Source organism: Cucumis melo, chromosome 6 (assembly GCF_025177605.1).
Source record: "Cucumis melo cultivar AY chromosome 6, USDA_Cmelo_AY_1.0, whole genome shotgun sequence".
Classification (NCBI taxonomy): Eukaryota; Viridiplantae; Streptophyta; class Magnoliopsida; order Cucurbitales; family Cucurbitaceae; genus Cucumis; species Cucumis melo.
Window position 1 is genome coordinate 30,090,281 of NC_066862.1, and position 141,773 is coordinate 30,232,053.

General features: G+C 30.3%; 20 protein-coding genes across 28 annotated transcripts; 10 read left to right on the forward strand and 10 right to left on the reverse strand.

The window, feature by feature from the left end:
- The first annotated feature begins 5,697 nt into the window (after positions 1-5,697).
- Positions 5,698-6,518, forward strand: LOC103490920 (auxin-responsive protein SAUR32). Its single transcript, XM_008450670.3, has one exon. It carries the CDS (start codon positions 5,741-5,743, stop codon positions 6,200-6,202), a length of 462 nt encoding a protein of 153 aa, XP_008448892.1. The 5' UTR covers positions 5,698-5,740; the 3' UTR covers positions 6,203-6,518.
- Positions 6,519-7,108: 590 nt separating this feature from the next.
- LOC103490921 (uncharacterized) lies at positions 7,109-12,702 on the reverse strand. 3 transcript variants are annotated; one of them, XR_007821863.1, is made up of 3 exons: positions 12,455-12,691; positions 8,133-9,124; positions 7,109-7,596 (listed from the first exon to the last, which is right to left on the reverse strand). XR_007821863.1 is itself a non-coding variant. In XM_008450671.3 (2 exons), exon 2 carries the CDS (start codon positions 9,100-9,102, stop codon positions 8,191-8,193), a length of 912 nt encoding a protein of 303 aa, XP_008448893.1. In that variant the 5' UTR covers positions 9,103-9,124; positions 12,455-12,702; the 3' UTR covers positions 8,021-8,190. The 3 variants fall into 3 exon arrangements, 2 of the variants coding, with proteins under 2 accessions (XP_008448893.1, XP_008448894.1); XM_008450671.3 differs by lacking the exon at positions 7,109-7,596 and having other exon boundaries at positions 8,021-9,124; positions 12,455-12,702; XM_008450672.3 differs by lacking the exons at positions 7,109-7,596; positions 12,455-12,691 and adding an exon at positions 12,111-12,379 and having other exon boundaries at positions 8,021-9,124.
- Positions 10,221-11,963, reverse strand: LOC127149742 (uncharacterized). Its single transcript, XM_051085610.1, has 6 exons — positions 11,942-11,963; positions 11,826-11,848; positions 11,331-11,719; positions 11,124-11,235; positions 10,448-10,541; positions 10,221-10,345 (listed from the first exon to the last, which is right to left on the reverse strand). The coding sequence occupies exons 1-6, from the start codon at positions 11,961-11,963 to the stop codon at positions 10,221-10,223; spliced, it is 765 nt and encodes a 254-aa protein (XP_050941567.1).
- Positions 12,703-13,936: 1,234 nt separating the features above from the next.
- On the forward strand, positions 13,937-17,139 carry LOC103490922 (hsp70-Hsp90 organizing protein 3-like). The gene is made up of 7 exons (XM_008450673.3): positions 13,937-15,037; positions 15,359-15,647; positions 15,981-16,066; positions 16,152-16,375; positions 16,455-16,521; positions 16,608-16,667; positions 16,764-17,139. The coding sequence occupies exons 1-7, from the start codon at positions 14,144-14,146 to the stop codon at positions 16,875-16,877; spliced, it is 1,734 nt and encodes a 577-aa protein (XP_008448895.2). The 5' UTR covers positions 13,937-14,143; the 3' UTR covers positions 16,878-17,139.
- A 2,165-nt stretch (positions 17,140-19,304) lies between these two features.
- On the reverse strand, positions 19,305-19,883 carry LOC103490923 (21 kDa protein-like). The gene has a single exon (XM_008450675.3). The coding sequence runs from the start codon at positions 19,881-19,883 to the stop codon at positions 19,305-19,307; it is 579 nt and encodes a 192-aa protein (XP_008448897.2).
- Positions 19,884-25,199: 5,316 nt separating this feature from the next.
- LOC103490924 (non-specific lipid transfer protein GPI-anchored 7) lies at positions 25,200-27,507 on the forward strand. 2 transcript variants are annotated; one of them, XM_008450676.3, is made up of 3 exons: positions 25,200-25,693; positions 25,791-25,835; positions 27,220-27,507. In XM_008450676.3, exons 1-3 carry the CDS (start codon positions 25,378-25,380, stop codon positions 27,303-27,305), a joined length of 447 nt encoding a protein of 148 aa, XP_008448898.1. In that variant the 5' UTR covers positions 25,200-25,377; the 3' UTR covers positions 27,306-27,507. The 2 variants fall into 2 exon arrangements, with proteins under 2 accessions (XP_008448898.1, XP_050942454.1); XM_051086497.1 differs by having other exon boundaries at positions 25,314-25,693; positions 25,791-27,507.
- Positions 27,508-30,784: 3,277 nt separating this feature from the next.
- Positions 30,785-33,913, forward strand: LOC103490925 (uncharacterized). 3 transcript variants are annotated; one of them, XM_008450678.3, is made up of 3 exons: positions 30,789-30,906; positions 31,561-31,718; positions 33,071-33,913. In XM_008450678.3, exon 3 carries the CDS (start codon positions 33,091-33,093, stop codon positions 33,634-33,636), a length of 546 nt encoding a protein of 181 aa, XP_008448900.1. In that variant the 5' UTR covers positions 30,789-30,906; positions 31,561-31,718; positions 33,071-33,090; the 3' UTR covers positions 33,637-33,913. The 3 variants fall into 3 exon arrangements, with proteins under 3 accessions (XP_008448899.1, XP_008448900.1, XP_050942455.1); XM_051086498.1 differs by having other exon boundaries at positions 30,796-30,906; positions 31,119-31,718; XM_008450677.3 differs by lacking the exon at positions 31,561-31,718 and having other exon boundaries at positions 30,785-30,906.
- Positions 33,914-37,102: 3,189 nt separating this feature from the next.
- Positions 37,103-42,996, forward strand: LOC103490927 (uncharacterized). 3 transcript variants are annotated; one of them, XM_051086499.1, is made up of 4 exons: positions 37,103-37,302; positions 39,709-40,447; positions 40,584-42,332; positions 42,570-42,996. In XM_051086499.1, the coding sequence occupies exons 3-4, from the start codon at positions 40,670-40,672 to the stop codon at positions 42,929-42,931; spliced, it is 2,025 nt and encodes a 674-aa protein (XP_050942456.1). In that variant the 5' UTR covers positions 37,103-37,302; positions 39,709-40,447; positions 40,584-40,669; the 3' UTR covers positions 42,932-42,996. The 3 variants fall into 3 exon arrangements, with proteins under 3 accessions (XP_050942456.1, XP_008448901.1, XP_008448902.1); XM_008450679.3 differs by having other exon boundaries at positions 40,152-40,447; XM_008450680.3 differs by lacking the exon at positions 39,709-40,447.
- A 992-nt stretch (positions 42,997-43,988) lies between these two features.
- On the forward strand, positions 43,989-48,196 carry LOC103490928 (UDP-glucuronate 4-epimerase 3). The gene has a single exon (XM_008450681.3). The coding sequence runs from the start codon at positions 46,389-46,391 to the stop codon at positions 47,709-47,711; it is 1,323 nt and encodes a 440-aa protein (XP_008448903.1). The 5' UTR covers positions 43,989-46,388; the 3' UTR covers positions 47,712-48,196.
- A 627-nt stretch (positions 48,197-48,823) lies between these two features.
- LOC103490929 (uncharacterized) lies at positions 48,824-50,425 on the reverse strand. The gene has a single exon (XM_008450683.3). The coding sequence runs from the start codon at positions 50,167-50,169 to the stop codon at positions 49,063-49,065; it is 1,107 nt and encodes a 368-aa protein (XP_008448905.1). The 5' UTR covers positions 50,170-50,425; the 3' UTR covers positions 48,824-49,062.
- A 2,335-nt stretch (positions 50,426-52,760) lies between these two features.
- Positions 52,761-54,251, reverse strand: LOC103490930 (40S ribosomal protein S13). The gene is made up of 5 exons (XM_008450684.3): positions 54,082-54,251; positions 53,926-53,998; positions 53,706-53,844; positions 53,355-53,541; positions 52,761-53,036 (listed from the first exon to the last, which is right to left on the reverse strand). Exons 1-5 carry the CDS (start codon positions 54,102-54,104, stop codon positions 53,003-53,005), a joined length of 456 nt encoding a protein of 151 aa, XP_008448906.1. The 5' UTR covers positions 54,105-54,251; the 3' UTR covers positions 52,761-53,002.
- A 5,496-nt stretch (positions 54,252-59,747) lies between these two features.
- LOC103491124 (palmitoyl-monogalactosyldiacylglycerol delta-7 desaturase, chloroplastic-like) lies at positions 59,748-62,628 on the reverse strand. Its single transcript, XM_008450952.2, has 5 exons — positions 62,338-62,628; positions 61,273-61,413; positions 61,072-61,212; positions 60,437-60,543; positions 59,748-60,283 (listed from the first exon to the last, which is right to left on the reverse strand). Exons 1-5 carry the CDS (start codon positions 62,626-62,628, stop codon positions 60,070-60,072), a joined length of 894 nt encoding a protein of 297 aa, XP_008449174.1. The 3' UTR covers positions 59,748-60,069.
- A 2,581-nt stretch (positions 62,629-65,209) lies between these two features.
- On the forward strand, positions 65,210-66,415 carry LOC103490931 (probable calcium-binding protein CML13). The gene has a single exon (XM_008450685.3). The coding sequence runs from the start codon at positions 65,492-65,494 to the stop codon at positions 65,933-65,935; it is 444 nt and encodes a 147-aa protein (XP_008448907.1). The 5' UTR covers positions 65,210-65,491; the 3' UTR covers positions 65,936-66,415.
- Positions 66,416-80,697: 14,282 nt separating this feature from the next.
- LOC103490932 (somatic embryogenesis receptor kinase 1) lies at positions 80,698-83,994 on the forward strand. The gene is made up of 4 exons (XM_008450686.3): positions 80,698-81,392; positions 81,476-81,736; positions 82,169-83,053; positions 83,137-83,994. Exons 1-4 carry the CDS (start codon positions 80,963-80,965, stop codon positions 83,604-83,606), a joined length of 2,046 nt encoding a protein of 681 aa, XP_008448908.1. The 5' UTR covers positions 80,698-80,962; the 3' UTR covers positions 83,607-83,994.
- A 1,631-nt stretch (positions 83,995-85,625) lies between these two features.
- Positions 85,626-89,042, reverse strand: LOC103490933 (uncharacterized). 2 transcript variants are annotated; one of them, XM_008450687.3, is made up of 8 exons: positions 88,620-89,042; positions 87,050-87,109; positions 86,875-86,957; positions 86,595-86,659; positions 86,470-86,503; positions 86,222-86,292; positions 86,013-86,120; positions 85,626-85,924 (listed from the first exon to the last, which is right to left on the reverse strand). In XM_008450687.3, exons 1-7 carry the CDS (start codon positions 88,912-88,914, stop codon positions 86,030-86,032), a joined length of 699 nt encoding a protein of 232 aa, XP_008448909.1. In that variant the 5' UTR covers positions 88,915-89,042; the 3' UTR covers positions 85,626-85,924; positions 86,013-86,029. The 2 variants fall into 2 exon arrangements, with proteins under 2 accessions (XP_008448909.1, XP_016900580.1); XM_017045091.2 differs by having other exon boundaries at positions 85,626-85,915; positions 88,620-89,028.
- Positions 89,043-90,041: 999 nt separating this feature from the next.
- Positions 90,042-92,746, reverse strand: LOC103490934 (putative transferase At4g12130, mitochondrial). The gene is made up of 5 exons (XM_008450688.3): positions 91,988-92,746; positions 91,193-91,446; positions 90,959-91,057; positions 90,655-90,813; positions 90,042-90,552 (listed from the first exon to the last, which is right to left on the reverse strand). The coding sequence occupies exons 1-5, from the start codon at positions 92,458-92,460 to the stop codon at positions 90,329-90,331; spliced, it is 1,209 nt and encodes a 402-aa protein (XP_008448910.1). The 5' UTR covers positions 92,461-92,746; the 3' UTR covers positions 90,042-90,328.
- Positions 92,747-98,608: 5,862 nt separating this feature from the next.
- On the forward strand, positions 98,609-101,754 carry LOC103490935 (uncharacterized). The gene is made up of 7 exons (XM_008450689.3): positions 98,609-98,830; positions 99,309-99,709; positions 99,808-99,977; positions 100,060-100,140; positions 100,270-100,345; positions 100,429-100,518; positions 101,294-101,754. The coding sequence occupies exons 2-7, from the start codon at positions 99,337-99,339 to the stop codon at positions 101,467-101,469; spliced, it is 966 nt and encodes a 321-aa protein (XP_008448911.1). The 5' UTR covers positions 98,609-98,830; positions 99,309-99,336; the 3' UTR covers positions 101,470-101,754.
- A 4,971-nt stretch (positions 101,755-106,725) lies between these two features.
- On the forward strand, positions 106,726-108,328 carry LOC103490937 (IRK-interacting protein-like). The gene is made up of 2 exons (XM_008450690.3): positions 106,726-106,839; positions 106,970-108,328. The coding sequence occupies exons 1-2, from the start codon at positions 106,804-106,806 to the stop codon at positions 108,305-108,307; spliced, it is 1,374 nt and encodes a 457-aa protein (XP_008448912.1). The 5' UTR covers positions 106,726-106,803; the 3' UTR covers positions 108,308-108,328.
- A 10,401-nt stretch (positions 108,329-118,729) lies between these two features.
- Positions 118,730-121,414, reverse strand: LOC103490938 (uncharacterized). Its single transcript, XM_008450691.3, has one exon. It carries the CDS (start codon positions 121,332-121,334, stop codon positions 118,962-118,964), a length of 2,373 nt encoding a protein of 790 aa, XP_008448913.1. The 5' UTR covers positions 121,335-121,414; the 3' UTR covers positions 118,730-118,961.
- A 6,645-nt stretch (positions 121,415-128,059) lies between these two features.
- LOC103490939 (methylsterol monooxygenase 1-2-like) lies at positions 128,060-132,660 on the reverse strand. Its single transcript, XM_008450692.3, has 5 exons — positions 132,046-132,660; positions 131,618-131,940; positions 128,827-128,974; positions 128,704-128,736; positions 128,060-128,416 (listed from the first exon to the last, which is right to left on the reverse strand). The coding sequence occupies exons 1-5, from the start codon at positions 132,373-132,375 to the stop codon at positions 128,345-128,347; spliced, it is 906 nt and encodes a 301-aa protein (XP_008448914.1). The 5' UTR covers positions 132,376-132,660; the 3' UTR covers positions 128,060-128,344.
- Between the last annotated feature and the right edge of the window lie 9,113 nt (positions 132,661-141,773).

Sequence of the window (141,773 nt, forward strand, 5' to 3'; positions counted from 1 at the left end):
TAACCATCTTGGTCGACTAAAGAAAATAATGTTTTTATTTAAACTCTTTTGATAAAAATAGTTTGTAATACATCTTGAAAATGTTTTAAAAGTTACTTTAAATAGTTATATAATAGTTTTTTTTTTTTTGGTAAAGTGACATATTTTCAAAATTAAATAATTAGAATTAAACCAAACACAACTCATAATTTAGAGTTATTCGATCTCTTTTTTCTCTTTTATATACAAGTTAAATAAAGAACAATTATTGTAAATGAGAAAATTGTTGAAAATATTTACAAAATATAACAAAATTATTTCAAGTTATATCAATGACTCCGATTACTCTCTATCAATACCACTGATAGAAATTGATATAGAAGTTTGATAGATATCCATTAGTGATAGATTTGAAATTTTACTAATATTTTTTTAAATATTTTGATTAATTTTGTTATATCTAAAAGTATACTTTATATTATATATATATATATATATATATATATATATATATATATATATATATATGTCAAAACTTAATGGTCTAAATGGTTATATATAGAAGCAATAAAATTAGGAAATCGAAAAGGGAAGGAAGAGAATGAGACGTGTGTGGCTGAGGTTTGTAGTTTAGGATGGAAAATCTTTGCTAACATGACATGGATAAGGATATATGTTATCCACCACTCTTTTCTTTTGAGAGATTACATCATTTCTTTTCATGTTTTTCAACACTAAAATGACCCAAATTAAACGAGTTTGGAGTTCACACCCTCTTGTTTGATTTGCATTTTGTTGATGCCCAAGTTTGGCCAAGAAAAAACAATTGATCACACATTGAGTAAATTTGTATTTCGAGGGAGAGAGCTTGCATGCAAAGCAAATAGAAAATCTTCTAATATATGCACTCTGATGTCTAAATCTGAAACCGTAGTCAGTTAAAAATAGTAAAAGAATTGGAGCCTCAAGACAAGAGAAGACCAAAAGCATAAGCAAGGTCTAGTTGCATGTGGATCCACACTAAGTCGAGGTTCTGACTGGTCCGACATCCTTGTCAGGGGCTCTTCTAGCTAGGGTTTCATCCCTTTTAGACCTTGCTTATGCTTTTGGTCTTTTGGCCTTCATAAGGGGCTCAACCTCGATTGGGATTGAAGTCGATGAAGTCGTACTTTTTCTTGGGCCTACTCGTTCATGCTTCTCTTACTCTTATTTGACTGTCTTACCTTGATTCCAAAATCCACTCATAACAAACTCTATCACTAAAAAAAAAAATCATTTATTTAAGGCTCCGTTTGGTAACTATTTCATGTTTTATTTTTAATTTTTTTAAATAAAGTATATTTTCTCTCCGCTTCTTATAATTATTTGTATTTTTCTTAGGTACAAGAAATAGACTCTTAGTCAAATTCCAAAAATTAAAGAAATTAAAAAAAAGTTTTCAAATTTTGGTAAATTTATAAAACGTTAATAAAAAGTATAGTTAACCGAAATCAAGAAATTCGAGGATGAAATAAATGTGTATAAGCTTAATTTTTAAAAATAAAAAACCAATTAAAATCCAAATACCGATTAAACGGACTAAAAAGGTTTAAAGTTTAAAATGATGTAATTATTAGAGTAGTTAAGTTTTACTTAATTGATACCAACTCTACTTGTATTTTCTCAAAGCTTTTTCTTGATGGTTGAATATTAATTAAAAGACAAGAGATTATGATATATTTGAAAGTGATTAGGAAATAGTTAAACCATCCTTGAAAAGCAATTTAAATATGTCTTTAAGCATTAAAAAATAATGTTTATATGGTATGAAATTAGTACCTATATCATTAAACTCAAATATGAAAATAATATCGAGTGACGGTAAACTTAATTCGGAACGATTTTGAACATAATGATATATGATTTTTTCAACAATTTTAAAATTATTCTCAAACATGGATTAGATTTTATAGAAAGTAGAAGGTGGAGAACAGATTTTAAATTTATGAAAACTAATTGTACTTTAAACTTTATTGAAAATCTTAAACTCCAATTAAGTTTAATTAATCAATTATTATAATTATATACATTGGAAAGTTTGAAACATAAATATGTTGAATTAAAACAAGCAAGTTATAATTCAGTTTGATCTTTTGTCAAATATTAATGTTGGTTTTGTAAATCCGATCAAAGTTCTACATTGGTTAGATAAGGAGATGATTTTGGTTATATAAGTGAGGACAACCATCTTTATTGATACGAGACCTTTTAAGATAAAATACTGATATCAACAAATATTTTTGTTGTAAGTCTCAAAATGTAGTACAATTTATTTAGATTAATAATTAAGTTGTCATTACTCTAAAATTAAGGTATGGATGCACTATAATTATTCTTGTATTTGTATTGAAATAAATTAATGTGATTGTTTATGCTTATGTTTTATAAACATTTTGAATAAACGTCGAAAATATCTATTGATATTTAATACCGATATTGAATCATATAGATATATATATATATATATATATATATATATATGATGTTTTAGTCTTGACTTTTTGTTATGTAATTTCATGTAAAACGGAATTATTATAATTTAATAATATAAAGTGTGAGACAAGTAATGTAATTAATTATTGGTAATTGACAATTAATCATCTGCAATCCATATTGAAAGAAAATTTATGAGTTTGTTGCATTTTGACTTTAATTAATGTCTACATCAAAAAGAAATTCTATGAAAGAGTATTTAATATAATTTTAGTTCATATTGTTATTAATTTCATTTGAAATTGACCTTTCCTTTTTTTTTTCATTCTTCTTTTTTTTTTTTTTTTTACATTTTTAAATATAGCATATAAACCAAAATAATATTTAAAAATTTTATCAAAATCTCATATTTTATCAAATAATGAACTTCTAGCCACATTGATAGAAGCTGATAAAAACAATCTGTGTCTGTCATCGATAGAATTTAAAGTTTTACTACTTTTAATTTCGACAATTTTGACATTTACAATGATTTCTCGTTTTTTTTTTTTTTTTTCTATTTAGACCGTAGCTTTTATTTATAATATTACATTGACAATTAGAAAAAAGCTTTTAACATCTTAAATAACAATACTACTATACATGTTTTTAGAAACTTCATGAAAATATAGCAACTAAAACTCAAATTATATAAAGACCTAACTCAACCTTACAAAAAATCATAAAATAAATTCAAATGCATATATATTAAAAAAAACTAATTAATTACTAATTCTTTTGAAATTAATTTAAATTATAAATGGGTGAAAAATCCTTTTTCCTACTAGAACTTTCATCCACGTAGCGACTTAGTCCACAAACTTTGATATGTAACTATTAGTTTTTTACATTAAAATCTACTATAATTTAGTCTTTGAACTTTAGTATATAAAATAGTTTAGTTCCTAAATTTTTTATCGTTAATTATTTCCTATAGTAAAAAATCTCATCAAATTCAATTGTCAAATTTAATAATGTAATGACTATAAAGTCATCGAATCATTTTTCTAAAATAGAAATTGTTTGTTTTTGTTATTGGCTAACTCTAAGATACCAAATCGATATGATTGTACGAAAATCAATTATATTTAAATATTCATCTCTAAAATCAAATATTACACTGAAACATACAGAAAATAAATATATGAAAACAAAAGAATAAATTGGACCGACTTTAATATTTTTAAGCACAAGAACTAAAAGGTGAGAAGATGGAATATCCGACCTTCTAGAAAACGAAGTTCATATCATAAGTAAAGGGGATAGTTTTATATTTAGATGCTTACAACAATGAAATCAGAAGCCAATGACTTAGACCTATTCCAAAATCTCAACAAGGATTATATAGAATATAGAAGTTTGAAAATGGATTTGATTTTAATGACTTAGGTTTTATTTATTATTATCCAATGAACACATAATTTGGACCTTATGAGGTATCTTAAAGCCAAGGCTAATAATTAAATAAAGGGTCAAGGTCGGAATTAATAGGATTAATAACCCTAATGTGTATTAAAATTAAAATTAAAGAGATTAATTAGATTAATGTAACCAAAATCACAATTCTAATCCACTTAACTTTACCCTCATTTGATAACCACTATTTCCCTTTTAAACTTTGGCTATAACTACAACATATAGTTGATATAATAATAATTAACATATTCCTACTAACTCATGCATAGAAAATAAAATTTAAAAAAAAAAAATTATTCGATTTTATGACTCATGTCTTGTAAGCTAAATAGGTTGTATTTGTAAAATATAAAAACAAAAATATGGTGTGGGCAATTAACCACTCCCCTAAAAATTGTTTTGCTTTTTATATAGGATTAGTGTGACCAAAATATTTCTAATTTTTTTCTTTTATTTTTAGAGATAAAATTCCTCTAATATTATTTTATAAATGTTTCAAAATTACATTTCAAATAAAAGTATACAATGTTAGATTTAAAATGATACTACCCAATCCAAAAATACTTATGACCCGTGTAACAAAAAAAAAAAGTTGATCAAGCTAGTAAAATATTTTCATAATTTTTAGATTTATCTTGAATATTGCGGACGATTTGTCACTTCTCTTTCTCCTTCTTCTTTCTTTTTTTACTTTTTCTCTTTCAGATTTTTTTTATCATCCTCTTCCGAATCATTTTTTTTCTTCTATTTTTAATCAATTTATTCTTATGTTTAAATCTCTTATTTCTTCTTCGTCCTTTTTGGTAAGATTCTTTGAACTATTCATGATTGTTTCAATATTCTTCTTCATCTTCCTCATATTCGAGAATATCAAGAACATTTAAATATTATTTTAAATAATCAACACGATCGTTTACCATGGTTAACACGATTACTTAAATTTGAAGCCTTTTTTTTTCCTATCATTTAAAACGAAATACACGATCGTATTTGACATGATCTAAATGATTGCTTCCCATAGTCAATACGATCGTTTAATATGGTTATATCGTTTTCAACGCGATCGTTAGATTTGAAATTTTTAACTATCATTTACATTGGACTACATAATCGCTTATCATAATCAACATAATTATATCGTTTTCAATTATAAACACGATCGTTTTTCATGGTCAATATAATCGTTTAAATTTGAAACTTTTTTTTTTCAGAGTTAAAAAAAGAACTACAGATTGTGTATCACGACCTAAACGATCTAGATTATTTATTTAGACAGTAGTACACGATTGTTTAGAAGAATATTATTCGCGCGTGTATGTGGTCAATTAATCAAGTATTGACTGAAGTATTTTTTATATTTGCTTTTTCCGTTTTCGAAATTGTTCTATATAGTATAAATATTTTACTAGTTTGTTATATTTTTTTTTAAATAACCATCTTAAAAAAAATATTCTTACAAATTTAGTAAAATAAGTTTTAAAAATTAGGGTCGGAGTTTAGATTTAAAATTAAATATACACTAAATTAGGTTTTCAAATGACTCATATATAGACTTGGACTAAATTTATAATTGATTAAAATGTTAATTTTGAACCAACTTTAAAGTAGAAAATTAAGCAAAATAATATTTTAACCAAAAAAACAACCTTCTTGAAATTAGAACTTAAAAGATATAAAAAGACAAAAAAGCAGGCCAAAAAGGCAAATTTTGAAATTCCCCAAGTGGACTCAAAAGTAATTACACTTTCTTTTTAAAATCCTCCAAATTTCTTCTTCTTCCCAAATCTCCCCTTCTTCACACCATTAATTTTCAGAAAATCCTCAAAAATCAATCATGAGAAGAAGAACAAAAGGCTTCAAATTGAAAATCAAGCTTCTCAAGATCTTCAAATGGAGAACCCATTTCTTCAATCTTCATACTTATTCCAATCCCTTCTCCAAGCTTTTTTCTCTTGCAACCGCGCCGTTTTCTCGCCGGGTCGGGTACGCCCGCCTAAACCGGGTGCGGTCTACGCCGGCAGTGGCGACGCCAAAAGGGTATTTGGCTGTCCACGTCGGCGGACCGGAGGATGAGACGGAGAGACATCTTGTGCCGGTGATTTACTTCAATCATCCCATGTTCCGGAAATTGCTGCAGGCGGCGGAGGTGATTTATGGGTTTGATTATCCCGGTCGGATCGTTATTCCGGTTGATGTTTCGGAGTTTGAGGAGGTTAAAAATGGTATTGCGGCCGCGGAGAACGGCCGCTACTGTCGGCGTAGCGGTGGATACCGACGCCGGCGTTGTGGAAAGTAGAATATGTTAATAGTTTGAGAAGAGGTGATCGAGCATGGATCGTAGTCGATTTTTCGATCAAACAAAGTTCAGTAAATCTTCGAACCAAGTCCGACCGGATCATGGAGTACAAATTGTTTGAGAACAAAACTTAGATGATCGCGGAGAGAGAAGTTTTGTACAAATGATCAAATTTTACGACGAAACAACATCTAACTTCTGATTTTAAACCTAAAGTAAGTTATGAATATCGTCAGTAGTAAATATCTATCTGTATTGGACAAAATCAATGACATTCTTTTTAAATAAAAGTGTTGGAGATTATCGATTTCAAATACTTCGATTTACCGTGAATATCAACATGTCGACAAATATGCTGTTCTTATTTCTTCTTCTCTTGCTCCCTCGTACACTCTCTTTGCTTTCTTACTCATGATTCAACGGTTAGAAAAATTCATTCACAAATGGTTCCTGATGCCAACAAAAGATTATTCAAAAAGATTTTGTGTCAAACAATGTTTTGGACGTAATATTGGAATCATGCAAATAAGATTTTCTCCTCTTTTTTTTTTTTTTTCCACTTATCTGGTCTACATAATATAAAAGTTTCAAGAAGAGTAAAAAGAAATTGCAATGCTCTAATTAGAAAGTTAGATGAATTGAAAAGGTTGAAATGCAGAAATTTCTGTTTGGTAATTAATTTTGGAATGAAAATGGGGAGGAAATAATTAAATTGGATTATGTTAGGTTGGATGTTGGTTGCCTTAGCTAAATATCTAAAAAATAATTATAAATAATAAATAATTGTTTTCCTTATTATTTTTTAGTGCAAAAGAATGGTTAGGCTAAGACATATGTGAAAATATCCATTTAGAGCCAAACTTTGAACTAAGAACCTCTCACCACTAGTAAAGATCAATGGTGCCATTCTCCCAAGAAACTTGTCATTTATTAACTTTCCATTTGAAACTTGTCAAGATACGAGACATAGCTATTCATCCAAGTACAAGAATAATTTGAAGAAAACGCAAATTTAGCCAATTTGTTGGCAACACCATTACATCTCCTAGGGGCATAGTGAAGATCAACAAGATAAAAACCCATCGCACACCAACGCTTGAGCCACCACAACAGAACCACGATTGTCCTGGCTCACTGCCCCTAAACCCATAGAAGAAGACAGCACTGTCAATATTTTAATCGGACCACACCAAAGTCGAGGGAACACCAGGAAGACAATAGACCCCTGTGACTCCTCAGGTTGTCCAACATCGGCGCATTAGAAATCCTTCCAGCTTTCAGCCATGTTCGATAAAGCATTCGGATTTGTACTCCATGGTCGTCAAAGCCTCGCCAAAATGAATCTTATTTCTATCCTCCCACGAAGCCCAAAAGGTAATTCCAAATTTCACAAACTGCAGATCATCCAAACAATCAGCCAAACTGACTAGCAAATTGCAAATTGGAAGGGATAAATTGACTTTCTCGGCCAGATCAGGTAATACAAGATCCCAAACAATTGAAGCTCTTTTTACATTGGAAAAGTATGATTTCGATTCCAAATCTTTTACCACAGCACAAACACTATTCAAAACCAAAAGAGATTATACCAATGCACTATTGAAAAGTCTAAAACTTAGGACAAAAAAGATTCCAGAGCAACAAGAAAGTCAACCACATTGTCCTTTCTCCCAACTTCTTCCACCACAAAATACTCCGGCTTAGGGAGGTTTGTACGCTCTCTAAAACTAGAGAACAGATTGCAACAAATACGTTCATGTCCAATGATGAAAGTGCTAGAACCTAATAACTTAATCAAGCATATAAACAAGACAGATCTTTCCAAATCATGATGGTAGTAATAAATTATCGATTGAAAGTACTAATGTCATGTTTTATTAAAATCTACAACTCAATTTGATGAGATCAAAATTTTAAGATTAGTACTTACTCTCGAGGAAAATACAGGATAAACAATAAAATCTTCCCTAGAGTAAAGAAAAATATTGTTAGTATTTTCCCCTCCAAGAAGACCACTTCAATCTCATTTGAAACCACAAAGGAGAAACACCCAAAACTCCACGTTGTAATCTTGGGTCAAAAACATCAAACTGTACTTTCCTTAAAGAATCCAAAAGAACCTGAGCTGGCACGGCCTGCAGAAGCACAGGCAGAGCCTCCCTCGGCACCGTCCCAGCCAAGTCTCGAGCTTTTTGCAAATGAGCATTCGCTACTGAAGCCATCTCAAAAACTGCATCACATAGGCTCTCTCTTGAATCCAAGCGTATCTCAAAATGCACTCCCTGCTTTGCCAACAAACCGTGATTTTCGGCCACTTTAACAGGAATGTAAGAAAAATGGCGATTTCGAGTAGCATGATATGGTAATGACTTCAGCAACAAGAGCAGGCCGCTGGCCTTACCAATATGAGATGCGGCATGATCGGCTGTTGTCGACCTAATGCCACCAGCTTGAAGGGTCATGTAGAGTAGTGTTGATGCAGTATCTTCGGCATATTTCTCTAGTTCATCAATGGTTGTTGGAATGTCGGTGTCCTCCCTTCTGGCATCATTAATCCGAGCCTCAACCGACCTTTTCAGCCATAGTTTGCTAATTTTGTTCTCCGATATCACAGATGAAAGGGCTTGCGCTATTGGATGTTCAATCTTTTTACTAGCATATATTTTGTCAATAGCTTCCTGCCACCACACAAGTCGCATAAGACCTATCCTGGGATCAGTAGCAACATCCATGGCTCTCGATGTTTCAACATTAAATGCTCGAAGTGCAAATGCAGCCTTTCTCATAGCAGGGGGAAGTTCGAGGAGGCAGAGGTAGTGATGGTAGTCATAGCTTCGCACTTGCTGTACACAGTGCGAAAACGCAGCACGTAAGGAACTGGATGCGAAAGTTCCATTCATCACATTCCAAATGTCATTCCACCTGCAAATGAAAATTCATAATATTATCATACCACATACCATCTGCAACCGATAGAATCTTTGTATATGTTTACACAAATTACAAAAAGAAAGCTACAGAGTTAAAAGGAGAATTTGAGAGCATCTTGTCTCTCCCATTCCACAAACCTCACGCTAGCTAAAGCTAACACAATCCACCTTGCCTTATCGACCATGTGGTAAATGAATGATCTCTTCTTCAAGCCAAAAGCAAAGTCAAAGAATACAAGAGAATCCAAAAAAAATAAATAACAATGCAGAAGGTCGACATGCACAAATCGTAAATAAGCGCACAAAAGAAAGTCCCGCTAAAGGAAGCAATTCCAATCGAGTAACAAAAGACCTAACATATAATTACAAAAAGACTGTCACTAACCCCCAAAGGCAAAAATGGAACCTAGTAAAGGAAAAAACATCTCAAGGTTCCCTATCCAAGCCCCACAATATAGATCTGAAAGGTGGCATTTGTTCTATTGGTTTAGCCTCGGAATATATAGCATGCGGTTCAAAAGACTATGTTTTGATAAGGCCTAAGTCGTAGGAGAAAACCATGCATTATAGATAAGAATAGATTTTGAGAAGATAATGTAATGCACCTTACAACCCTATGCATTATAATTTAACATTCACATAATCCAAACTTACATAATAAGCATCTCATGATAACCTGATGCTAATGAAATATGAATATAACCAAAAGTGTAGAAATGTAACGAACTGTTATATCTAACAGAGAAGGAGAAGACAAACAAATTCTTCATTCTCATTTCCTGCCCATGCTATTTACATAAACCATTTCAACATTTTCAGCAATGCTTAAGTGACTAGTTTGAGTTCCAAAAATTCGCAATGAAGTTCTATGAATTCAAGCAATGTCAAAAAGTAAAACGAAAATCAAAACAATGCACTTCGTTTTTTTACGATAAAAGCATGAGAATAATGAAAAACAAAAGGGTGAACAAAAGTCCACCACAAAGGCAAGTCAACTACAAGAAAGGCTTCCAACTTAGCAATATATTCCCAAGGGAATCATTACAAAAAAACCTTTGAGACTGAAGCCCAAAGATAAACATGGAATCTCACCAAGGACCAAATCTTAGAAGGGTGCTTTTGTAAACCTCTAAAAACTCTCTTGTTCCTTTCACCTCAAGTATCCCAGACCACATCGCACATCCCTCCAAGCCATAAAAACCGGCCTTTCCCTCTAAAAGGTGGATGCAAAGAGAGCTCCTCCATCATCGCACAGATTGTTCTCTGACCATCAATCTAAAGACCAAACTCCTGAAGAAGACTAAACCAAACAGACCTTGCGCTTTCAAAGCATGTGATCTAGGTCTTCCTCCGTCTTCAGGCAAAGAATCCAACAGGACAACCCAGTAATCATAACCTTCTTTACAAGCCTATCCAAGGTATTCTGGTATGAACGACCATGGTACTCGTATTTTTTGAATGAATGAATTGATCTCCAACTAAGGGAGATGCCTTTGTTTATATAGTTAGTAGTTACAAGGGTAGTTTTAGATAACAACACTAAAACTATCTTAACAAGAAAGAACTACTTTTAACAGAAAAGTAGTTGTAGAAGTAGTTATTTAGTATTACATCATATTCACGTGGCCTAACAAAACCTGCCAAATAAAGACCTTAATTTCCTCTCGAATCTTTATCCTCCAAACCTCACTAAAAACAGATGTACTATCAAGGGAGGGGTCTAACAACCTGAACAAAGATTTGCAAACAAAGCCTTCCAAAGGATTGGGCTTCCAGACAGGAACATCCCTCCCCCCCTCCCTAAAGTCACACTCACCAAGGAAAGAAAGAAGAGAAGCCATTTCTGTCGTCTCCCTATTAGATAAGTTACAAGGGAACTCGAAAGAAAAAGACACTAAACTTCCTGCTCAAACCAAAAAGTCTGATATCCAATGGTTTTTAAGAGAGGATAACGAATAAAGATGAGGATAGACCGAACAAAGAGGGCTAACCCCAACCCATTGATCTTCCCAAAAGAACGTTTTCTTATCATCTGCCACCCAGCACCTAACCCAAGTAGAGAAAGAAGGAATCTCAAGTATGATATCCTTCCGACAAAGGGACCTGAGCCATGTTTAATCACAATGATCCTATGCCACAAAGAATCAAACTCAAGGGTAAAACCAATGCCACCAAGCCACAAAGCTTTGTTTCACAACCTTAAGTTACCAATTTCCAGCCCTCCTTGATTCACAGGGAACTCAACAACTTGCCAGCTAACCAAACGAGATCCCCTCCCCCAATCCATTCCTTTCCAAAGAAAATCTCTCATAAGCTTCTTGATGATTTTGCAAACAGAGTTAGGGGTTTTGAATAAGGAGAAGTAGTAAACAGGAATCCCACTAAGCACAGATCTAATCAAAGTTAATCTGCCACCCTTAGAAAAGGAACCTTTCTTCCAAGGGGCTAACCTTTTACAAATCTTCTCACAAACAAGATCCCATAAGGACACAGCCCTCTGATTCCCCCCCAAAGGGAGACCCAGATAATTGGTTTGAAGGGAACTGACATCACACCCAACCACAGATGCCCATTTATCAAGCTTACCCTGAAAATTGATACCCAAGACCTACATTTACTCCTATTGATTTTTAGCCCTGACATCGTCTCAAACAAAACCCACCAAGACCTTACATTTACTCCCAAGATCTTACATCTACGCACTTCGTAGACCAAGCTGAAGATCAAACAACAAAATCTAAAATCTATGCATCAGAAAGATTGTTTCATTCAGTACTTAAAGCAAAAAAAATAGATTCTACCAACACACCATCTTTCCGAGTTACAGCCATCACCCACAATTTAAATTACAAAATAAAAAGTCTAAATAGAAGATGCCGTAAATTTTGAAATGATCCATACAAGACCTCCCTAGAAATCCACGAAGACAGGGTGGAATAAAAACAAATACTTGAAACAACAGTTGCTCGAAAACTTACTCAGATTGGGAAATCGAAGAACCCCTTTAATGTCAAAACAAGCTTACAACTTATTTGTTTAGACAAGGACAGAGATAGCACATGAAGACCATAGGCGTACAAAACCGACGAAGAACTCGAAACTAACGATTGCAGAGAAACCCAACAAGAATCTCAAACAAAAGAACCATGAGATTGCATTTTCAGAAACTAAAAACACAGATTACAAAACAAAAAAATAAATATTATACAGAAAATTAACCCCAAGAGAAAAATTTCCGAGAAAGCAAACAAAAATCTCAAGCACTAAAGTAAAATAAAAAACGAAGATCAGAACTTAGAAAAAAGGAAAAACCCCCCATTACCTCACAGATCAGGAAAAAACCAAACTTCATTTTTCATCTCACAAACGACACCCACACTTGAAGAACAGACAGAGAGATGGCAATGGTGAAGAGAGCGCAAGAGATGGATGGCTCTTGAGCGAACAGAAATGGAGAGACCGGCTGAGAGACGAAAGAGTGAGAAATTGAGATCAGTGATGAAGAAAACTTGAGAGAAATCAAGAGACGATAGAGTGCAATGAAAAGCTTCAATGGAGATGTGAAGAATAAAACCCGCGTAGAGTTCAATCAAACCGATCTTTTTGGATTGTTTTAAAAACCAAACCAAACCAAACCAAACCCCAACCCAAGTAAAAAAATAAATAAATAAAGATAAGTTGCAAAAACTTTTCCAAAATTAAACAAAACTTCAATTTTTATTTTGAAAATCTATATCGTACTTTAAAGTGGTTTTTTGCAAATTTAATAAATCCAGCTCGATTTGTAAAATTTATAAAATTGACTATTAGACTTTGTTAGGTTATTTAAACCCCTTATCGTGTCATTATATGACACTACACAATCAAATTTGGAAACCTCAATAGCTTCTATATGAACTTAATTTTGAAACCTTGATTAATGCAAGCTTAAAATACACCCTCCAATTTTATGTGTAGTATATGTTTGTAACGTTAAATTTAAACATTACATATTTAAAAATTTTAAATTATCAATTTAGTGGTTTTATCATTTACATCAATTATCTTATTTTTTAAAAAAATATTTATTTCAATCAAAATCAAATTTAAACATCAACGAGAACAAAATAAAATCCCAATTACAATCGATTTTCATGAATGAAATATAAACTAAATTTAAATAGCAACAAACCTATTCTAAAATTATGAAGTAAAATCTTTAATTTATTCCTTTTACAATGTTTTAATATCTACTAAAATGGAAAATAATAGAAATGACTAAAACAAAATTTTAAAAACGAAAGTAATAATATTTTGAAATAAATATCAGATTTAAATCAAATTTAGGAACTAAAATTACACAATTTCAAAAGTAAAGGCTAAATAGAAATAATACCAAGGACTTAAAATTTAAAAAATGTCTTTTGAAAAATTACTAAAAATGATTACCTATAATATATCTAATAAATGATGGTTTCTTTATTAGTTTTTAAATCTAAACGATTTTTTTTTTAATTTATTTATTTTTACATACCATCTTAAACGATTTTTTAAAAATTATTTATATTCGAAAAAACTTGCAGAATAGAGAAAAAGAGATGGAAAGAGAAAAAAAAAAAGGCAATAAAAAGAAGAGAGAAAACTGATAAAAGAAAAAAGAACAAATATTATATTTATAAAAATTAATCATTTAAAAATATATTTTCGAAAGAAATTAAAAAAAAAAAAAAAGTTAAAGAATGGACTGTTGTTGACTAATATTGGTTAATTCCAATAAAAGATAAAAGTAGCCGAGTTACCAAACACCCCCAAATTCCAACTCCAATAGAACATTCGAGAACTCCTTCAAAAATCCCAAAGCTTCCTTTTTTTTTTATTACGACGAGAACTCTCTCGTTTCTTCTTCTTCTTCCTTTATTGTCTCTCAATTTTCTTCATTATATACTTTTTCATCTTCCCCAATCTCTCCAATTTATCCCCCGGATTCCCTCCGATTTCTTCTCATTCCCCTTCCTACACCCCCGCACGTTCCATGGCCGACGAAGCCAAAGCCAAAGGTAATGCGGCCTTCTCCGCCGGTGACTTCTCCACCGCCATCCGTCATTTTTCCGATGCCATCCAACTTGCTCCTTCCAATCACGTTCTCTATTCAAATCGATCTGCGGCTTATGCTTCTCTCCATCAATATTCCGAGGCTTTGGTTGATGCTCAGAAGACCGTAGAGTTGAAGCCGGATTGGCCTAAGGGTTACAGTCGTCTTGGTGCTGCTCATATTGGTCTTGGTGAACATGAGGCGGCTGTATCTGCTTATAAGAAAGGGCTTGAGATTGATCCTAGTAATGAAGCTTTGAAATCTGGATTGGCTGATGCTCAGTCTGCGGCTTCCAGGTCGCGTTCGGTGCCACCACCGAATCCGTTTGGGAATGTTTTTTCTGGACCTGAGATGTGGGCTAAACTGACTGCTGATCCGACCACTAGGGCGTTTTTGCAACAGCCGGATTTTTTGAATATAATGCAGGAGATTCAGAAAAACCCTAACAGTATTAATATGTATTTGAAGGATCAGAGAGTGATGGCGGCGTTAGGGGTTTTGTTGAACTTGAAGTTGCATAATCCGGCTGAGGGGGAAACCGATGTTCCTGAGACCTCCTCTCCTTCTGCGGAACGGAAAAGAGCTGCTGAGGCTGAGCCAGTGAAGGAGCCGGAACCAGAGCCAGAGCCAGAACCTATGGAAGTGGCGGAGGAGGAGAAGGAGGCTAAGGAGAGGAAGCTGCAGGCACAGAAAGAGAAGGAGGCAGGCAATGCGGCGTACAAGAAGAAGGATTTCGAGAAGGCAATAAGTCATTACACGAAGGCGTTGGAGTTGGACGATGAGGACATTTCTTTCCTAACTAATCGAGCTGCTGTCTATTTGGAGATGGGAAAGGTAATGGGTTTTACACATATTTGCTAAATGTTGGTAACTTTCTTGATTGTTATCCGTTTCTATATTATGTTAGGCATGTTATACTAATATTTGTCTATCGATTGTCTGTTTCTGAATTATGGGACTTGAACTTTTAGCCTGAGGAGAAATTTGATTGCAAATTGTTTTGGAGATGGGTCTTTGAGAAAAATTATTTAACAAGAAGTCGTTGTCATCTTTTGTTCTATGTCAAATGAGCTTCCCACCTCATTGTTGTTTTTGCCCCCATTAAAGCATTTTTAAATTTTGAGGTCTTAAGTTATGCTTGTTCTTTCTGTGCAGTACGAGGATTGTATCAAGGATTGTGATAAGGCTGTTGAGAGGGGAAGGGAACTCAGGTCAGACTTTAAGATGATTGCAAGGGCTTTGACCAGGAAAGGAACTGCATATGTGAAATTGGCAAAATCTTCAAAGGATTATGATATTGCTATTGAAACTTTCCAGAAGGCTCTTACTGAGCATAGAAATCCTGACACCCTGAAGAAACTTAATGATGCTGAGAAAGCAAAGAAGGACTTGGAGCAACAGGAGTATTTTGATCCTAAACTAGCTGAGGAGGAACGGGAAAAAGGTATGCTCTTTCCCTCCATCTCTTGTTTTTTTTTTTTTAATGTTCTTTTAATTTTCGTAATAGAACTGAATGGATTGACTTCGTTGAAGATCTTGAGTATTAGTATTAGATACTACTTGATCAGAGCGATCGGGCTGACTGCACATTGTAGTAAGAGAATGGTATTTGAAGAAAAATTAACTTCATTGCTCCAGGGTCTGCTGTATTTGGCTTTGATTACATTTTCCAATTAACTTCCTTCATGATTTTTTGAGCATTGGCTATATTTGGTGTCTCAATTTCCAGTCACTGTTATGCACATTGGACTCCTTATGCTTACTGATTTGTTTACAGGTAATGAGTATTTTAAGCAACAACAATATCCTGAGGCCGTGAAACATTACACAGAATCCTTAAGAAGAAACCCCAAGGACGTAAAGGTCAGTGCATTAACTATGTCTTTGAACTTTGAAGAAGTTAACTGAATTGTGGCAAGTTATGTACTGATGCGTAATTTCCTTGCAGGCATACAGCAACCGTGCAGCTTGCTATACTAAGTTGGGGGCATTGCCCGAAGGATTGAAGGATGCAGAGAAGTGCATTGAGCTCGATCCTACGTTTGTGAAGGGTTATACAAGGAAGGGTGCAATTCAATTTTTCATGAAAGAATACGAAAAGGCTATGGAAACTTACCAGGAGGGATTGAAACATGACCCGAAAAACCAAGAATTACTGGATGGTATTCGAAGGTAGGCATCATATATCATCTATTTGGAGGCAGGATTAGGAAAAGAATTCCATTAACCGAGGCTGAAACTTCATTTGCAGATGCGTAGAACAGGTTAACAAGGCAAGCCGTGGGGACTTGACCCCTGAAGAATTGAAGGAAAGACAGGTAAATCATGTTGTCCAATAGCTTGTAGTGAGCCTTTAGTTAGTATTATGCCTTTTGAATTGAACTGACAATAATTTTATCTTTAGGCCAAGGCAATGCAAGACCCAGAAATCCAAAACATTCTCACAGATCCTGTAATGAGACAGGTCTGTTTAGATCTTAGACTCTGTTCTCAACAAATGCATAATTCTCGATCGGTAACAGGAGTTCGATTCATGTGTTTTTGTTTTGCCTTTGTGCAGGTATTGATTGATTTCCAGGAAAATCCAAAGGCGGCTCAAGAACACACCAAAAACCCAATGGTGATGAACAAAATTCAGAAGCTGATTAGCGCAGGAATTGTCCAAATGAGATGAACAAAGCAAAGCAACAACCCCAATTACTATCACCGACGGTTAGAAAGATTTGTTAAAATTTTCAAGTGAAGTTTGTGGAGTGTGTATCGTTTTGAATTATTGACATAGACGGGTCTTTAAGTTGAAATAATCCTCATTTTCTTGCATATTTTTTTTGGTTTTATCAATAGTTTTGATCCTTAGTTTCCTTTTGCTTTCGCTTGCACAGTACAATTGGAATTTCCTTGTTTAAATCATGAATTTAACTATTGGTTGTAGCTCATGTGAAATGGTGTATCATGTTAATTAAAAATTAGGGACTGCAGCCTCCGATTATTCCCTATACACATACTGATGGGCTTTATTATGTGAAGATCTTGAACATTGGTGCTTTAACTTTAGGTTCTAGATTCTAGTATATTGTTTTAATGATGGATTATTTAAATCTCTTGAAAGAAGGGGTTAAAGTTTGAGCTTTGATGTTCTTCATGGATCAATATTCAAAACTTTGCAATATTCTTCGTATGACTCATAGACTCACTTTTTCAAAAGGACTAATCTCTCTTTATTTTTATTTACCTTTCAATGTTTACACAGATAGGGTCTTGGCGCTGGTTGCTGGATTGAATGCGTTGTTTTATTTTATTTTAGGGTTTCTTTCAAAAATGAATCATAAAATTTATTAAATATTATTTTTCTGTCTGCAATATATGTTTTATACTTACCTAATGAACTTTATCAAAGTGACCTTTTTTTTTTAAGAGTTTGGAGGGATTTTTGGCCTAAGTAAGACATGGTTTTAATATCTAACTAAGAGATCACGAGTTAAATTCATGGTAATCAGAACTAGGATATTTAAATATTGTAGGATTAGATGGGTTTTTTGACTTATGAAAATTTTGACTTAGACTTAATTTTTGTAAAATTATGAAGTGTAATTGATCGTAGGAAATTATGTTTAACATTTTTTAAAATTAGTAAAATAAATTAATAGGATTAAATATTTATTAAAAGATTTGAACGATTCGTTGTCGGTCAATCTTAGATTATGCCAACCTTCAATGGGATTAGCAATTGTTGTTGGTCACTTCTAACTATAATATTTGAGCGTTTATTGTCAACCTTCAATCGATTATTTTTTCAATAATTATTATCACTCAGTTGCTTACGATGATCTTTTTATAGCCACAACTTACCAATCTTTTAAATCATTTTTTGGCAAGAGTTGCCAAACAATTTTTGACAAGAGTTTCTTGTTGATGACCAACTTCAAGTGATCGATCTTCATGGCTAACTTTCAACTTTTAGTAATCAATTTGGCATCGTTAACCAAATTTCAATGACCGTTCTTGGTAGCCATCATCGATTGTGTCTGACCATTGTTTCTCGATGACTACATCTAGCCACTATCTTCGACGGTTGTTTTTAGAAGTGCGTCAACAACCAACTTCGAGTGATCATATTTTCTACAGTCCCGTTTGCTCAAAGTCGACTACCATATTTTGTCAATATTTAATCACCATCATCGATCATCGTTTCCAATGATAGCTTTTAACGATTGCCACTAGCTAACTTGTTAATAAAAAGATTTCTAGAAAACAAATGTAAAAGAAAATTAATGAAAAATATATTATAATTAATTGGTTAAATAATTTCAAATGTAAAATATAATTTGGTAATTTTGCAACCAGACTTAGGAATCAAAATCTCTTTCAAAAGTTTGAAATTAAACAAAAAATTGATTGTTAAAAAATTACTTTTATAAAATCAATTACATAGAAATCTCTTGGTATAACTGAAAATCAATTTATGAGAATTTTCAAATGTATGATTCAAAATTTAAGGATGTATTTGGGAGTGATTTTGACATGGTTAAAATCATTTTTGCTATTGATTAAATAATTTTCAAATATAAAATATAGTTCGGTTATCTTAAAAATGACCAAACATAATAATTTTAAATATTTGAAAATCATTTTTAAAAGTTTGGAACTAAACAAAAATTTGATCAAAAATGATTTAAGAAGAAATATTAAGCATCTATGTTGTTTGGTAAAACAATTTATTTTTCAATTTGTTAGAATCATTTTAAAATTTCAACTAATTGGTATGATTTTGTGAAGAAAAAAATATCGAATTGGATACTTTAAAATGCCTAATTATATTATAGTGTTTATAACTGCAATATTTCGTGTTACAGAGTCAACCATTCTTGTGAAACTAAAATATATATAAAATAAATCATATCATACTTTACGATAATAATTACACAAAATGTAAATCTAAAAAAGTATGCAAAATGTTTATTATAAAATACATTCATGAATAAATTGAAATTTAGATATATAATAAAAACTTTATAAAAACTATCAAATAGACAATGAATTGAATAATATATAAAATAAAGCTCAAATAAGTATTTCCAAAATATTTGCTACAAATTCACTCTTACTTCAACAAACTTACAAGTGAAAGAGCAATGCTTGTCAATTGAGCCACATCCACCACCATTGCCTTTATCGATTCCTTTATGTTACCATTCATGGCATCTCCAACCAACCCATCCATACATGTATCGTCGTCGGTTAGAGCAGCGCTAACCCACGTCCGAATATCCTCAGTTTCCAATCGAGTCTTGTTATTATCCTTCAACTCCTCTATAGCCATCTTTAGTTCTTCAACTGAGTCTCCAAATTCTTCAATACAATCACGTATGACATAACCCTCTCGCGGCGTCAAGGCATTCGACGACTTGGCCAGGCTCTCGACCGCCGATGAGGTAGAGCGCGTGTGTGTGAGAGCAACGGTGAGGGCGGCGATGGTCATTAGACGATAGCTACTGTGAATGGCGGCGGCGGAGTCGGAGAGAGAGGAGAGGCAGAGGTCAGGATAGGGTGTGGATTGACAAGTGGTTTTGATGAATTGGGTGTCATTTGTTGGTTGAAAATTTGCAATGTTTGATTGGTTTATTAGGATCATGAGAAGAAGAATGGCTTTGACTGGAAGAGGAAAATATGAGGATTTCATTTCTTGCTTTCTTTCCAAATGGTGAGTTTAGAGAAGGAAATATGAAGGGGAAGTTCTCATTTATTTATTATTGAATTTTATATGTTTAAGATTCTATCATATAAACAAATGCATGTGTTTGTGTTTGGAGTTTGAAGTGTCAGTGAATTTTGATGAATAAAGGTCAAATGATTTGGGTTTTTTTTTTAAGTAGTTGTGATTGTGAATATTCATTTTAAAACTCATTTAGTTTGGGAGATCTAAGACGAAGGGTTTTGCATTAAAAATGACTAAAACAAGCGAACAAACCAAAGCATGGAGTACGGTAGAGGTAGAGAGGAAATTTGTGGTGGAATGTGTAAAACGAGTAGAGATATATCAAAAAGAACATTACACGAGCGAAAACGCTTTCTTGAGTCGACATTACACTATTAATACTTACCTTAAGATTTTAAGATAATTCAATTAAATTTGGTCATTTGATAAAAGTGAATAATTTTGTTTTTACTTGACAACTTTCTTAACCAAAAAGGTCATATTTGACTCGACGTTGTAAAACTTATAAGCAAATTACATAATTGACCTCGTTAATTTCTAATTTTCAACTAACAAATCCATAAATAAAGATCTACGTTTAGTAAATTCTTGACTTGTTATTTTTTTTTTCTTTTCAATTAACCTTAAAGGTGAAAATTTAAAATATAATAAAGTTTCAACTATTTTTTTTTTATATTCATAATAATAATAAAAAAGTTGGAGAGCAAAAATAATTAGAGGCAACACACAGATTGGAAAAGAAGGGATATTATATTATTTTGAATAATGATTTTGGTTGAATCAATTGTGTAAATTTATTAATTTAGCAATAATTATTGTTGATTTAAAAAAGATTATAGAACAGTGTGTAAAATGCAATAAATTAAAGATTGTGATTATGAATTTAGATCTACCTTAATTATTTTATATTTTATGAGTTAATTATTTTGTTTATTCTAACTCAGATGCTGTCTCCTCTCCTTTATATTTTATTCTAACACCTCAAAATGTATATATATGAATCTATGATTGCATTTAAATATTTTAGGACTTGTTATGATAAATTATTAAGTGCTTTATTTTTAGATTTTGAAATTTTAATTTCATATCTGAGAATGGTTTGTATTTTTCAACTCTTTTAGTCAACTTTCAAAAAAAACATATGTACAATTGTAAAATTCACGTCTTATTTAGGTTTTTGTTCGTTTGTTGTTGAAAATTAAACTATAGATAGATTATCGCTACCTCTAAATTTCTTGGTTTATTGTCGTCTACTCTCTTTTTTTCCAAAGTATTTTAAAAAACCAAGTTAAATTTTGAAAACTAAAAGAATAGTTTTTTATTTGTAACTTAAAATTTAACTAAGAATTCAACCGTTGTTATATAGTGCTTAAGAGAGATGTAGACCTTCCTAAGAAAATCAGAGAAAGTAGGTTTAGTTTTCAAAAACAAAAAGCCGCAAACAAATGAAATAATTACCAAATGAGACATACTTTATTAGTTTTCAAGACTTAACATGATATTGATAGAAAGTAGACCGATATAAGTGTATTTACGGTAGCACTGTATATTATAACAATAAGCTATTTTATAACATAGCAACCAAAGTGTTGTCCTTCATTTTAATGTTATTGTTTACTTAAATATTGATATCAGTTCTTATCGAATAATCTAAAGTTAATAATAATTAAAATATTGTATTCAATCAAGGAGACAATAATAATTATAGAAAAAGAAGAATGTAAATATCTTTCCAAAATCTATAGAAAAGAACAATGGAGAGTTTTTTTTTTCTTTTTTTTTTTTGTGGAAATTATATAATGGACTAACAATTAAATTAAACTTTATAACTTTATAAAATATAAAAATAAAAAAATAAAAATAAAGGGAGGACAAAATATAAAGATATAATATAAGTATAGTTGTACTAAACAAAGAAGACTATTTAATTAGGTCTTAAACATTACTAATTTCCAAACTTCTAGAAAAAATTAAACTTTTCAATTGGCTATTAGATTTAATAAAAAAAAGATTGAAATAAAATATATTATTATGACTTCTCTTCTTCTTATTATTTTCTCCATATACACACAAAGGAATGGTCTCTGGTGTCCTTTAATTATTTTGATGTTATTTGGAAACTAGTTTTATATTTTGAGAAAAGTCCCCAAAATATATTTTGTTAGTTATCCCAAAAAAAAAAGTCTTTTTTCCAAAAAGAAAATATTTTTTTAATACAGTAATGATAAACCTGTCGAAAAAATATTTATAAATTATAACAAAAATACGGATTTTTTTAGAAAAATGGTTTAAAATGTTTTTCTTTTAATTGTTACCAACCAAACAAAATCAAAAATTTCAAATCAATCGTAAATTTTTACAAAGTTTCAAAATCAAAATTTTTAATGAAACTTAATAAAATAATATAAATTGTCAAATAAAGAAAAGAAACGACGAAAAGAATATCGTCCTTCGATCATGAGTTTGTAACTAACAAAATCAAAAGTTTGTAACCTTTTTAATGGATCATGGCTTCAAAATTGGTGTGTTTTTGCACTTGATAGTATTATTGAAACATTTGGAAGTTCATGTGTAGTTTTGAAGAATGATGGATTTGTATTGAAACATTTGAACATTTAAGATTATTCTTTTTAAAAAAATTGTTTATTTTTTCATCTAAAATTAATAATAATAATTTTATTTTTAATTTTTTCTTAGAAAAATAAGGAAACATTTGACGCAAGTAATTAGTTATTATATAGTCATAAGTTAGTAGTTTGTATTTAAAGTGAGACTTAGATTATTTCAGTTTAGATTATAATAATATGTTTTTGAGATATAAACTATTTTAATTTGGAAAGAAAATAATAAATATTAGCAAAGAAAAAATAATAAATATAAAATAGTAAAAACTAGAGAATTTATCAAAAATAAAAAAATTGACAAAAAATTTACATTTCAAATAAAGCGTAATAAATATTGCTTTTTAGTGGTTTTTTTCCTATGGGTGTAGATGTTTTTATTTTCTATTTTTGAAAAAAAAAAACCCTAAATTAAACATTATACCAAATACGGGTGTAAACAGGTTGGTTTGGGTTGAGGGATATTTCCAACTCAACCCTTATTTTCAGATTGGTTAGGTTGACAATCCAAATAATCCGAATTATATTCTCAACACAACCTAACCCAACCCTTAAAATATGAGTTGGGTTGGATTGTCTGCTTGTATTATTTTTTTTTTCATTCATAATGTTTGTATGGTTTAAAATTGTTTTACGACATCAATAAATAGTCACGTCCAAAAATACAAACATCCATAAATTCAAAGCTTCAAACATCCATAAAAGTTCAATATTCCAAATATCATCCATGCATATTAAATAAACAACCCCAACCCAACTCGAAAAATCAAAATTTTCAACCCAACCCAATCCATATAATATGGGTTGGGTAGTCTGAATTATCAAGTTATTCAAGTTATTCTTACACCCCTAATACTAAACAGTAAACATCGTGCCAAAATAAGGGTAACAAGAAATAATTATTATAATCTTTGTTCTACATCTTTGAAATAAATTTATTTTTGAATGGAATACAAAATTCACACACACATATATAGTTCTACCCTAATTATTTCAATAATTTTTAAAATGTATTAAATTTAATTTGAAGAATAGTCAAAAGTTTGATCCATAGGAACTCAAGTTCCAATTTGTTTGATTTTGAAATTTCAAAGTTTTTGTTTTGTATAATCACTTCTATACTTTTTTAATTTACTAATTTTTAAATAGATGAGAAATAGTAGAGAATCCAATTTTTTCTTTTTAAAATTGTGTGGTCATGATCCTTTGTCATTAAGATATTTAAGTTGCAATGAGAAATTGACTTTTCATAGGATCTTAAGGTAATAAGACAAGGATATTATCACTCCAACAAATTTTCAAATTTAAAAATCTACCAAAATGTATCTATGTATCTTTACAAGATCGTTAAATTGAAAAAAATAGACCACGATTCAATTAACGTTAGTTTATATAGAAGATTATGTTAGATTGTTGTTGAGTTGAGTTCAATTTAATATAATGATATTTCTTTTTTATTAATAATAAAAATCGAATTGAAATTTGATGTTATTTATTTATTAGCTATTGTCAAGTATCATAATTAGAATTATATAAATTGAGCTATTGATGATTATATTAATGTGATATGTAATCGAAACTAATTACCCATAGTTTTTCTTTTCTTTTTTTTTTTCTCTTTTTTGCACTTTTCTATTTTGACAAATTGTTTAATGTTAAAGATAACTAATAATAATAATAAAATTACTCTCACTAATAAGTATAATATAATAATAATTTTTTTTATAAAGGTCTTTTGAAAAAAAGATAAAAAGTATCAAAATATTTACATTTTATAGAACAATTTTGAACACGATAAAAATGTACTGATACACAATGAAAAATACAAAAAGTCTCCCACGATTAATCGGCATCCAATGCACAAAATATATTTTTTAAATGTTCGTTTAGATTTGACTATTTTTTTTGCTACACGATAGTTTAGGCAAACCTAAACGATTTTTTTTTTAAATTTTTGGTATACAATCATGATCATTTAGATCGTTTAAATTTTTTTCAAGATTATTCAAAGTACATGATCTTTAGATTTGATCTACTTAAATCTAAACAATTTTTTTGAAAAATTCTTTGTTAAAACCAAATAAGGATTCAAAAAAAAAATTGCAGAAGAAAAGAAAAAGTCGATGTTTTTACGTAAATAATAAATATTTTGATATTTTATTATATTTATGAAAATTAACTTTCGTACAATAACAAAATAAACTATTTATATTTTATGATAAAAGAACTATTAGAAAATAAAAATTCATTACACACAAAGTGTACAATAATTCTAATATTTATTATTTATTATATATTATGATATTAAATAATATATATAATATTATAGAATAATTGTTTGTTAAAATCAATTTCCTGTAGGAAAAGAAAATTGAAATAATATCAAGAAAAAAAATTTAAACTTTTATATCATTTTCACTTCTAAAAATTTAGATAGCAAATAAAAAAAATCACATATATAAAAAATTTGAAGATCCAATTTTAAAATTTGGTTAAGTTTAAGAAATATTTTGCTATATACATAAATATTATAATTTTTATCTTTATCGTATAAATTAATTTCTCTTTATTTATAGTTATGAAAATAAGAAAGGGAAATTTGGTACGACGACGTTTTAAATACGACGATGACTTGGGGGAACTAAAAATGAAAAAAATCGTGAACAGCACGTGAAGCGCACGCTCAAATAAACCGCGTGAGCATTGTGTTTCATTTCCCACGTCAAGTCAATTTCACACTTCCTCTGAAATTAGGAATAAATTCTGCTTTTTCCATTTCCAACTATGAACTCCCAAAATTTTCATCAATCTCCAAGAGAAAACCGTTCGGTTAATCAATGGCTGGCGGTGAGATCTCTGTCCCTTTCGCAGTCGTTGCGGTGGTGGTTCTAGCGGTGGCCGTTGGCTTCGTGGAAGCACAGGATGTGCCAGACTGTGTTTCCAAGCTTACACCATGTGTGGATTTCCTCAAGTCCAATAATCCGCCCGCGACTTGCTGCGATCCCATCAAGGAAGCTGTGGCGACTCAGCTTCCGTGCCTTTGTAACCTCTACGTGACGCCGGGTTTGTTGAATTCGTTCGGCGTTAATGTCTCCGATGCTATTCATCTCACTAATGCTTGCGGCGTCCCTGTCGAACTCTCCAAGTGCAAAAGTAGGGATTATAAACGTTGTTTTTCTTCTTGATCTTCTTGTTGTTGATTTGAAATTTGATTGTTGTTTTTTTTTGGCTCTGTCGTCGGTGAATACAGCTGGTGCTCCGGCTCCGCAACAGGGTGCTCCTTCACCACCGGGAGGTAAGTTTTCGGAGCTCGTAGGGCTATTTTGGTATTTTCCGTTTCTTATTTTCATTTTCCAATTTGTTGAGGTTTTTTTCTTTTGTGAATATATTCACGTTTATGACAGCTGGATTATTTTTTGCTGCATGAATTAAATCAATATTCATCAGCTCACCAACCTTGACTTTTATTTATCATTTTAGTTTCATAACTTTTTCCATTTAAATTTTTATACTTTGATAATTTTAGTCTTACTGTTAATTTATTATAATTTTATTCATAACGTATTTAGTCTAAATTTTAGGAAATTATTATTGCTATCATTTAATGGAACTCATTGTTAAAATTAACTATTGTTGGGCTACATCTAAGATTTTTTTTAAAATCCAAAATACAAGAACAAAATTTGAATAAATTTCTAAGGGACTAAAATAGTTTTTTTTTTTTTAAAAAAAAAAAAGTTAGATATGAAAATTATATTGAACTTTGTTATTTATTTATAAACGTTTTTTAATAAATATGTATTTTATATTTTGAATCAACTAGAAATATGAAATGATAGTGATGTGAAACTATGTTTTTCCACCTCAACTCATTGTCACACAACTCTAAAGTGAAATTGTTATGGATATAAAAGAAATTGTAAAATAGAATAGAAAGAGTAAGATGAACTTTACTATATTTTGTAAATAGTTTCAATATTTTGTTATTTTTAAAAATATTTTGATTTTTAAACAATGTGAAGCGATGGATGCGATGGTTCAAAGCAAATCAAACATGGATCCCACCAATTTCCCAACAACTTTCTTACTTTAAAACATTTTATTATTTTTCAAAATTTTAATGTATCTCTTTGTAAAATATTTTATTTTGAAAAGTATCAACAAGAAATTGGGTATTCTTTTGTTGCTGTTAGATTATTCTATAAAGTTCTCTCAAGTAATTGTTTATTTACAAGTGGGTTTTTTTTTCTTTCTTTTCAATGTAATGCTTAGAAAAAGTTATAGAAAATATAGTGGCAAAAGTAATATTTTCAAACAAGAAATTTGCCTATAAAATTATTTTTAGAAATAAGTATTCTTTGTAGGGTTTAATATTTTAGAAACATTACAAATTTGTTTTTTTTTTTTTTTTTCTTGCTGCATGTTTGGAAGAATTTTAGTTAATTATTGAAGCCATTTTTAGATATAGATATAGTCTATACACAATCACTCAAAGGCTATTAAACAAATTATAAAGTGGGACTTATATAGAAAGTAGAACTAATTCTTCTTAGAAAAAAGAACAATTTCTTCAAATAGAGGTATAATGTTTAAATTGTTGTGAAATAGATATGATTTTATGTTTTACATAATTCTTAGTTATGAACTAATATTAATTCTGCCATTTATTTTTGGAACAGTTCCTGGGAATGATGCACAAAAATTTGGGTCGACTGGAATTACATCTCTAGTACTTCTGTTCTTGGCCTCTCTAGTTGTTTATTAGGATCTTACCATACTGAGCATTATATTATTTGATTAAGCTATTCCATTGATCTAATAACGTTGATAAAGTTTCTTTATATATTTTAGGGTTTATAGTGAGTGTGAAGACTTCATATTTGGAGCATTTGTTAGATTTTCATTTGATCCCTTTCAATAACGTGTAATACTCTTACTATTATAATATTCAAGCTTCATCCGATCAATTCTCAAATATAGCAAAATTTCTAAAAAAATGAAAAGTATATCAAAATCTGTCATTGTCTATATCTTATAGAAGTTTTCCACTGATGAATAGACTGTAAGAGTTTAGTAATGATAGAAGTTGATCGGTGACAGACTTTGTTGTAATTGTAATTTTAAAAAAAATGTTGCTACATACTTGGTTACTATATCATTAAAAGTGATATACTAATTCTGATCACGTAATTCTTCGTTGTTTATGGGACATTTTAATTCTACTTCAAGTTCCTAAAATGATGTACATATTATAACATATCATATACTAATTTTGGGATAATTATATGTATTTGAGCAAAGATCTATATATCTTTCAACCAAGATTACATTGAAAAAAGAGAACTTCTACCAAACACATTTTTGGTGCAACATGCATTTAAAAAACCAAAACTTGTAATAAGAGATAAAACGAGATATATACCTTGCGAATATGTGCAAAATATGATAGTGTGTGGATCCATTTTGAAGTCTAAGCAAAACTTCATTTTAATAAAGTAATTAACATAGCTCGTAGACTCTAAAAAGTTGCAAAGGGTTTAAGCACACGAAGAATGCGCAAAGATAAATTCATACAACCATTCATAGATAAGATCCCAAAATAAGATCCGATTTCACCACCAAACTCAACCACCAAACTCATCACTAATAAGTCCCCGTCATTTAATTGTGCAGCCAAATTTATCCAACTTTTATAGTCATTCTTTATTTCTGAAATCGGAGGGTCTCTAAATTATTTCAACCATTTGTTAAAAGAAAGAGAGTGATTATTTTAAACAACAAACGGTTAAAAATATTACAAATATAGCAATATTTTACTTTCGTAATTGATCATATATATATTAATATATCTATTTGTATCTATTAGTGTACTAATAAATGTTTTACTATACTATTTTATGGAGATTTATTTTTAATAATGTATTTTTAAAAAATATTGTCAAAAATAGGGTAGAAGGCAAAGTATTGACAAAAATAGAGTGATTTAGGCAAAATCGTGTACCACGTACACGACTTTGCTTGGAAGTCGTAGACGGGGTCCACGACTTCAATGCGTGGACCCCACCTTTCCTTTCTTCACATTATTTAATTTATATATATATATTTTAATATTTAATATATCGTGGACCCCACATCCTTTAAAAATATTTAGTATATATATATTTAATATTTAAATATTGTGGACCCCACATTTTATTGTTAAGATAATTAATAGATAATAGTTAATAATTAATATATATATATATATATATATATATATATATATATATATATATATTTAATAATTAATATATATACATATATATTAAATTTTCAAATTTCAATTTTAAAAAATATCTTTCTTATTAAATATTTTTTCAAATTTCAAATTTCAATTTTTAAAAATAAATTTTCTCATTAATTATCTTTCCAAATTTCAAATTTCAATCTTCAATTTTTTTTTTAAAAAGATATATATTAACAAAATATGTTATTAAATATTTAAATATATATTTCCTTATTAAATATTTCAAAATTCTAATTTTCAATTTTAAAAAATGATCTTTCCAATTTTCAAATTCAAATCTCTATAAATTCTTATATATTTTCGATCTCTAAATATATTTTTGAAAATTATAATTTTGAGATTTAAATATTTAATAACATATATCTTTTTTTTTAATTAATTATCTTTCCAAATTTCAAATACCAATTTACAATTTTTTTAAAAAAAGATATATATTAACAAAATATGTTATTAAATATTTAAATCTCAAAATTATAATTTTCAAAAATATATTTAGAGATCGAAAATATATAAGAATTTATAGAGATTTGAATTTGAAAATTGGAAAGATCATTTTTTAAAATTGAAAATTAGAATTTTGAAATATTTAATAAGGAAATATATATTTAAATATTTAATAACATATTTTGTTAATATATATCTTTTTTTTAAAAAAAATTGAAGATTGAAATTTGAAATTTGAAAAGATAATTAATGAGAAAATTTATTTTTAAAAATTGAAATTTGAAATTTGAAAAAATATTTAATAAGAAAGATATTTTTTAAAATTGAAATTTGAAAATTTAATATATATGTATATATATTAATTATTAAATATATATATATATATATATATATATATATATATTAATTATTAACTATTATCTATTAATTATCTTAACAATAAAATGTGGGGTCCACAATATTTAAATATTAAATATATATATACTAAATATTTTTAAAGGATGTGGGGTCCACGATATATAAAATATTAAAATATATATATATATAAATTAAATAATGTGAAGAAAGGAAAAGTGGGGTCCACGCATGGAAGTCGTGGACCCCGTCTACGACTTCCAAGCAAAGTCGTGTACATGGTACACGATTTTGCCTAAATCACTCTATTTTTGTCAATACTTTGCCTTCTACCCTATTTTTGACAATATTTTTTAAAAATACATTATTAAAAATAAATCTCCCTATTTTATATTTATATACAATGAGATCATTTTACTTGATTTAAAAGGTTAATTTATATAAATGTAACAAAACTAAAAAATATTTACCACCGTTGTAATAAAAATTAAAGTCCATGAAGCCTCTATTGTTCTTTCATAGATTCTAGATTTTGTCTCTTATTGATTTTGCGGATCATCCTTCACTTCACTTCTTTTTTTTTTTCTTTTGCGGTTTATTTCTCTTCTTCATATTATTACTTTTCCTTTTTCATATTTTCACATTCTTCCTTATTCATGATTTCTTCATTTTCTCTTCCATAATTTCTTCATTCTTCTTCATCTCTCATCTTCTTCGTATCAAATCTAAACGATATGTACCAATTCCAGATAGACCACTATCACTAATAAATCATTTAGATTTGGTACAAGATCGTTTAGATTGGTTCCATGATTGTTTAGATTGGGTATACGAGTACAAGTTCGTTTAGATTGGGTACAATAGTATAAGATAGTTTTAGCTAATAATAATAAGTGTACAAGATCGTTTAGATTAAGTATTATGGTACAAGTAATTTAGATTTAGTACAAAATCGTTTAGATTTGATATAGGATCGATGTGGGTGGTACAAGAGTACAAAATCGTTTAGACACGGTATAAAATTAGATCGATTAATTAAGTATATTTTTATTATTTCAAGTCGTGTGTTTGTATTTTTTTTTTCAAAATTATTGTATGGTGTAAATATTTTCTCAAAAACCCCTCTTTAAAATATATATTGTAATTATAAAGTATAGTCTGTTAGTTATAATCGTCAGCAGTTACTATGATTGTTTCGTTATACTGAGAGCTTCACGCTAGGGCTTGTGAGTTCCACATTCCAGCTTCCAATCTGCTGCAGACGGAGCCGTGCTTGTCACCGGTAACCATTTCATTTCTACTGCTTTTCCTTTTATTTGAATAATCAATCTTCGTTTCTTTCCCCATTTTCTGTAATTCAGTTCATGGATATTCCTTCTCTTCCTTGCCCTAGCGTTTACCCCATTGTTTTCGGATCCATTTTGAAGATTTTGTATATCTGATATCTTCTGTGCTTTCTCGATTTCATTTTGAACACCTTCGTTTTTCTTATAGCCGATTTCTGCTGGAGGTGTTCTTCCGTTTGAGGCGAATCCGAATTTGCTGTAGTGGGTTTGGAGAATGGGACGACTGATAATTTTTAGTTTTCTGTTTTTGAAATTTTCACTTTTTATAATTATTGACAATGTTAGTAGATAGAAAACATAGGAACATATGGGTATTAGTAGTATTTATTAGCTTCCCCTCTACTTGTGGAATTGTCTCTGATGTCCAATTTTGTTATCACGTTCCTCAATCACTTATGCTTACTTTACTTACGATTGTGTGGACGACAGGGTCTGGTCTGTAGTCTATGATATATTTAGATTTTCGTTGATTTTAGTGACTGTTAATTGAGAATGCATCTGTTTTTTGGATGTTGGTTTGTTCGAGTTGTGTTGGGTTGTGATCAGATTGCGTTTCACTCGGTATCCATGTTTGTTAATGTGTATATCAGTATTTGGAAGCCATCATTGATTGGCCTGGTGGTCAATTAAGGTCATGGGTGTTAGAGGAAACGAATTCAATCATGGTGGCCATCTAGCTTAGGTTCAATATCCTACAAGCTTTCTTGGAATCCAAGTGTTATAGCGTAGAAACCACTTCATAACCCCAGTAAGTTTCGTTTCACTCAATCATGCCCTTTTTGGTTAATGAAGATTGAGGCTGCTGTTGGATCTTTGTAATTCAATTTGGGAAACAACTTGATTGTTCATTTATATATTAATTTTTAGAGTTAACATGAAAAGAATAGTGTCCAATAACGTGTTTGTTCATTAAAATGCCTGCCATAGAAGATCGATTTTCAACTACTGTACAAGGACGAGTACTCAATTTGAATTGATTTTCATAGGTCCTGTGGTTTCCCTGAAACTGCATTAATTGGCCATTATAAGCCTCTATTTGGTATTTGTGCTAACATTGGAATAGGGGATTGAGCCCCTTCACTATTCTGGCTACTGCTCTAATAATTTCTCAAATCTCCTTGAGGAGATTTTTCTCCTCTTCTAGAGGCTTTGGTAGTTTATCAACTTCGATGCATATCTTCTATATACTCCGGGTTCAATCTCTCTCTCTCTCCCTCCCTCTCCCACACTCTCTCATTTTTTTTTATTCCGAGGCTTTGGTTGAATTCTAAGAATTTGCAATGGTCCACTTAGAAATCAGTCATTTTCTTTATTCACTAATAATGTTTTTGCTGATGGAAAATTTAGCTGGAGGGGATTATTTATGGACCTTTCTTTGTCCTTTCTTTGTATATCTATACGTGTAATTATTGTGTTTGTGATTTATGAGCGATGAATATGGTGGTAAAACTTTTAAAAGATATTAGCATTTAGTTTGAATCCAATTTTCAAGAAACGTGAACTTAAACTCGACATGGCACATGGTAAAGATGCATCATGCAGATTAGAGTTAGGACACAAAATTTGTTTGGCGCAAGTTTACATATATTTGTGTACTATATGTACTGTGTTTAACTAATGCTCTGAACATATCATTAATATGTTCAACAAGTGTCCACCACATGTCTAAAGTGCTTAATCAGCATTTGGCACTTGTCTGGTTCTTTGTAGACGTTCCAAAAGTCAGAGTATTGTTCATTTTGCCATGAACATCATACCCTTCGGTCTGAAGGAACACCATAATTGTTTATTTTCATATGTTCTTGTACTGTTGATGAATATCTTGTTGGATTAAACCCTTGCACCAATTGTGTTACTGGCAGTTGTAACAGCTCTTTTTCCCTTGTTAGCGATACAGTTGTAGGACCTGTGGCAAATTGTGGATTTCCTAAGAGAGACCATTTATTTGATTTGTTTGTATTGTATTTCATGACGAATAATTGTATACCTTCTGCAATTTGGACTTTCTTTTCTCCCACTATTGCATTGTTATGCAACTTATTTTGCTTTATTATACATGTTTGGAACTTGATTATAATATGCTCATGTCATGGTTTTCAGGTAGTCTGCCTTAGAGCAAAATGGGTGATTTTTCCATTCAGATTAGTTCAAACCTTGTTAATATGTTAATTGATGATACTGATAAACCGAAAAGAAAACCGAGAAGAAATAGATCCAAGGTACCCCAAGAAAGTAAAAAGCCCCAAGTAAAGGTTGATCAGAAAAATACATCTGATGATTCTGGAACGCTCAAAGGAAGCACAAGTGATGGATGGCCACACCAACCTCCTCCACTCTTCCTTCCTATAATTCCTCCTGTGCATCCCGCCAATGCAGAGCTAGACGCAATCCGATCCGTCCTGCAAGAGAGCGAAAGGGTTGTGGAGAAGTTACAGAAGCAGGAGGACAACATGCTGAAGGAAGTTACTCAAAGGGCGAAAGACCTCCATGACAAGGAGTTCAAGCTCCCTTACCAGAAGCCTATGCCATGTATGGCTGAGAGCCAAGCTTGCTTTCAGTGCTACAAAGATCATCCCAATGACTACTTGAAATGTGCTCGTCTCGTAAAAAATTTTGAAAACTGTAACCGTCAAGCTCGGCAGAAAATAAGTTCGGCCGAGAAGTAGGATTGTTGTCTGCAATGAATTTGTTCCTGTACTGAGAATGTTGTGATTTCAAGTTCTCACTGAGGGAAGGAAAAAAGAAAAAAAACAAAGGAAGAAAACTGATTTTGCCAACAGAAATAACCCAAGACATGAGTTGGGGAGATGGTTCAAGTCAAATTTGTGTATTGTCTCATTAAACCATATTGGCACAGCCTTTCGTTTAGGCTCTTGCAGATGTGAGGCTTTTGTTTTTTGGTAATGAAAATGAAACCAGAATTCAGCGGTTTTTTTGGATGTACTTCGAAATATGTTAATTTACCATACACTTATTTTTACAGAGTAAAAAAAGATGTGAATATGATATAGTTAACAAATATATTTTGAGCTTGTTTTAAAGGTGACCATATTTAGTTATTAATTTTTGTTTTCTGGTTCTTTAAAAATTATTTTTAGAAATATTTATCGAGTGTTTTAAATCTTCCTCAAGAGAGAGTTACTTAGACTTTTTGTTGCAGTGGAGAATTGAACTGTCATTTTATTTAACAATTGGATTCAAATATAATTAACCTTTTCGGATTCTATCAATAAAATCTTTTGGTCCTTTACATTCATTTCATAAACTGAGGACTAGCATAGTTTAATTGGGTAGCATATATTATTTACTAAAAGTTTTTTAGCGGGATTGTATAAATAACACTTAAGTAAAAAATAATAGAATATATACCACAAGGATAATTAGTAAAAGACTAGAAAGCTCACGTTCAAAGGTTTCTTCTCGATTTCTCAAAATTGAAAAGGTCTCCTTAACAAACCCTTTTCTTATTACGACGAACTTACATATGTGTTTGAGCGAGATAGGGCGATGGGTTGCTTTGTAGAGACGTTTGCCAACGTCAGGTCTAATGAGTCTATCAAGTATGAGAGATTTGACATGCCAGACGAAAACGATATGGAGTTTTCATCCATGTACAACCAGGGGATTGACATGTCCCAGGAGGATGTACGCGCATCATGACCTGCTCGCGCGTCAGTCGGTAAGCCTGAATCAAGCGGCTCCAAGAGAAAGAATGGAAACTAGTGGAAGAGTGAGCTTGAGGTGATACAAATGACCCTGGAGTGTACGAATGACCAACTCAGGACCATTGCCGAGTGGCCTGCGCGCGCACTTGCCAATTACACCTTTGTTCGCCAGAAATTCTTACGCCTATTGCGTGAAATGCCCGACCTAAGTAGTTTGGACAGGACGTTGTGCCAAAGGCAGCTCATGTCTTGTATGGACGACATGCGCGGTATCGTAGAGATGACTTACGAAGAGAGAAAGAACTTTTGCAGAGTCCTCCTATGAGACATCTTGAGATAGTTTATGTCCTTCCTTAATTGGCTTATTCATCTTTTCTTACTTCACTTAGACTATGTTTTCATATGTATAATTTCTACTCATTTATGCATATGTTTTTTTTAATGTTCTACTATCTGATTTCTGTTTATAAAGTTTGGTCCAATTTAACGCAATATGTACAGTCTATGTGAACAATTCGAAGAATACGACGTTCAAGTACTACGTAATAAGTAATTGAATTCAAGAATATAAATATGGACGTATACGTTAGAGAACATAATGAAAGATGTTAAAAAAAAATGTAGAGCGCTATCGCTAATTACAAAAATGCAATAACTAGTTTTAAATTAGTAGAATTTGTTAACAAATTATTTTGAAATTGGTCAACTATATTTAATAATTTAATAATAGCACACATGGAAAAAAAAGAATATGCAATAAGAATTTTTTGACGCTTTCGCTATCGCTAATTACAAATATCATTAGACATGGAAAAATAATATGCAATAAGAATTTTTCGACCCTTTTGTAATAAAACAATATGCAATTATATGTTTTTTGGTATATGTACAAGGTGAATTAAAAAAAAAAAAATCATAATTGTACTCACATAACCTTTTTCCTGAACACATCTTATCATAAAATTTTCATAAACCTACCCAAATAGCCCTTCCCCTAAACATCTTATCATAAAATCTCCATAAACATATCTACATAATCCTTTCCCAAACACATCTTATTAATAACACTATCATAACATTTCCCCCAAACACCACTTATTATAAAATTACATTTTTAAACTCTTCTCCTAAACAAGGATTATGATAAAACTAGGTTTATCATAACACTAACCATTCTCCAAAACACATCTTATAGTTATCACTTGGTTTTTTTTATAATCTCACAATTTGTAAAAATTTAAACATTTTTATAATCAATATTATGTTCACGTTTGTAATTTTAGTTTTTTGTTTTTAAAATGTTTAGTAACATACATAACTATTAATCTTTCATTTGTAAGTCTAATAAATTTCTAGATTTTCTAATAAAATCTAACCCTGTTCTTAAACACACAATAGATTAAAAAATTTGAATGTTGAGGAATTGAAACAATGCATAATGTTTATGTCAATTAATTTAGGTTACAAATTAAAAAAAAAAAAGTTTTACTTATGCTCTAAGCTATAATTCTATGTAGTCCCTATCACAAAATAAATACTATAAATGACATAAACCTACTCAAAGAATTGATTGATGACACAACATAGATATGACAAAAGGAGGTTGACAAATGAACAAAATATAATTTTATGTACATCAATTTTTTTTAAGGCAATGCATTGAATTTCTTTCGCAAAATATGTTTTTTGGTTTCTTTAAAGTTTTAGTTAAAACGAGTTTAGTTGGATAGTAATTGATATAATCCTTTATTCTAAAAGTGAGATTTGATTCTTCAACCCTAATCTTATGAAGTTGAAAATTCGATCTTTTATATCTCCATGATTGTTATATTGAAAAAAAGTCTAAATTTCTTATGTTACCTATGTTTGCACAATTATGATAAATCAATCGAACAAAAATTATGATATCCTTATTGAATATCACTGTTCTTTTATTGGAAAGAGTGTAAAAGAAGAAATTGATGAACCTACTAGAATTTTTTTTTAAAAAAATATCATCTTCGTCTCCAAGTTTACTCAATCTTAATTTATTTATTTTGACAAATCTTAAATTTAATCTCTTTAAGTGAATGTTTATCGGAATTGGTTAGATGATACACATTTTCATGTGAAAAAACAATGTATGAATTTGTTAGCATAATTTAACAAAAATACTAAAAGAAATCAAGAAAAAAAGTTTATATTTTAAGAAAATTAACGATAGAAGTGAGGATTAAGTTTAAGATATGATCGAAAGGGCGAAAAAATTGAATAATTATAAAAAAAAAAAATTAAAATTGTACAAATATAATTATTTTAACCAAAAAAAGAAAAAGAAAAAGTAAAAATTTGAATTTTGTCAATGGAATTAAACATCATTTCAACTTTTGAAATAGAAAAGGGAAAATTTCATCCAAAAATGATACAAGGAAGCCACGTGGAGATCACGTGAGGGAGATAAACGAAGGGCGAATTCCTCGTTTCCTCCTCGTTCAACAAAGCAAGTAGTCAACTACTTTATTGCCGTTGTATTTCAATTACTCGGCTCCTTTCCCTTTCCTCCAATCGGCCGTCAGTTTCTTCCCGGAGTCCCGGCGGCCGGAATCTCATCCTTCCAACTTCAGACCTTCCGACTTTACTAACCTTCTATTTCTGATCTTCTCCTTCTTACTAATTCTATCTCCTCAGGTACTCTCACTGTTGAACTCTTCAAGCATTACTCGCTCACCATTTTCTTATAATTTTCATTTCAATAGTCTTCAGAAGCTTAATCTTCATGAAAATCCATTTCAGTCAAGTTAATTTGTTGAATTATTCGTTTCCTTAGCAGTTTCTGAAGATGATAGTAGTTAGCAGAGCATGAGTTGATAAATTAAAGCTAGTTGCATGTTTTAGTTTAATGAGCTTAATATGAGTTGTCGTTGAAGTCATTTTCAGATTCTGAATCTCTAAGAAAATGGAAAAGGGGAGAGATTATTAGCTTAAGTAAATGGTGATTACACAAAATATTTGGATTTGTGAATAGTGGATAGATGTTGTATAGTGGGTGATTTTTTGTACTTCTAATGTTTTGTTAACAGAATTAGTAACTTTAGAAGTTCTGATTGTAAGAGTACAATAGTTATGTGGTACTTTTCAGTACATAAATGGATTGGGATGCTTTGGATTTGGGACATTGTCTTTCATACTAGATTTCACCTTTTCTCCTGAATGAATGAGGATTTCAGTTTCTACTTTTTCTTTGCTTTTTCTTTGTGTTTTTTTTTTTTTCTTTTTTTGTGTCAAATGATTGATCCACTTTAGAAACTAAAAGTGAGAAATCTTTATCTGTTCATCATAAAAGATCGGGTTTATTTATGGCTCCTTGTGCATGGCATCGTTGAAATGTATATGGAGGATTTTCTACATTGTAAAGTAATATGGATGTGGATGCTCAGCAGTCAACACAGACTGATTGTAAGGCTGTTCTCAGTCAAGTTTGTGATAACTTGAATGCAAAACTTTTAGAATTTTAGGTCGCAATATAGAATAGATCTTGTTCAAGTAAGGTCGCAACTTAAACGGAAAAGAAAAAGACAATAACAATAAAGAATGAGACTTTAGCTTTCTTGAGAGAAATGAGATTATTGAAATCTTAAGATGTAGATGATGCTTACTTTAGAAAACTTGACAAAAGTAGGTAGTTGGAAAGAGTTGGAAAGACCCTTCACAAAATATAAGAATATAATATTTAAAAAGGAGAAGGAAAAGAGCTTTGAGAGAGAATATCATCTGAATGAATGAGGCTTGCCATTGAGAAGAGTTAGATGAAGTCTTGAAAGGTCAGAAAATCAAGGTTAGATTCTTGCTGCTGTGTACATGAAGAATGTTCACCATCTGTCAAGTGCTTGTGATAAGGAAATGTTCTAGCTGTGGACCTTGTTCTTCAGTTGATTTAAAGTCATCAGGTAGGTCCATAGATGGCCTTTGATCAAGTATTTTCATCATAATAAACAATAGAGTACTTTGACTCTGACACTGCAGTCGTCAAATAGTTTGTCTTTCCACCACCTGAAGATGCACGCTATATGCTTCAAAATTTCTAGAAGTTCAGGACTACTAGAACTTTGACTTGACATTGTATTTATTTTGATCAACTGACTGTTCAAGTGGCTGTCTCTTTGGCCATTTCGATTTTCTTGGTTCTGTAAAGGCTAAAGATTTTAGCAATGGATCTCTATCAGCTACTTTGAAGATGTATCAATGACCACGGTCTAGCAAACAACAGAATAAAACACTCAATTTTTTTTATTTAAATAGAAAATTCTTGGATTCCAGATATTTTGTAAATCTGGAAGACAAGTTTTTGGTAAGATCCTGTTTAGAGTGACTTTCCGGGTCCTTTAAAACCATTGTCTAGCACTCAGAATCCTTTTCTTAAATACTCGGTAAGCCATTCCAAACAATCTTTATGCCTAGACCACTTTGAAGTCCAAATATGGTTTTTCTACTTCTAGCTAACCATAGCTTCGTCAATCTCATTTGCCATCAATCTTGAGATAGAAGGGTAGACGTCTTTGATATTTTCTTCAGTCTAAAAATTTTGGTCATTCCATAAAATTTATTAGATATCCCATCATGTAAGGACAAGCAAAGTGAACCTCTACTTAGATGAGAGAGATTGTTCTATTTAAAGTAAGGGAGTAATTGTAAACAGGTAACTATTGTGAATTATAAAGGGAGATAGTTGTGTGTGGAGTAGTGATTGAGGTCATCTTCTCTTTTTGTATTCGTTGAAAAGTCCTGCATGTACATGACAATGATATTGAATGGGAAGAGATAGAGCTTGGAATTGAAACTGATGCTACTTCAATAGATGGAGTAAAGACGTCCCTCAATTTGGGCATTGTTTTCACAACACTAGTACTATAGCAAAGTGAGGCATTGGTGCTAATCCATCGTGAAGCAGCACCAATTTTATTTCCTAGCCATCGGTTAAAAAATGAATATTGAAGTCTAAGGTTTCGTTATGGATATTTGTGTGGAAGGAAAACGAATTTGTTCTATTGCTTCAAGGTCCTACCCTTACTGATGATTTTTTATCATTGGATTTAGGGGACATTGATATCATTTTAGGGGTCCCGAGGCTTCCAAAATCATGCATCAAAAGTGCAGATTATATTGTGAAGTGAGGCAGCTTACCCTTTTTTCTGAAGAGGAAGAGCAAGTCATTTTTATACCCTAGGTTTGCCACTCTAGAAAGAAAAACATCAATCACCAAATTTAACTATTTGCAGACAGACTTTTCTGTCTACCTTTATTTGTTGGATTTTTTTTGTATGTGCCTTTTATTTCATTCTTTAAATAAAAGCTCAACTTTCTATCTGGGAAAAGAAAGAATCATCGCAGACACATCCCATTTAGCATCTGACCATGTAGGAGGATACTATACGAACTTGCCCGGACATTGGATATAAATGATAGGTCAGTGCAAGAAATGCTATCAGCTGTAATGATTTGGCCTAATGCTTGTTCCGTTTTTATTCCTGTTTCACTAGGTAAAAGAGAAGTTGGTGGCCTTTTGCATTAATTTTCAGCATGCCAGATTATTGATCCTTCAAAGTTCAGAATTTTCTATCCCTGTAATCAAGGAGTTCTTAGATGAATCAAAGGGAGCCGCATTTCTTTCCTTGCTTGACTTCTGGAATATAACCAAATAACCGAGGGCCAGAGAAGAGGACCATAAGATTGCATCTTGTGTGCACGAGTATTACTTTTAGTCCCTGATCATGCTTCGGGCTTAAAACTGCATTAGCTACCTTAACGGCATATGTTCCAATTATTAATTTGCAATGTAAACTCAGCCTCTATCTCTCTCTTACTCAATCAAATCTTAAATGTCTTCTCATTTATCTCTCCTATATGTTATTTCCCCCCCATTTTATTTCGATATTTCATCATAGTGACCTACTGTAATATTTATATTCTAGGGGCACAAAATATTGTATACCTTCTGCGATGGTAAAGGCATTCTACTAAACCATAGCTTCACAGATTGTGATATTTCCTATATACAATGGTTCGAGGAAGGGATGCTTGTTGGGAGCATTGTGTTCTTGTTGATGCAACACGACAGAAGGTTCGATGTAATTATTGTCAGCGGGAATTCAGTGGAGGTGTATACAGGATGAAATTTCATTTGGCTCAAATAAAAAACAAAGATATTGTTCCATGTACTGAAGTACCAACCGATGTTCGAGACCACATTCAAGGTATACTAAGCACTCCTAAGAAACAGAAGGCACCTAAGAAACCAAAGGTGGATATGGAAACTGCAACAAATGGACAGCAACATAGCTCCTCTGCTAGTGGTGGAATCCATCATGGATCCAGTGGTCAGAATGAAAGCAACTGCCCGTCAACGTTTCCGTGCCTTTCACCAAGTGCACAACCACCAATTGATGATGCTCAAAAGCAGAAGAAGGATGAGACTGATAAAAAAGTTGCCATCTTTTTCTTCCATAATTCTATTCCTTTCAGTGCTGCCAAGTCCTTGTATTATCAGGAAATGGTGGATGCAATAGCAGAATATGGAGGAGGATACAAAGCACCAAGTTATGAGAAATTAAAATCTACTCTTTTGGATAAAGTGAAAGGTGACATACATAGTTCTTACAAAAAGCAGAGAGATGAATGGAAAGAAACAGGCTGCACTATCCTGTGTGATAGTTGGTCCGATGGACGGACCAAATCGTTTCTAGTCATTTCTGTTACTTGTTCTAAAGGAACGCTGTTTCTGAAGTCAGTCGATACATCAGGTCATGAAGATGATGCAACTTACCTGTCCGACTTGCTTGAAACCATCGTCCTTGAGGTTGGAGTGGAGAATGTTGTCCAAATTATAACAGATGCTACTGCCAGTTATGTCTATGCTGGAAGGCTTCTCATGACCAAGTACACTTCCTTATTTTGGTCTCCATGTGTTTCTTATTGTGTTAATCAGATGTTGGAAGACATCAGTAAAATCGAGTGGGTCAGTACTGTATTAGAGGAGGCAAAGATCATCACCCGATACATTTATAGTCATGCGTCGATTTTGAATACAATGCGAAAATTCACTGGTGGAAAGGAATTAATCAGGCCAAGAATTACTAGATTTGTGACTAATTTTCTCTCTTTGAGGTCCATTGTGATTCTTGAGGAGAATCTCAAACACATGTTTGCTCATTCAGAGTGGCTGTCCTCGATTTATAGCAGGCGTCCCGATGCACAAGCAATTATTTCCTTGCTGTATTTGGACAGATTTTGGAAGGATGCACATGAAGCTATCAACATTTGTGAACCACTTATTAGAATTCTGAGAATTGTTGATGGAGACATGCCTGCCATGGGCTATATATTTGAAGGAATAGAGAGGGCAAAGGTTGAAATCAAAACATATTACAATGGGTTTGAGGATAAATATATGCCTATTTGGGAAACAATCGACCGGAGATGGAATTTGCAGCTTCACACAACGTTACACACAGCGGCAGCATTTCTTAACCCATCTGTCTTTTACAATCCGAACTTTAAGATTGATCTGAGAATTAGAAATGGATTTCAAGAAGCTATGTTGAAGATGGCGACGACTGATAAAGACAAAATGGAGATCACTAGAGAACATCCTGCTTATGTAAATGGGCAAGGTGCTCTTGGTACCGACTTCGCTATCTTGGGGAGAACTATAAATTCCCCAGGTATGAAATACATCGTACTATCTAGTATCCATTGAATTATGCTCAATTTAAGATTTTTACAAACTATGAAATGTGGGTGTTTAAAAGCATTTGAATGAACCCAATTTCGATAACAACAAGCTGTTTTGTGTTGGATAAGTCTTACATGAAATTTATCCCCACTAGCCCTCCAATTAGAACAAGGTTTTGTTACTCTTTTTCAGATGCTTATTACATTTTTCCATGTTGCATCCTTAGGTGATTGGTGGTCCGGGTATGGTTACGAGATCCCCACACTTCAGAGAGCGGCGGTACGAATACTAAGCCAACCCTGTAGTTCTTATGGGTGCAGTAGATGGAACTGGAGCACATTCGAAACCTTACATTCAAAGAAGCGTAGTAGAGCCGAACAAGAAAAGTTGACTGATTTAGTGTTTGTACAGTGCAATCTTTGGTTGCAACACATTTGTTCGACTCGGGATAGTAAATATAAACCCATTGTATTTGATGATATAGATGTGAGTTTAGAATGGCCTTCCGAGTTGGAATGCTCAGCTCATGTTTTAGATGATTCATGGTTGGATAATAATCTGCCACTTGAATGTAGAGGCAGTCCTTAAATATTTTTAAAGCAATCAGAAACAGATAGTTGATTCCTCTGATTGCATATCATTTCCAAATTTTACATTCAAGTGTTCATAGATATCATCAAATAGACGACGTAAATTAGATAATCAAGCTCAAACTTGATATGTAAATCAGAGGGCGCAACAACGAGCTATTCCCAAAATATGCTGATCTTAGATAAATTCCAAAGGCAACCAAACAAATGTTTCTGACTATATATATATATGTAAAGGAGTCTTTGATGTCACAACATGTCATTATATTGATAATATGTTAGTTTATAAATAAAAACATGTATGGTCAAAACTACATGTCAAGGACCAAGATTGATCGTGTTAGGGATAAAAAGAAAGTAATTAAAGTAAAATTTTCTTATTTTTGAGTTAAACACTTGTGACAAAATTGAGATATTGATATAGAAGCCCCCCAAAAAAATTTGATATCAATTTTGTTCCACTGTTTTTGAACTTAAAGAATTTTGTCTCTTTGCTTAAATCATCGTTAGCCAACTTTGCTAATAAAGTACTGTTAAATTTTGAGTTTTCTTGGTTGATAAGTTTTTTCCACTAGTTGAAATTTGTGGTTTGTTGTTGGAATGTGGTGTTAAAGTGAGAATGAGAGATGTGAGTTTTGAAGTATCAGATCTAGAGATTTCCTCGAAAAGAAAACAGAGAAGAGCGAATAAGCAACAGAAAATTCTAATCTAGATCTAAAATGGTTCATTTGGGTAATTCCGACATAATACAATATGGTGTAATAAAAAAGTAAAATAAAACTTCCATTTTAAAAATTATGACATATTTCATCGGAGTTATTCATCCATCGTAAATATGAAAATTCTAATTAATCTTTTTTTTTTTTCTTTTATAAAGAATGCAATAATTCCTTAAACTATGTCTAAATTGGTAGAAGTTAATTCAATAGGAAGAAAAAGAGGACAAATAATGTTGTCATCAAATGCCTCTTATTTTCTTAAATTACCCCTTTTCCCATTCTTCAAATTTAGTTTTGATGATTAAAGCAATTTTGGTTGGTGGTTGTTCTGTTTGGCTCTTCTATGTAATAATAATAATAATATACAAACCCTAACTTAAATTAGGAAATAAGATAAGTTCCCATATTCAAATGCCCTTTGCCTTCTTTCTAAGTTTCTCTAGTTATCATCATTTCAATACACAAATTAAAAGGACCAAAGCATATCATTCTTTTTTTTTTTTTTCTTTTATTCTCAATTTTACTATTAAAATTCTCAATCAAGTTCTTCCCTAATAATTATTTACCTTTTCAATAAATAAATAAATAAATAAAGCAAGTAAAGTTGCAAATTTAGTCCTTCATGAGCTTTTCTTTTAATTTTATGTTTGTATAATAAATCCCTAAATTTTTAATTTTATATCTAAATACATACATCTTTTAATATCTAAAAAAGATTATTTTGTTAAATATACCTAAATCAAACTTTGTATTTAATAGAATCTTACAGATTTAATTAACATTGTTTCTTTAGTTGAGATAAATGACAACTTCCTCTAGAAAGTGACAAGATCCATCCTCATGTTACACTTATTTTTTTACCATATCATGATGGAGAATGTTATGTTAGCAAATCTCACAATGTTGAATATGGACAGTAGTTTGGAAGTTGCAAGGTTGTGTTCGGTGAAACATATGTTGATGACTAAAAAACTTTCATGGAGCCAAATAGATTATACTTGTCTAAATCACTTTTCTAATTCTAATATCATATACAGTAAAATTTTGAAATCAATATAATCACATGAAAAAAAAATGAAAAATAGATATAATCGATACGTCTATCAATAAATGATAAATCTTGAACTTAAATTTAATCTCCCAACCTTAATTCACCTTTTAAATCATTAAACTTTTAAAAGTGTCAAGATATTCCCGGAACTAAATAATTAATACATTATTTGAAAATTTTAAAACTTTATTACTAGATGTAATCTTTTTATGTTGAATAAAACCATAAACTTCTTGTGAATTATAAAAAAAAATGATTGAGGGAGTGTTAAGTCTAGGGACTAAAATCTTAATTTAAACTCAATTTTATTGAATTATTACAAGAATCATCATTAAAATATTATATATAAATATATATATATAAATGTTAGGCTTTTGTTAGAAGAATCATTATTGAAAAGAAAGAGTTCCTGATGTGTTCAATAAATAACAAAAGACGTGTACCGATGGGGCTTAAGAGAAACATAATACTAACATTAAATTTCGTATAAATAGACATATTCAATACTTAATCATGGTACATTAAAAGTCTAACATTCAAGACTAAGAAATCAAACCTTAATTTGTCTCCATCCTCAGATCTTGATTTAACTCTTGTTAGTTAAAGAAAGGTTAAAGAAAGTTCAAGAGTAAGAGTTGTTTTCTTGCACACTTGTGCATGCACACACTCACCAAGGACAATCAACCTCTCAACAAGTAACATCGTCTTCCTCTTCAAAGAAAGGAACACGAAGAAAACAACAATGGGCAACAGAGTTAAATGAATGCCTACTAGAAATGAAAGAATCCACATTTATGATTTCAAACAAATCAACAAATGACTCACTAAGGACACAAATGATATCAACCAAATTAGCTCCCCTCTTAGAACCCAACGTAGATAGGAGAGTCCTGCGAGTCATGAACAAAGTAAACCGACCGAGTAACTTGAATTATTTAAACTAAACGATAGCGGTTTCAAATGTCCACCAAGTTCTACAACAGCAAGACCCAATCTACTCACAAGAAGAGTTTGATCCTAACTCAGAAGGCGAATGAGTATGATCTCGACAAAAAGACAAAGACCACAGAGGAGCATGCTTTCGTGGAAAATTCAGACTTTCCTTTTATGCTGCCATCACCCACCCCACGAGGCATGTGCATTAAGCCTCTAGCAATCTCCCACACAAGAGAGACCATTTAATCCTTAACTTCAAAATTACCTTATATGAATAACCCACCATACTTACATTAAACCTAATCAAACCAGAATTACCAAAGTGGGGTGAAAAGAAAAAAAAGAAGATAACATGGGAAGTTACAAGCAGTGAGGCATTGTTACCTTAATGGGATAGATATTGAATCTCCAAGAAAAATCCACACCCTTCAATTGAAAAAGTCAAGCAGTTGGTCAATAAGTCAAAATAATAAGCTCTTCACGGTTTTGTTTCTATCGTCACTATTCCAACCCTTTCCTTCTCATTCACTCCCCCTTCCTTTTCTTCTTCCTTTTTTTCCTTTTCTTTTTTCCCTTTCCTTTTCCCCCACCAACACCCACAAACCAAATCTTCCACTTCCAGGAAAAACCAACCCATTCGATAATGGCGATGAAAACCCATTCTTCATTCTGAATTCCCACAAACCCCTTTTCTTTTCTCAACATAAACTCCCAATTTTAGATTCAAGACAGCTATTTCATTTTGGCCAATGTCACAACAGAAGACCATTTCCCACATCGATAACTTGCCATCAACGCCGGGGAAGTTCAAGACGGAGAAATCACCGCCCTACATTCACCGGTTGAGGGTTCATTCCGCCATTTCCAGGCTCACTCTATGGTCTTTCTTGTTCTTGATTTTCATTATCTGTTTCTTTTTCCTCTCCCCTCCTTCATCCTCCGTCTCACCTCGCCGAGCCCTTGGCGGGGACTCTTGGGGTGGCCATAATTGGGAGAAAAAGGTCAGCCGTTCTGCTCAAACTCAAACTGGCATCACCGTCCTTGTCACTGGCGCTGCTGGGTTCGTCGGAACTCATGTCTCAGTTGCCCTGAAACGACGAGGTGATGGGGTTCTTGGACTCGATAACTTCAATGACTACTACGATCCACAGCTCAAAAGAGCTCGGAGGAAGCTTCTTGATCGTGCTGGTGTGTTTGTTGTAGAAGGAGACATTAATGATTCGGAATTGCTCCGTAAGCTCTTTGATGTTGTGGCTTTCACCCATGTTATGCACCTTGCGGCTCAGGCTGGAGTCAGGTATGCAATGCAGAATCCAGGTTCTTATGTGCACAGCAATATTGCTGGGTTTGTGAACCTTTTGGAAGCTTGTAAGTCGGCAAATCCACAGCCCGCCATTGTTTGGGCTTCTTCTAGCTCAGTCTATGGATTGAATTCTAAGATACCCTTTTCAGAAAAGGATCGAACTGATCATCCAGCGAGTCTTTATGCTGCTACAAAGAAGGCTGGAGAGGAGATAGCTCATACTTACAATCATATTTACGGGCTTTCAATCACTGGTTTGAGATTCTTTACTGTTTATGGACCTTGGGGTCGCCCTGACATGGCGTATTTCTTCTTCACTAGGGATATTCTTAAGCGGAGACCGATAACAATCTATGAAGCTCCTGATCATGGTACAGTTGCTAGAGATTTTACTTATATTGATGATATAGTGAAAGGGTGTTTAGGGGCTCTTGATACTGCAAAGAAGAGTACAGGGAGTGGTGGGAAGAAGAGGAAGCCTGCACAGTTGAGGATTTTCAATTTGGGAAACACATCACCAGTACCGGTGAGTGAGCTTGTTTCCATATTAGAGAAGCTGTTGAAAGTTAAGGCAAAGAAGAAAATTCTGCCAATGCCTAGAAATGGAGATGTTAAGTTCACACATGCCAACATAAGTTTGGCTCATAAGGAGTTTGGTTACAAGCCGACAACGAATCTCAGGACTGGACTGGAGAAGTTTGTGAATTGGTACCAGGATTACTATTCTGGTTCCAAGAAGGGAATTGCCCGGGCTTTCTCTAACATTTAGATTCTCCTTCACAATTAATGTTGCGTGTGTCCACTGATCATCAATCTTTGATAATTTGCTGGATCTTTAAGGCATATTGTGCTTTCAAAGAAGCAGCACCTCCTCCTGCATTACATTTGGTTTTTGCTCTTCATTGCCATTTTCTGTCAGCAGGACTAGAAGCCTCTTTTCATAATTGTCCCACATGTTGCTTCATTGGTTTTGTTCTTTTTCTGTATTTTTCATAAGGACTATATTCTGTTGAGGCTATACAGTTCATGAGTGAGAGAAATGAAACATCCTGGCCGGTTGGTGGACTTCACTTACCATCTTGAATAACATAGCAACTTATGAAATGGCTTCTGTTTATGTGAGATTGTAAGTCATAAGTCCCATTCTCTGAATATTGTATTGACCCCCAACTAATGTTTACAAAGTACATGTTAAAGCTGTAGCAAGTTTCTGGCTAGCCATTCAGTTCTATACTCAAGTTGGTTGAAGGAGCATTTAGTTGTCCATGTCTCTGAACTCGTAACAATTTTTGAAAACTTCATGCCACTTATCTCGGGCAATCGAAAAGTCAGTCAGTCATTGCATTGCATCTGATTCATTTTGATACTCCGAGTAAACATAAAGAATTTTTGGAACTCTCTCTACAAGTATGTTTCTTTGATTGCAAAGAATCCGTAACCTGTATGGTCTTGATTTCTACAGAGTAGGAGAAGAGTTCAACCTTTTTCTTTCAGGTTTGTTGTTTCCGGCTAAATTTCAAGAATATTACCATTAGCTTCCAATTTCTCCGACCAAAAATGGGTTTGGATGATATAATAATGGTTCTCAAAGCACTCCAATTTGTTCAGGGTTCTTTGAATTTTAAAACTACTTTTGTATATCAAACAAAACTCTAAATTTCATTATTAAAAAGAGAGAGAGAAAAAAAAAAAAAAAAAAAAAAAAAAAAAAAAAAGCAGGTTGGAATACACTTTTCATAATTCTAAAATGCTATCTCAAACTCACTCAAAACTTTGGTGTAATGTCCAACATTAAGTTCTTGGGTCGTGTTCAACTAAAGATGAAACAACAGGCTATGGTATTGGTAGAACTATTTTTGGCAGAAATATACTTGAGTCTGCTTATGCAAAGCCTATTTTCTTATTATCATGCGATGCAAACCATATATTCGCATACATACAAACCCAATCTTTCATTTGATTTCCGTTATGAACTCATTTATAGAATATAACTGAACTATATAACCCAGGTCAAAAGTTCCAAAAAGAAAGAGGCCTTCAACATAAGGGAATTTGAACCATAACTTGTCTAATTTATAGAGAACGCAATTCAAAAATCAAGGATACATGCTACAGTTAAGTCATTTCCATGATGGTGATGAAACAGTATCAGTTTCAGCGTCAGAGCTGAGATCCCACCAAGCACCCCTGTCATTATTTTGCATAATCTCACAAAGTCCCCCATCAACAGAACCTTCTTCAACATTGTCTTCCTCGCCTATATCATCATCTAAACCAGACACTTCCTTCTCCAACTGAGGATTGTACGTCCATTCCAATCTCTTCAAAACATCCCGATCCTTCCATTTTCCCACAACAGAAACAGCCTCCTTTTTAGCCTTCCCCATTAAAATCTCCTTCCAAGAAAACCCAGTATCAGCATTTCTCTTCAATGGCCCATCATTCAAATCCCCTACAACAACTGTCCTGAGACATCTTAACTTAGCTTCCTTCAAAACATTCACAAAATCAGAATCATCTGATACAAGAACCAAACACTCTGCTCTTCTCCTATCCATAATCTCAACCATGTCATTTCTCAATTCTACATCAGCAGCTTCAGGCTTATCCGACACAGTCTTCACAAAAAACCCTGCCCTCTTCAACTCATCAGCTAAACCATATCCCACTTCAGGAGTCAAAACATCCCTAGCAGCATTCTTATACTTCTGTATTTTCATCGAATACTTAGCTATCAACTTCACTCTTCTACTACCCCTCGCAGATTCAATCTGATTCAACCTCTTCTTATGCTCACTCTCATGAATTTGCTTAAAATGATTCACTAACTTCTCGTACATATAAAAATTCCTCCCACAAACACGACACAGATATGGTTCAATCGATTTAATCACACCTTTTCTCTCCAATTGATTAAGCATCTTCCTCTCTCGTTTCCGCTCTCTAACAACTTGCGGCACGTAGCTAAACGCATGCCGATTCGCATACGCCACCATATAACGAACCGCGCCGAAGGAAGCTGCTGCAGTCTTAAGCTTAACAGCAGCTTGGTAAGGCGGTAACGATTTCGGTGGTTTATTATCCAAATCCCAGAAAATAGCAACGGTAGAGTAGGAAGAATCTGGAGAATTGGATTTTGGATTCGTTCCGGAATGAAAACGTCTAACTAAATCAGTTTCGTTTCGGAATTTGTAGGATAAATTCCGAAATCTAACGAACGATATCATGGCGAGAAACCGTTTTTACATATTCTGAGGATGAGCGAAAATGGATGAACGGAGGAGAAACGTAAAGAAGAGATGAAACTAACCTCTGGAATACAAGAGTGAGTAGTGGAAGAATCGATCAGTGGGGACGCTTGGCGGCGTGATTCTCATAGGTGAGGCAGTGGCGGGGCTTTGTGGGGCGGCGCGTAACGTATTGAACGGTGGATTTAGTTGCTGGTAGACTCTATCGAGTGCCCAAAATAGAAGAAACCCAATTTTCAAAAAGAAAAAAATGTTTGGGCTATTTTTACGTGGCTTCTTTACACAAAACATATTGCTAAAAAAATAGGTTTAATTACACAAATTTCAAATTTTAACAACTATAATTCTATTTAGAATTTCTGTTAATATTCTTTTCAAAAAAAAAATTGACTTTCTCAAATGTATAAGATTTATTCAGATGAAAAATTAATGTAAGAGAGAAATTTGGGTACCAATTAGATAGTATTGTTTGGATTAAATTTGAGTGATTATAATAATTTTTTTCCTTTATTTTTTTTTAAATGAAACAAAATAAAAATAACAACAAAACACTAATAAAGTGGTTGGATCAATTCACTTATTATAGTACAACATAAATTGATACACCTATATAAAATTAATAAATTTTAAAATTGTCCCCTTTTAATTAAAAATAAAAGTTCATTTTGGTAAGCCAACAATGGTATTATAATGTATTGTGTATTTTGGTTTTCCTCAATTTAGTCTTATCAGTTAAAATGTTTCGAATTTATCTCTTCTAGAAAAATTATCGTTCAAGAGAAGAAATTTCAAACTTTCTCCAAGTTCAAAAGATTATTCTAAAATATACATTTAGCCTTGACAAAATGTTCAATAAAATAACTTAAATGAGAAATTTTAATATATCAAGAGTAACTATATTATTAAAATCACTCAAATTGAATAAAAAAAAGTAAAAATCTTAATTGAAGAAAAAAAAAATAACATAATTTTAAATGGGTTCAAGTTTTGAGCAAAATTATATTCCATTGGTGCAAAATTGAGCTTTGTGATTCATTAAATGTGCATATAATTATGTTTGAGATTTGATTAATCGAATAAAAAAATTCCTATCAACCCGTGAAAAGTAAAATATGTATTTCTGAATTCAAACAAAGTGAAATTTTCGAGGCTAGAAAAACTTGAATTCATGCAAATCTGCTAAACAGCTTCTGCATAGTTACGAGGGGTTGGCAATTAGCAAGGGATCGAAGAACCCTTAACAACTCCACTCCTCAATCCCTTGGGCCGAACACCCCTAACCAAATTAATGTTACAGACAATTTCATTAGATTACAATTGGAAACGAAACAGGTAACTTAGAATTGATGGGTAACGAATAAAGTTAAGACATTGATAACCTCTCTCAAAGTATGGTTCAATTCCCATCCTACCCCAAAATAAGATTCCATGAATATGGGCATAAACATGATAAAGGAAAGTCGTGTTTAACCTATTGTGATTACCTACTAATGATTAATATCCTATGAGTTTTCTTAAGTAGAGACACTACCATCTTTTTTCAGTGTCTAAGCTAACTTAACCCGCCACAGTGAAGACACTAAAATCTGTCCGATGATCTCTATTAACCTTCTCCGGCCGACTTTGGGAATTCAAGTTGTACTAACCAATCTAGTCATAGGGCCACGAGGAACCTAAATGAATGCCTCAGACACACCTTGCAAACAAGCTCAATTAGAAGAGAACATCCTCTCAAACAACCTTACAACACACCTCTAACCATGACATCTACGAAGCACAACCGACACACAACACACGCCAATTTTCGAGAAAGAAAGTAGGATGCAACACATTGGAAATACTTTAATTTTTTATTAAAAAATTAAATGTGTCAAGCATGTAAACATATTGTAAAATATTCCATTAGAAAATGTCAAAATAAAAAGTTAAAAACCATTGAATCCATGAATTTATGCTGAATGTTGGGGTGTGACTGTCTGGACGTGGGGGTTTGGGCATAAAATTTTGGGTGTGAAGAAATGAGGGATATCGTGGCAGTGGGAGGTCCCGTCTGTCTTTGGCCGGGCATTTAGGCTATTAAAATGTTAGTTTTAAAAAAAAAATTCCTCTAAACCTGCAGTCCCATGTCTCAAAAGTGTTCCAGCCGTGTTGGGCATCCAAAATTAAAAAATAATCATAAAATAATTGAACATGTATCGAGGGCTAGTCGGTGTGACCGACACTTGACTATCTTAGGAGTGTCGGTGCTTCTTAGCATGATATAAATCATAAAAGTGCAGTGTAGTTATAACTTTAGAACTCAAGAATACATTTGTTCAACTAAGGTTGTCAGTGTAGTTATAACTTTTAACGCACCCTAATCCCATAAACGCCAATGTTTGAGAAATCAAAAACTAGTTTATCTGGCATATCATGTATTGAGTTAGTTAAAGGAATCATCTTTGTTTACCATGGTATCGGATTCAGAGCTATTAAGATATAGATACAATTAAAACATCCCACTAAGTACGGAAATTTAAGTACGCCAAGTAGCATACTTATGCATGGTGCAAAATGCTTCAGAAACCACATTTTCAATATTGAGTTCGGAGGAATATCAATTATAATTAAAGACAAAAACACTATCATGTCCAATTTAGACAAGGAAGAAACTACAAAATCATGATGAGAATGACAAAAATTGAGCACTATGTTTCTGTGATACCTTGGAACCATTCAATGTCTAATCTAGAACCACACAATGGAAATACCTTACATCGAATAGAGTAAATGAAAAGATCTTAATCGCCCATAAATCCATCAGTTGACAAAATCAAGCAACAAGTGTGCTAGCAGTAGTTGACTCGCTGAAACAAGAAGAAAAAAATCAACCAATCAATCACTGGGAAGGGAAGGTGATAGTTGTAAGTTATTGAATAGGAACGAACTAAACTTCAAGTAACATTTCTTAGAACTCAAGGACACAATTATCCAACCTATATAACAGATCCTACATGTAGTGAAAAGTACTATTTCTTTAATGTGATTCACTAAGAAATAAAATGCTTTGGAAAAGTAAGGCAATTTAAATCCACCCTAATAATTAGTAACAACAAGCTTAAAGTTACAATATAGATATTAGATATCAAAATAAACTACAGAGAATAAAATCAGTGACCACTTACTATTTCCAAACAGGTGGGAGCTTCTTGGTCTTCTTGTAGTAGCGAGCTAGCCGGTGAATCCTGCTCTCCACGAGAATCAACCTGAACTTGGAGTCTTTGTCCTTCCTGTTCCTTTCCAAATGCTTTCTAATCGAGACAGCCTTCTTAATCAAATGGTAGAGATCCTCAGGAATCTCCGGAGCAAGCCCTTTTGATAGTAATAAAAAAAACACACATTCAATTACCACAACAGCTAAAACCAAAAACTAATACATTAACATATACTCAATCTTCCATATCTATCCCAAAAATTATCTCTCCTGTATTAACATAAAATTTCGAATTGATGAACAAGAAGAACAAGTACAATACCATGAGCTTTAAGAATGCGCAAGATCTTATTGCCAGTAACACTCTTGACCTGAGCAATACCGTGAGAATCACGAAGAATGACACCGATCTGAGACGGAGTCAAACCCTTCTTCGCAAATTTGCAGATGTTTTCCTCAACCTAAACAAAACACATTCCATAACTATTCATTCCAACCAAAGTAAGACGCAGCTCAAACATTTGAAGTGAAAGGGTACTTACATCTTGAGTAGAAATCTTAAGCCAACTGGGTGGAGTCCTCTTGTACGGCAATGCTGAAGCTGAAATACCTTTCCTGCAATGGAAAATGAGAGGAAGGATTGAGTCATTGAATCAAAGGAAAAAGAAGATGGGTAGAAGACAAGAAGAGAAACTGACCCTCTGCTGTGCATACGCCCCATTGTAGACGACTATGGAGGAGATGCAAAAGCTCTGTCTGCTTCAGAAAAATGGCAATGGCCTCAACCGTAATCGACGAGCCTCACGAAAAACCCTAACTTTGAGAAGATGGGCCTTGTTTTATAGTTTCATGGTTGTGTGTTCTTTGCAAAGTTTGTCCCTTGTGGGCTTACCACCTCAAACGACGCCGTATTATACTTTCGTTTTATTTCAATTTAGACAATAAATAACATTTTTGTTTTGACAAAACTTTAATTTATATTTTTAACTTTTAATTTTTCAATAAATGTTAGCTTCCTGTTTTTAACGTTAATGTCTATTAAAATAATTTTAAGGTGAAATTTTAGAGTTGATTTTAATGATGATAAAAAATTACAAAACTTAATTGATTATAATTTTTTAAATTTAAGTGAATATTTATTGAAACCTATGAACTAAATTGGGAAAATAAAAGAAATAATAGTAAATGAGAAAAAAATATTGAAAATATTTACAAAATATAGTAAAATTTCATATACTATAAATAATAGACTTTTATAAACTTTTATCTGTATATATCAATATTACTGATGAATATGATAGAAATTAATACTTAGATAATGTATTTTTCTTTTGATAAAATGTACAAAACAATATAAATCAATTTATTTTAAACAAATGTAAAATTAATATAAATTATTTAAAGAGAAATTTTCATAAATATAACAAACTACTAAAATATTTACGGTTCGGGTAACAAAGTCCATGAAATTAGTCATTTTTTAATATTCATAGTTTGTCCTTCCATTTTCTTCTCATGTGTTCTTTCTATTGTCTTTCTTCTTTTCCTTTTCTTTTTTTACCCTGATCGTGTAAAAAAAAAAAGCTAAATCTAAAGGATCGTGTATAAAGAATCTTGAAAAATCGTTTAGATTGTGGTAGTCTAGAGGATCGTGTATAAACAATCTAAACGATCGTGTAAAAAAAATAAACGAAACGATCGTATAGGCAAATCTAAATGATCGTGTAACAAATGAATTAAAAAAATCGTTTAGTCAAATCTAAACGATCGTGTACAAAAAATATTGAAAAAATAGACGATCGTGTAAACAAATCTAAACGATCGCGTACCAAAAGAATCTTGAAAAATCGGTTTAGCTAAATTTAAACGATTGTGATCGTGTAACCAAATTGAACAATAGAATTGAAAAAATAGATCGTTTAGATTTGGATCCAAATCTAAACGATCGTGTACCAAATATATTACGCGGCGTGGTTGACATGACATTTTTTGTATTTTTTATTATGGGCTTGTGAGTTTTTTTGTTTTTAGAATTGTTTTAAATATTTTGTCGGTTGTTATATCTTTTAAAAGATCCCTTATTTTAATATATAATATTTTCGAAATAATACAACATTTCAAATTTTCTTTTAAAAAATCGTTCAAAACAAATGCCCATTTAAATGATTTTTAACATCTTTGCAAATTTTCTCGAAAGAAAACAAACATAGTCATCTAAAAAATTTAAACATCTATATTTTCAAGTGTTCGTAATTTCAAGTCGTCGAAGATCTTTGCTATGATCTTATTAGCATCGATCACAAGCATAGTTTATTCGTCATTAATTTGATCAACTTTATATGGTACAATTTCATATTCACACCTTAACTCAAAAGAAACATCAAATTTGGTTTTACAAATAGCATGTTTGCAAATAATTTTAAAATAGCTAAAATTATTTTTATCACTTTTTAAATTTAGTCGAAAAATACTTTTAATCTCTAAAATATATCAATGTTAATCATATAAAGTATAAAAATGATTAAGAGTGCAGATTAAACATTTAATTGATTTTGAGTGATTGAATGTATATTTTAAAGTGTTTTCAAACCTAATAAAAATGATTTAAATCGTTTCAAAAATCACTCTCAAACATGCATTAATGATCTTAAATATATTTAAGCAGTATCTTACGAAGTTGAGAGGACTTTATCAAGTTTTTGCTTTTCAGTGAGAAATTGAACTTTAGTGGTCAATCCAACGACTTGGAGACGTAGTATAATATACCAAGGGATGTCAAGTTGCCACCACTTGAGATTATACCAACCCTTCCCAAAGGTAACCAGTGACACCAACCTGAAACAAAATACATACGAACATACGTTAAAATTTAAGTTTGAATGACTAAAACTATATATTTTCAAAACAATTGTGAACCTAACAAAAGTGGATTTTTAACTCTTTGAAAATTACTCTTTCAAACCTGTTGAAATTATACGTATCAATTACTTTTAGACGAATCGCGAATTTTCCATGGTTGGCTGCCCCAACTATGACGTATTGAAGTTACCGTATTTGTTTTTAATTTCAACTAAATTTTTTTAGATCTACATGTTGAAGACAAAAGAAGATGGAGAGGAGAGAGGAGGAGAAATTTTTTGTAAGTATATGACGTTTTTGTAATCCAAATTACGACCAAAAGTTAGATTTTCACTTCTTAAACAGGTCAATATATCAAAAGACATTTTTAAAAAAATAAATATTTTTTAATAAACTTTTTGGTTTTTTTAAATTAATCTTAGCTCTTCTGGTTGCAAGATAATAAAAAAACAAATTAAATATCATTCCAATACACAAAATACATGCAATTCAAGATTTACATAAAAGTGTATGAATCAAAACTGGAGCGCCATCACTCCCATATATGCAAGAGAAGTACTCGAGCCACTTAGGAAGTTCGAAACAATTGCGAGTGAGATTCCTATGATACGAGAGCATAATCCCGAAAAAAGCTACAAGGACATAAAGGATAAAAGCAACCCAAAAAACTTTCCAATTAAAATGAAATGATACAAAAATACAAAGAGAACGTGTTATTAAAATGTATATAGACGAACGTATATCTGAAAATGTCAATTTTCTTCTCCGAAACGCCCTTCGTGGGTTCTCCCTATCTCTCTTATTGTTGCTTCCATTTTAGGGCTTCTTAAGGAATGGTTATATATATATAACTAGTGATCTACTTTAACATTTTAGTGTATATATATAAATTAGTTTGGGAGATTCAAACCTTCTACCCAATTATGCATTATGCCAATTGCCAATTAGCCTTAGCATGGCTTTGACAATTTTGCTTTGATTTATTACATCAATTGTTGAAATTAATGAGTATTATTACCTTTTTCTACTAACTCATTATATTTCTTGATATCTCCAATTTAAATTAAAAAGTTTTAAAAGTTATTTTTTTAAAAAAAATTAAATTCTCATAATTTTGCTGAGAAAGTAATACTTTATAAAATATTAAGAATATTTTTAAATATAACAAAATAAATCAAACTATATAAAATATTATAACAAAATTTCAAATCTATCACAAATAAATATTGATAAACTTCTATCATTCATTGATATTAATAGATACGAATAAAAGTCTACTAGATTATATTTTATAAATATTTTAATTTTAACATTTTTATCATTTACGATAATGTTTTCAAATCAATACTTTTACTTATAAAAAACCGAAACTATTAACAATATACAAAAAAAAAAAAACTTAAGTAACCTATAGAAACTTTGATAAATTTGGGTGTATTTGATAATTTGTTTCAATTCTTTTATTGATAAATTTGAAAATGTGCCTTTAAATTTATAACATAAATTTCATCCCTACCAAAAAGTTTATTTCAGCCCTAATAAATATTGGTATTATTTCTTTAATCTCATTAAAATTGACCTCACTTTCATTTATCACATTAATTGTTTGAGTAATAAATATCTTCATTTACTTAAAATAATTTATGGAAATTTCTACTTTTAGTCATTTAGGTGTTTTGAGTTTATGAGCATTTTGGTATTTGAGTTTTCAAGCTATCTTTATTGCTGGAATTTTGATTTTTAGTAGCACTTTTCACCCATGTGTTTGGTTTTACATTTTACGAATATATCGATAAAATGTTCGACATCCACCGATGTTTATGTAAATAAAGTAAAGTAGAAGTTATTTTTTTTCTATTTTATCGAAAAAATATTGTTTATTATTCATTATCGTAAGAATTTTTTATATTCGTTTTCATATTAGATTAATGTATGAAAATATTTTTAAAAAGAAATATTTGTTCGTGTTTATAAAAGATATTAAAGTAATTTTTTTTAATTTTTTAATATTGCTATCTATCCATTTGATTCTTCTACGATTAGTAAGAATTTCAATACTTGCAGTACACCAGAATGGAAGTATTTATATCTCGTTTGGTAATTATTTCTATTTATCCATTTGATTCACATCTTATAAACGCATTACTTCCGATAAGCTTAAGTTGTTTTGTTATCACTTATGTTTTTAGTACAAAAAATTGATGTTATCCACTTGTTTTAATCGTGTTAATTCAAGTGTTATGTTAACGATATTCAATCTTGTTTTATAATACAAATTGAAACAAGAGAAAGAAGAAGAAGTTGGTCACCTGGACTCGTCAAGAAAGGTAAGAGGTTCAAATGAAAGTAGGAAGAGAGGAACAAAAAGAAAAAAAGTAAAAATACGACTCATCAACAATTGCAATAACAAAAAAACAAAGATACACATTTTGAAAGATAACACGCAAAGTTTTGGTAACCCATTTTAGCGATATAACATAAAGTGAATAAAAGTGTAAATATTATTGAAGTCTAGGAACCAAATTGAAAAAAATGAATCGTAAATAACAAAAATGTTTAAAATATTTACAACATATAATAAAATTTCATATTCTGTCAATGATAGATACCGATCAAAGTTTATCAATGTCTATCGATATCACTAATGGACACCGATCGTGTTCATCAATGATATAACGGAAATTTCGCTATATTTTTGTAATGTTTTGGTTCACATTTTGAAACCTATTGATTAAATTGAAACAAAGCTTAAAACTTAAAAGACTAGAAATATAAGACCCGAACCATAGGAACTACAAAGAATTCTCCTCAAATTAAAATTTAATGTCTAGTCCTTTAATTTTGAAGTTTTTGTCTAATTAGTCTATAAACTTTAAAGAGTGTTTTATAAGTCGAAGACTAATTTTAGATGTCTACAAAATAATTGATCTATTATATCTAAATTGTAAATTTGTAACAACTTTGAAACTTTGAATGCTAAATTTATAATTTTGAAACACGATTTGTTGTAGTTGAAAGTGTAAGAATATTAAAATTACATATTTATTAGGACACATCGAACCATTGGTTTCATGAGATTATAAAGTTTTGGTTGATAACGTTTATGTTTATTGTTAAAGATTTTATGGGATTGACATCTTCATTACTCGAATTATTTCACGAGACATCTAGATGCCCTTATAAAACATGGGTCGTTCGGGTTCCCATGTTGACGCATCTTCACTTTACTTTTTTTTTTTTTTTTTTTTTTGACTCATTTCCTTTTACTTATATATATAACTCTTCTATATTTTAATTTGATCATTAAAATAAATTTAGTAAAACAAACACCGTATAAATTATCTAAATATATAATATTCTCGAAATAATACAACACTTGAAAATTTCTAATTTTTTGAACATCTTTGCAAATTCAAGTCGTTGAAGATTTATGTATCTTATTAGTATCGATCACACTCATAATTTCGTTATTAATTAGATCAATTTTACACGTTATAATTTCATATTTACAACTTAACTTAAAATAAACATTAATTGTGGTTTACAAATAACTTTCAAGTATTTAAATCATTCATTTTCTATTCAAGTACTTAACATGCAAAATATCAACTACATGTGATAATGATTCTAAAATTGTTAAAATTATTTTTATCAATTTAGTCAAAAGATACTTTTAATCTCCAAAATCAATGTTAAAAAGTGGATTAAATATTTAATTGATTTTGAGTGATTAAATGTATATTTTGAAGTGTTTCTAAACTTGATAAAAACAATTTTAATCGTTTCAAAAATCATTCTCAAACATGCCCTAATAATCTTAAATATATTTAAGTAGTATTTTTCGAAGTTGAGAAAGCTTTGTCAAGTTTTTGCTTTTCAGTGGGAAATTTAACATTAGTGGCCAATCCAAGAGCTTGGAGACATAGTATAATGTACCAAGGAATGTCAAGTTGCCACCACTCGAGACCATGCCTAGCTGAATACTCGAAAGCATGGTGATTATTATGCCAACCCTCCCCAAAGGTAACTAGTGACACCAACCTGAAACAAAATACAAACGATTTTCGTACAATTAAAATTTAAGTTTGAATGACTAAAAAAACTATATATTTTCAAAACAATTGTGAACCTAAGAAAAGTGGATTTTTAACTTTTCGAAAATTAATCTCTCAAACATGTCGAAATTAAACATACCAATTATTTTTAGAGGAATCGCGAGTTTTCCATGGTTGGCTTCCCCAACTATGACATATTGAATTTACCATACTTGTTACATGGTAACCCCATGTCACTGCCACTCCCTACAAAATTGAATCTATTAATTGCGATAATAAACGATTGTCGAATCCCAATAACTTCAAATTAAATTAATAAAAAGATAGAAAGACAAGAAACTTAATTTTATAATACTCGAGTTTTTAATGATGGGTGCGTAGGGTATTTTAAAAATATGTATCTTTGATGTTAATTTTATATTAATATATCGTACTTTTTATAGAGAAATTTTAATGGATGGAAAAATATCGATGTTATTAACAAAATATAGAAAAAAAAATACTTAAATAGGCTATAGATAATACGATGAATTTTGCTATATTTTTTTAAATAATTTTAATATTTTTGTTATTTTTGAAAATGCTGTTACTTTTATTTTTAAAATATGTATAGATAGAAAATATAAAATATAAAATAATTATATTAATTTAAAGCACCATTTCAACGTTTAAAATCATAGAGAAAACTAATTTGTAAATAATTTAAACTTAATAGACTAAAAAGTTATATCTCCAAACTTTAGAGAACTAAAAGTAAAAGTAAAAGTTTTTTACCCCAGACCAAACTAGAAATGGAAATCCTCCAATTAGAAACAACACAATTCCAAGAGCCAATGGATGAAGCAAATATGTCTTTTGAATAATTCTATAGAAGATTTGATCTTCCAAGTCGCTAACGTTGTTTGGTCTTCCATGCTTAAGTTGTAATCTAAATATATTTATGTCTTGAGGATCGTCGATGTATTTGGGACAAACCCGTTTGGTTAATGCACGGGAGTTCATGGTCCAACCCATGTGACTATACCATAAACCGTGAATTGGACTGTGAGGATCTCTTTCAGTTTCGACAAATTGATGGTGATGTCGATGTGTACTCACCCAATCGATTGGATCGCCCTGTTTCAAACCCAACTAATATATGAAACTATTTATTTGTAGGTATATCTTAAAAGAAAACTAAAATCTATTGAAACACATGATCTCGTAAATGTACAAGTACGTGTAACATATAGTAGATTTAGACGATCATTTTAAAAATTACTTTGAAATGCATTTTTTAATCATATTATTAAAATTGAGTTTGAATGTTTAAAAGCTTTTTTTTTTTTTTTTGTGTGTGATTTTTGAAAATGACAAAAGTGATTTTAACAATCTATCAAATATAACATTAGAGTATTATTTAAATGCACACTATGCAATTTGATTTATTTAAACAATTTCATAATCATAATCTCGTGTGGTTTTGTGATTTTATTTTGATATCATATCTCTTTTTCAATACAACTATGTTTTAGCTAAATAGTGACTACTCATTATCATAGCTCTTTATTCGTGTTCTTTCCAACCATGTTTATAAAGTTAAGCAAAATCCCAAAAGCAACTTGAATTTTAAATTTCCAATTAAAAGTCGAAATAATCTAAAGTTTAAAATTCAAGAGGCAATGATATATCAAGAGCTTTGTTCGTTCGACATTGGATGTTTTTAATTTTTAAGTAACTTTTTGAGAGCTACTATACGTGTTGAAGACAAAAGAAGATAGAGAGGAGAAGAGGGAGAGAAAATTTTTGTCAGTATATATACGACGTTTTTTGTAATCAAAACGGCAAAAAGTTAATTTTTCATTTCTCAAACAAAGTCAATATATCAAACGTCATTTTTAAAAAATAAGTATTTTTTTTCATCAAGTTTTTGGTTTTTAGGTTAATTTTAGCTCTTCTTGCATGTTGCAAGATAATCCAAAAAACTAAAAAAAAACCAAACAAATAGAGTATCATTTTAATATACGAAACCACATTCACATAAAAGTGTTTGGATCAAACCTGAAGCGCCATCACTCCCATATATGCAAAAGAGTACTCGAGCCACTTAGGAAGTTTGAAACTCTTGTGAGTGAGATTTCTATGATACGAGAGTGTAATCCCGAAAATAGCTACAAGAACATAAAGAGTAAAAGCAACCCAGAAAGCTTTCCAATTAAAATGAAAGGGTGCAAATATACATAGAGAATGTGTCATTAAAATGTATATAGCCGTTCGTATATCTGAAAACGTCCATTTTCTTCTCCAAAATGCCCTATGTGGCTTCTCCCTATCTTTCATTGTTGCTTCCATTGTAGGGCTTCTTTTCGTTTGTGTGTTTAACGAATGGTTATATATATACTAGTGATCTAGTTTAACATTTTAGTTAAGTAATAAGTTTAGTCGGTTTATGTTTGTTTTATTATTGAATTATCAAAATGTTTAATAGATTTGTCGTAAATTATTAGACTTTACTTGATAATCATTGTTAATCATTTTGGGTTTGTTTGGTTACCATTTTATTTTTGGTTTTTAGTTTTTGAAAATTCTGTCTATTATATTTTCTTACCATGGTTTGAATTAAAAGTAAAAAAGTCGCATTCTTAGTTAAATTCTAAAAACAAAACAAGTTTTTTTTTTTTTTTGAAAAACTACTCTTAGATATGAACTTCAAATTTACATCCACATTCAATTTTGTATATAATGAGTTGTTGACAAATTCAAAATTAGAAAGTTTCATGTCTAATGAAACTCTAAACTTTTATTCCGTATTCGGTAGAATTGAATTCATAATTTACATTTAAATAACAAATGTCGAGCCTAATTAAGTAAAATTTTAGTAGTATTTCTCTTTAACCTAATTAAGTTTAAATTTGTTTATTTATTTAGTAGGGATTGAGAGATTCGAATCTCTAGCCAAAATTATGCATTATGCTAATTAGCCTTAGCGTTGGTTCGACAAATTTGCTTTTATTTATTACATTAATTGTTGAGATTAATGAGTATAAATTATATTTATTGATATCTCCGATTTAATAAAAAAAATATTTTTTAAAATTAAATACAATTTATATGATGCACTTATTTTAATTAAAAATATAAAATACGGCCATTTTAAAAAATATAATAAAATAAATTAAATTATTTTTATAAAATATAGCAAAATTTAAGATTTATCACTAATAGATATCGCTAGATTCTTATCATTAAATTTTATTGGTATTGATAGACACAAAAAGAAATTTATAGTATTTACTGGAGATAAAAATATAAAATTTTGCTATATTTTGTAAATAACTTTAACAATTTTATTATTTATAATATTTTTTTAAAATTAATATTTTTAATTCTTTTCAAAGAACCGAAGATGAAATAATGAATTTATTCAATGCTTTAAATGTATGTATGGTTAAATCTTTTTAAAATATAATAACTAAAAGTAAATTCTAACCTATTTGAAAGTTAGAAAACTAAATTAAAAAAATGGTAAATTTAATAACTAACTAGGATTAAAAATAATTTAGATAAATAATTGTCATTGATAGTAAAAAAAAAAAAATTAAACTATTAAAAAAAAACTTAAATAATTTTAATAAATAATTTTCAAATTTTTATTTCTTAAATTTAATCTCATTAAAATTGACCTCACTTTCATTTATCACATTAATTGTTGGAGTAATAAATATCTTCATTAATTCAAGTAATTTATGGAGATTTGTACTTTTGAGTTTATTAGCATTTTGGTATTAATTTGAGTTTTCAATTTATCTTTATTACTTGAAATTTGAATTTAGTAGCATTTTTGGCCCATTGGTTTTACATTTTACTATATTAGTTAAAACTTTAATTTTATGGATAGATATATTAATAAAATGTTGATATCTACTCATGTTTATGTAAATAAAATAAAATATAAGTTTTTTTTCTTCCATTTTCTTAAGAAAAAATTGTTTTTACTTCCAAATTAAATTACTCATTTTTTGTAAAACATTTTTATATTCGGATTCATATTGGATTACTCATTTTTGTAAGAATTCTTTATATTTGTATTTAAGAATTGTTTGTTTGTTTGTTTATAAAAGATGTTCGAAGTTATCAATTAACTTTTTCTATATTGCTATCTATACATTTGATTCACAGATATAATATTTCAATCCTTCTACAATGAGTAAGAGTTTCAATACTTGTCTTCCACCAGAACGGAATTGTTTATATATCGTTTGATAATTATTTCTATTAGATAAATATTTGGTTTTTTTTTTAAAAGATTAAGCTTATAAATAAAGATTTAAGTTGTTTTGCTATCACTTATTTTTTTAGTAGTTGTGTCATCCACTTGTTTTAATTGTGTTAGTCTAACGATACTCAATCTTGTCCTATAATACAATTTGAAACAAGAGAAAGAAGAAGAACTTGACCGAAGTTGGTCACTTAGTCTTGTTAGAGTTGATCGTGGTCTCCTTGAAAAGAAAGGTAGAGGTTCAAATGAAAGCCGAGAGCGATGAAGAAAAAGGAAAAAAAGAGAAATATGACTCATCAACCATTTCAAGAAGAAGAAAAAACAAAAATACAAATTTGGAAAGATAACACACAACGTTTGGTAACCCATTTTAGTGATATAACACCTAAATCATTAGTACTTATCTATAACTAGTATGCCCAAGAAATATATCTTTTACTAATATAAAGTCAAACAATTACATCGTTGTACTTATCTATAACTAGAAGTAAGCATAATAGGCCAAAAAATCGAACCAATTAATTACGGTCGATCACAGAAGAAGAGGGGCGGATCAACCTCAATTTCGAAAATATTTTAAACCAAAATTTTGAAAAATACTATAAATAATGAAATTAAATGACTTTTACTCATCAACAATCAAGATTCATTTGTGAAATGAGTTTTTATTATTTGAAAAAAAAAACAAATTAATTCCACAATTTTGCTTTCTATTTATCATATCCTTCATTATTTTTCAATATTTTAAAATCTAAAGATAAAAGAGAGAGAGAGACACACAAATAATAATAATTAATTAGTTAATTTTTAAAAAGAAAAAGAAAAAGAAAAAAACATTTCCTCCCATTCTCAGGTGAGCGTCAAAGGGCAAAGGAAAAGAGAGAAAAGAGAGAAATTAGAGCTCTTTGAAGATTCAAACCTAAATCGAAACCGGAGATGGGGAAAGATCTGAGCGATGATCAGAAATCCTCCATGAGGGAGGCCTTTACCCTCTTCGATACCGACGGCGATGGCCGGATCGCACCATCCGAGCTCGGTATTCTAATGCGTTCCCTCGGCGGCAACCCCACTCAAGCCCAACTCAAAGCCATTATCGCCGAGGAGAATCTCACTTCTCCTTTTGATTTCAATCGCTTTCTTGATATCATGTCCAAGCACATGAAACCTGAGCCCTTCGATCGCCAGCTTCGCGATGCCTTTAAGGTTCTCGATAAGGACAATACCGGCTTTGTCCGTGTGTCCGAGCTCCGACACATTTTGACGAGTATAGGTGAGAAGCTTGAGCCCTCCGAGTTCGATGAGTGGATTCGAGAAGTTGAGGTTGGATCCGATGGAAGTATTCGGTATGAGGATTTCATTGCTCGAATGGTGGCTAAATGAGAAGGGAAGTAATAATGCAAAATTGGTTTTCTGTGCTTTTACTCTAATGGATTTCTTAAGTAATTTGTGGTGATCTTTGTTGTTGTTCTTTTCTTTCTCTTTTTCCCCTTTTTCCAATTTCTGTTAATTGGTTTCAGATTACAAGACTTGGTTGGATTTTGGTGGGATGGATGCGGTTGATGTTCGCATACTTTCCCAAGTAATGCTAATATTATTTGGAAAGATTTAGGATTATGAATGAGTTGTGTCTGGATGGATTTCGAGGTGTATTGAAAACTGTGGTTTTCTGGGTAACTTAGAATTTGGTGATTTGTATGTGTTTCTTAGTTTGAAGTGCCAAACAAAATGAGTAGATTCTCCCACGATTTATTGTCTTGCAATGGCTGATATGTCTTGGGTGTCTCTAAGTTAGAGAGATTGAAATGGTTTCTTTGTTTATCTTGTAAGATTTGAACAATTAATTAATCTTCTCTTGTTTCACTTGGTGTAGCCTTATCTTTCCATATTAGCCTCATAATATAAAAGACCTGTTGTGCATATGTTTTATCTTTAAGTCCTCCTGATATAGTTTATGAAATTGTATGTGTTTAAGATGTGTATGAGCATCTAATGCAATGAATTGAGTGAAAAAAGTTGTATAAAAAAGTTGATTCTAGACTCCATTTTTATTCTGCATACTTTGGTTTCTTTTTCAAAAAGGAAAATTAATTTACTCCAAGTAGATCTCTCTGATCTTGTTGTAGAATAGATCCCCTTTTTATGGGCAACCGTTCAACTTATACTTTTATGTATTGAGATACTATACCTTATGTCAGGTTCTGAGATGATAACGTAAAGTTTTTATTTGTAAGGCTGCATCTTCTCTTTTACCATATAGCTTTCTAAGCTTTCTAACTTGCAATTACATATGTGTCTTGAGGAAGTATTATAGTTATTAAATTTTAGTGTTGAGTTACCACAGGACCATGGTTTGCCACTCTGTTGGAATTTTGCATTCTTTGCATTCATAACGAACCAGATTTTGAATCTAAGTTGTCTTCATTGGATATCGTGGTGAGGTTTGTGGCGTAGTTTTCAATGTTTCATTCCTAGCATTTTATATCATATGCCAACTCATGAGTCTGTTAGATTTTATCCTTTGCTTTGAAAAATCATATGTTTTGGATGTTTATAACCATGTTTTATGATCGAATTCAATCATCTTCTAAGTAGATAGAAGGAATAGAAATTTAAGTTGAGTCCTTGCTTTAAAACTTTTTTGGTAAGCTTTGTACTTGAAGAGGTATTAGTCTTGAACGTATAAGTAGTAGGGTCAAGATGTCTCCAAACATAGGTCCTAGGGGGAAGATGTACATAAATTGGAGGCATTGTTATTTGTTATGTAAAAATAAAGCATTAAGAAGATCTTGTAAAACATTATTATGGATGTCAAGAAATAGTGCTGACCTGTTGGATCATGCTTAAGTTGATGGATAGACTCCAGTCAGGTATAAAGCTTCGGTTATGAGCTGTTAGACCAACTGGAGATCTCTAGTCCTAATTTTAGTGATCACTTATTTACCATTGGTCAAGATTTAAATATAGAGAGCGTATTCTTGATTATTCAAGGGTTTCCTTGTGAAAATTTTGGGCTTAGCTTCTTGGCTCCAATCCCTTACTTCATGACAACCTGACTAGGAGTATTTGGACTGGAAATCACTCCCACCACACACATACGCTTAGATTTAAACTAGTTTTTGTAGTTTCCTAACTGTGGAAGGTATTGATGTTGAATTTTTTCCTCCCTTCTCACAATGTGCTACTTTTCCTCCACTGCTCTTTTTGCTTAAGCTGGATCTATCTGAAGGTTTCTGGCCTCTCATGGTAGCCCTTAGCTAGCTCTAATCTTATCTAATATAGCATTTCTTCTTTCCTTGGCAAAGTCAAGGGTTTTATGTTGTAATGTAAACAAAAGCACTTCCCTTTATATGGCTTTTGTTAAACTTTTCTAATCAATCTCAATGGTAAGGTACTTTTGTAATCTTCCTTTGGAATTTTAAAATTCCTTCCCCAGTTTTTAGCATTCAATGTTCATCATGGAAGATGTAGAAGTGGCATGTGATTGAGTTTATTTTCATTTCTTGTGAAATTATTTTCTCATTTGCTTTTGAGGATCCAGTGGCACTAAAGGATTGTATCTGCTTGCTATTTGCTCAACTCAAAGAGGAGAGGAAGGGTGAGCATAACTTTTTTGAAAGCATTGAGTTGGACAAAAAGAGAGGGAAAAGAGTTCAAAAATGAATTTGGTGTAAATGCTAGCAGTAGAGAGTTTGTAGGTGTGACGGAAATTTAGCGACATGCAGGAAATAGAAAATGAAGTTTTTGGGAAAAAGAAAATCTCCTTTGAGACTAGGGAACCCAAAGATGAGTCCTAATCTTGTATGTTGCTTATTTCTTTTACCAGTTTAGTTTAGTTGGTTACCCTATGTGGAGAACTTTAAAAATTAGACCTGAATTACATTTTGTCATTTTCTATCCTTCTGAATGTTTGCTCACATTCTGCTGGGACGATGAAGATGATGGTCGATGGCCTGTTTTTGAAGTTCGAAGGTTTAAATGAGATCCGACTCAACTTTTGAAAACCTATGTTTTTTCGGTATTCTGGTTGTGTGTTAACAATAACATTGGGTGAAATTACTAAAATGACAGCTTTGCTTCTCAATTCTTGCACTCGTGTTCCTTGCGGTACCTTCTTCCTTCTCCTTCTACGATTTCTTAGCGACCTCCTTCCATTTATTTTCTTCATTATTCCTTACCTTCTTCAAACTTGTAAAGATTTTTCTACTCTCTTTCGGGGGGTTTTCCCTTCGTTCTTTTACACACTCCAACTTTTTTCCCATCGTTATGCAACCTCAACCCCTCTCTCTGGAGTCAGATGGAAGAGAGTGAAGCAGATTGTGAATTGGAGTGAGATCAAAGAGAAAGTGAGAATAAAAATGCATAGAGAAAACAAACTGAGAAGGAAGGAGAGCAACATGAAATGAGGAGCAATATACAGAATCAAGATCGAGAGTTGAGGAGCCAATCCTTCTACACGTATTTTGGTAATTCAACTTGATTAGGCCCTTTGAAAGAAGTCATTCGCACAAAAACCGTTGTAATGCTACATTTTCTTTTACAAAATTGAACCCTACCATTGACAAATTGAGACACAAGATGTCAAATCAACTAAAGAATGCTCTAATTAATAGTTCTCACATTCGTTAAAGAAACAAAAAATGTCTTGCTGGTTCATAATTTGTATATAACCATAAGTTCAAATGTGAACTTATAATTTATACCATAATTTGTACTCATTCATATATTTCGATTCTCCCTAAAGGAAAAGGCAATTATTTCTCGATATTGAATTAGCTGTGCTTATTTATTTGATTCTCTTTTTGACAACTTTGAATTGTACTGTAATTAAAGTATGCATCTGTCCCAAGCTGTTCTTTGTTTTATAGAAAAAGAAGACCATTTGAAATATTCATTTTATGGAATTGTCTTTCATCTTTATTAAAGAGATAAAAGTGTCTTTATTTTCTTGCTCATGTGGCTTATCATGATGTCATCAGAAGAAAAAGAAAAATTCAAATCAATTTTGTTATTCATATCCAATTAACATAAACATTTTTTCTTCATATTTTAGAAATTGAACCCATCAATTATTTCATTGTCTGACTCCCAATTTGATTGGTATTTTCGTTGCATTGTTTTCAAGATCTTATATAATTTTTTTTTAATTTATAAAAAGAAAGAAGAAAAGAAAAACTTTCTTGATAAAAAATTAAAAGGCAATAGAGAGGCATTGAAAAAAATCAAGTCCACAAAAAGAAACTTGTTGGAAAATGAGACTTCAATCAAAAGAATATTAACTAAGATTACAAACAGTCATCTTTGAAATCAAACAATACTATATATATAGACACACACTTGAAGATTGAGGAATCAAACAATCATCTTTGAAACCATAATAATTGACATTTTTTTTTCATTGAACTATACTCTCGTTGACAATATGAACGTAATTTTCGAAAACATGATTTATCACAAAGGGCCTAAGTATTATCATCATCTACTAATAAAAAGGCAAAACTAACTGAACCTCCAAAAGTAATGGAGCTAAAGGGATGGGGTACAAAAGGAAAAGTAAATCTCATGATTTTTATTTCTCTTTTACCCTTTTATGAAATACTTTTCTTTTTCCACTTTCATCGTAAATTTAGAATTTGTTTGATGAAGTTTGGTAGTCATTATAACTTTTCTTTAGAATATTTATTTTACGTCAATTGAGTTAGGTTTATGTTAAGTAGTGTTTTGTGTTCAATATTTTTCTTGTGCTATTCCAAAATTGGATGAAATTTGTAACTTTCTCCTCTATAAACTAATTAATAATTAATTATGTGTTAATTAGAGAGAAAAATAAGAGATATTCTTAAATACGACAAAAAGTACGAATGTGAATTGGTCGGTAGATGTTGGTTTTGGGAGAAAACCAACACCAAAAAGTAGAAATTCTTGATCGACGACCGGTTGGTTTATTATTATTATTATTTAGCTCAAAACCAATGGTGAGTGAAAATAAAAATTGAAAAACGAAATTCTTTTACCAACATCGTAACAAAGTTTTCACAAGGCCACACCTAATATAAGATTGCTCCAAACCAAGTACGATTGACTTTAAAGTTCTTTTATATTAGCCAATAAAAAGATAAATACATCTCGTCAGTATAAATAGTAACTTTCAAAACGGTATTTCATTAAAATATAATTAGGGTTTCATCTACATCCTTCCTGTAAAAAATAGTTATAAAACAATGAACGATCCAACCAAATATTTAAATAGAAAGATACGTAAATTAGAGTTTTATGAAAATGTTATTCCAACAGTTGGATTAATTAATTAAACAACTATGGATTTTATTTTACTTTTCTTACTCATTCTTGTTTCCACTCTCAATCATATCGCAAATGGTGGTGTGGTGTGGTGCCTTTGAAAATATAAACACCATATCAACTTTTCCACGTTACATGCCCACTAATAAAATCACCCATTTAATTTCCACTTTCTTTGATTTAGGCTATCATTGTATCCCTAATCACAAACTTCTTTTTTCTTTTTTAACAAATCAATTTTATTTACAAAAAATATACCTATCGATGATTAGAAACGAGTAAAAACGAATAGATGTCTTATTAGAGTCTATTATTAATGACGGTATGATTTAAATATTTGTTATATTTTGTAAATATTTTGGTTTATTTTTGTATTACTATTTTTAAATATCTCAATGGAGAAATGCTGCATTTGAGGAGCAAGCAATGTATTAAATATATTGACTTACCTTATCTATACGTTTAATTATGGGAAGGTGTACTTTATAAATAAAATTCAAATTAATACTTTATGGGACAGTCTATGATGTGACATTTTCATTTAATATTGCTTATTACTTTGGGTATGTATTTTTTGTTCATTGATGCATTTTTTACCGTTAAATTTTGAAAATGAATATTTTTAAGGGGATTTTTTTAAAAATTATAACCAAGTGACAAAATATTTACACTGTATACAATAATTCCGAAAACGGAAAAAGTCCACAGGTATATAATAGAAAATATAAAAAATGTCCTGTCAACCATGTCGTTAACAACAAGTAATATATTTGGTATAGATCGTTTAGATTTGGTCGTTTAAATTTGGATAGTGAAATCTAAACTATATATTTTTTTAATTTTATCGTTTAATTTGGTTAATTTGGTTACCCTAGATCTAAACGATTTTTTTACACGATCATTTAGATTTGGCTAAACGATTTCTTTTTAATTCTTTTGGTACACAATGTTTAATTTTTTTACACTATCGTTTAGATTTGACTACTTCAATCTAAACGAGATAAAAAAAGAAGAGGAAAAGAAGAAAGACGATGGAAATAAATCGAGTGAAAAAAAAAAGAAGAGAAAAAGAATAAAGACATAGAATTAATCAGATTTGCCAAATCTAAAAACGTAAGAAAAGAAAAGGAAAAGAAGATAGACGATGTAAAGAAATGGTACTGTAAAGAAAAGAAGAGAAAAGGAAGAAAGACAAAAAAAAAAAAAAAAAAAAATCGCAATAAAGAAGAGAAAAAGATAGAGAGCAAACTTAAAATATTTAAAAAATAACTAACTTTATGGCTTTGTTACCCGAACCATAAATATTAAATTGAATTTCGCTTATTTATCTCTATAATTTTTTATTTGAGTACCTTTATCATAATTCTTGTTGAAACCAATACTCATAGTTTTAGAATTAGCAATATCCAAATATATCTCACCTTCAAAATATAGAATCACCATTTAATTAACATAATAATCAATTAAACACAAATAATACAAAATTTAGGTATAATTTGTTAAAAATAAAACCCTTTGAATATTATAACAAATTATTACATTTCTAAAAATAGCAAACTAAAATAGAGTGAAATAAGTCAATGTCATAATGATCTCAACATTGAACATTCCTTCTTCTTTTTTTTTCTTTTTTCTTTTTTTCTCCCTCAAATTATTTTGAAATCATATTCTCATTCACTCTCTCAATGTAATTTGAAAAGGAAAATAATAATAATAATAATAATAATAATAATAATAATAATAAAAAGGCAAATATTGAATAAAGTGAGAGTGAAAATGATGGGGCATAAAATTTTTCTTTAGGGCCATCCAAAATAAATAGTTCAAACAAGGAAAAATAATTAAATTCCTTTTAAAGTGGACCATTATTATATATATAAAAGGAGCAAATGATTCAAATAAAGTAATTTTCTAACAATTTTCAAATGCATTTCAATGTCTATATCCTATGAGTTGGTTTGGCACATTACATTAATACAAACCCTTATTGTAGATTATATATATAATATTTTCACCTACAAAGTTAAATTGCTTCTTAAATTACTTTCAAAGATATGTTCAATCAATTATTAGATGAGAGATTCCTCAGTTCTTAGGCACTTATAGGTCAAATGTGATTGAGAAAAAAACAAAGCTACTCTCTAAAAATTTGAGGCATTTTGTTTTGATAAAATCCTATCTCGATTTGATTATGTTGCTAGATTTAAATAGCCAAAACAAACTTTCTAATATAATTTTTTTATCCATCAAGGCAAAAGACAAACTCAAATACTATTTAAATTATAACATTCGGAAATAAATTTAATTATGAGGTTTTTAAAAATATAACAAATATTTACACTGTATAAAACAATTTCGAAAATAGAAAAAACCCACATGCCCATAATGAAAAATGCAAAAAATGTCATGTCCACAACGTGAGTAATATATTTGATACACGATCGTTTAGATTTGAATAGTCAAATTTAAATGAATTTTCTTTTTCAACATTCTTTAGTACACAATCGTTTACATTTGTCTACACGATCGTTTAGATTTGGATAGTCAAATTTAAATGATTTTTCTTTTTCAACATTCTTTAGTACAATCGTTTATATTTGTTTACACGATCGTTTAGATTTAGCTAAACGATTTTTTTTTCAAAATTATTTTGATACACAATTGTTTAGATTTTGCTGCCCAAATCTAAACAATTTTTTAAGATTCTTTGGTACACTATGATTTAGATTTTGATAGTCAAATCTAAATGACGTTTTTTTTTCAAACTCTTTTATATTTATTACAATCTTGAATAACCAAACAACAATTTAAAAAAAAAATAGATCTTCTATATTTTTATATTTGATACACGATTTTGAACCAAATAACACTTTGGAAAAAAAAAGAATGAAGAAAGATGATGACAAAAAATCGCATAGGAGAAGGATTAAAGATAGATAAAAGAAAAAGACAAACATGAAATATTTTAAAAATGACAAACTTTATGGGCTTTTTTATTTTGTTACACGACCGTAAATATTTTACTTATATTTATGAAAATTTTCCTTTAATTATTCAACTAAAAAAAAAACTAAACCAAACTACTTTTGTTCGTCTCTAATTGATAGCAGTTATCTTTATGCAGTTCACCACAATGTTGAATGTAACATCACAATTTTTCCTAATTTTTTTAAAAGGATGCATAAGGATGGAAACAAACGATTATATTTTTCTATAAATATTTTTTTAAAGAACGTGAACAATGAAAAAGAAAAAAAAAAAAAAAAGGTAAATTCCAATTTTGCCCCTTGAAATAGGCTTTCATTTGAAAGAGGTTTCTTGGAAAGTTTGATTATTTTTTTTTGCCGCCGAAGAGTTGGTTGTAAAGTAACTTTTCTTTAGCTTTGTGTTTTTTCTTTAACTTCCACTAAAACATACAAAGAGAATCCAAAGTTTTCATGGATATCCCCCAACTTTTGTCCCTTTTTTTTCCCTTTTCTTTTAACTCATTTTTAATCATTTCAATACTTCAAATTCAAATTCAAATATATTTCTATATTATTTCAATTAAAACCAATCTCTTCTTCTTTTGTGAAGTTCCTTTCTTCAATTTGTTTAATTTTTAATATTACAAAAGAACTATTCTATTTGCAAATTCTATGAGACGAAGATAAGACCCCATATAACATAGCATTCTTGGTTCTGACAAGCCAAATTTAAAACCCTAGAGAACGACCTATATCAACTTTTTCTACATTATTATAATTAACTTCAATGAGTTAATTTGAGTCCTACTTTCAAATTCTCTAGCTTCCACACCTTTTCACTTTTTGATTTAAGCATCAAAGTGTATATGTCAAAAATAACATCGATGTGCAAGTTTTCTCTTTTGCAAGTCACATCTTTATTCTTTTCAAACATTATATATTCATTCCTAATCTCTCGAATCCAAAATATAGTATCAACGTTCTTGAAGGTCCCGTAAGTTTTAGACTTTTATATCATCCCTTCTACTCGAAAGGGAGTACTTTTGGATTTTGGTTCATGTACTTGAGTTAAAAAGAGAGAGAAAAATAATGATATTCATGAGTTTCTATTTCTTAAATGATTAGGGAGGAATCATTATCTCTAATATTATAGAGTTCGGGAAAATATTACTTTTTGACGTTTTGTCCTTGTCATTTAGTTAGTAATCGATTATATTAAAATTTAGAGTGTGTTTGGATTTTATTTTTAATATTAACGTAAAGTGTTTAAATAAAAAAATTATTAAAAGCATTTATAAAACAAATTTCAAAATGTTTTTAGTTTTTTTTTTTTTATTATTATTTCTTAAACTTTCTAAATTATAAATTTAATTAGTTTTGAGTTTTCAATTTTTAAAAGTTTATGGATATGTTAAGCCAAAGAATTATAGTTTTAGGGTTTAATTTTAGACATAAAATTTCCATTTATATAAAATAGATTAATTAATTTTTAAAAAAGATCAAATTAAATTAACATTCACCAATTAAACATAAAATTGAAAGTTCAAAAATCTATTTAACACAAAGTTGAAAGTTTAAAGACCTATTAAACAATTTCAAAAGTTCACGGGACAATTAGACACATAACGACTCATAGATCATAGACTAAACATGTAATTTAACCTTAGTAATTTTAATAATGTCATCAATCGGGGATGTATTTTAAAACGTAGCTAGATACATAAGATTATTTATAGATATATCACCATTGTACTTTTGATCAATATGATTTTTTTTTATGTTAATAACAAAACTAAATTAGTCAAAGTGAACATAATTCAATCGACATACGAATGTATTAGTAACTATGAAATTTATGATTCTAATTCTAATATATTCAATCGTACTAAAAATGCTAAAATATATAAAAATATCTCTTTAAAAAATTATCTTGAATTATTTCTAAAGTTTAAAAGCTAACCTTAAAATAAAAACCATCTTACTCTCAGTTTTAGATGGAAATCGTTATGTTTTAAAAATACTTCTAAACGTTAAAAAATTTAAAAAATGTACTCTTAAATTTAAAATCTACTCTTCATCTCTTTCGATTTTTATCAAAATTCTCCTACTCAATTTGTTTGTCTATTTCATTCCATTAAAATGTGCAGTCCATTTGTAACTCAATCAAAAAGTTAAGTTTGACATTACTTCATCATTTTGTCAATTCACTTTTAAGATTTTGTAACATCAAATATTATAGTGTAGTAGGATGGATATTACAATTTTCTTAAGAAATATAAGAAACGAGAATATAGATCCAGTTAGCCACTTTCAAGTATTTTAAATTTTAGCCTCTATACTTAGAATCAATACCAATAAAATTAAAGCTTAGTTCAATTAGCATATATCCAAATATACTAATAATCATGAGGTTTTTTGTTCGAATTCTCTTACTTCTAATTGTTGTACTAAACATAAAATCTCGATGTCAATGGTGCAAACTTTATACCAATTGAATAATACTCATGTTGGCCATTTATAGTACGGTGAAAAAGTTATTGTCTATCCAACTATTGATTTTCTATAAGATATTTAACAAAGCTTGAATATAAAATTATTTTATCATAAATACATGCCTATATGGACAAATATTTATATGTAGTAGGTATTTTTTTTAGTCCATTATTTTAGGTGGGGAATTTAACCATAATCTTTTGAAATAGTAATTAGTATCCTGAGATTCAAATTAGCATAATAATTTAATTTTTTTTGTTAGATAATTAATAAAATGATAACAACAATGGTTTTAAATGAAAAAATTGATAGAAATATTTTCAAAAAGAACAAAATATTTTTCTATCGGTGATAGATAGCGATAGACATTTATTAATGTCTACCACTAATAAACAGTAACATTTTATTATATTTATAAATATTTTACCATTTATTTTATTATACTTAAACACTTAAAAGTTTTTATACTAAATTCAAATATTAAAATAGAATGTACATCAACCTAATCAAACACATTCCCCAATCAAATAAAATATAGTACATATTTTTGTTGTTAATATCAAAAGTTTAAATCTCAATATATAATTTAAAATTGAAAAAGTAAAATAAAAATATATGTATAGATATAAAAGTCAAAATAAAACCAATGTAAGAATTGGGGGTAAGAAATAAGAAGGTGGAATCCAAAGAAAGGGTCCTTGAATTTCTAAATGGGACATAGAAATGTCAAACACCATGTGGAAGGGAACCCCATACTATATATACATACTAAGAAATTAAATTAAATGTTAGGTTTCTTTTCAAAATTAAATTATTCAAATAGAAAATAAATTATATCTTTTTTAAATAATAATAATAATAATAATAATAATAATAATAATAAATGTTAGGTCCCCCAACTTGTTGACCTAAAGACTATCCCAAGAATGTCAGCAGCCCTAGAAGAATCTAAAATAAAATTTAATTTACAATAATAATAATAATAATCATAAATAAAAAAAAAAATTTGAATTAGATTCAAACAAAACACCAACATAACCGAAACGAACTAAGATAACCAAACACAAAGCACAATTTCGAAACAAAAACAAGTGGTTCTTTGAAAAAGGGTATGTTAGAGTCTCTCCCCGATATAGATCTCCCCAGCTACTGAGAACAATAAAGAAATACCTCATATTTCACAATTTGACTAGCCACTTCGAATGGATACAAAGTGACTCTCTAAACTTTATGTTTCAACTAATTAAGTTTACTAAAATGACAAATCTAATTGAGCTTAGTATTCCAATGAGTGCCTCATATATGCAAGCATTTCCTCCCAAATAACCTAGCCAAATGAGCAATCAAAGAAAAGATGGTTCCTAATCTTAATACCAACGTTGTAGAAAACGTACATAAAAAGGATCATGACACTATCTGCTCATAGAATCATATGTTTGTAATTGATTTTGTACAAGTCGAAGTACTAAAGAATGTATGAGAATATTACCCTCTAAACCAAACAAGGTTAGACCAAGTCAGGTCCCTATAGAACTTAGGTTGTAGGATTCTAAACACTAACGATTGAGAACACTCCCGAACGGATAAATGGAGCTATATCGTACAATTCTCTTTGATGACTTAAATGTATATCCTCTAATTTGGGAGTTTATACTTTTGCGGGAATAATTTGAACATAGAATAGTCTCATGGATCACATATTTTGATACTATATCAAGTGATTGGTGAACTAAAAATGTAAAGTATGAATAGTGATAAATTGAATATGTAATTAATCTATCTCACACATTTAAATCATCTTTGAAATTTGTATAATTAATTAGAAGAACAAAAATTTGAAAACATTCGACTATTTAGGTTGTGCTTTCCACCCTCTTTTTAACTCACTTATTAATAATTTTTGTTTTATAGTATAAATTTGATTTTGATTGTTCAACTTCCCCTTTCTTTTATTTGTCCTTTTCTATATAGGAATTAGAGATTGGTCCATTTTAAATTAATGAATCTAATATTTTGTTTTAAAATTGTGGAAAATTATATTCAAATTTATATCCACCATATAAATTATAAACACAAGCAAAGGTTTTATACTAAAATGTTTATTTATATATTTTGTAAAAAAAAAAAGAAGCTAATTTATATATAGTTTCATTAAATTTTAAGGATTATTTTCAAAAAAAAAAAATGATCTTATTCGAATGATAATGTTTATGAGATTCCAAAATTATTAATAAAAAATGGGTTTCAAAAAATTGAAGAATTATTTATGAATGTAAAAAAGAATTAAATTAATAGAAAACCCTTTTGATGCTATATTACATTTTGAATTATTTGACATAAAAAGAAGTTAGTTTTTAATTTCTCTTTTTAACATTTTGCTTTATAAAATGATTTGAGAATTTAATAAAAAATTTTAAGAATTATTTTTAAACATATCAAAATGAATCTAAATATTTATAAAATATCATATTATCTATACTATATCATAATAGATTGTGATATTTTGTTATATTTGTAAATACTTTACTTGTTTTGTTATTTAAAATAGTTTTTCGAGAATGAAAATCTAAATATTTATTTTATAGTAACAAAAATCAAAAGATATAAGACTTTTCTTCTATGTTATTTTTTTTTTTTTAAGAGAAAAGGGAATTGTGAAAAGTTAGGCAATAGTTGAACTTTCTATGACAGAAATGATGGGTTGTGAAATGAAGCAGTTGGATGGGTATTTAATAATAATACCATTACTTTTATTTTTTTTAAATATATATATATATATATATATATATATATATATATATATATATATATATATATATATATATATATATAAATGATTTAATATTGTCACATTGCTAAATTGTGGATAAATTGATTGACTATATGTTGACATCAAATTTACTATAATAACATAACAATGATGTGATGACATTCCAATCTATTTCTCAATTTAAATTCTAACATTGTTTATTGGGTAATGTTAAAGAAATATTAACTTAATAGCTATTTTAAAGTTTTTAATTATGTTAATTAAAAGGTTTGAATATTTTGGAAGTTTTATGCAAAATAGATATTAATCTTAAGGATTTAATATCGATGTCGATGAAAATATAAATGTTTTAATTTTAAAAAAACATCGCTAAATTTTGTACGTTTAAAGAAATATTATAACAATCAAAGGTCAAAAAATAGATTATAAGCAATAAGTGAACATTTTGTATGATAGGTTTATTTTTAGATTTATTTCAAAGGATAAAATTTTGAAAATTATTTATAAATATAGTAAAATATCAAAATTTATACCTAATTGACCATAATAAACCAAATTAGATTAATAGACGCGGTTTGTTAAAGTTTAGAAATATTTGCAAATAACCGTTGTTTCTATATTGTCTTACTTTTTTTAGATATAACTAAAATATTACTTCACCTTTCATATTAATATTAAACACATAAAATTTGTCAGCAATGTTGTTGATATCAAACCCATGAAAATTATTTTGATTTTTATATAAGGAAAATTTCAATTTATACCACCGAACTCTTACAAATGTATTAAATTAAACCCTTCATTATATTTTACTTGAACACACTTGTAACACTCCAAACCCAGGATTAAGATCACCATCATTCAGAATTCGGTTTCCTAAACATTTCCTTTGCTTATTAGAGTAAAAGTTGTTCTTTCAGCATGTTTTGTCTTCACTCACATATATCATAGAAAAGTTTCTAGAAGATCACAAAACATAGAATTATTCTGAGCTAAGTATGATTCACTTTGAAGTTCATATGATCGAGCTACTGAAAATGACAGTGCACCTTGTTGGTACGGTAGTAGCTTTGAATTCTTTTAAATTTTTGTTAACCTTACTTTCATGTTCTCATGATTCCTCTCATTCAGATGTGATGTCAGTTTCTTCATATCCCTCTCCTAAACTCAAAGTATTAAAAGTGTAAGATTTAAAATGATATACCTATCCGTTCATGATTTCAACAGGCAATGTTCATAATTAAAATTGATATAATTATTAATTTAAGTTTTAAATGAATACAATAATAACAGGTATAAATTGAACCCAAATTGAAACAAAGAAAAAGAGAAAAAATTAATAAAAGTCAAATAATATTTATTACATCATAAATGACTAACCTTGAAGTCACGACATGAAATAGTTTGGAAACAAAAACATTACCAAAAATGACCCTCGACGAGCACTTTCTCCTAAACCTCAATCAAAACCCTCCACTGTCGCCACGTCACAGATTTAAAAAAAAATGAAAAACATCAACGGCTTAAATAGGATTTAAAAATCACAGCCATCGCAATACCCGGTAAGGTTAACTACTCCCCCATTTCCTTTTCAAATCTAAACTCGAATCCAAATGTGAATTCGTCAGCAATTCCCACGACCAAAAACTCCCTCACAATGCTAAATTACCACATTGCCTCTCCCTTTTCAAATTCCTTCACTTACGCACTCTCTCTTCCTCTTCTCTTTTTCTTCTCCGTAGTTTCATTTTCAAAGTTCTGAAACTCGAAGTGGGTGTTCAGAAATTTTGAGAAAAAATGCCTCTGAAAATCAAAATGGGTTCTTCCTAGAATAACGGAACAGAGAGTGTTGAATCTCAAAAAATATCTCCAACAACAATCATGGAGTTCCTTAATTTCGCCATTTTTATGTTTTATTTTATTGCATTTTCATTTTCCTATTTTGTTTATGGAAATTCTGAAGTGAAAGCGTTGATGGAGCTGAAGGCATCTTTAGACCCGGAAAACAGAGTATTGAGGTCATGGACAATCGATGGCGATCCTTGCGGTGGAAAGTTCGTCGGCGTGGCATGTAACGAGCACCGGAAAGTAGCGAACATATCGTTGCAAGGACGTGGACTCTCCGGCAAGGTGTCACCGGCGGTGGCAGAGCTGAAATGTCTGTCGGGGTTGTACTTGCATTATAACAATTTGTCTGGAGAAATTCCTAGAGAGATTTCTAGTTTGAATGAACTTGCTGATCTTTATCTTGATGTTAATAGTCTCACCGGTGATATTCCTGAAGAGATCGGAAATATGTCGAGTCTTCAAGGTTTGTTCTTTTTTTTTTTTTTTTTTTTTTGTAAATTTAAACAAACAGAGAAACAGAGATGATGATGATGTTGTTGTTTGCAGTTTTGCAGATTTGTTGCAATCAATTGAGTGGGAAAATACCAACTCAGATAGGATCTTTGAGGAAGTTAACAGTTCTTGCTTTACAACACAACAGATTAAGTGGCGAAATTCCTACATCACTAGGAAGTTTAGAAGTGCTTAAAAGACTTTATTTGAGCTTCAATAACTTTAGTGGGAGAATACCTTTCAGTTTAGCAACAATTCCTCAGTTGGAAGTTGTTGATGTCAGGAACAATTCCTTCTTTGGCCATGTCCCTTCTGGTAATCCCTCTCTCTTTGTCTAATTCTTATTCTTTTTTTTCTTTTTTTATGGGTTCTCTTTTCTTTGTTTAATCCATTTGTGCTGAAATGCATTCAATCCGATATCTGACACTTCGACCACCAAGTATGAGGATTCATATTTGCAATCTTGATACCAGGGTTTAGCGAAGTTCAATGTATACAAGCTTCAACTCTATAGGCTCATTTGATCCGTATTTTGAATTTTCTATCTAATGGAATTATTCGCGAATGTAGCTAACACACGGTTATTGAGCTATATAAATTTGTAGCTAATGCATTCAGTGAATCATGTAAATCTATGGCTAACACTTTATCAGTGAACCATTTAAATATTTGTGATGATTTTCAGTTGATCTACGTTTTCTGTTTTCTTTATTTATCGATTCACTAACCGTTTGAATTGAAATGAAGGTTTGAGGAAGCTGAATGAAGGGTTTCAAGGAGAGAACAATCCGGGATTATGTGGAGTTGGGTTTGTAACGGTGAGGAATTGTACTGTTTTTGACAATGAAAATATCAAAGGAGAGGGATTTCAACCTTTTCTATCAGAACCTAACAATACAGCCACAACTCAAAAGAACATCCCTCAATCTGCTGACTTTTACAATGCCAATTGTAATCAACTTCATTGCTCAAAATCCACAAGAGTTCCAAAAATTGCTGTTGTTTCTGCTGTCCTTATTGTCTCTGTCATTCTCATGGTGTCTATGATTCTCACTGTCTTTTGGTACCGTCGTCGTAAACAAAAGATCGGCAACTCGTCGCTTTCGTGCGATGATCGGCTTAGCACAGATCAGGCTCGGGAACTCTACTCGAAGAGTGCTTCTCCTCTTGTGTGTCTTGAGTATTCCCATGGGTGGGATTCACTGGCTGATGGAATCAAAGGCTTGGGATTGTCTCAATATCTCAGCAAGTTCATTTTTAATATTGAAGAAGTTGAATCTGCAACTCAGTACTTCTCTGAGGCTAACTTGCTTGGTAGAAGCAGTTTCTCAATGGTTTACAAAGGAGTTTTGAAGGATGGATCTTGTGTAGCCATTAGGAGCATTAATATGACTAGTTGCAAGTCCGAAGAAGCTGAGTTTCTTCGAGGATTGGACTTGCTGAGCTCTTTGCGGCATGAAAACCTTGTTAGTTTGAGAGGCTTCTGTTGTTCCAGGGGTCGAGGTGAATTCTTCCTTGTATACGACTTTGTCTCGAGAGGAAGCTTGTCTCGGTATTTAGATGTCGAAGACAGTAGCAGCCACGTTCTTGAATGGTCTAAGAGAGTTTCAATCATCAATGGCATTGCAAAAGGTTTGCTTCTCATTATTAGATTGGCAAATTCTTCCTTTCGTAATTCGTTCTAACATAACATCGGTTTCTTGTTTTCTAAACAGGCATTGCATATTTACATCATGAAGAAGCAAACAAACCAGCCATGGTTCACAAGAGCATATCTATCGAGAAGATTCTCATTGATCATCAATTCAATGCATTGATCTCGGACTCCGGCCTCTCCAAACTTCTTGCGGACGACATTATCTTTTCATCTCTCAAGACCAGTGCAGCCATGGGATATCTTGCACCTGAATACATTACGATCGGTCGTTTCACAGAGAAGAGCGACATATACGCATTTGGAGTCATCATATTCCAAATTCTTTCTGGGACGCGAAGACTTGCAAACTCTCTTCTCTTGGAAACCGAAGTATGCAAATTCGAAGATTTCATCGACAAAAATCTGAAGGGAAACTTCTCAGAATCCCAGGCTACAAAGCTAGCAAATCTTGCACTATCATGTACCAATGAACTTCCCATCAATAGGCCAACCATTGAAGATTTGATAGAGGAGCTTAACAAAATTTAGTTAACTTCAGCTTTAGAAGCAGTAGCTTCCGAGTCGTTGAGAGTCGGTGCTCGTTCGAGAACAACATCAACGAGAGGTAACGACATTCTACGAAGCCTCCATTATTGGGAGCTTCAAGAAAGGCAGGAACTAAAAGTTGGATCTTCTTCTACAAAGTGAGATGCACATCGATTGACAAGGAAGAAGAGAGCATGTAAATTTGGGAAAGAAATTGTCTGCATTGTTCAAGATATGTATAATTACATCAGTTGGCTATTTAGAACTTCACTTTGTATTACTACAAAAAAAAAAAAAAAAAAATGGACGAAATCTTACATTTAGTTCCTGAATTTTCTTTTTTCAAAGTAGAAATCTAATCCTTGAAATAATACAAACTAATATCAGTTAATTCTTGTGTTCTTTCCATAACTGATTCAACCTGCTGATTGAAGAATGAAAGCTAAATATTTCCAATTTTTTCAAGAAAAACATTACTTTGGAAAGTTGTCCCAATTCTAGAATGGATATTGATACTTAGACACCATTTAATACTCAACCAATTACTTTTGAGCATAGTTTGAAACGTTGATGAATACATTTTACCATGATAATTTTTTTATTTAGTCTAATAATTTTTTTAATCCTATAATTTTAGTCATGAACCTCCCAATGTGAACATTTTCAAAATGAAATTACTTGAAAGGTCCAAATAAGATTTAAAATGTTTGATTCATTTTACCACAATGTTCAAAACCATGCTTGAAATATATGCAGAATTGATCAAAGTGGGTAGCAGTTTCTCTAATTCTTTACAACAACAAAGATTTAACTTGGATAAATGAATTTTTTCTGTATTACGAGTATCCATAAACAAAAAGTATTCGAGATGTCCATAGATATTAATTATCGAGGTCAAACTAGTACGTTTATATACAAATACATTTTCATATATTTTCACCCTTGGTTGAGATGTATGTTTGTCTGATCCAAAATTTAAGCCCAAAATCTTTTTTGATTCAAATTTTGGACACAAAGAATAACTTTACGTTGATGACACAAAGTATTTGTCAACAGTTATTCTGTAGTCGAGTCATGAGCACAAGAATATATACAAATGCGAGAGAAGAAAATTCCTTAAAATTTGAGAGCATTATCTTATTAGATTGATTGAACGTGACTACAAGGAAGGAGAAACATGGTCGTGAGTGGATGCTAACAAAATGTTATAATTCTTATTCTTAAGATCTAAATCAAATGTCATTCCAACCATGAAATTTGGGTCAACATTACAAAATTGAACATTTTCAATTTAACTATTAGCATGTTTAAAAATTTAGTCTCTAAATTCTCATATCATAACTTAGTTTTGAAGTGTGTTTTTAAATTTTGTCATAGTTATGAACATTGGCATATATAGAATGTTGTAAACCAATTACCATATGCATATACAATAATCTCTTATCCACAAACATACATCCACAAACGTGAAAGTATGCTTAGTTACATGCACACCTAAAAATTTTAAGTTATATCTCAATTAGGTGATGAAAATTTAAGAAAACGCATACACAATTGAATGATTGCACGAACTAGTTAGGTAAATAAAAATAAACCCTAAAAAATTTGATTCTATACCCAAAACAAAAATTATTATTTGCTGTATACCAAATGTTCCCTTAATTTTAATTAACTATAACCAATAGTCAGAGTGAACTTGTCTTAACAATAATTAGCACGTACTCCCTCTTTTAAGGTTAGCGGTTCAGTCTTTGATCGTGAATTAAAGTTGAAAATAAAAAATAATAACTCCTCCCAAAATTAAGGTTCTTCCACCGATATACCGTTGATATTGTAATCGCTTCATTGATATACCATTTTCTTGTAATTTCTAACAAATTCCTTTACGTTGCAACAAAAAAACCAAGGACTCAATAAAACTAACATAACTACACTACAGTTCCTGGTAAAATTACTTTATTTCGTATCATAGGTAATGGAAATGGACCAACTTTGGCATGAGCATGGCATCAACAAAGCGAATAAATAGAAACTATAACTGAATTGATATTAGTTTGACATACATCAAAGAAACGAGATACTGTGTGTCAGTCGATGTTCTCACAAGTCGCATCCGAAAAGAGGTCCTATAAAATTTAATCTAAGCTGGTGCTTCAAATATATCATGCGCCAATCTAGTGAAGAAAATCTGTTGTCCTATATCCATTTCTAGCAAACTTCCAGAAATCACCCGTGAAGGAAGCAAATCACCAGAGAATGATGATAGTATTACTTTTTGATCTTATATTATTTTCCTGGGTTGAAAGAGCAAGCTGCAAAGTCTAAATCAAAGAAACAAGATAGGAACAAGGTTAATGTGAGAAAATATTGGGAATGGGAAGTACGAAGTTGTAATGTTGTGAACTTTACAGTTGGCAAGATGGTTATTAATCCCAACTGTTTCTACTCCTTCGAAATGCCTTCTTATCAGAATGGACCTTCTTGCTTTTTAGGCGTTTTTGTTCCCCAATAGCCGCCCTTCACACAAATACAAAAGAGTATACCTCACAATAAAATAAGTCAAGGGAGCTACATAAACATTCTGAAATCAAGTGACCATGGAAGTTGAAAGATCTCACAGCTTAGCAATTTTCTTCTTTTGCTCTTCTGAGGGAGGTGGCGGGACATAAGAAGCAGCATCGATTATAGCCTGATTTTCAGATGGAAGAAAGCTCATTCATTGGAAATTTATATTCAGTTAGGAAACTGCGGTAGAATGTTGAATCTACCATAGAAGAAATGATCACATACTATTTTATTTTTCATATATTCTCCATTAGATATACTAGAAGACATGGATTTTATGACGTATGAGAAGGAAAAGTACCTGAAGTTTCTCCAAGGCATCTTCAATATTACCCCTGGAAAAAAGAAGAAGAGTTTACAAAGGCTTCCTTGGTAGAAGAAACATGGGAGGAAAAATAAGAATAGATGATGAGGACAGAAGTTCACTTCTGTGTTCTAGTTTTTGTAGACGAAATTACAAGTTCTCCATCCTTGTTGATCCGATTTTTCTCCTGTTCAGAAGCAGGGAACAAAATTCATGTCGAGATAGAGACAGAAACAGAGGAGTAATATCCTATCATGGTGAAAGATTTGTGAACATTTCAACCACTTGTATGGTTTAGGAAGAAAGGCAGAAAGAAGATATTTTTGAAGTTTAGGGCTTTCAAAATAATATCATCTAGTGGAGAAGAGGAAAGATATGGAACAAAAAATTTGAGTAACAAACCGTTTGCAGAATCTTTTCTCTGATTCTATCGCTTAGCCAATACGCCTCTTTAACATTGAAGCGCATGTCAACCTTTGTGTTCACTGCACTATCATTTACAGAAATGATGCCTCATAAAGAAAACATCACTCTAAAGCAGAAATAAAACCAATCAGAACAAAGAAAATAAACTGACCTTTGTTGACATTCTGACCTCCAGGGCCACCACTTCTTGCAAAATTCACAATGACATGGTCTGAAGGACAGGAAAAGAAAATTCACACTAGTAACAAAGATATTGATCAAGAGTAATCATACCACATTCACCATCTTAGCAATTGCTATGAGGAACCTTTTCTTTTAAGAGTACAGGAAATTTGTTTAATTTTTTCCATTTTAGGATATACTAGCCAAAGACTTTTGATGCTTTGTCAACATTAACAAAATAATCCTAGCACAAAATTCGAATACAAATTTGATAGAGTAATTAAATCTATAAAGAATGAGAAAATAAATAAATTATTTGAACACTTGACTGATTTTCTGCTGCAATGAAAGGAAAAGGAGTAAGGCTTTACGTGGGGAGAGAAGTTTTATGGAGACTTACAAGAAAGGGATTAGCTATTTTAGGTAGTTTGGGACAAAGTACGGGAAGGGGAGGTTAACTTTCTGGAAGTCAAGAACCTAGTAAATAAGTTGCTGAAGGAAAGCTAGAAAATCAACCATCTTATGTGGTATACACCATTTTAGGTGGAGAACTTTACAAAGGACAGCTTAAATTCACATAAAATGAGGAATCCAACACCAGATGGTTCAATGTTTCAATACTATTTCTACGTACCATATCAAGAAGGAGATAAACATGTCGGGATTCTTCTTTTTTACTGTATCCAATGCACTTAGCTTCCCTGTTTCCATGTTAAAATTCCAAAAGCAAAATCGTAGAGTCCTAGTGAATTTGCCATCTCCACTCAAATATAAAGACCTATACTTCTACTAAAATTCTAGGATCTATCGTTTCACCCTTTATACGTTTATATATGAATGGACTAGAGAGAGTTCCTTAGCAAGAGGAAGCGCAAGTAAAAAAAATTCTTCTTCAAACAGCAAATTGCATGCCTACAGATTGAAAACCACAGGATGGGAACGGCAACCACTCAATTATCTCTCAATGGAAATTGCAAAGAAGGTTCAGAGGGAATCTATATTCAAAAACCTGCCATCCTCAATATCACTCAACCAGAAATTGTGAATCAAGAGTTTAGAGAGAGACAATCTTCAAACTCCTTTTCGTTAAGATTCCTCTTAATGCCAAATTCCAACAAGCATTAGCATGATCCCAAACATCTTTAGTAATTCTCTCTTTAGTGAGTGCAATTAAGAGACTCAAAATCAGGCAGGAAAATGATAGTCAAGGGTCGAGGCGAAGTATATTGTACTTTGAAGAATAGTTAACAACCGAAAAAAATCCAAAAGTTTCAGTTTTTCCAACACCCATTAGATAACACTAGTTTAAAGAACTGCAAGCAGCTTCAATGGACGTGTGGTAGCCTACAGACAGAAAATTTAGACAATTTGGACGTAGACAAGCGAACCTATATCGACTTCCGCTGGAACAAAACCACAATATTCAGTAAAGCAAAGCAACGATCATATTATCAACACAAAAACAATAGTGATGCTTCTGTAGTACCCCAACTAAAATGGTAGAACAAACTCAAATCCAGAACTAAAGAAGTGATGGGCTAGCTCAGCTTGAGACATACCGAGAGTGATTTTGGGGGCGGGTTCGGAGTCAGCCGATAGAGCGCGCTCCTCCGCCTCTAGCAACAGTTGTTGCATCTGCGACAGCCGGGAAGACACCTTGCCACCCGTACCGGGCGAGTCCGAAGCGGCGCATAGGACACGACCGAAACTGATGTCACGAAGCCGGAATGGCAAAGTGGCATTGGGATTGTGCAAAGGTTTAGGGAAGATTGAGGGTGGTGATAGAGAAAAATAGGGTTGGGAATGAAGGATTTCTCTGAGGATTATGTTTGAGGTGGTTCTAATGACCGCCATTATTTTTGCTACGACAACTTCAGGTTGGGGAAGACGATGCCCAGTTGTTGCTGACCATTAACCCAACGGACAATGAAATGAATGGTTCTTCGGTTTTGGGCAAAATTGAGAAAAAAAAATCTGTTTTATTTTCTTAAAAGATATTATACGTCAAATTGCAAATTCCATTAAATCATTTGAAGTAAATTAGAATTTAGTTCCATTATTAATTAAAATTTAACCTATATGAGCACATAAACCATAAATTCTCTCTCTTTTTTTCAAAGATTTTCGTCAATATCCATAACTTCATTCACGTTTTCAATCTATAGTAAACTTAAAAAATGCGAGAAATCATGAATTCAATTTATAGTAGCTACTTATCTAAGATATACTAAAAAAATTTTAGACATTCATATTATATGACCATACGAGTTATCTTAGACGATGTGCTTATAAGATGATTCAAACACTACGAATGTATAAAAGAAAAGTTGTTATAAACTAACGTCAAAGAATTTTTGTTTTTAGTTTTCGAAACTTTAGTTAAGTTCTTAAAATATAGTTAACAAATCCACTAAAACAAGTATTATCCAAGATGTGTTTAGGGAAATCGGTGCACCAAAAATTAAACTTACTCGTTAATGCTGCATCAAAAGTTCCAAATGTCATCAAAGAGGTAGTTTCAACGCTACAATGTTAAACCAATCTTTCTCCATCAGACCTGTAATCTCAGACTTGAAGCCATTTTTTCCCATCATAAGTTTTGAGTTTGAGATTATATTTGCCAATAAATTTAAGAAATGAGATTGATTCCAAACTAGTCTCAAAATGTGGTTGTATTTTGTTTCTGTCAAAACTATCTACCTCAGTTGTCCATGCTATTTGGAACTTTGTATATCTGAAAATTTGGGCTAAGTCTTACTTTTAGTTCCTGAATATCCTTCTTCGAAGTAGACAGTTTAATCCTTAGATTATACAAAGCTACTCACTTAATTCTTGTCATTTTTCCATGTCATTTTTCCATCTCATTCATCCTGCTTGATGAAGTTCTAAAAAAAAACTTTGGATTTACATATCCGATGAAAAATTGTCCCAATTAGTATAGTACTCTAGAATGAAACTTGAGACCCAACCACTGTCCAAAATTAAAAAAATGTTAGTACGTAAAGTTCAAATAAGACTTCAAATTTGTCACATACATAAGCCTGCCAAACAAAACTTGAATCCCAGCTAAATTTCAAGAGGAAAAAAAGTTGGGTTGGAATACAAATATTATTCAACATCTAGAGGCATAACTGAAAGCTTTTCAGGTTCATACATCTGCGTAATTAGTGAGGCAGTTGACAATAAATAAAACCATGCTTGAAAGATGGAGAAGAATTGATGAAACTGAGTAGAGGTTCTTTTAACTCGATGCAACAGCAGTTTTATGTTAATGCTCTTGAAGCCATTCTGCCGGCCACCAATCCGGTTTGACGGCTTCAACCGTCACGCCCTCGAGACCTTGTATGGCCAAACTTTGTGATCCTCTGAAAGCTTCCTCCAAGCGCAAGAGACCAAGTCCACGACACCCAAGTGCAGCAATCACATTACCTGCTTTTTTGTTGGATGCAGAGTTGATCACTTCCAATCCTGCCGATACTTTCTGCTCTACATCTGAAAAGAGAATCAGGTGGTTACTTAATGTGATAATAAGGCTGTGACAGTGAACTTAAAGCTAGGCTTGAACCAATTACAATTAGTAACTAGATTGGTTACCTTCGCCTCTGTCATTTAGAAACTTCAAAGGAACTACACGTTTACGGATAACTCCTCGGTGGTGTGTTCGAGCTACAAGCTCTTGCCCCACGTAGCACCCTTTGTCAAAACTTATTGCATTTAGGCCTACCAGGTTGTATTCAAGAGGGATTGCCTCACCTGTAAAAGGGTAGAAAAAGATTCAAACCAAGAAATTTGATATTCATAAGCTACTTGATGCAACTTAGCAGCAGAAAACTAATCAAACCACAAACTGAAACAGAAAGACTCCATCAAATACAACGAACAAGACATGAAAATGAACCTTTTTGAATCTCAGTTGAACCTTCGGCAACTCCCTTCTCCAGTCTCCAAAGTACATAATTATCTTCATCTGTTTCTTTATCTGCCTCAATGAGGGGAGCTTTAACAAATACAACAGGGAGACACTATCAGAAGAATCTCGGCTATAATTTATACATATGATGAAAGCATAATCCAATTAACTTCACAGAACAAAAGAACTCCTAAGATCCCTTAGAGCATGAGGGAAACATACGTGTTTGGTTAGATGGAAAAATCCCTCTGAAACCAAGGCATTCCAATCTTGGATCTTGAAACCATTGCGAACCATTGTCTTCCCCTTGTGAAGCTGACATTGCTGTTGGATCAACACTAGCACCCCACCCAACATTGGCAGCCTCTGGTTCCTCTACAGAGGAAGCATTTCTAGAGAGCTTTTCACCAAAGCGTTGCCAGCAAGAAAATTCCTCGGCCACATTCTCAATATCTACCTTAGACCTTAAGCGGTATCTGTAAAGAATAATGAAAGTTAAACATGGGTTTTTATAGGACGATAAATTGTTAAATTATAGGACTAAACCCTATTAAATTTTTTTGCTTATATTTATCTTGTTTTGGTCATGAATCTCAGATGCCTATGCTTCAGCCCTTCAACTTTCAAACATTTTCAGTCCCATTACAAAAGAGAAGCTGTTATAGTTATGTTAATCTTTCATTAGTTATTTCCCAAGAACCTATTTGAAAAGTCGACCTAAATGTATGATTTGAATTCTCAAACAAACCATTTCCAACCTAAGAAACTACTAGAGAACCACTGCATCTAACTACAAATTCTTCAACTTAAAACGATATCTAGCATGAAGTTGAATGTAACAGGATTACTCGAACATTCTATCATAGTTCAGCATTTCAAAAAGGTATCATTCAACTTATCTAAACCCAATCAACCCAGCAAACTCAACAAAATTTCATTTCTTCACCAAAAAGTATCAAACAAACAGTTTTAACCAAAACAAAAAAGAACAGGTAGAGGAACTAACAAAGAGCTCACTTCTTCAGCGTCACCAAAAGCTCATCCAACACCGAAGAATCCACATCAGCCATCAACTCAACCGAATCATCCGAGGCCGGACCAGGCCCAGAGCCAGTCCGATTAAGCTTCTCGTCAGGCTTAGGCGGCCTATACAAAAACAAATCATACAAAAACCGCCCTTGTGGCGTCAGCATAGCCGCATACATAGGCGTAACCGTCACCGGCGCCAAATTGGGAGTGGGCAAAGACGACGTTTTGTCACTTGGGGGTTCCCCAAATCGCCGCACATCGTTAGTCAACAAACCGTGAAGGAACTTGACGGTGTCGGGACCCCGAAATCGAATAACCGAACGAGAGTTCAAACGGGAGGCCATTGACTCACCGGCGTTGTTGAAGTGGGAATGAGTATCAGATGAGCAAAACCCACGACGGCTTCTGTATCCATTGGCGAGTAATTTGCAGAAATTGGAATTGGGAGTTGAACGGCGCATTGTGCGAGTTATTCTTGTTGTGCGATTATGGTGATGAGTTCGCTCAAAATCATCAAAGGAATATAGAAAATGTGGGAAATGACGCGTGTTAGAGAGAAGCTATGAACTTTCCGCCACGTATGTGAAGCTCTGATGAAGCTATAACTATGGTGATTTTAGCGTTCCGCAATGTGTTTGATGAAAGTCCTGTGAGAAGCTACAAATTTAAGGAACGCTTAGGATCGTAGCGTTCTATGCTCTCCATGTGTTTGAACAAGGAATGGTAAAACATCACCTTTTGAATCAATATCTAGATTTCAATTTTAAGATATATTGGTGGATGTTACATTATTTTTACTCCCAAATTGGATTGAAGATTATATTTTTATGTTTTGGAACCTTTATAAAAGATGTTGAGATATACCTAGAATATTTATTATCGATATCGAATTTCTAAATTCAAAGATATATCAACATACTTACGAATATTTTCATTTTTAATTTAATAAAAGTTCTTTGACTAAGATTTTATTTAATTACTTTTTTAAATTTAAAACAACGATGTAGACCAAATTATAAAATGTCGTGGATCAAATAAATAGCATTTGTGTTTTGTGTATAAATATTCATAGAAGAAAATGTAAGAGATACCAATAGGTATATTTAGTATTAACCATTTGATCTACAAATCTATTGACACGTTCGTGGATACTTTTATTCTTGATTGTATTTTACTCGTTAAATAAAAATATAGTTTACAATTTTTTTTTATAAATAACCATTAGAATTGATATAGATAAAATATTATTATTTATTTATATAATAAATTACGCTCAAAACCTTCAACCCTAAGTTGTTTTTACATTTATATATATTTTTTGTTCTTCATGATTTAAATTGTTACAAGATTGAAAGTATAAAAACCAAAAGTTTAGATACAAAAGAATAAGATAGTGTTAGTGATAACTTGAAATAAAAATTGGGACCCTCACCATTTCTATTGGCAATGAATTATCCTTTAATGATTCATTATCCTAAAAGATTTATTTTTTTAATCTATCGAACTTGAACTTATATTTTTCTACATAATTCGAATGAGGTAGAGAAAAACTTAGGTTATGTAAGTTCATGCAACCCTAATAAACATAATATTTCCGATGTAAGAGTGTGTTTTAGAGTGATAATTATGGTATTGATTTTATAAAGAGAGAGTTAGTACAATTTTTGTGAAATTGATTATAAAAAAATTAAATTTATGCTTGATAGTAAATTCTTAAATCTGATTTTCATATATGATTTTCCATTGCTATGTTTGATTACAAAAGTTAATTTAGAGTTGTCCAATTAGTAATATTATTTTTTATTTAGAAAATAATTATTTAATTAAATAATTATGGTAAAGGTATATTTCTATTTATTTTGTTGTTAAATTCTTATATGCATGTTTGATAAATGTTTAAAACATATATAACTTTTTGTTTTATTAATAATTTAATGACTTCGATAATTTTTCGTTTCAATATTTAAAATTTAAAAATAAAAAAAAATGGCTAATCAATAATATTTTACAAAATAAATTAAATTAAATCACCTAACAAAAATCATATATCACCTAATCACTCCAAAATTAATTTAAAATGATTTTTTTCTAAGATCAAATTTAATTATTGACAAGAGAAAGAGCAAAAACACATTAAGAGTATGTTTTGGAAGTGATACTTTGAGTGGTGATCCTAAAAAAAATATATTTATAAATTGGATTTGTAAAAATGATTTTTTAACAATCAAATTCTTGTGTGGTTCCAAACTTTTAAAAGAAATTCAAATACTTAAAAAGTAATTTAAATTACTAAAAATGTTGGAGGTGATTCTTTCTCGAAAAAGTCGCCAAGTGATACTTAAAAGTCAATTTTATTTTATTATCGAACATATCGGAAGTAACTTACCTATACACTTTTCCGAAAACTATACACTTCAAACCCAATTTTTCATGATATTATTAACTTGTTTCTATCATTTTCTCTCTCTTTTTTAACATAATTTATGAAGAGATAAGTGGACTTTTGGAGTTATATATTTTCAAATGTTAATCATAGTTATATTATCTAAATCAAAACTTTACAATTTTATCAGAAATCAAGAACAATTTACACTACTTATTGAAATCATGTTTTAAAAGAATTAACATAATTATTATGGATACTATTTGAGAATGTAAAACATCAATGAATGAAGTATCAATGTTGATTATAAACATTCTAATCATGAATTGTTAAATTACAATGTTGGATAATTCTGTCCCTCTAAATTTCAAAGACTATTTCCCTTCTACACAAAGGACAAGAATTGCTTCTTTGAACCCAAGTGAGAATACATGATTTATGATACACATGACCACACCTGATTCTACTAACCTGACCACACCTGATTCTACTAACCTCCTTCCTCAATTCTTCGCGACAAACACAACAATCCCCCAACTGATCTCCTCTCTCATCAAACCCGCCCTTCTCCTCCCTCTCCGCCGCCGCCCTTCTCCTCGCCGGAACTCCCTCTAGAACCACCCTCTCCTCCACCACAACTCCACGCCTGATCCCACTATTATTATTCCCTCTCCCAACCCAACTCCGCTCCTCCTCCTCCCCCCAGAAGTACATTTGGATATGATCGATTTCTGCCACGATCTGGAACTTCGTATCGTAGTCTCCCGCAGCCAATACTTCGACGACCATCGACGTGATCTTCCGAGAGATGATTCCAGAGGTTACGGTGCCGAGGTTGAAGGATGAAAGCAATTGAACGATGTAAATTTCGCAAAGGCATGAATCTTCGAGGTCTCTTAATGGGAGAGGGAATGTAGCCTCTTGTATCGAAATTGAGGAAGTTTCTTTGAGAATCTCGTATGGAAGTCCGGCAGAAGGTGGTCGTGAAAGTAAACTTACTACACGTCCTAGTCGGATTTGGAGAGATTGTTGGATGCTGCCTTCCTTGCGGCGAATACTGTAACGAAAAGTTGAAGCACTGTCGAGAGTCATTGTTTTGATTGTGAATTGAACGAAGAAGAAGAAACTAAAGTTTTATTTATATATTTTTAATCTTTTGATTTTTCCTAATTTGATTCAGTTTGTTTATGGAAAGTATGTCAAAGTTAGGATATCTTCCCTAATATTTTCTTTCCTTATTAAATCTAATTATCTTTTTATATTATCACGTTGCATTTGTATATGTATTTTTGTATTAATACAAAAATTAGTCTAATATTTATTTATTTAATCTTAAATGACATTTTCTCTATGAGTATTTCAACGGTAAATCTACGCAAAGTGATAACATTTATCAATGCAATAAAAGTTGTCAAAAAAAAATTGAAAATATTAAAACATATATTTAAGTAATTAAAAGTTTTTATATATTAATTAAAAATTACATTTAACTTTTTCAACGACAAATACATTAAAAGATATTGATTAAAATAATGTTTGACATATTTTTATTTTGGATCATGAAGAATAAATGATATAAATAATGCAGTTAGAAAATGTATTTACAAAAATATAATTATTTTCAAACTAATTACAAAAATAATGTTGTTTTTCATCTGTGTTTGTTGGTTGTTGTGTTTTTATCTCTCCTTTTTCGCTTTCTTTTTGGGGCAAGACTCGCCCACTTTCTTTCTTTTTTTCTTTTTCATTTTTCATATAATGTTTTATTTCTTTCTTTTATTTGACTTTCATTTTTCTTTTCTAAAATTTAAAATTTTATTTTTTCAAATGTAGTATTAATTTATCTTTTCTTTCACGATAAATCTAACTCTAACGAAAGAAACGTACTTTTGATTTTTCAAATTATATTTATGTTAATTTTTCAATTTATGAAGATTTATCACTATAATTTATTTATTTTATATTAATTAAAAATCATAAATTTTTAGTAATCAATTAAGATCGAAAAATAATTAAATATAAAGTATAATGTCTAATATAAGAATTAAACAATTTTCATTCAATAAAAAAACAATCAAAGTGTCGATTTCTGAGAGGGAGAGAAAAATAAGGGAATTAAAGAAGGAGAGATAAAAACACAAGAAAGAGAGATGAAAAACAGCGTTATTTTTGTAATTAGTTTGAAAATAACATTATTTTTATAAATATTTTTTGGTTCAGTTTGTTTATGAAACCTATTTCAAAGTTATATTTTCTTTAATATTTTCTTCAGTTGTTTCTTTCCTTATCAAACATAATATCTTTTCGTAATATATAATTATAAATGATGAAATTTATAATGGATATTTTAATTCTCTTTCATATATTTTAGGTTAATAGAAAAAGAGAGTTTTAATGTATAACAAAAACAAATAAATAAATAAAATGACCATATTTTGTAATTAAATACTTTCAATAGTTTGTTATTTTTTACAATATTAAAAAAATTCAAAATTAAATATCTAAAATTGTTTTTATTTTTCAAAGTCACTTGAAATGAAATATATACATATATATACATACATATGTGATACACATACGTACATCACATACGTACGCATATATGTGATCCACATACGTACGTATATATGTACGATGTACGTGTATGTATATATACATATGATGTACATATATGTATGTATATACGTATATGTATACACATGTATATTCTAAATAGTAAATGAGAACCAAATATTAATTACATGCTAATCGAATAAGATCGCTATTTCTATGCAACAACTATTCCAATAATCATAATTTAAGAAAAAAAAAAAGCAAACTTAAAAGTAAAAAGAAGAAATCTATTACATAGTATATGACCAATAATAGAATGAATATGGAATAATATAAACGATAAAACTTCTAAAAACATGTACATAACATAGCAAAATTTTTATTAATGATTAGTGTTCATCGATCTAAAAACTTTGTTACGTATTTTAAATATTTTGGTATACAAGAAAATGTTGGAAAGGAATTATAAAGCAATTGAAATCTAAAACAATATTTGCAAGTCGTTTTTTCAAAAGCAAAAAGTCACTTGCAACAAATCATTCCAATAACGTGTACATATAGTTTGTAGTGGTTGATATTGCATTGGTTCTTCATTTCTTACTCCCTCCTACCATATATACACATATTATATTTGTGTTTAACTATTTCTACCATTTAAAATTCAATTTCAGAAAGTAAGAAATATACATTTGTATTATCGTCGATCACAATAAGATCATGTTTGTTTGATTTAATATTTTTCAGCCTCGATCCTAGTCATCTTTCGCTTATACGAACCATTTTTTCAACATTTCCTACATATTATGACACAATATGTTGTTTACATAGATAATCTACACTTTTAATTGTGTTTTAAATAGGAAGAAATATACAACATGAAACCATCAGGAAGAAATATATACAGCATGCATTACTTAATTTGTCGTTTACACAGAGAATAAACACTTCAAATTTGTTGTTTAAATAGTAAATCAACACTTCAATATATACAAACTTCAAAGTTGTGGTTTAATTAGAAAATATATACAACATGCATTACTTAATTTGCGATTTGCACAAAGTTTTTACACTTCTGATTTAAACAGATAATCATCACAAATTCCTAACTTCTTCGACATTATAATTTTGTAAACTATAAATAAACACGATTTGATCTCATATATACCCCTTTAATTTCATATAAGAACTATATAAAAACACTCACTAGAAGGAAAGATTTCTTCTCAATAGAATGATGGAAGACAACTTGGCCCGAACTTTGAAGGTTTGCGAAACAATGAGCGAATAAAAACCCTAATGGCCTAATTTGATCGATGGTGAAGGTCTGCAAAAGAATTAGAGAAAGATAATATTTTTTTCACCTATTGTACGCTTTCTTACTTGCTTCCCCTTTTCACGCTATTAACATATCAGTTTCTTTTAGTTTTCAAATTTTTTTCGTAAATTAATAATGATGGATATTGCAGTAAAATGCATCCTACTCTTATAAAATAAATTAGCCCATTTAAAAGTAATATAGGACCAAATTAGGTTGATAGCCTAATTAGGCGAGTTAAAACCCCTTATAACTATAACTCAATTTTGGGCTTTTAACTGATCCATTTTCCAATCTATTTCGGCCCAAACAAAGAAACCCATTATTCTTATTTCAACCACGTGTCCACCATATTTATATCTGGAACCATCTATTTCAAGGACGAACCTCCCTCTCCCTTCGTTTCCTTCGGCTTTTCATTTTCCTGATTGGTGAGTCTCCGAACGGTTCAATCTTTCCCCCTCCCTTAATCCGTATTACCGGAAATTTCTTTCAAGCGATCGTGATTGAATTATTCAGCTCAGCGGAGTAATCCTCTTGAATTTTCGCCAATTTCTCCTCTGTATCTTGTTCGCTGAAGGTACTCTCTCTCTCTTTCTCTCTCTCTCTTAACAGGATCGGGCAATCTAGGGTTTGACATGCTTGAAGAACGTTGAAGCCGTTTATCTTGTTGTCTATAGTTCTTTTTCGTATTTGATTTTTCTGTAGGTTTGAGGAGTTTTGTTCTGTATCACTGTGTTATGCCTTCGTTGGTTGATTTTGGTTTTTGATGCGGAATTTCGGTTTTTGATATTTTTTCTGCTATCTTAGTTGCATGTAATGCAAATGGTTAATTTTACGTTGCAGTTTTTGTTATGATTGTGGTTTTTGTTGCATGATTGTCGGTTATTTTCTCTTTGGTGAATATTGTATTTCTAGGAGTTCTCCTTATGTTTCAGTTTCTTGATTATTTAATATTTATTTTGAGCTTTGTCTTAATATCGAGCGGATCATGTTGAATATTTTTTCGCTGGGTTATTTTTTGAGTTTTTAATTAACGTGCCTTGTCTTGCTTCCAGGGTATTTTGTTTCTTGTGAATTGTAACGATGCATAGAAGGAGCAGAGGGGGAAGGGATGAATTTTTTGATTTTGGTGACCCTTTTGCTGGGTTTGGAGGCTTTCCGGGTCAAAGAAGCTTAATTTCTGGTTTCTTTGGTGGAAGGGATCCATTTGATGATCCTTTTTTCAGAAATCCATTTGGAAGTATGTTCGAGCCGAGCTTCTTTGGTGGTCCTGGAATTCCTTTTGCAAATATGCAACCATCTGGATTCCTTGATCATCAGGCCCCTGAGCCAAAAAGACCAAGGGGTCCAATTATTGAGGAATTAAATTCAGATGATGAAGAACGATCAGGAAAAGAGAGTAGAAATCGTAAGAATTCATCCAAAAAGCCTCTTGTTGAAGACCCTGATGATGAAGGTGAGGCTGAGACTTGTCTGGTTTGTTGTGTTGCTTTTATGCATTTCCATTGCAATCTGTATTGTAGTACTGAGTTGTTTTCTGTCTTGTTGTAACAGAGAACAGGAACCTAGCTTTGCAGCTCATGGATCATCGTGGTGGACAAAATCACAGGCATATCCAGCCCCAAACTAGTAGCTTCACATTTCAGAGCTCCTCTGTAACTTATGGAGGCTCAAATGGGACATATTATACTTCATCAAGAACAAGGAGGGCAGGGAGTGATGGTGTAAGTGAAACTTAAATTCCAGTAAGGATTTGATTCTTCTTGGAATATCTCTTTCCTCATTTGTCTATTTTATTTTAAACAGGTTGTCTTTGAAGAAAGCAAGGAGGCTGATACGGCAACCAGACAAGCAACTCATAGAGTTTCAAGGGGAATTCATACTAAGGTATCAGCGGTGAAGATTTGGCCCTTCAGATTAATGCCGTTTTATTCTCCATTTGTATCTGTTAATTATTTTTTTTTTTTAATGTTTTAAATATTTGTATGATACAATTTGTGAGTGTGTTTCTTTTAGGGTCATTCAGTCACAAGGAAACTGAATCCTGATGGTAAAGTGGATACCATGCAAACATTGCATAATCTTAATGAAGGTGAGCTATTCATGCCCAATTGTTTATTGTGTTTGTGTAAACTGGATGCTTATGAAGACATACCTTTTGTTATAATCCTATAGATGAGCTAGGTAGTTTTGAAAATGCTTGGGCAAGGAATTCAAGAAGTTTGCCGGGGTGGCATGGGAGTACAAACGGCTTTGATAATATTGGTAAGTTTTATTTTTATTTTACTTTACTTAAGTTTTACTTCTGCAATGATGTGATTATCTTGTTTGACTCCTACCACAGTCCCTTTCCCACCGTACATTAGTTTTGGAAAAGTCGAGTACTTAGGCTCATGATGTTGATGTACAAAGAAATTACTCTCTCCATTAAGTCATTAACTTCCCTTGAAACTTCCCATTTTTGAGTTCACTCCTATGTTTGGGGCAACACAGTTCCCTATCCCGTAATTACCATTTTGAAAGGTTTATTCATTCAAAAATAAGCTACTTCAATTTTATTATCGTATGTCTTCCTTTTGGGTAATTTTCTAAAACCGTTCCACCAATTATTAGGGGGAAAGGGATGACCGATTTAATGGTATCCGCACAAAAGCAAATCCAAGTCTTACCTATTCTTCTCCGGCCTCCCACACATTTTCCCTTTCCTCAAAACGTATTTGTTTAGCACGGAAGCTCTTAAATAAAAAAATGGGAGCCTGTATTCTTCGGCTAATTAAAATCCGTCCCAATTTTGTTAGTGTTCTAAGCTGCGCAGGAACATTGTCACTGCCCTTGTTAACCTATATTTATGTTTAGGTGAATAAGTGAAACTATAAGAACAGAATGCCCTTCCCAAGTGACTTTTAGCAACGAAATGTAAACAGTTCAAGGAAGCCAATCTGCAAAGCTTTTCCTGTGGGAACCAAATAGCCACGACTTTAATTTTTTATGATGGGTAGTAGCAAGCATATATACTAATTTCATGCCTCCTCATTGGCAGCTGGCGGCATTGGCCAAAACGGTCAAATGAGCAGAGGTGGTTTGGCGCTTCCCTCTACTGATCAGCACCCTCAAGTGACTGGAAGGATTACTGTGGAAGGCGGCCATGCCCCGGGTTCTTCTCGCACACAGCAAGTGAACAGGAATAGGAGAGATGCAAGGTACAGGAGTGCCTAAACTTTGGAAATCAAGAAGTATAGACCGGAATTGGAAGCTCTTTATTGCTGCCTCCTTTGCAAACTCCATTCCAGGTGGACGCTCTTATGTGTGGAGTTCATAATTTCTTACTGCCCTCTTGCATATACAGTTGGAACTATGTATTTCATCCATCATCTTTTACCATAATCACTGATTCTCCTGATGAAACTAAGTGATCTTATTAGGAATCTGCGATTCTTAGAGATTTAGGGCTGGTGTTTAAAAACAATAGCTAATTTCAAAATCTTATACGGCATGCCTCTATTTCATGGTGGGATTTTGGTAGTAGTCAAAGTTTGGAAGATCCTAGTTTCATGGCTTCTGCTTTCGTTCATTTGGTCGTTTGTTTTAAACTTATTGTGTAGTTTTCTTCAACCAAGAGCTTGAAACTGAAAAAACTGCTTCAACTACCGACGTGCTAGTGGAAAATTTTCTTGGGAGATGATTTCTTCACCCCAAATTTGACGGAATTTTGAGACTTTTATTATTATTATTATTTTTTTTTTAAATAATGATTTCCCCCTTCTGATGAATCTCTAAATTTTGAGATACTTTCTTGATTAACTTTTTTAAAGTTAAAATTCAACTACAGTTAGTTCAGTTCAAGTTTTTCAGTTGTAGTCTTTGATTATATACGATTGCTATTTTCTTAGTTTCTAAATTTTTGAAATTTTTTGGTTTATCCTATTTAATAAAATCGAAAAAAAAAAATCTCAAAAGTTGTATTTACAATCTAAAACTTTCATTTTCATTTTTTTTCATTTATAGACGTTTACCTCACACTCACATATCACATATAAACTACAAATATTGTCCTAATTTACAGAAATGATGTAAAATAAGGTTGATTATTTGCTTAATTAAATTATGATTATTAATTGACTGTTGAGAATGATACCTTTAAACTAAGCATATACGTTAGGAAAAATAGAGAAATTTTATTGTTAGGTAAGAAATCTTCGATTGCAAGTTACTTCGATTTCATCGAAATCGAATTTGTTTTAAAGCGTGTTTAGGGAGGAAGTTAGGTTGGGTGGAGTTAAGTTATTAACTTGAATTTTTGTTTGATCACGGACTCGATCATTAAAGTAATTACTAATTATCACTAACTTAAACATGTTTCTCTCCCCTTTCTCTCCCCACTATTAAACTTTCATTCTAACTTGTTTCCTCTCTTTTCATTCTTGCTAGCAAAGCTTTGAACTTCGCTTAGCATTTTAAATACAAATGGTTTAGTAGCTTAAGGTTAAACAATTCAACGTTCTAAAACACATACTTTATAATTCAAGTTCGAACAAGTTCACCCTTAAAACACAGATCAACATAGATTAGGTAATAATTCTACTCGAATATCAAACATTTTATTAAAAAGTTGAAATGGAGGGAAACCAAAAAAAGAGGTTGGGATTTGCATTTAATTGGAGGTGGGGAATGTAGTGAAAATTGGTTATGAGAAAGGGAAAGGGGGAAATGGAGGAGAATAGAGACACAAGCACACGTGACTTGTTAATAATAAAGAAAGGGAAGACAAATATTAGATGACATTGGTCAGCGGTAATACCATTTGAAACCCTAAATCTCACTCTCTCCTTCACCACCCTATTCTCTCATTTATTATCTTCACATGCCCTCTCCATCCTCTCTCCTACCTCTCTCTTTCTCTCTGTCTCTCGGTGAGATGATGAGACAACGATCACATATTGTCCTCATGTGTGAATGCCTAAACGCGATTTCAAGATTATACCCAAATACCCACTTGCTAGCCATTGATCGACTTAGGATATGATTCATTTAACTAGTAAGGGGAGAAAAACATGAATATTGTAGCATCTGTTTTATAAGTTTTCGAGTCAATCTTCTTTTCATAATGTTGTGTTTGTGGTCATTTTTAGGTTTTAATCATCCTATATCGTGTAACAAAACACACATTGAATCAACTTCTTATGTTTAAGTTCATATTTAAAAGAAATTTGAGACGTGAAGTGATTAATAAATTTACACAACCTGTTCGAAGTCTTGTGATCTAAGTGGGAAAAGGAGACAAATCTTATCTCATACTTTCCCCCAATTTGTCTATCTAGAAGGGTGTAGATTTGTAAGTGAGACATTCATTAAAGGTAAGGGGAGGATGTCCCCTAGTCTCTCCATTGAACCTTCAATGAAGATAGAGACTCTTTTTTATGAAAAAAATACATATGCAGAGTTGACGAAGCTAATGATTCTATATTGTTAGATATATGAGAGATAATTTAAACATGTACAACATAACATAATAATTAAAAGAGGGTTTTTTTTTTTTTTTTTTTTTGAGAAAATGTATATTCGATTTTCCGGTTTGAGGTTTAATTTCTATTTGGTCTCTAGATTTCAAAATAAAACACATTTAGTTCTTAAATTTCAAGTTTTGTTTTAATTCCGTAGGTAGGTTTTAAAATTTTAAAATTTTACTTTTAAAATTCGTGTTTCGTACCAATTTGGTCCGTAGGTTTCATAATTTACATTATCAACTTTGATTTTTCACTAAACATTTACTTTTCATCTTTTGTATTAATATTTAGACTAAAATTAATTTTCAACATTTTTCATCACAATTAATTAGATTTAAAAATTCCACTTCAATATTCGATCTAAAATTAATTAGTAAACAATAACGCTAATAATTAAAAGCTATGTATGCAATGAAGTATAGACACCTAAAAAACAACACTAAAACAAAGTTTAAATTTCAAATATAATTTTGTAACATTTTGACATCTAAGAACTAAACTAAAACAAAACTCAAAATTAAACATATAAACATATACGTATTTTTTTTCTTCAAATTATTATTATTATTATTAGGAGGAGGAAGATGTGTGTGTGTATGGAGGAAAGAGATGGAGACATATATGATATGAGTGAGAAATAATAAATAGGGTTGGTTGAGTTGCTATCAAAATATTTAAAATATATATATATATATATATATTTGCCCACAAAAATACAATCTTCTTCTTCTTCACAAAAACTCACCCATTTATTATAGTCTTCTGCCTCTCTCTCACTCTTCATTCATTTTCTCTTTTCCTATTCCTTTTTTGTTTTATCTAATTAAATTTCAATCTAAACTAACCATCTTTATATATATATATAAATATATATATATATATATATATATATCAAATTAAAAATCTACCCATTAAATTTTCAAGTTAGTGTGGAAAGAGATTCTAAAAAAATTATGGCAGATGTCTAAATCATTTGAATAAGTTAACTATGTTGGGTAATTATTTCAATTTTTTTTGTTTTTTATATTTGGTAATTGATTTTGTATTTTGTTTATTAGTAAAAACAAAAAATATATGTATTTTAAAGCTTATTAGTACAAATTTGAAGTTTAAAGATTTGTTTGATTTTGTTAAAGTTGGAAAATCTATTAGATACAAATTTAAACTTTAGGAATCTATTAAAAACTTTGAAAATTATATTTATCTGTGAAAATAATTGTTTTACAATAAGCATACTTTGGACTATAATATCTAAAACAATAATGGTTATAATATATATATATATATATATATATATATAAATAAAAATTTATCTCGAAATTTATCTCATTCTTTTCACAATAGACCTTAAACTCACTAATTTGAATCTGACCCTATTTCACAAATTAACCATTATGAACAACTTTTCCAAATTTCACGATCATTAACAAGAATTTAGTTATGCTTTCCATTTGAATCTTATCAATTTTATACTATACACATATTTTATCCAATGCAAAACATTTGTTCAATCAATTTTTCAAATGAAAATAATTATCAAAGTAAAAACTACAACACTTTTAATTCGTGGACAAAGATGAGATTCGAGAACGATACTAAAAACAACACTTTTTCTCGTGAGACTTAGTTCAATCTTCATTTATTTTTTTAGAGGTATTTTCTTACAAAGTTTTGTGATAGCATAGCATGCATCTATAATAGCCTCAAAACAACCTAACAAATACACATTTAGTTTAAGGCTTAGTATTTAAACAGTTTATCTTTTTTTTTTTTTTTGAAGAACAATATTATGAAATTGAAAGTTGAGGAAATTTGATTTCCCTCCAAAAATAGAATGGCAACAAAGAATCAAACAAATTAAATAAAAAAAAAGTTTGATATATACAAAGTACAACAATGACATGTAGTTGAAAATTAAAAAGTCAAAATGCAATCAGAAACATTTGTGTATAAATTCAAACCATTTTTTTTCTTTTTCTTTTTTAAATAGTAAAACCTAAATAATAACAAACAAAAAAGAAAAAAGAAAAAAGAAATGTTTCATTGTTATTTTAAAGAAATAATAAGATGGAAGAAAGAAACCAACAATTTTAGGATAAAAAAGACCAAAAGGACAATGAGAAAAAACCAAGAAAAGCACAAAGAAAGAGATAAATGAAAGCTAAATCCATAAAACAAAGAATCTAAAATAATAATAACAACAATACTAATAAAATTCTTTTGACCAAACTGTTTCTTATCTGAATTTGTAAAAAACAAAAATAAAAAAAGTGAATTCATTTATACTTTCAATTTTTTTAATTTTTCTTTGGAAACCGTTCGATCCATTTTATAAAATTAATATTTGAAGAAAGTCTCTACATAAACGTAAAAGTTTGATGTACGTATAATTTTCAAAATTAATTGTAACAAAAGTTTAAACTACTATTATAACATATTAAATAAGAAGAAAATATATGTAATGAGTCCATCGTTAATAAAATTTCAAATCTATTTGATTTCTAAATCTACTATCTATTATTCATAAAAAAATACCGAATAAATCATATGATACAATATTAATATTTGGTATATATATATATATATTCATACAACTAATATAAGATTTAAATCTATTATAATATTGTACTAACAGAAAATCTATTATGATATGATATTCACTATTTTTCCTTATTTGTTTTAAGGACAGTATGGACAACTATGTCTCACCATTATATTGACTATATAATATAAAATGATTTCTTATAATAATAATATCAAATGTATTTATTGTAATTATATCATCAAAATCTATATAAGTTTGAATATTTACTTTGGGCTTAATTTTAATTGAATCCAAATTTTTGATTGATATTATTAAAAAGTTTAAAGATATAATTAAAAATTTTGTAAAGAGGAAAAATGAAAAGTGTGAATAAAACAAAAGGAAGCAACAAACTGACTCAAACTCTCTCCCTTCTTAGTTCATATAAATAACCCCAAAGCTAAGGAAAAGAGAAAAACCAAAATATTAACAACAAATAAAAATACAAAAAAAAAAAAAAGGATGAAAAATATCACTCCTTCTTCACCATTCTTCTCTGTAAATCTCTCTCTCTTTCTCACTCTCAATTCATCTTCATTTCTTCTTCAAGATTATTCAAAATATGAAACCCATTTGAGTAATAATCTCAATTTTTTTTTTTTTTATTTTTCCTTTCTTTGTTTTGCAGATCATTCACAAAACTGATAGAACAGAGGAGGAAGAAGAAGAAGATGATGAGTTCAACAAAGCAACTCCATGTAGTGGTACCGACGCCGGAGCAAAGCACCACCCAACGCCGCTCCACCTTCACGGCAGTGATGGGGTTCTTCCTAAACGCTCCACCAAGAAACACCCGGACTCAGCGGCTTCCGTCAGTACCGGATCGGTATCCTGCAGTAAGTGTCGACCACATGCTCGAGAAAAGTTCTCTGTAGTTCCTTTGGACAACAATGGCGTCGCTAAACAGTTTTTCTCAATGGCGAGTCCTAATGGAATGCTGAAGTCAATAGTTTCGTCGTTGACAAGAAAAAGCCCTAAACCGATTAATGAAGGAACGGATTTGGCGGCGAGAGAAGAACATTGGAAGATCGCTTTGGGAGAAATTTCGCATAAATTAATCCAAGCGACGAGGAAAAGAGATGAAGCGATTCTTGAAGCTTCGAGGTTGAAATATTCCATGGCGGAATTGGAGAAGAAACTTAATAAACTTGAAATCTATTGCCATACTTTGAAATCTGAACTCGATGAATGTGCTTCGAATCCGCGAAAACCTAAATCGGAAGTTCAAAAAAATAGCGATTCGATTTCAGATAAAATTATAGAGAATTTCCTATCGTCAGTTTCTGAATCGCGTTCGTCGGTGAGGCAATTAAGCCGATCATTAGCAATGCAACTCCGTCAAATCGGAGGCAAAGTCTACGAGAGGATTCAATTCCTTCTACAATCTCACGACATCAAAATCCCTCTCTCGAAAAACCTCAAAACTTCACTCATCTTCCATCTCGAAGCTATTCTAAACAGAGCATTCTTCGAGGATTTCGAAACGATAGGGTTTCAGAAGAACTCACCGAATCAGATTTTAAACCCTTCGGATCGGACTGAATCGAACATCGCGTCGTTTAATCGGCTCCACCGGCTGAGTTGGGAGGAGGTTCTGAGCAAAGGAACGAGGCATTTCAGTGAAGATTTCAGCAGATTTTGTGATCGGAAGATGAGCGACATTGTTGCAATGCTCGAGTGGAACAGAGCTTGGCCGGAGCCACTACTTCAGGCGTTCTTTGCAGCGGCGAAGAGTGTTTGGCTTGTTCATCTTCTTGCTACCGCCGTTCACCCGAGCTTGCCGATATTTAGAGTGGATTCCGGCGTGAGATTCGACGGGGTTTACATGGAGGATATCGCCGGAGAGAAAGCTAGAGAACTGGCTCCGGCGACGGTGAGAATAATGGTGTCGCCGGGATTTTATGTGTTTGATAATTTGATTAAGTGTAAGGTTGTGTGTAGGTATCATATTAATCTTAATAATTAATTTTCAATTTTCAATCCTTAATTTTCTATTCTAATTTACCAAAATTTCACTTTTTCTTCCATTTCCCCCTTTAATTTCAATAACAAAAACAAGCTTTTAAAAATTATCTTTCCTAATAAATTTATATAAAGACATTTTTTGACCAAACACAAATACTTTTCGATAAGAAATCCATTTTTTTAAAAAATATTTCTTTCGTCTTTAACTCAAAATAAATAACTAAATAATTCTTTTAGTTAAAAATAATAGAAAAACATAGATTTTAAACATCTCAACGTAAGTATATTAATGAGTCGATTTAAACACGGTTTTAGGTTTCAATTGTTGATCTAAACTTGTGATCGATTCCATTTAAAATAAGCTTATAACTACTTATAATTTTACTAGATAAGAGCAAAACAGAGGAAGAAGAGAAGATGAACCCATTATAACCTCCAAGAAAAAGTCACTTCTATCCATTCCACTTAACATTTAATTCTCATTAAAAGAAAAACCTAATTGGTTAGAGCTTAATTAACCGATCTAATCAATTAAACTATCGAAAATAATATAATTATAATGGAATTACTTAAGTAAGATTATTTAAACACAACATTATACTACAAAGTACTTCTTTTTATAACTTATTACAATAATACTAAAAAAAAAGGTAATTTTAAAAACATCAAATAGGCATTTGGAGATTGTCTTACATGTTGGAAGGACATTAGGGATGTTGAGTTGGTAAGTGGATGTCAAAGTGTGGAATTTTGGAGTTTGTGTTAATTGAAATTATGAGATAATGAAAGTGTTTTTCCCTTTCATGTGTGACAATAATCAAAAAGACCCAAATGCCCCTAAAGGGTGTTGCAAATTAGCCCATGTGGGTAAGGGTAATATAGACTTTTGATGGGAAATGAATCCTCTCTTTGTCACTTTTTTCTTATATCTTTTAATTTGATTTCAATAGCTTTATTTATTGTTATTATTCTTTTGTGATTGTCTTCTTATTATTACTAAATTACTTTTTTATGTCTTTATCTTCTTTGGATGTGCCCTAAAGTTTTTTGTACCATTTGCATTAGATAATTAGTTAAAAAGTTATCATTTCATTCCTTTATAATTTGATGAGTTTTGAGATTGATGTTGTTCTCTAATAATTTATTAGTCACAAAAAGTACTTTGGTTATTAGAATTAGATGATAAAAAAAATTAATTTTTATTGTTAATTTGTATGCATTTTTTAAAATTTAAATTTGACGAAATATAACAATTTTCATTTAAGAAAAGACTCAACGTGGAAATATTTTCAAAACTTATAGAGTGAGAAGTATTAATTACATATGTTTTTTTAAAATAAAAATTAAACATAAATTGACAATATTATGAAATAGTTCTAAAAACTTATTGATATTATAAATAAAGGTTAAAACAACATTATTTGAAAATACAACGATTAAGATAAGATTAATCTCAAAACACATAATCAAAACGTTGTTTTAACATGAAAAATTCAATTTCTTAACTTTCAAAGCTAATAGTTTAAGTACTACTATACTACTTGAGTTATGCGTCTTATGAGTCCCTATTCGGTTAAGCTCACAAAAAATCGAAACACAACTACAATGAAAACAAAGAATCATTTTTCTTACAACAATTTAACAACCAATACAAAAAAAGAAGACGTTCCACGGATAATGCAACTCATGAAAGTTTCTTTGAGGCTTAAGCCAAGACATGGACCGAGGAATTTGACTCCCAATAAACAAAACGAGACGATAAAGGATAAGAATTTCTCCCAAACTTACTAATACAATAATAAGATTTATAGTTGATGATTATTGAAAGGAGGGAGGGAGGGAGGGAGGGAGGGAGGTTGGTGTGGGTTGGAAGGGTAATTGATTTTGAAAGTGAAGTTGATGTTGTGGTACAAAGATATATACAAAGGGATTATGATTTATGTGTAAGGGTGTGTGGCAGTAAAAAAGGTGATAGAAACAATTGTGTTATGAAGTGGTCCATTTAACATAACATTAGGTAATGTTAAGAAATTGGGAGAGATTAGATGGAGGGGTAGGGGTAGGGGACCCTATACCTTCTTTTCTTTAATGGCCCCTTCAATTTTGGTCAACTGCCCTTTACCCTCCAATTCCTTCCTCCCATAATTACACACACACACACAAAAAAAAAAAAAAAAATTTGATTAGTAAAATACATTTTAGTCTCTGAAATTTGATGTTATTGTCTATTTGGTCCCTAAAGTTTCAAAAGTAACCTTTCAATTCCAAAATAGTTTTAAATTGTCCCTATGTTAAAGTTGACCGTTAGAAAAAAATGACTTGGTACTAAAAGAACAATTATTCTAATAATTTTATTTTCTTTATCTTTCTTTTCCATCTCCTCTTTTGGATTTCATTTTTATTGGTATAACTAAATTTTATTGATTATGTATATTTTAAAATTGATGAACTTTTTTTTTTTATTTAGGTTATTTTTAAATATAAAAAAATATTTTTTTAAAATATATAGTAAAATAAACAAAAATATTGATAATTATGGCAAAAATTTATCGTCTATATGTGATACATTTCAACCGACTGCTATATGTATCTATTTGTAAACACTTTTCATTTTCAATACTCTTCCGAATTAATTATTGGTCTAATTTTAAATAAAAATCGAAATAAAAATTGATATGAGCTAAGATAAATTCATTTTCTTTTCCAACACTTGCATTAACCTATAAAGCATGTAAAGAACAAATATTTTGAATTTCTTTCCTCTTGTAATTAATTTAGCACACCTTTGTTGCAATAAAATGGGCTATACAAATATGGGCCTCTTCACTAACATAACCTTTGTAGGATAAAACCAAAACTATATCCATATTATGATATAATCATGATAATATTGTTACTTTATTCATATTATGCATCACTCATTATACATCATATAATCCATATTTTAAATTTAATGTTATATTAACGATCCATTTGAACACGACTAATTAAGTAGATCATACTAATTATTATTTTAGAGTTTGATGGTTCGATCCCTGCTCATAATTATTAAACTAAAATTTATCGTTCTATTTAGCTACACATTTATATCTTACTTTTTAAGAATATTAATCATTTAATGAATACTTTATTTACCCTTTAATTATAAACCAATCGTTGTTATATATAAATGATTATTGAATAAAAGTAAAATATCAATTGGTCCTTACACTTTGAAATTTGTTTAAATTTAGTTTTTGTACTTTTAATTGTTTTTCAAAGCTAGTTTATTTATAGGTTTTTTTTATCTATAATATTTTTACTATTAAATTTTGAATGATTTAGGTAAAATTTAACTTTAAGAGACCAAATTTAAGATTTATTGAAAATACGAGAATGAAATAAGTATAATAACTAAAATTAAACAAACTGGAAAACATCATAGCTAAAATAATATTATAATAATGTTTTCATAATTAATTTGGTAGGAAATGATGATTTGATAAGAGAGAGAGAAAAAAAGAAAAGACTGTAAATTGTTGCATATATGTTTTAGATGATTTAAAAATAGTGATAAAATCCAAAGGAGAATCTATGTTGGTCCACTAATTTGTTAATTATTGCATAATGTTGAGTGTAGGGTTTATGAAGATTAATTATTTGAAGAATTAAAAACTATTTTGGATTCTTTGGTTTTAAGTTATACTCAAAAAAAAAAAAAAAAGAAAAAAAAAAAGAAAAAAAAAAAGAAGAGAGGGAATAAAAAGCAAACCTTTATGAATGAAAGTTGTGTTTTATAGAAGTCAAATCTAACTTTATTTTTTTCTCAAGAAAAATTCTAAACTTTATTTTAGCCTTTTACAGCCTTATAAAGCTTAAAAAAATCATACATTATTGTTCACTCAAAAAGATGGATAGAGAGAAAGAAGAAGACACAAATTTAACCATTTTAATTTTTTTAAAAAATTTTAAATATGTTATTTGATCGCCTCTTTGTTGTTTTTGGGAAATTATCAAAAATAGAATATTTGATAAAATATTTTTATCAAGTATAATAAATTTTGTTTTTTAATGATTTTGTTCTATGAAGTGTAAATCGTTTGTCGAACTTTTTCTGTTTTTGAAAAAAAAAAATCTTAGTTTTTTTAATCTAAAAAGTGTTTTTAGTTTTATGAAGAAATTTAAAATGAACGAAGGCTTGTGTTGGATAATTATTTGGGTTTAGTTTTTAGCTCTTAGAAATTAAGTTTATATTTCACCTATAATTATATTTTATTGCTTTGTTATCTATTTTTTACTACTATTTTTAAAAAATTACCGAAAATGATAATTTTTTTGAAAATATTTACAAAAAAGATTTCAAATTCTATCCATAATAGACACTTTTAGTGGTTGAATTTGAAAATTTGTTATATTTTCAATAACAAAAAAAAAAAAAAACAAAGATATATAATGCCTCGGTTTATGAGATGTGTACGTAAATGAACCAAAATCATGTCTAAATGAAACAGATCCTTAAGAGATAAAAGTATGGTTAAGGAAGCCTTAGAATAATTGATAAATACTACTTATACCAATAAAGCACACATTCCTTTTTGATGACCCAATTCTAGATATTATAAAGTTAAGCGATTTAGCTTGGAGCAATTTTATGTTGGGTGACGTTTTAGAAATTTTTCTAGAAAACATATGAATGAGAACAAATCATACTAAAAAATCACGCAGTGAATTCTAGGGCTGGAGCGTGATAAAGTAGTTGTTAAACAAGGCCTTAGTTGATAAACTTCGAAAGAAAAGACACAAGGTTTAGTAACTCAGTTCAACAATATATCACATATATATCAAGGAGTTGTGTACCCAATAAAGATACTTTTACTAATATAAAGTCAAACAATTACAACATTATACTTTTTTATATAAAAAAGCAGAAAAACCCAACAATTATGGATGGGTAGAAGAAGAATCTAAACTTTTCTCAGCAATTTATTAAGATAAAAATAAGTCAATCGTCAATCCAAATTACAATGTTACACTTATACGTAAATAAATGACAAATATAATGACACCAAATAGCTCAACTCAATGAATGTAAGTATCATACCTCTTCTCAAAGAGACATAGACTCCCCCAAGTATATTAGCAAGCAATTGCTTAGATTCTCCCTAAGTCTGAGGCTTTCTTTTTCATTGAAATCTTTCCACTCGTAGTGGATACCATTTGTGCACTTAGGCTCTCTATGTTTCAGAATCCCTTCTCAAGCATCGATGTCTTAGATTCCCCCCAAAAGATCAAGACAACCTTATCACTAATCAAGCTTTAATGTTGATCTAGAGCACAACCTCAAGATCTACGATAATAATAAACCACGACAATTGACCGAAAATCTTCAACCAAAGTACTCAAAAGTGGCAAACTCTAGGAAGACAACAAACCTCCTCTTAAATAAGCACTATGAACACAAGAAAAAACCACACTCAAAATTTGCACAACATAAAGGATTAGCTTTCCGAGTGATATTGTACGAGACAATTCCTAAGACACAAAAGTACAACTCTTACAAAAGAGACTGACATAACAATCTTAAACAAATATATATATATATATATATAGTCAATTCCAAAATCTTTCGGACATATGTTTCAACTTTGAAATATATGGTATGGATGAACATGTGGACTACATTTTTGGCTAATTATCAAATATTTCTATCTCTACTCATCAACATCTTTAATACTATGTTTCTTTTCTCCATATATTTAAACAAAGAAAGAATAGAAATGGTGTGAGATTAGATTAAAGCACTTAGAAGATTTGTGCATTTGTGATTTTCATTGGAGCCATTTTCCAAGTTGGGCCTTCAAGCTTTATCTAAGCCCTAATAGCTTCTTTTGGGTTTTTTTCCTTTCTCTCTTTCAAAATTATTTTTCTTATATAATTTACATAAAATATTATAAAAATGGAATAGAAAAACAAAGAATTTTTAATTACCTCAAACTTTATAACCTAGTTTAGAGGTATTATGAAATCTTCTATTTTATTATCATCACTTTCAAACTTTAAATAACATTCTTCGTAATTTTAACTTGTCCGTATTTAACGTATCTTCTGTAGATAGTTTTGAAATTTAACACATACGTAGCAAACTAACTTAGGAGTAGTGATATTCACTTTTCTACTGAGTAAGAATATTATTGTAGAATATAATATTGTATCTTTTTGTGCAATGTACATGTGATACAAAGACAATATTAAATAATAGATTACATAATGCAACTTTACAATTGTGACAAAAAGAAATTTGTCTAATTTTCCAAACCCTAAACTTGCTTTATTAGAAAAACATTATTACGTGTATATCAAGTTGCGTTCTAGCAATGAAATTCTTATTCAAACAGGAAGAAAAATATCATTAAATAAAAAGGATTATATTCGCTTGAATTTTACCGAACTTTTTAAGGTACCTAATGTTGTGTTCACAATAGATTTACGTCACAAAATTCTAACCATACATATAAAAAAGAAATCTTATCGTAAGGGCATGGAGAAAAAGACAAGAGATGAAGATGAAAAAAGTGGTTGAATATAACTTTAGGCAAAACCCTCCTTTTAAATCATTGTCCCAAATAGTTTCAATGTTCCACTAACAACCAACCATTATTTCAAGATGACCTTTCTTTTAATTTTAGCCTTTACAATACATACATCTTTGTCAAAACACCCTCCCAACAATACAAATTTGTCCACAAATATTCATGCTTTAATTTATCTCAACATAAATTCCTTGTTTATGAAAAAAAAAAATTTGAGTTATAGTTCGGAGAAAGATAGAATTTTGTTTATATAGTTTATAGTTAAAATTGGGTGGGTCGAACCACAATTTAATAGCAAAGATGATTGAGTATTTTTTTAATTTCACAATTATTGTCGATGGGTATTTGGGAAAGTCTTCGTCAATTTTTTTTTTTTGACCTAGCCATCGATAATGGATATCGTCGAAGTATTAAGGGAAAGAGAGACACATTTTTTATGAAGAAGAAAAAAGAGGGTGGAAGGAAGAGAGAGAGGAATTGAAACGTAAAAAGGTTTAACGGTAATAATTGATTTTTATATTATTTCACTTTTCTTTTATGTTTTTAAATATAGTCAAATGAGTCAACTTGTTTACAAATATCGCAAAATTTTTATTTCTATAAGTGATAGATCATGTAGATGTCTATCTAGACTTATCGTGTGATTTATCACTAATAGAAAATAAACCTATGTTATATTTAATTTATAAATATTTTTAACCGTTTTGTCATTTAAAACAATTTTTTTTTTATTTTTTCTTTGCCAACTTACCTTATTATTTATTCCAATTTAATAGCAGAGACTATTAAAGTACATAGATCAAAATGATATTTTAACCACTTTTTGTTATTATTATTATGACAACATAGACCTCGAAGTAGTTTACAAACAGTATAGGATAATATGTAGTTGAAGCTGCATTTAGCTATAAATGAAGAGAGGAACTTTATCGTATTTAATATTAAAAAAGAAATTGAAAACAAAGTTGTATTTAATGTTTTCGGATATGATGGTAGAATTCGAAATTTTGAATTCTAATTTAAACAATTACAGATTAGTTGTACACTAAACTCGAAATTTTAAATCCATATGGACTAATTTTTAACTTTATCCTAATAATGAGGACAAATTTGAAATTTAATAAACTTAGAATAATTACGTTATACATATTTAAATTTCTTTAAAAAGTTGAATTGAATAATATTTTAAAAGGTTTTTATCTTTATTTAACATAATTATGCATTTTAAAATTTGAAATTCAAATTATGGATACAATAAAAACATAGAAATGTTGTTTTTCAAAATTTATACTATTTGGATCACAAATTTAAAAAACAGTTTTGAAAAACAGAATTAGGATTGTCTAGTGCCAAACACATATTCTCTGAATTGAGTGAATATTCTACAAACATAAAACATAATCTGAATCGTGAACCAAACATGCCCTTAACTTGTGAGAGCTATGTTTCTATATTTCTGCTATCGAAGTTATTATTTCAATTGTTTGAATTAGCTTTTTTTCTTTTTTTATATAAGAAAAACCAACCATAAACTATAAAGCAACATTCTTAGACATAAGGTAAAGAAAATCACTCAAAGAAAGAGAAAACAAGAGGGGCGAACGAAACTTGCTCCAATAATACAACCAACGTACAAGGGAGCCCGTTAAGGAATTGTCATCCTCCACACATGAAAAAAGAAACATACCCCAACACGACAACGTTTAACTTTTCTCAGTAAAGAAAGATACCTCTAAAAAATCCATTACTATAAATCGTTAAAATGATATATCACTTTTAAGGCAACTATATATTCAACGGCCAAATGCTAATGCGTTATTAATTTTTCAAAACTAAGGTGAAATAACAAACTTATAAATCTCATTTTTCTTTTTAGGTTGGGACAATTATAATGATTAAATGTTAAGCATAATGAGGTAGAATTTGAAAGAATTAAAAGAAATGAAAAATGTCAAAGTAAATCATTAACCCATTTACTAAGATATTCAACCATATATGATTATGTTTGCACACGAGGAAACCTATACACATGATTTACACTCAAGTATCTTTAATAAAAGCTTCTTAAACCTATAAACAAGTGATCTGATCTTTGTTCTAATTTAATTACATAATTAAGTTTAATTAGCATAACCAAATGTAACATTTAAGTAATACTCAAGTGATCAATGGAAAGTACATGAATCTTAGCTTTATGTGATTCACAATATGATATGAGAGTAGTAGTAGTAGTAGTAGTCATGACCCATTCATTTGGAACATCTTAGGCTTCAAATTCAAATCTCCCTTCTATTTCTTTTTCTTTGTAGCAATTGAGTTCATAAATCCTTGTATTAGATCAACAAGAAAATTTAGGAAAATTCTTTATTTAAACTCTAACTTTAATTAGGTGAAGTCAATTACTATACTTCACTCAACCTAACAGGCCAACACTCTGACCTTTTGTTATTTTATTACTTTTTTGTTAGTTAAATGTACTTTTGGTTCTTAAAGTTTAGGTTTACAAATTAATTTTTCATTTCTAGATTTCAAAGTTATGGAACTTTATTCCTCACATGTAGAAAACCAATTCGATTTGGTTACTAAATTAATTCCTCAATTTAATAGTTCACTTACCGCTCATGAGGCAATAAAAATAAACATACAAAGGAAATTATCTTTTAGATTCTTAAGTTTTGGATATAGTTTTTATTTAATACCCGTACTACGTGGCCATTCAAATTTTCAACTAAATTCTTCTGATGTATGTTTCTATTTATTTTCTTTTTATTTCTTAATAACTAATTCTTTTACTAAATAATGTAATTATTCATAAAAGAAATTCTAAAAAGTTTAAAAGACCAAGAAAACTCGATTAGGATTATACACTTTTTTTAAAATAATATAAGTCGAGAAATGTGAGTCTAAAATAAAATGAAATCAATAATAAGTAATTGTTACTTTCAATTTTTCTAAACATATGAAGTCTTAATATTATAATGGATATAATGGTAACTAGAAGAACTTTTAATAATGACTTTTTTCTTCTCATTCTTTCTTTTCTTTCTTAATGGAATTATGTGACGATTCAACTTAAAGTTAGGTGATACCATACTATGGTATTAAAGACTTTCAACTAATATCGACTTGTGTTCATCAAATAAGTAAGAACCTTTATAGAACGGTCACAAGTGATTGATTCCCTGCCACTTACTACCTTAATATATACGGGGATTTACTTGTCTTGATGATCATTGTTTAGACAAATTTTTCTTTAGAAGTTAGAACCATATTGGCCTACCTTCCTTAGCTTTTCCATCATTAATTTTTTTTTTGTATCACTCAAAAGCAACCCTCAATTAATATCTTTGCTCCTAGGTCTCTTCACTTTTTTTTGTCAAAAGTCAACCATGCTCATTTTTACCTATTTTATTCACTAAAATAATCTTATATATTTCCCACAAAAATATTTTCAACTCAATTTTTGCATATATTTCAATAAATAAATATTTTATTATTTTCAAATCAATAAGCATATGCTAGAATTCACCATTCATGTCAATACCGAATTCATGGAAACGTAGAAATATCTTTGAAAACATTGACATGATGATGAAAATTCACTGCTATGTATATAAGTTTTTTTTTTTTTTACATGATTTAGAAAAATTAAAAAATGTTTAATTATACAAAATAAGTTTGAAAGAGAGAAAAAAATTCAAAGCAAGAGGTGTAATGGAGAAAGAAAATGTAGTAATTTATTGAATCTTACCCCTATCAATCATATGTGAATTAACAAAGTTTGAACTCATAACACTCCATTCAAGTGAGAATACAATATTTCAAAAAAGTAGAGGAATTAATTGCCAAAGAGATGGAGAAAAAGAAAAAAGAGAGAAAAAAAGTGATCCTACTTCCTCTCATAATTATTAGAGGACTTTATTGGTAAGGTGTGTCCCACCAATTGATTTTCTATAGCTATAAATCATCTATTATAGTATTATATAAGAAAAATGAAAACTTTACTTTCATTACTACAGTTCTATACTTTGTTGAAGAAAAAATGTTATGAAACTACGTTAAAAAAAGGAAAAAAGAAAAAAATTGTTACAATGAAGATGACCCATCAGCCTCACTTGGCAGATCATCTTCACTATTTACCGCTGCAAACAACTCGATATCGTCGCCGTTTTCACGGTTTTCGTTACTATTGCTGCATAAATTTCTCTTCTCTAGCTTGGAATGAGCTGAAATGAAAACCAACTTCTTAATACTTTCAGTTGTAGCTTTTGAACTGCGATATGAAGAACACACCATTCTTTCAAATTTGCCATTGCTTTTGAACCCACATGAAGTAGCATGAAGAAAAATGAGCCTAACAGCAACTTTTCTTAATGATTTGAACTCAGTTAAGTAAGTTTCCCAAACCAGCCTACTACTTTGTGGATTAGCAGCTCTCAATTTCCCTGTAATGGGATCTTTCTCCTTCATTTGAACAGCTCTTGCATACACTTGATCAAGCCCTTCTGTTCTCCATTTCATCAGCTCCATTAGTACAATGTGAGCTTCTTCCTTAGCCACAAGCCGAGTTATGAGGCGGTCAACATCCTTCTCTTGCTCGGTTGTTAACCGTTTAAAAGGCGGGAGATACTTCCCGGTGTTGTCTCGTATTAGATAGAGTGGATCGAGTACAAACGCTGCAGCCCAAGCCGGGTGGTAGTTTTTCTTAAACCTCTTTGAAACTATCTTTTCTAATGATTCTTCTGAGATGTGAAACTTTTTGCACCAATCTTTCACTTTCTCTCTCAATTCTTCCCACAGTGGAAGGCATTGGCCAACTAATGGCTTCTCTATTTCAATCTCTTGAGCCATATCCTTCACCAATTTGATCAAACAATGCACAGCTTCTACTTCATTCCAAAACTCAGAACTCCCAACTAAGTGTGAAACTTCTCTAGCAATGGGATCCTCAATCACCGTGATCTTGAAAGCTTCGTCGAGCCAAGCTAACTGCATAGCCGGAGCTGACTCGAGCATGTTATCAACCATTTGAAAGAGTGTCGTAGCTCCTATTTCCTCACTTTCAGCTGTGGGCAATGCTATCAAACAAGTATGACCACATTCTCGTAACTGATACTTGTGGAAGATTGTTCTGATATGAGACTCAAAATTGAAGAAATGCGCTACCCTTTTGCAGTTTTCAGCTACTGTCTTGAACAATGGGAGATTTCTAATGAAATCCTTAAGTAAATTATTGAAAGCTTGAAACTGACATGGAAGATTAACAAGCCATTCATGCTGATTTTCCAAGCTCTTCAATGCTTCGCTCTTGAACTTATCTGCTACAATCCCAACACACTTCTCTTTAATGCTACCACAAACATCTAAAACTGTATCCCAAAGAACTTCCTCAACAAATCTACAAGGAACAGAAGAAGCAATAATAAGAGTTTTTCTATACAAACTAGTCCCATTAGGGAGGTTCAGAGCTATATGAACCATAGTTGTATCTTCTTGATTCTGAGGTCTCCACCCACTAGAAGCGATTTGGAAGAACATAGCTTCACTAATTTTCAAATGAACATCAGCTTTAGCCATTTCGTATTTAGAATTCAATCTAACTGTAGCCAAATCCTTCGATGAAATCGAAGGCAATCCAACTTGATTCAAAAACGCCTTGAATTTTGGATGCTCTAAACTCGAAATGGAGACTGACCCAGATGATTCAAACACCCAATCAGTAAGAAAATCAAGCGCAGAATCAATTTGATCCTTGTTTAATGATACCCCAGGTGAAGTTCTTGGAGTTCTAAGCTTTTTTACACTGTTCTCCAACATAGCTAAAGCCCCCAAATCCTCTTTCCCACCGGACAACACCAACAATGGTTGTTGTTGATGAGGTTGATGAGGTTGAAACGGCGAGAACGAACCGCCGTAAACCCCCGAAGGATCCACCACCGTCAATGGCGAAATGTCGTAAAACGAATCCCCACCATCACTATCAGCGGTGTTGCGTTTACGAGAAACAGGGGAAACAGAAACAAGAGGGGTTTTGGAAGGAGAGTTGAAATTAGGGCAAGTGCCTCGTTTGAGATGCTCGGAGGCGGTTCTAGAAGGGTTAGAAGCGGAGAAAACGGCGTCGCATAAGGAGCATCGGAGCTTAACAGCCTTAGGGAAGCCGGTATCGGAATTTTTAAGGAGAAGAGGTTCGAGGTGAGACCAGTACCAAGCGCCTTTGCCTTTGAGGGCTTTGGTGCGAACCATCAGAAGGCCTTCGTAGCGGCGATGGACAGCTTGAGCGGCAACGGCGGCGGGGTCGTCGGAGTCCGCCATAGAAGGTGGAAGAGAAGAGGTATTAGAAAGAGAGCGGCATAAGGGGAATTGAAGAAAATGAATAAATGGGTTAGTGGGTGTGAAAGAAGAGAGAAAAAGGGGAATATGAAAGACGGCGAAGGAGAGAGAAGAAAGGGAAGGGGACATGATGGGGCCATGTGAGGAGGAAGGTCGGAGGAGGAAGAGAGAAAACAGAGGAACTGTTTGTTTCTGTGAAGTTTTGTGGCTTTGGAGAAATTTTGATTTGATGGAAACGGAGCGTGGACTCCACGCGCCTCTAGGGAGGTTGGTTAATGGTTTTCTTTTTTTCTTTTTTTAAATATGTTTTTTAAATTTAAATTTTTTTAATATTATTATTTTAAAAAATAGTTAAAAAAATTTCTTTTTTATTTCGAGAAGTTTGGTTTGTTCACTTCGTAATATTGTCGTTGGTTGTTGGGGGGTTCGTAGGAAGGACTTATGTTGTTTCTATTTTTTTTGATCAATTATGTGTTTTGGTAAGTTTGATATAGGTGTTACCACGATAAACCAAAAAATCTAATCTATTCAGCAAAGTTCATCGAATGGAAATTGATCGATCGAAGATACAGAGAGTTTCTCTCAATATGTTTACTAAACAAACTACAGTCTTCTATGGTCAGAGTCGATTTAAACATTTACTAAACTGATCATAATTAGAATTTGGTCGTTTTTGATTCATCGATGCTTACCCCTAATTTAATAAATAGAAAAATAAAAATTAAGTAACTTTCTTCCACAAATGGTATATCACAATTATCGAGAAATTGTAATATATTTGGATACATGTGTATGTGTGAGTAAGTAAGTTAAATTTATAATTGTTTTAAATAATTATAAATAAATATTGTGTATATTTAGGCCAACTAATAATGTCAAATTGGGCGATATTATTTTATTCAATTCAACGGTTACGATGAAGATATGCTTTGTTGTTGAATTTTGCCAATATGTCTTTAATTTCGATTCAAGACACGTGTTAACTTTTAATTAGTTTTGAATTTATTGATTTACAATTTCACCATTAATTTAAACGAGGATGTTGCAATTTGTGATTGATTCAAAATCTTCAGAGTGTAAGATCATATTGTTTAGAATGCATTAATCCTTGATTTAACCAAAATAATTGAGTTTATATCATAAACTAATGTATTTGTTAAGTTTTTTTAGAGAAACTTACATAAATCTAACAAAACTGTAAACTATCTACCACATCATGTTAGCCATTTTTTAAATACTGCAGGTTTGCCCTTCCATCTTTCTTTTCTTCCTCGACGTCGTATTCTCCATCTTCTCCTCCGATTTTGTCTTTCTTCTTTTCTCTTTTTCTTTTCTTCAATTTCTTTCTATCATGTTTCTTATTTTTCAATTTTTTATTTATGTCGTTTAATCTCTCCATCGTTTTTCTTCTTTTCTTCTTCTTTTTTTTTTTCGCTTTCTTCCCATCATCTTTCTTCTTTTCTTTTTTTTTACGCGTTTACATTTGGAAATCTAAATGACTGTGTATTATACTGTGTACAACAAAATAGCAAAATCTAAAAGATCGTATATAAAGAATCTTGAAAAAAGAATCATTTAGATTGAAGTAGCCAAGTGTAAACATTTAAAAAAGTAAACAGTCGTGTAAAAAAAATAAAAGATCGTGTATAAAAAATCTTGAAAAATATTATTTGGATTGGAGTAGCAAATGTAAACGATCGTGTAAATAAATCTAAACAATCGTGTACCAAAAAATTAAAAAAATCGTGTACCAAATTTTTTTAAAAAATCATTTAGACTTGGGATGGTGTAACAAAATTAAACGATGAATTGAAAAGATAAAAATTGTAATCATATCTAAACGATCGCGTATCAAACAATAACCAAACCTAAACGATCACAAATATATTACACATGTTATTGACGGTGTAGTTGACGGGATATTTTTTGTATTTTATACGGTGGGTCTTTAAGTTTTTTCTAGAACTGTTTTATAGAGTGTAAATATTTTGTCGATTTTTTATATTTTTTAAAAGATCCCTTCTTTTTTAATGATCGTGCATTTTAAGAGATTTTGACAAATAAAATTTAGACTGCTCTCAAATGAATATTAGTTGAAATCAATGAATTTAATGACATTCAATAGAATGTTTAGGTTCACATTGAATTATATTGCAATAAATATTTAACTTGTCTCAAAGATTTTTGAACTTAAAAGTATCAAATGTTTGAAAATTTTAAGAATTTTCATTAAAGATAAAAAAAAAACTAATGTTTAATAAACTCAAGAATTTCTAATTGGACTGTGTATAGTAAATTTGTAAAATTTAAGAACCTTTGACCTGTTAGGCATATAACCGAAATGTGAGATGTCTATTAAATACAAATCGGAAGTTTTTATTAAATATCGTAACAAATAGAAAACCACGACTTAGACATCATTTCCAATGCCAAAGGATAAAAATTTATTGTTATTTTGTTAACCTTTGGTTCATATATAAAATTTTAATTTTTACATTTTTTCTTTTTATTTATGTTGATTCTTTTAATATATTTTATTTTTCTAAAAGAATGATCATATAACATGATTTCACGTTTTTTTATTTTAAATAATTAAATTCTCGTTCGGTAACTATTTCAATTTTTTTTTATTCGTTTTTAAATTTTTGTTTATTAAAAACAAAAACTAACATAGAATTTGAATTCGGATCTAGCCACCAAAAAGAAACGTGCACCTTGTTGTTATATGTAGTAATTTCATTTTCTTAAAATTTCACTCGTTCAAATGTGATATTAGTTCATTCATGTCTTATTTCTAAATTCAGAATAGGTGCTATATTCTGTTTTTGAAAAAAATGAATTAGTTACCAAAAACACTTGTTTTTTAAATTAATTTAGAAAACAAAAATTAAAATAGAGACCTTTTTTTTTTTTTTTTTTACCTTTGAGACTATTAAAAATTCATAAATAAGAAATTGAAAGTTAAGGGGTTTACTAATATAAAATTCAAATTTTGTTTAATATATCATTAACTTTCAAAATTAAATATCAAATTTATCAAATGATTATTTAACACAAACATAAAATTTGAAGACTATTTCACAAATTGTATGAACTAAAAGTATATATCTTGATGCCAAAGTGATTTTTATTTATTTAGTGTTATGTTTTAAGTTTTTTTTTTTTTTTTTTTTTTTGTGTTATTTCGTCTTATCATATTGATGAGACAAATTACTTGCTAACAAAATGCAAGTAAGAAAAATGAATGGACGGATAATACAATGAAAACTAGTAGATATGTGAACTTATTGGCCTCATTGACATTTTAACGAAGAACGACGACTACAATAATACTATGGAGAAAAATGAGATACATTTCGACGAGGTTGATTTCGAAAATCATGCATCCTCTATGCTAGATGATGAAGAACAAATTGAGTTTGAAACTAACGAAAAATAATAATTAGCGGAACAAACTTAGAGTCTATTTGTATTGACTTTTTTAAATGTTTGCAAATACTTATTGGTATTTGTACAAATTGAAGTCAAGATTTAGAACCTCGGATTTGTTGGTCCTCGATAGATCGTGATTGATCTAAAATGAAATTGTTATCTCGAGGAAAAATTGAGTGCAAATATATCCAAATATCGCAATATTTGTTTATTTTAATTGAAAAAAATTAGTAGAATGTTTATATTTTAATCTCACAAATATGGGAATATATGATATGAAGATGTCTCTGTCAATTATGGTACAAAAGTAGATGCCTATAATTGTTAACTTTAGAATGTAGTTGATCCTATTCCCCAAAGGCCTATTGATGAATCTATGAAAATGATTTTTTTTTTTTTTTGTCCTTCCTGGATTTATTTATGGTGCTAAATATTATTTCCATTTTATCCGTCTTTGAGTAATTTACTTTCTTTTTTAATATTACGGTTGAATTCTTAATCAAATAAAAAAATATATATATATATATATATAAACTTTTCGAAAGCTAATTTTTAAAGTTTTTAATTTTTTGTTTGATCTTTTTAAGTCATTGAATAAGATACACATAGCGAATGAGGAAAGATCGGAAGTTTTGAAGTAGTGTTTATAGATTTAATTTTGAATGATTAAGAAATGTAAAAAGAAAAATCAAAGTAATAGAAAATTTTCTTCTATAAAAACTCAACTCTTGACCTCTAATATTCAAACAAATGACCCCTTAATAATATTCAACTCTTTTCAAGTTATTAAATGAGAATGTTACATATCTAATAATGCCAAATTAAATTCATTAAATTACAAATACTTCCTAAATTATTAATTATTGAACTTTTAGCCTTTATATTATATATACTTTTAAAAATCAATTATTGTCGAGGTTAAAATAGTCTTAAAAAACATAAAATCTTAATTAAGAAAATAAATGAAATTTTAAGACATTTTGTGTAAAATCATCTCTAAAGTAGGTGATTTCTCTAAATATTTCTTCTAATTATTATATGTGGAAGTACTGAATTTAGCATAGGTAATTTAGAGGGGCTTGACACCCTCAACTTTGTGCTCTTTATATAATTAAGACTAGTTTTAAGTTAATATTATTAGTTGACCCGTAGTAAATAGGTCTTTCATCTTCCTCTATACCTAGATTTAAGTCCCAACTCTTATATTTTTTTATCCGAATTAATCTTATCTAACCATAAAGCTACCATCAAAGATTTATGTCACACCCCCTCCTGAATTACTTGCTAGCTTAGTCCGAAAGACGACTGAAGCTTACTAACATCGCTCTCCTCGAACGATATCTGTCGACTCTACTAAACTCTTTGTAGATACCATATTTTGACCATTTATTTTTTACATTTACTTTACTTTATTTTATTACTTTATTTTATTTATTAATTTTAATTAAATTAAGTTGATTTGAATTTGAATTTAATTTTTTTAAAAAAATCTTTTTAAGTAAAAATTAAATTCTAATTTTCTAATGGCTCTCATGCCACCCGTATAATCATCAATTCAGACTTAGTTTTTTAGTTATGAATTGATAACCATGACATTTAAAAAATATCAAACAAAAACTTTGTTTTGTGAACCTCGTTAATTTAGTTTAAAAGGTAAATTTTGGTAATCATTTTTATGGGTGTTGTGGGGTACTAATACCTTCCCTACACACAACTGACTCCCGAACCTTAAATCTGAATTTACGTTGACCAATTTTTTTGTGGTGACCAATCACTCCTTAATATGATTGGTGGCGACTCCAAATCTTTTAAATATTAAAGATTAAATGATTGGAGGATGTCGGCCGCTCCGCGTTGCGATCACGTCCCGACACTCTTGAACGTGATAAACTTGCTAATCTAGTATATAAACTATTATACATGCAACATAACACAACAGAACTTAGACTAATCATATATATACATAAAGTGTAGTCCGAAAATAACTGATTTTGCAAGTAAACCGCAACTTCTAGAACTTACACAAACTATAGAGTATCTATATCATATAAAAGACATATACATCATAACACAACAAACTTTATGTACAACTCTAACCACGTACTGACAATCGAAATTGGAGCTTCAGCAGACTAAGGTAGTCTATCAGGCACCGAAAACTCGATCTCTACCTAGAAACTGGATAAAATATTTTGGAAAGATAAACTAAAAAACTTAAAACTCAGCAAGTGAAAGCTATAAATTTAAATATAAGAGCATGTGAAAGCTTCACAATTTAAGTCTCAACAAAGTTGGTCATAATTCTTATTTTTTTGGGTTTTTGTTATATATTTTTTAGATCCAAGTCCTTTTATTTGCCATTCCTGAAATTATTTCTAATTATATGATATGATTATGTGAAAGAAGGTCGATGCCAAAGCCCATGTCCAAGTTCATAATATGTCACATAAGCCCATATTAGTATAAGTTGTAATGTTCAAATTTTGATTTTTTGAATGGTTTGTTCAACTAAACTATTTTTGGCTAAATTTTGATTTCAAAAAGTGACCAAGTTTGAAATTCTATTTGGTTGAGAATAAATTATAAATTGTTAAAAGATAAATAGAAAATCCTCTCGATTTGTGTAATTTTTATAAAAAAATTATTGAAAAAGAATATATATATATATATATATTCAATTTCATCAAATTCAATCCTAAATTTGACTAAGTTCTATAATCTTTAGGCTTGGTTTAATTTACACATCTACTGATTTTGCAAAGAACAACCTTTCTTGGTAAACTCTTTCATTTCAATAAAATAAAGTTTGTACAAAAAATAAGTTTGATCCATACTTATTAGTTGTACTTCTAAAAAAATTGGACCCCACTTTCTTTCTACTTTTCAATTATTATTCTAATAAATCAAAACCTATCTCAAATTCATATTTTTCAACAACATAAATTATCATATTAAAATTGATGGTTAAATTTGTCATCATATAACAAGTAACTTTGTCATGTTAATGTTATTAACATAAATGTATACTCTAATTTTGTTATATTTGCAACCATCTCAATTTGTAAAGATCTAAATAAAAGAAGGGTAAAAGTTGAACAATATATATAATCAAATTACAAAGGAATTAAAGCTATGAATCGTTAGAAGTAACAAAGTTTATATAAACAAACAGATAAAGGTTTTGAAAAAGGTGAATCATATTTGAATACCTTTATTTTTGAAATCATAATTACAAAAATAAATAAAGAGGAGTGTCTCTATATTTGGACACAAATGTTCACACACCTTTAAAGACAATCTACTTTTAGAATTTAGAAAATCCAATAACCCTTTTTTTTTTTTTCTTTTTTTCTTTGTTAGACTTAGAAGAAAAATAATAAAAAATGGTCATCTAAAATAGGGCAATAAAAAATCAAGAAAAATTCACAAGCAGAATACATATTTATATATATTAGGAGTTTTGTCTGCACAATAAGGTTAAACCACACCATCGGAGAATCTGAATTCTGAGCCCTGAAGATTAAGCTAACCAAAAACAAAAACACAAACTTTTTTATAGACCCCATGTTAATTTCCATCCCATTCCACTCCCTAACTACCTCCTTGATGATACGGTCCCCGACCAAGTAAACTTCAAATCAGAGATCATGTAACGTAACACGTTGCTACCGACCCAAAAAATACGCATCCTTCAAAATATGAATCGCCTAGTCCGATTTAACATTTTGAGCTGTGTTGTAGTATGACGACTCTTCGCTGTTCTTCACTTCTTCCTTCAACTGATTACACAGAAACCAAACAATCAGAACACACGATATCGATCCGAAACAAATCACGATAACAAATGGAATAGATTTGATCCAACCAAAGAACAGGAGAAAGTCATAGTAAATATAGTTATACTGCCCATCCTAAGGCTTGATCAAGCTTATCCGGGCATGCCATTGAACCAAGCTCAATTTTGGCTAAATCTAATGTCGATTTGAAGAAAACTTGCTAATTCATGACACCATATGCAATCAACTTTCGAGGCAAAGGTGGGGGGCGGGGAAAACAAAGCGTTTACCTTCTGAAGGATCTTCTTTTGATAACGATACCCCTGAGGAAGTGAACAAATGAGTAACTTTTATGAGCATGATTTCACAGGAAGAACAAGTGGGAGGTAAAATTATAACAAGACTATAACTACCTTGTCAGTTCCGTAAATATAATCACAGTAGGTAAATACTGAAGCAAAGTTGCTATGGCTTTGCCCTCCAACATAGTGATGGTAATCATGATGGTCCGCACCACCGTAAAATGGTATAAATTTTGTTAGACTCCAAGGGAAATCATACCTGAATATAAATATTAAATATATGAATAAAACCATGGTTGATCTCAACAATCATCATAAAAGCACAGTATAAGAGAAAAGCAGAGGTAAAGAAAGACCACAATAAAGAACAAGAGAAATGATGTAGTTTTCATCAATAGTTTATCTGAAAATAAGATTATATTACTATTTTGGTCCCTATGGTCTGTGCTTGGTTTCAATGTTATCTCAAAAGTTCTTTATAGTCCCTGTTGTTTGGTTATACCTCCCCAAACGTCTCTGCTTGTAAGTTTTTGTGGATTAGATTAGGATTATTGAAAATATGAAGTAAGGATTCACACATGATTTATACTAAACATCATTTCGTCACTCCTCTCTATCACGTCCATTGAAAACATGACACATAAGAAAACTATTAACAGCTAGCAACGAAAGATGATAATTAAACTTCCATAACAATGATGACCAATCTGAAATCAAGCTCAAAATATAAGAATTATAATGGTAATTTAAACTAAAATTAATAAATCGATTAAGAATGAAGAGGTCAACAGTTGATTCTCGCTAATGCTTGTGAAACACATTGATAAGAAAATCCTTCAACTCCAGATTACTGTTGTGAGTAGAAGACTTTAATTTTGAATTTTCTTTTTAAAGTTGTACAACATCTAGCCATCAATGTTCATGAGAATCTCAGTTTTCGTATGAAAGAGACAACTATCATACTTCAGCAATATAAAATAATAGTACATAAAGTTACTCAAGTTCAACCAAAGGCTAAGGGGATGTTCAGCCACAGGAAACCCACCAAGAGTTAGCTATGTCCTACATGACCTAAGGAATGATTGTCTGACACCGCATTTATTCCCAGCCATAAGCCTGTCATCAATTATTTTTTGTTTTTGGCCCAACTAAACAATTTGGAGGTCAAATCAATGGATTCTTATTTGAGTAAGCTGGCCCCTTTAGATGTCAACTTACTTTTCTTTCCCTCTTCATTCCTCTAAATGTAACAAGAGTTTTAAAACAGATGCAGTCAACATGAATAACAGAGCTTGCTTTTGATTCTTCTGAGGAATAGGAACAATACAATTTAATAAGGTTGGTTTCTTGAAAAGCTGAGTTTATATAATTATTTCGTGTTTAGACTGTTTCAATATAGCTTATGGAAACTTGGGTGTGCATAACTAGTGGGTTTATGTAGCCCATGGAACTAACGAACTCATGGCTCAAGATAAGCAAACCATATGCTAGAATATACATTTCACTTTTTAACCTCAAATGACACGAGTTTAACCCCCAAGCGCCCCTATATGTTTACTCTCCATCATGCTAGAAGCAATTCTCTAAAGATGTCTTTCTACACATCAACTCCTTTTAACTTTCTTTTCCCAACACCCCAAGTCTACAGAATTTGACATTGAGTTTCAAAAGGCAGACTTCCACAAGGGAGTAAACATGAAGCCTCATAACAACTACAATGTAATAAGATCGGGAAGATTGGGGATGGTTGTGAGCTAAAAGGTCCTGAAGTTAAGAATGTTTGAACCAATAAGGTTCAGCTATGATCTAGTTCATGATCTTCGCCCATCAATGTCCTTGCAGCATCACTTCACAATCTACCTAATATTTCATTGTACTTACCTACCTGCTACCATTGATGAAAATACATTGACACAATCACTTTGTTGTTTTTCCTTCCCCCATACGCAAATTCCATTCTTCTCTAAAACCTACACTCTAATATCTATGGTCCCACTAGATGGAGAAAGTAAAGTCAAATATTGTTATCCTCTACCGAGCTTTGATCAGCTAGAATAAATTCATTTTTTTACTTTTTACAAATTATCAGTACTACTAGTCCACATTACCTGAGTCAAGCGTTAGCACAAATGTAATAAATACAAAATTGCTAGAACAAAAACTAATAACAACAATTAACAATAACATTGTTCTATAATTCAAGACTTGCTTCTTTCATGGCCTTTTAAATCGTAGATCTTGAAATGATGTATATAAGCTTAAAGCATAAAAGGGTAGTGGGGCCCTAATTAGTTTAGTATATAAGAGAATGAGAATCAAGCTTCATAGGCTCGGCTTCTCATAGAAGATTTATAAGTCCTCTTACAATAAGTTCAAAAGAATCTTAGGCTTTCCCACAAGTGTATGGCGAATGTGGAAGCAGAGAAAGTTGATGCTAGAAAAGATGGGAAAATTTTAACCTTTACAATATTTCTCAACAAACTTTCATTATATCAAGTTAGTAGGAGCAATGATTCAGCATGCAATGAGTTCATACAGTAATGATAGGAACTCTATATTGCGACCAAACATATATCTACACATATAGAAAATATATATATAATAAAGGAAAAGGCAACCAAGATTAAAAAAATATGAAAACCATAGAGCAGATCACGGTCCTAGTCAAAAAAGAGGCAAGCCCACCATTCAAGATCCTTGAGATTAAAAGTACTTTAACACAAAGGCTGAAGAGATAAAAGAATGCAGAAAATACAAAGTTGGCATCATGTTGTCGCAGTCGAATAAAAGCACAGTGCAGAAGTGAAAAAAAAAATGAAGGAAGTTTATTAAAATAGAAAGCAAGAAAGCTAGATAGAGAGTGAGAGACAGAGAGAAAGAGAAATAGCTTTAGCATTCATACCCACTATGTGTATCAATGGCCTCAATCTGCCTCAAAGCAATCCATAACCAGAAGGTGATCATATGACCAGGAACCATAGCTGGACCAAGAAAAGAGGGAATTCCAAGGATCAAAACCTCAGCCCAATGAGCATAAGGAGCTGCAAATCCAATAGGAGCAGTGTATTCATGGTGAACACAATGGATTTTCTCATACCCCCATTTGCAATGGAGGAATCTATGAATCCAATAATTGGTATAATCCTCCACCATGAAATACACCACCAATTGAGAAACAATTTCAAACCCAGAAGGCAATGGTAGACCCGTTCTGATCCCAATCATCTAATAACTCAAAAGAAACAGAAAACAAACAATCAAAATCAAAATCCCAGATCAAGGAAAAGGAAGCAAATAAAAAAAATAAAAATAAAACAACCCGAGATTCACCTTAATGGAAGGGAATGAAACGAGCTGAAGCGGGCCAACAACAAGAAAGAACATACGCATAACATCCTTGTAGCACCGGAAGATCTCGTTGAATGGCAATCGAACCTTGGGCTGAATTTTGTACTTACGAATCCCAGAAGCATGCAAGAGCTCAAGGAAGATAAGGGGAAGGGGAATAAAGGAGAAAATCAAGAAAAGGAAGAGAATGTTATGGCAAAAGAGGAAGTAATCAGACTTGTCATGGGAGTAATTAAACCAAAGGGTCTCAAAGAAAGTGAGATTCCGGCCAAGGGAGGCCTGAGCGGCGGAGAGGGAGTGAAAGGGCAACATGGGGTGGAGGAATCCGCCGGCGGAGAGAGACCCAGATGGGAAAAAGAGTGGGAGAGAAGTTCGCCGGCGGTGAATGGATTGAGAAACGTCGAAAAGGGGTGAAATGGAAGAGGGGGAAGGGTAACAAACAGTTAAATTAATGCGGGAAGTTTGAAAAGGGAAAATGGAAGAAGGAAGAAGAAGAAGAAGAAGAAGAGGAAGAGAAGGAAAACAAGAGGAAGAGCGTGAAATCCTAAGGATTCGTTCAATATTTTTTTGGTTATTTGTGTTTTGTATATTTATATGTGAGAATGGCAATCCACCGTTTCCAACACTCCCTTCCAAATCTTCTCACATGCCTAAAACCACAATCTTTTTTGTTTTTTTAGGTTTATTAAGAACGCCCAAAAGTTCTCTTGGTTAAAATTTGATTACACTCCCGATATAAGAATTGAATCTTCAAACTTATACGGTTCTTATTTTTAGGTCAATTTACCTTCTTTTATCTCTAAATAATCTAGTATTAAAAACATAGTCTTATTCTTTTAAAAATGTTTCAAAATCTTTCATCCCAGGAAAAGTACATAAGAATGGTTTGTCCATCACTTACAATATAATAAGAGTTGGGAGTCACGTATTGTTTCGTTCAAGTTGAAATTCACTTATTTTATATTTCAATTTTCATCTAAAATTTTAAAAGATTATGCTCTAACAAAAACATTGAAACTTTTAATAAAAATACTGTTTTATAAGGACATTTTCAAATATTGCAAAATGAACCAAAATATAATAAAATTTCATATTCTAGAAGATCGAACTCTTAAATTTACGTGAGTCTTAAATTTTAACTCTATCAGTAGGCTTCAGATTATAAAAATTGAATCTTGAAACTTATACCATTTCAATAATCGTGTAAATTTGTGTCTTTTTATTTTTACTATGTATTTAAAAAATATTCTTATTCTTTCGAGAAAATCTTTGTCTTTTATAAATGTTTCAAAACTTTCTATAGAAGAAAAAAATCGAAGAATTGTGTGTCGGTGACTTATAACAATAGTTAGGACTCAAATACAGCTAAAGGTTGTTTCAAGGTTTTTGTCACACTTATTTTAGATTTCAACTTTCATCCAAAATTCTAAAAAATTACTTTACGGTAAAAGTACCGAAACATTTAAGAAATTTAAAGATAATATTGGAACTTTTAAACTATAAAAGATATTTATCATATCCAATGGATCATAAATTTAAATCATCGATCATATGTGTTTTTAGACAAATAATAGTATTATTGAATTTAATAGTTTTTGTTTTCTAATATACCTTGTAACTATTTTAATAACTAATGATTTGGTTAAAAACACTTCTTGTCTTTTATCTTAATTATTAATATATAACGATGTAAACCTAAAATTTGTATGGAATAACAAAAGATAAATTGTGTTAATTTTCGAGAGAAAAAAAAGTAAATTGTTATCAAATCGGTTTTGTTTAATAATTTTGCATAAGTTTTGAAAACATAGTTATAAAGTAAATAACAAAACAAATAAACTTATACGTAAAAATAATACAAAAGCTTTCATTATCGTCGAAAGTTTTAATTCTTTTTAATTCTTGTTGTCACCAAATAGTTATATTTACTTTACCGTGCCAAGGTTTCAATATTTTAAATCTTGCCTAAATATTTATAAAATAATGTTTTTAAGTAAAGTAACATCAAATAATTTGTGATTTTTAGTAAAAACATGGAAAAATTTTTAAATACTTGCATTGATCTCGACATTTTTTTCGTATCAAGTAAAAACCATCTTGACATTTTTAACATACCAAAAAACATTGTTTTTGACGTTTTTAATTTAAATGTCAATAACATCTACATTCTTAACATTTTTTTTCATATAAAGTAAAATTCATATTGGTTGTGTTTTTCACATGTTAAGCATAATTACTATTGACGTCGTTTGATTGTCAAGAAAATCGACAGTCTTAACATTTTATAAATATGAAATTTCAATGTTATTGACGTCTTTTCAAAGTCATCAACTTTGACATTTATGATACTAGTTTTCAAAACATTTTTGTTTAAACGTCAAATACGTTGATTATATTTGACATCAAAGAAGTTCGAGAGAATATGTTTTCATAGTAGTAGACTTTTTATAAACCGATCGATTTAGTTTATATCACTTAAAAAATTCATTCCTAACCAAATATTTAGATATATTTAGTTTATATCATTAAATATAAGTTATAATTAAACTTCTAATTATTTTGTTATCTGTTCAATTAATTTTCTCAACTCTATGTTATGATTAATTATTTTCCAACTTATTAATCGTCTATAATTTATTCTCACATACATATCTATGTTACCTAAACCCTCTAAAATATTATATATATATATATATATATGACACACATATATGTTGTGTGGTTCATTAATTAAGCTAAAACTAGAACCTAATTTAAACCTAACATACTTTTTTGGTTTGTAATTATAATATGCTATACATGAGGTATTAAATTACATACTATTCCATTTATTTTAGCATCATTTTTTATACGATTTCTTTTCATATGGTATTCTCTCGTTTATCTTTGATGAGATGCCTCAAGATTGTTAGTTCTTTCTCTATTTAAGAGTTGATTAAAAAAAAGAGAGAAATCGTCATAAATGAAAAAGTAGATAAAATATTTACACTTTATTTCGTGAAAAAAAAAAAATAACACCAACTATTCTAAGAAATATAAAAATTAAAATAAATTATTCGAAAGAAAATTAGACAAAAAAAATTTAAAATTTTAGATATAAAAATGAAATATGTTTTTTTAAAACAAAAACAAAAGAAAATATTTTGTATAAAATATAACCATTTTAGTTTTCTAATTTTTTTTAAAAAACTAAATTTATTTGGTAATAATTATAAAAAAAATATGGAGAAATAAACTTCTTGTTTAAGTTTATTTGATTTTAATAAATTATTGGAACATAATTAGTATAAAATATAATATTTTATTATTAAATTAGTTTAACTAAAAACCAACAACAAAAAAAAAAATAGAAACAGTTTATTTATTTATTTATTTGTTTGTTTGTTATTTTTTGCTATTTTTAGAAATATAGAGAAAACAATTTGTTGTCAAATATTGATTTTGAAGTGAAATATTTGGTATTGATAATTTTACGTAATAAATAAAAGAGTAAACATTTAATGAAATAGACATATCCTATTTCTTACTTCAGGTAGGAATCTACGCTTTCAATTTTCAGATAATAATACGAATTTATTATATTGAATTAAAACACATTTACACTTTTTCCTAAACCCTAAACCCTAAATTATTGCTAAAATTAAATTAGAGATGCAATTAAATTTAAAGTTCATTTATGTTTAACTTTAATTTTGTATCTAACTGTTTTCTAAATTTTTAAAAGAATCTAATTTTGGTCTTTTAAATATCAATTTTATATTTGATAATATATACTAAAATTCACAAAATATTTGAAAAAGAGAAAGGCTTAAACTTTCTTAAAACATTTACATATATTAAATCAATTAATTGATAAAAATTTTGAAAACATATTAGACACAAAGATCAAATAAATTGAAAAATTCAAGTTTATTTTGACTTTCAGATTAATAGTACAAAATACTATATCAATTGAATTAGACAATAAATTCTTTTTTATTCGTTGCGATACGTAGATTATGTTAAGTTATTTTTATTTATACTTAAAAAACAGTCAATCAAATTATAAATTTTTTAATTTAAAATAAAAATTATTCAAAATATTTATAAAATATAACAAAAATTTTATATTCTTGGTATTGATTAAATTTTCAAACATAAAGTTTTGGAATAATTAAAAAATAATACAGAAAATAAGTAATAATAAAGATCAATAAGATTAATTAAGGGCTTGATTAAAGATTTTTATTTTGAAAAACACTGCGTTTATGTACTAACTTTGGTATCATACACAACAAAGTAAGTGAGAATTTTGATACAAATTTTTTATTTTCAATTATGGGGGTGTTTTTATAAAGTTTTTCTTAAAAATTCAAATTAAAACACTCTCTTCTTATTAATATTTATTCTATTTAACTTTTTGATTATCCCAACAAAAGGTTAGTCCAATTGACATTAATTAAAATATATTTAGAATCAACGAGTTTTTCTTTTTCTTTTTTATTCAAATCCTCTAATGCCTAATGGGATAAAAGAGACAACCAAGGGATTATATGTGTGTGTGGTGGCTAAGACATACACAGCTGTATTTGAGATGGCTACTTGGCTCTCTTGCATGTGAAAAATCTATACATACATATATATATATATATATATATATATATATATATATATATATATATATATATAATTTTATTTGACCTAAAATTACATAAATATTCTAGATTACAGTAAAGTTTTATGAATATAAAAAGTTTATGTATCAATAGTTATATATAAAAGCAAAATTTTAGTAGAAGATCTATATATGTTGATTCAAAGTTGGGATTTTGACACTTGGATCAATGGTATGGTCCATGTTGATACATTGTGGTTTTAAAAGATATATTTATTAATTCAAGCATACTTAATTTCTTAACCATTATTGAAGTTATCAACTCAAGCAAGCAATTTGGTGCCCAATATTACTACTCTCTCTCACTCCTAATCTCTTTAATTAACATTCTTAATTAGAAAATACTCCCCTTTTCGAGATTGTACTATTGGATCGTTGAGATTTAGTCATGTTGATGTTGAGTTTTTCTCTCTTGTTTTCTTTCGGTTTGTTAGGAGAGATTGGAATTCGATCGGGTGCTCACGCTCTTGCTTGATCTGAATATTTTGACTTTTTTTTTTTTTTTATCTTCTTTGTTTTCTGACTAGTTAGAAAATCTTGAGGTGTGGCGGGTTTTGATCTTTTTGGTTTACGATTTTCTTATTTAAGAAAAAAATAATGATAATATAATGGATAATTTTTTTGTATTAAAGTTTTTAAATGAGTTATACGGTAATTTTTCTAGATATTTTTAGTCTTAATCGGGATTTTTGGATCTTTTATGCTATTTAAAAAAGAAGTTAGGTGATTACTCATTATGACATATTATCAAAATTACTAATAAAATCAATAACTTCAATAACTAAATTACTGATAAAATAACAAAGAAAAGTTTAACTCATTAATAATTGACTTGATTTTTCAACTTCAAAATGAGAGGTTAGATCTTCCATCTCCACTACTGAATAGGTTTAGGTTAACAATTCAATTTTCAATTTATATATAATATTTTAACATATTAATATATGTTAACACAAGTATATATTTTCTAGCAAATGTAGAGCATGGAGATTAAATATTTAATGTTAGTATGTTGATCTTTTGCAAAAGTGATTCATAATCATTAATTTAAAATAATATTTTTGTTTATGGCTTCAAAAAGAATATATGTCATTAATTATATATATATATATATATATATATATATATATATATATATATATATATATATATATATTCTTTTAATAAAGTCTAGTTTTCCAACCATTATTATTAATTAATCTGTTGATGAACAATTTATTCCCTAATCGATGGTAATTAATATTAATTAATTTTAAATTATTAAGAAAATAATCAATCATTGGTGAAATCAAATCAATACTTAGAAGGGAAACCTAAATAGATCGCATCCTATGATAATTATGTTTTTATGACAAGATGCTTTTCAAAAAAATAGTTTTTCTTTTTATTAATTTCTTTTAGAAAAACTGAACAACCCACGACACTAAAGTCGTTGTAATTAATTTATTTCAATAATAATTAACATGATCTTTCTATACCTAGAAGTTGGATGTTCGATCTCTTACTCTCATAATATTGTACTGGAAAAAGAACTACACAGACAATGAAAATCAATCTACCTCAACTAAAAGGTCCAACGAGCTAACTCATAACCTCTACTACTTTCCGAATCGATGGATAGGGATATCCTCAACTACTTATTTCATTGACGTTAGCGCCTCGTCCTCTTTGGTCATGCATGAACTTAGCTGATCAATTACTAGCATAATAAGTTTACGTCGATGACCATGAGGTAAATGGTTTAAGTCCTCCCACCCCAAATCTCCACTCTATTGTCAACTTAAATTCAACCTAGTTATGATATATACTCTCGTAACTCAAGGAAGAAAAACAAAAACAAATAAATAAACTAATAATTAACGCTTTATTGGACAACCATTCAATTACGATAGGGGAGTGTTTGTTCTTTTTAAATACTTACTTTCTAACCATATTTTCAAAATCCATCCGTAGTTCTAACCTAAAAAAATGTAGTATTTAAATTATTGATTTTTTAAATTTTAATTAAAATTTCGAATTTTATAAACCAACGTACGAAAATTGTAAAAACAAGTACATTTTTTAGAGGAATATTTTCAAAAATAGCAAAATATTGAAAACTATTTATAAAATTTAGCAAAATTTATCGAACGCTTAAATTTTTTTTTGTTATATTTTATAAAAGTTTCATTTTCTCCGCTATCTGTAACAAATTCTTCTTATTATTTTTTTAATCCATAGTTATGGAACAAAACCTAAATTTTACCCAAAAAGAAAACTCTCCAAACAAAATATAAAGCATTGATAATATTCCGCCGTTATGATAATTTAAATTTTTTTAAAAAAATCGTAAAAATCCAACAACTTTTTAAAAATGATTAGCTTTAAATAATAACTTTTTTAAAAAAAACAAATTTTTGAAAGGAAAAGCTTTATTTTAAATTATTTGGTCAACAAAACTGAAAAGTTGCATTTAAAAATAATGTATTAAGGAAAACAAATTATCTCCAGACCACAAAAAAAATTTAACACCATGATTTCATTTTTTAACCGAAAGAGACAAATTATTGGTCACCCCCCTAATCTAACACACAAACGACAACAGCCGCCATTTTTACTTTTTTACTTTTTTTTTACTTTTCTTCTTTTTTAAGATGAAAACAAAAATTGTTTTTTAAAATAAATTTAAACTCTCTAACTATTTTGTTTTGTTTTGATGAACTAAGTATAAAAGATTAAAAATTTTAATTTAGATGATATGGTATAGTCACGTCTTGATGATTAAAAAGACTAAAATGCCATTTGTCACACCATAATACAAACACAATCATTAAGCTATGCATCGATTAATTTGGACTTTTCGCATCATCCCACAATCCATTTTAATCATCGTTAATATTTTGCAATCATTGCTTGATAACGAGATTTCACCAAACTTCATTTCCTTTTATTTTATCATTTCTATTTTTTTTATTTATTATTTTGACTATATGTAGTTTTTCTTTTTGAAAAATTATAAAAAAATGGAACATTTTGAAAAGTATTTATATTTCGTAGAAAAATCAAATATAATAAAATTTATTTTTTTAGTGGTTTTGTGATAAATGATTTATCAAAATTTTCTTTTCAAAAAAAAAAAAGAAAAAAAAAACATGTTTTTTTGTGTTGAAAAGAAAATCGAATTTGTGTAATTAGTGAATATTTTATAAATTGTGCAAAAGTAATTAGTCATATTTGGTTTGTGATTTATTTTCGTTTTTATGTTTTCAAAACCAGAAAAGGTGTGAAAACAATCGAAACATGTTTGTATTTGTGTTTAGTATAGTTATTCTTAGAAAAAAAAATAAAATCTCTTGAAATATATTATTTTAAAATATGTATTCTTTGTTTTTAAATTTTGATTTAAAAAATTATGAACATGAGATATACTATTGCATTTTCTAATTCACGACCAAATACGAATTTTTACTTTTGAATTTAAATTTTAAAATTCTAAATTAAAATTAACACAAACATGTGAAAAGAGAAATCGTTTTTGTTTCCCACCAAATTCTTTGTTTCTTAAAATAAATTTTTGATTTTAGATCTCAAACTAAACTAGACCTTAATGTTTTGTCCTAACACAACAATGATGACAATAAAAAAATCAAACCTTTCAACCATAAGGACACGAGTATCAATGAGTAACCATTAAAAGCACAAATTTTTTGTAAGATTAGTGGATTTAATTACCCAATGAGTCAATAATTATCACCAAAGTTTAGTTTTTGAGTTTGAAACTTATGAAAATTATAAAAACAATTATGAGAATTTGTAAAATCAAATTTGAGTTGTAACATATAATGACTTTTAACCCTTTTCATGACCCTTTAGAATTGATCTTAAAAATAAAAGTGAATCACTAACATATTTTATCTATGAAAAATATGATATTAGTCCATAATTACTAAAAACAATTCTTTTTGTTATACTTTCAAGCAAAACCAATAATCTAACATCAGTTTCATAACTATTTTGTTTTTAAATTTCTATTTCACTTCTACTTCTTCTTTCCATGTGTTATTAATTTTTTTAACCTTCACGCATCGATATACTTCAATTCAAAAAGAACATTTATAGTTTAGGGTTTACGACTAGAAAATTTTATGATACAAATCTCCTATTTCTACTATACTAAACAGACATCATCAACACATTTGAATAAGAAAAATTTTAAACACAAAATAAAATGTTAAAAAACTTTCTTTTTTAATTTTTAGAAATTGGCATGATTTTGAAAGAAAAAAAAATCAATTGAAGATTAACATATGATCATATCCCTTTCTAATTATTAAATGTCGTTTGATACATCCCAACAATATAATATTAGAACATCAAAACACTTTTATCCTTCCATGGACTTGGCACCTTTTTTTAATTTCCTCTTCTTTTTTCCAACTAATTTTGCCTACCTTAATCACCCATATAATTAAAAACTTAGGTTAAATTTATACAAAATTTCCTTTTGAATTTTGTATTAGGCTTTAATTATGTTCATAAGTTAAAATTTTTTTACTTCTACTCTTTAACCTTTAGCCTTTGAGTTTGTTTTAAAAATAGTCATTAATTAGAGAATTTTGTTCATGTTAAAATAAATTCAAGCAGTACACGTAAGAATCAAAAGACATACATGACATGCATTTATTTACAACATCATTTACATAAATTTATTAACATTTTAAAAAATTAATCACGCAAATAATATCATTGCTATCTTCTTAAATGAAATGAACGAAACAATCATTTTAATAATCTTCTACGATTATAAATAATATTATGTATTTCTTCTAACTTACACGTCAATTTTGAAATTTTACAAAGAAAAGAAGAGTAAATTAAATCTAGGAACATATATACTTGAAATCTTCCTCTAATTAAATTAATGTTTAGGAGTATGAAAGATAATAGAAATTATAATGAAAGGTTTCACCTTATATATGAAAAATAACACATTTCAATTAGCAGAAGAAAAAGATAAAATAAAATGACTAAGAGGATATATAACTAAAGATCCACATTCAATGATATATATATATAT

Excerpts from the sequence above, each read along its gene's own strand:
- LOC103490920 (XM_008450670.3), top strand. The coding sequence starts at position 5,741 with ATGAGAAGAAGAACAAAAGGCTTCAAATTGAAAATCAAGCTTCTCAAG.
- LOC103490921 (XM_008450671.3), bottom strand. The coding sequence starts at position 9,102 with ATGAATGGAACTTTCGCATCCAGTTCCTTACGTGCTGCGTTTTCGCAC.
- LOC127149742 (XM_051085610.1), bottom strand. The coding sequence starts at position 11,963 with ATGGCTGTAACTCGGAAAGATG. Across the intron at positions 10,542-11,123 it reads GGGAAGATCAATGGGTTGGG|GCTTGTAAAGAAGGTTATGA; the intron begins GTTAGCCCTCTT and ends TACCTTGGATAG. Across the intron at positions 10,346-10,447 it reads ACATGCTTTGAAAGCGCAAG|AGGGAAAGGCCGGTTTTTAT; the intron begins GTCTGTTTGGTT and ends TCCACCTTTTAG.
- LOC103490922 (XM_008450673.3), top strand. The coding sequence starts at position 14,144 with ATGGCCGACGAAGCCAAAGCCAAAGGTAATGCGGCCTTCTCCGCCGGT. Across the intron at positions 16,067-16,151 it reads GAAACCCCAAGGACGTAAAG|GCATACAGCAACCGTGCAGC; the intron begins GTCAGTGCATTA and ends ATTTCCTTGCAG. Across the intron at positions 16,668-16,763 it reads CAGATCCTGTAATGAGACAG|GTATTGATTGATTTCCAGGA; the intron begins GTCTGTTTAGAT and ends GCCTTTGTGCAG.
- LOC103490923 (XM_008450675.3), bottom strand. The coding sequence starts at position 19,883 with ATGAAATCCTCATATTTTCCTCTTCCAGTCAAAGCCATTCTTCTTCTC.
- LOC103490924 (XM_051086497.1), top strand. The coding sequence starts at position 25,378 with ATGGCTGGCGGTGAGATCTCTGTCCCTTTCGCAGTCGTTGCGGTGGTG. Across the intron at positions 25,694-25,790 it reads CGAACTCTCCAAGTGCAAAA|CTGGTGCTCCGGCTCCGCAA; the intron begins GTAGGGATTATA and ends CGGTGAATACAG.
- LOC103490925 (XM_008450677.3), top strand. The coding sequence starts at position 33,091 with ATGGGTGATTTTTCCATTCAGATTAGTTCAAACCTTGTTAATATGTTA.
- LOC103490927 (XM_051086499.1), top strand. The coding sequence starts at position 40,670 with ATGGTTCGAGGAAGGGATGCTTGTTGGGAGCATTGTGTTCTTGTTGAT. Across the intron at positions 42,333-42,569 it reads GAGAACTATAAATTCCCCAG|GTGATTGGTGGTCCGGGTAT; the intron begins GTATGAAATACA and ends TTGCATCCTTAG.
- LOC103490928 (XM_008450681.3), top strand. The coding sequence starts at position 46,389 with ATGTCACAACAGAAGACCATTTCCCACATCGATAACTTGCCATCAACG.
- LOC103490929 (XM_008450683.3), bottom strand. The coding sequence starts at position 50,169 with ATGATATCGTTCGTTAGATTTCGGAATTTATCCTACAAATTCCGAAAC.
- LOC103490930 (XM_008450684.3), bottom strand. The coding sequence starts at position 54,104 with ATGGGGCGTATGCACAGCAGAGG. Across the intron at positions 53,542-53,705 it reads GCGCATTCTTAAAGCTCATG|GGCTTGCTCCGGAGATTCCT; the intron begins GTATTGTACTTG and ends TACTATCAAAAG. Across the intron at positions 53,037-53,354 it reads CTCCCACCTGTTTGGAAATA|CGAGTCAACTACTGCTAGCA; the intron begins GTAAGTGGTCAC and ends TTCTTGTTTCAG.
- LOC103491124 (XM_008450952.2), bottom strand. The coding sequence starts at position 62,628 with ATGGAAGCAACAATGAAAGATAGGGAGAAGCCACATAGGGCATTTTGG. Across the intron at positions 61,414-62,337 it reads TGGGAGTGATGGCGCTTCAG|GGCGATCCAATCGATTGGGT; the intron begins GTTTGATCCAAA and ends GGTTTGAAACAG. Across the intron at positions 61,213-61,272 it reads CCCGTGCATTAACCAAACGG|CATGGAAGACCAAACAACGT; the intron begins GTTTGTCCCAAA and ends TTACAACTTAAG.
- LOC103490931 (XM_008450685.3), top strand. The coding sequence starts at position 65,492 with ATGGGGAAAGATCTGAGCGATGATCAGAAATCCTCCATGAGGGAGGCC.
- LOC103490932 (XM_008450686.3), top strand. The coding sequence starts at position 80,963 with ATGGAGTTCCTTAATTTCGCCATTTTTATGTTTTATTTTATTGCATTT. Across the intron at positions 81,737-82,168 it reads CTTTGGCCATGTCCCTTCTG|GTTTGAGGAAGCTGAATGAA; the intron begins GTAATCCCTCTC and ends ATTGAAATGAAG. Across the intron at positions 83,054-83,136 it reads CATCAATGGCATTGCAAAAG|GCATTGCATATTTACATCAT; the intron begins GTTTGCTTCTCA and ends TTTTCTAAACAG.
- LOC103490933 (XM_008450687.3), bottom strand. The coding sequence starts at position 88,914 with ATGGCGGTCATTAGAACCACCTCAAACATAATCCTCAGAGAAATCCTT. Across the intron at positions 87,110-88,619 it reads CGCCCCCAAAATCACTCTCG|ACCATGTCATTGTGAATTTT; the intron begins GTATGTCTCAAG and ends CCTGTCCTTCAG. Across the intron at positions 86,121-86,221 it reads AAGAAGAAAATTGCTAAGCT|GGCGGCTATTGGGGAACAAA; the intron begins GTGAGATCTTTC and ends ATTTGTGTGAAG.
- LOC103490934 (XM_008450688.3), bottom strand. The coding sequence starts at position 92,460 with ATGCGCCGTTCAACTCCCAATTCCAATTTCTGCAAATTACTCGCCAAT. Across the intron at positions 91,058-91,192 it reads TTTTCCATCTAACCAAACAC|CTCCCCTCATTGAGGCAGAT; the intron begins GTATGTTTCCCT and ends TATTTGTTAAAG. Across the intron at positions 90,814-90,958 it reads TTCAACTGAGATTCAAAAAG|GTGAGGCAATCCCTCTTGAA; the intron begins GTTCATTTTCAT and ends ACCCTTTTACAG.
- LOC103490935 (XM_008450689.3), top strand. The coding sequence starts at position 99,337 with ATGCATAGAAGGAGCAGAGGGGGAAGGGATGAATTTTTTGATTTTGGT. Across the intron at positions 99,710-99,807 it reads TGAAGACCCTGATGATGAAG|AGAACAGGAACCTAGCTTTG; the intron begins GTGAGGCTGAGA and ends TTGTTGTAACAG. Across the intron at positions 100,346-100,428 it reads ATTGCATAATCTTAATGAAG|ATGAGCTAGGTAGTTTTGAA; the intron begins GTGAGCTATTCA and ends ATAATCCTATAG.
- LOC103490937 (XM_008450690.3), top strand. The coding sequence starts at position 106,804 with ATGAAAAATATCACTCCTTCTTCACCATTCTTCTCT. Across the intron at positions 106,840-106,969 it reads CTTCTTCACCATTCTTCTCT|ATCATTCACAAAACTGATAG; the intron begins GTAAATCTCTCT and ends TTTGTTTTGCAG.
- LOC103490938 (XM_008450691.3), bottom strand. The coding sequence starts at position 121,334 with ATGTCCCCTTCCCTTTCTTCTCTCTCCTTCGCCGTCTTTCATATTCCC.
- LOC103490939 (XM_008450692.3), bottom strand. The coding sequence starts at position 132,375 with ATGTTGCCCTTTCACTCCCTCTCCGCCGCTCAGGCCTCCCTTGGCCGG. Across the intron at positions 131,941-132,045 it reads TTTCATTCCCTTCCATTAAG|ATGATTGGGATCAGAACGGG; the intron begins GTGAATCTCGGG and ends TTGAGTTATTAG. Across the intron at positions 128,737-128,826 it reads ATATTTACGGAACTGACAAG|GGGTATCGTTATCAAAAGAA; the intron begins GTAGTTATAGTC and ends TCACTTCCTCAG.